Consider the following 140139-nt stretch of genomic DNA (forward strand, 5'->3'; position numbering starts at 1 on the left):
CTGCGATAATGTGACTTTCATATATATATATCCAAAGTTGATAAGCTTCCATTTTTCCTATATTACCAGACTTTAAAATTTTTTTCAATATTTTATATTTATTTTCCCTTTTGTTGCTCTTGTTTTTTTGTTGTTGTTATAGTTGTTATTGATGTCGTTGTTGGATAGGACAGAGAAATGGAGAGAGAAGGGGAAGACAGGGAGGAAAGACACCTGCAGACCTTCACCACCTGTGAAGTGACTCCCCTGCAGGTGGGGAGCCGGGGGGCTTGAACCTGGATCCTTAAGGGGGTCCTTGTGCTTTGCACCACATGTGCTTAACCTGCTGTGCTACTGCCCGACTCCCATTACCAGTCTTTTTACAGCTGGGATCTTGATCATGTCTGATAGTACCACTGGCTGCACCAGACATCATGGATAAGAAATTTGTTTTTAGGGAGTTGGGCGGTAGCACAGTGGGTTAAGCGCAGGTGGTGCAAAGCACAAGGACCGGCATAAGGATTCCAGTTTGAGCCCCCGGCTCCCCACCTGCAGGGGAGTTGCTTCACAATCTGTGAAGCAGGTCTGCAGGTGTCTATCTACTCTCCCCCTCTCTATCTTCCCCTCCTCTCTCCATTTCTCTGTCCTATCCAACAACAACAATAACTATGATAAACAACAAGGGCAACAAAAGGGAATAAATAAATATTTTTAAAAAATTGTTTTTGGGAGTCGGGCGGTAGCGCAGTGGGTTAAGCGCACATGGTGCAAAGCGCAAGGACTGGAGTAAGGATCCTGGTTCGAGCCTCTGGGTTCCCACCTGCAGGGGAGTTGCTTCACAGGCGGTGAAGCAGGTCTGCAGGTGTCTTTCTGTTCCCCTCTCTGTCTTCCTCATCTCTCTCCATTTCTCTCTGTCCTTCTAAAATCAAAAACAACGATAATAACTACAATAATAAAAAACAAGGGCAACAGAAGGGAAAACAAATATATTTTTTTAAATTTTTAATTAATTTATGGGAGTCAGGCCGTAGTGCAGTGGGCCAAGTGCATGTGGCGCAAAGCACAAGGACTGGCATAAGGATCCCAGTTCGAGCCCCTGGCTCCCACCTGCAGCGGAGTCACTTCACAGGTGATGAAGCAGGTCTGCAGGTGTCTGTCTTTCTCTCCCCCTCTCTGTCTTCCCTTCCTCTTTCCATTTCTCTCTGTCCTATCTAACAATGACATCAATAACAATAACTACAACAACAATGAAAAACAAGGACAACAAAAGGGATAAAAATATTTTTAAAAATTAATTTATTATTGAATGGTGCCAGAAATTTCTAATGAACTGGCCTTGAACCTGGGCACAACATTTGACAAAGCAGGTGCACTGTCAAGGTGAGCTATTTTGGTGACTGAGAATGGAGGTTTTATGAATCAAAATAAGGGTTCTTGCCTTTCAAGAAGGGTCAGAACTTCTGGGGGGATGGCTAGTAATGATACTTGAATCTGTTTTTTCTTGCTGCCAGGGCTTCACTGGGGATTTGTATCTATAATTACACTGCTCTCAGGGGATTCTCCCCTCCTCCCCCCAGAGGATGATAAACAGGGAGAGCAAGGAGAGAAACCACAGCACTGCTTCATAAAGCTCCTTTGCATGGTGCTTTCATGTGAGGGCTTGAACTATGGTCCTCCTACGTGGCAAAGTGTGCTGTACCATGTGAACTCTCAACCCCCTTGAATATAACTTGAAAAGAAGGGTAGCATTTCCTAGGTGTAGGTAAAGTGGAGACTGTCCCAACTGGCTATTTGGTGGTGGAGGTGGGCTGAGGTCAGAACTAGTTAGGGAGCTCCCATCTATCAGTGCTCAGCCCTTTCCCACATCTTTGAGCTAACGGCTGACTGCTACTTCAGGCTAGGGGCCACTGCCTCAGAATTGGGTGCTTCCAGGCAGCCTAATGGGGTGAATGAATGAATACCTGGATGGATACATTGTCCAGGAATTCAGGTTTGGAAGCTGTTCATGCTTTCCTTCTCTTCAGTGGGTACTTCAGCAAGGGTATACTATGTACTATTACAGACCCATGGTAATAGTGTTGAGATTAGATTTGAGGGGCTAAATGAAGATGGGTAACAAGTTAGGCATCTGACAATAATTCAGGTGAATTATTAGCATAGTAATTACAGTTGATTAATGTTTACTTCTAATAGTCCATATGAAATCACAAATGAAGGTTGTGATGAGCAGGGATGTTTTTTTTTTGTTTGTTTCCTCCAGGGTTATTGCTGGGCTCAGTGCCTGCACCATGAATCCACCACTCCTGGAGGCCATTTTGCCCCCTTTTTGTTGCCCTAGTTGTTGCAGCCTCGTTGCGGTTATTATTGCCATTGTTGACGTTGCTTTGTTGTTGGATAGGACAGAGAGAAATGGAGAGAAGAGGGGAAGACAGAGAGGGGGAGAGAAAGATAGACACCTGCAGACCTGCTTCACCGCCCGTGAAGCGAATCCCCTGCAGGTGGGGAGCCGGGGGCTCGAACCGGGATCCTTATGCTGGTCCCTGTGCTTTGCGCCATGTGCGCTTAACCCACTGCGCCACCGCCCGACCCCCGAGCAGGGATGTTTAAAAGGACTTGGTGAGGTAGCCTGGGAAGTGGTTCAGTGGATAAAGTGTTAGACTCTCAAGCATGAGTTCTTAAATTCAATCCCTTATTTATTTACTCATGAAAAAGATAGGAGAGAGAGAACCAGACATCACTCTGGTACATGTGCTCTGGGGATTGAACTTGGGACCTCATGCTTGAGAGTCCAATGTTTTATCCATTGTGCCACCTCCCGGACCACAGTTATTTATTTATTTTTTCTTCCTCTGCTTCTGTCTTCATTGATTAAAAAAAAAAAAATTTAAGGATGTGGCAAGTACAGTGGTATTGCACCATATATGGGTATGGAGTTAAATTCTTGAAGTAGTACCAGATTGGATATAGGTATCAAGGTATCAGTTGAGTGGAGTCAGGGATGAGAATGCAGCAGGGAGAACATTGAAGGGTCATCTAGTGAATGTCAGGTGACATATGGCTGAAGGCTGGGAAAGATTAGTCATATTTCATACGAGTGACTAAGGATGCCAACCTTATAAACCATAATGGAATTAACTGGCCTCTTTATTTGAAATGGAACTCTGCTATTGAGTTACTTTGATGTGGCCATAAACTGAGGCTTTAGGAGCAGTTGGAACAATTAGTAGCTGGCTCCCTGCCCCAAGTGTCCAGAGGCCAGCACTGGAACAGCTCCATGTGGTGGAAGACCATCTCACTTTGTCTGTTCTGCCCCCACACCATCTCACAAATGAATTGACTCGCAAATGAATTGATTCTTTATAAGGACTCGGCTGACTTTTTTGTTGTTGTTTTTGGCCTCCCCTTTTTTTTATTGTAGTTGTTGTTGATGTCGTCCTTGTTGGACAGGACAGAGAGAAATGGAGAGAGGAGGGGAAGACAGACGGGGAGAGAAAGATAGACACCTGCAAACCTGCTTTACTGCTGTGAAGCAACTCCCCTGTAGGTGGGGAGCCGGGGTCTCGAACCGGGGTCCTCAGCCAGTCCTTGCACTTTGCGCCACTTGTGCTTAACCTATTGTGCTACCATCCGACTCCTGACTTGGCTGACTTTTACTCTTCTTTTTGCTCTTTTTTTTAAAAAAAATATTTATTTACTCCCTTTTGTTGCTCTGGTTGATTTTTATTGTTGTAGTTGTTGTTATTGATATTGTTGTTGTTGGATAGGACAGAGAAATGGAGAGAGGAGGGGAAGACAGAGGGGGAGAGAAAGAGAGACACCTGCTGACCTGTTTCACTGCTTGTGAAGCGACTCCCCTGCAGGTGGGGAGCAAGGGGCTCGAACCGAGTTCCTTACGCCAGTCCTTGAGCTTTGTGCCACCTGCGCTTAACCCGTCACGCTACCGCCCGACTCCCTGACTTTTACTCTTATGGTGATGGTTCCCCAAACTTGAGCTTATTTTCTCACATAAACTCCTTTGCAGTGTTTTGGCTGTTAACTGATATTGCTGATGAAGTTGTGGCATCACAAAGTAAATGAGTGTTTTTGCTGAATGTCTGACATCTTTTTAGAAACACTATCTTTGTAGGCATTTGTTCTCAGAATTGTTGAGCTTTTATCCATTCAGTAATAATTTTTTTATATTTATTTTATTTATTCCCTTTTGTTGCCCTTGTTGTTTTATTGTTGTAGTTATTATTGTTGTTGTTGTTGGATAGGACAGAGAGAAATGGAGAGAGAAGGGGAAGACAGAGAGGAGGAGAGAAAGATAGACACCTGCAGACCTGCTTCACCACCTGTGAAGCGACTCCCCTACAGGTGGGGAGCCGGGGTTCGAACCGGGATCCTTATGCCGGTCCTTGTGTTTTGCGCCACCTGCGCTTAACCCGCTGTGCTACAGCCCGACTCCCCAGTAATAATTTTTTATTATCTCCTCTACTCATAAAGTTTTCTTTTGGGGTTGGGTGGTGGCACACCTGGTTGAGCACACGTTACAATGCACAAGGACTTGGGTTCAAGTCCCAGTCCCGACCTGCAGGGGGAAAGCTTTGCAAGTGGTAAAGTAGGGCTACAGGTGTCTCTCCTTCTCTATCACCCCTTTCCCTTTTGATTTCTGGCTGTCTATATCCAATAAATAGAGACAGAGAAATTGAGAAGGGGGAGATAAGGACATTTGCAAAACTGCTTCATCACTCCTGAAGTTTACCACTGCTTCTGCAAGGTGATGTGTGCTCTACTGCACCTCCCATCCCTCCCCCTATTATTTTTTATGAGAGAGAGAGAGAGAGACCAAGACTAGAGTAATGTTCCATCATGGAGTTCTGGGCATTGAACTCAGGGCTGCAAAATACAAGCCATGTGCTTGGGGCTGGGAAGCGGTGCACTTGGTAGACTAAATATGTTAACATATGCAAAGATCCAAGTTCAAGCCCCACGTCTCTGCCTGCAGGAAGATGGAGAGGGGAAGCTTCACAAGTAGTGAATCAGTGCTGCAGGTGTCTCTTTCTCCCTTTCTCCTTCCCTTCAATTTCTTTTCTTTTCTTTGCCTCCAGGGTTATTGCTGGGGCTTAGTGCCAGCACTACAAATCCACTGCCGCTGGAGGCCATTTTCCCCATTTTGTTGCCCTTGTTGTTACCCTTGTTGTCGTTATTAATATTGTTGCTATTGTTGCTGTTGGTAGGACAGAGAGAAATTGAGAGAGGAAGGAGACAGAGGGGGAGAGAAAGCTAGACACCTTCAGACTTGCTTTGCTGCCTGTGAAGCGACCCCACTGCAGGTGGGGAGCCAGGGCCTCGAACCAGGGTCCTTACGCCGGTTCTTGAGCTTTTGAGCATGTGTGCTTAACCCGCTGCGCTACCGCCCGACTCCCCTTCAATTTCTATCTGTCTCTAACATAATTTTTAATATTTATTTATTTTCCCTTTTGTTACCCTTATATTTATTGTTGTTACAGTTATTGTTGTTGTTACTGATGTCGTCATTGTTGGATAGGACAGAGAGAAATGGAGAGAGGAGGGGAAGACAGAAGGGTTGAGAAAGATAGATACCTGCAGACATGCTTCACCGCCTGTGAAGAGACTCCCCTGCAGGTGGGAGTCTGGCCCTTGCACTTTGCACCATGTATGTTTAACCTGCTGTGCTACGCCTGACTCCCTCTAACATAATTTTTAAAATTTTGTTTACTTATAAAAAAAAAAAAGAAAGAAAAGAAACAGCAGGGGTAGATAGCGTAATGGTTATGCAAAGAGACTCTCATGCCTGAGGCTCCAAAGTCTCAGGTTCAATCTCCTGTACCACCAGAGCTGAGCAGTGCTCTGTTAAAAATAAATAAATAAATAAATAGATAAATAAATAAATAAATAAATGAGAATCATGTGCTCTTACTATTTAGCCCATCCTATCCTCTAGTCATTTAATAGTTTAACTCCATTAAATTCTCCAGCTCCCATCCTCTCTTTCAGACTTTGGTACTCAGTAATTCTCTGGACAGAACTAGTATTGCTTGTATACTTGGGTACTTGAGGTCATCCATCTGCATGTCATCACTAAACCAGAGCTTTTCAACTTTTTTGAAAAGTTCTTGCTTTCATGGGGTGGTGTCACTCTTCATTGAGACAGCATGTGAGGCATGTGTACCCTGTTCATTGAAAGATGAATGCCTTGGACTCTGGCCAGATGAAAGTTTTCCTAATATTTGCAGGACTTCACTTTTTTTCTCATTTGGTCTTGTTCAGAGACTAGCCAGTACTGCCTGTGCAACCCCCTGGTCAGGGTTACATCAACTGTGTTTCACAGTGATCTGCCTTTGGGCTGAGATGCAGTGTTTCTGGAGATGAATGTCTTATAGCCTTGCTGCACAGAGGATTTTAAGAACTCCAAAACCATTCCAGTGAGTTCAGCATCAGTGTTGAGCTCTTTCAGGGGACCAGATCTTTTCTGTATCTGAAATCACCTTGAGATTGATGTCCTCAGCGCTCCAAGCTTTGATTTCTGCGGTCTGTGTTACCGCCTTCAGTCAGTTCCTACCCTGGTAGTCATGGAAAGTGATCCACAAAGGTAAGATCGCTCCCCTCAGAAACCGGGAATAGCAAAGTTATCCATTGGACTTCCAAAGAACTGGAAAGAGCAACAATCTTTTTTTTTTTTTTTTCATTTTTTTTTTTTTTTATTTAAGAAAGGATTAATTAACAAAACCATAGGGTAGGAGGGGTACAACTCCACACAATTCCCACCACCCAATCTCCATATCCCACCCCCTCCCCCGATAGCTTTCCCATTCTCTATCCCTCTGGGAGTATGGACCCAGGGTCATTGAGGGTTGCAGAAGGTAGAAGGTCTGGCTTCTGTAATTGCTTCCTCGCTGAACATGGGCGTTGACTGGTCGGTCCATACTCCCAGTCTGCCTCTCTCTTTCCCTAGTAGGATGGGTCTCTGGGGAAGCTGAAGGAGCAACAATCTTAATGTGGAGTCCTGCCACTTCAAAAATTACACGGACCATCTTTTTTTCTCTTAAGTATTCAGAAGGGAGTCGGGCTGTAGTGCAGTGAGTTTAGCGCAGGTGGCGCAAAGCACAAGGACTGCCGTAAGGATCCCGGTTCGAGCCCCCGGCTCCCCACCTGCTGGGGCGTTGCTTCATAGGCAGTGAAGCAGATCTGCAGGTATCTATCTTTCTCTCCCCCTGTCTTCCCCTTCTCTCTCCATTTCTCTCTGTCCTATCCAACAATGACGACATCAATAACAACAACAATAATAACTACAAAAATAAAAAAAAAGAGCAACAAAAGGAGAAATAAATAAATATATATATATATTTAAAAAAGAAAAGAAAAGAATTCAGAAGCTGGGGTTCGGATGGTAGCGCAGCGGGTTAAGCGCACGTGGTTCGAAGCGCAAGGACCCGTAAGGATCCCAGTTCGAGCCCCCAACTCCCCACCTGCAGGGGAGTCGCTTCACAAGCGGTGAAGCAGGTCTGCAGGTGTCTGTCTTTCTCCTTCTCTGTCTTCCCCTCCTCTCTCCATTTCTCTCTGTCCTATCCAATTAACAATGACATCAATAATAACAATAATAACCACAACAACGTTAAACAACAGGGGCAACAAAAGGGGAAAAACAGCCTCCATGAGCAGTGGATTCGTGGTGCAGGCACCAAGCACCAACAATAACCCTGGAGGAAAAAAAAAAAAAAAGAATTCAGAAGTTGATATAATCCTTACATTGGAACTGCAGTGCTGTCTGATGATTCTGCCTATTCTCTTACACTTTTGAACGTTTTTGATGACTCAGTTTTAAATGGTATAACCCTTTAATTTCATAAAGAATTATAAAGTATGCTTTTAAAAATATTTATTTATTAATTTTCCCTTTTTGTTGCCCTTGTTGTTTTATTGTTGTACTTATTATTGTTGTTGTTATTGATGTCTTCGTTGTTGGATAGGACAGAGAGAAATGGAGAGAGAAGGGGAAGACAGAGAGGGGGAGAGAAAGACAGACACCTGCAGACCTGCTTCACCGCCTGTGAAGCGACCCCCCTGCAGGTGGGGAGCCGGGGGCTAGAGCCGGGATCCTTAAACTGGTCCTTGTGCTTTGTGCCACCTGCGCTTAACCCCTATGCTACCGCCCAACTCCCATAAAGTACGCTTTAAAAAATATTTTATTTATCTGATAGAGACAAATTGATGGGGAGAAAGAGGAAGAGACACAAAGACACTTGCGGGAGTCCGGCGGTAGCGCAGCGGGTTAAGCGCACATGGCACAAAGCACAAGGACCAGTTAAGGATCTTGGTTTGAGCCACCAGCTCCCCACCTACAGGGGAGTCACTTCACAAGCGGTGAAGCAGGTCTGCAGGTGTCTTTCTCTCCCTCTCTGTAATTCTCCTCCTCTCTTTATTTCTCTCTGTCCTATCTAACAATGATGACACCAATAACAACAACAATAATAACTACAACAACAATAAAAAAACAAGGGCAACAAAAGGGAAAATAAATAAATAAACAAAAAAAGAAAGAAAGACACTTGCACCACTGTTACACTAATCATAAAGTTTCCACCCTACATTTGGAGACTAGCGTCTTGAACGTAGGTCCTGAGTCCTTCTGCATGGTAACATGTGCGCTCTACTAACTACACCACTACTGCCCACCCCTCATGCATTATTTCTGTCAATTCACACAGCAACCCTCTGAGCTAAGTTCTCATTTTCTGCCAGAGCTTAGCCATACCTGTGCGATTCCACTGCTCTTGGAGGACTCTTCCCCTCCCCTTATTTATGTATTTTATATGTACAGTACACATGATGATCGAACATTGTCTGGTTATTCTTTTTTTTATTATTATTTATTTTCCTTTCTGTTGCCCTTGTTTTATTGTAGTTGTTGTGGTTGTTGATGTCATCATTGTTGGATAGGACAGAGAGAAATGGAGAGAGGAGGGGAAGACAGAGGGGGAGAGAAAGATAGACATCTGTAGACCTGCTTCACCGCTTGTGAAGCAACTCCCCTGCAGATGGGGAGCAGGGGGCTCAAACCAGGTTCCTTACGCCGGTCCTTGTGTTTTGTGCCACATACGAGTAACCCGTTGCACTACCGCCCGACTCCCTTGTCTGGTTGTTCTTGAGAGGCCAAGTGGTGGAGTAGACATCAGGAACCCAGCTCTGAACCCAAGTAGCCTCCAGGTCTCTTGCTCAGACTCCAGCAGTGTGAGTACATAGCCCTCCCAGATGGGGCCCTTCATATAGCAGATGATGGAGTGGCTGGTGTCATCTGTGAATTCCATACACCTACATGGACCGCCCCTGTGAGCCAAGCCAGGTCAACCTGGCACCTTGGTGACCCTAGCCAGTTTGATGGACTCCACATGACTTGTGTCCACCATAGCAGTTCAGAAACAGTGAAACAGAGTTCTTTCTTTTTAAATTTAAGATAGAGAAGAAGAGAGAGAGAGAGACACCATAGCATCTACCTTGCATGGTTTTCCTATGTGGTAGTCAGGATCTCAGACCTGGGTCCTTGCACATGGTTAAAGTGTGGTCTACCAGTTGAGCTCTTCTGGCCTAACTTTTATGTATCCTTGGATCCTTGGGACAGGATTTGCTGGATAGATCTGTTTTTTTTTTTTTTTTTTTTTTTTTTTTTTTTTAGAAGTCGCTGATTGCTGAGAGAAATGGGTTTTAAGTGAGTAAGACTGGAATAAGGGAAACCAGTTAAGAGGCTGTAGCAGTTGGGAACTAGGAGAAAGTTCACTCTGTAGAGCATGTGCTTTATTATATACAAGGACCTGGGTTTGAGCCCTGGCCACCACATAAACATACTATATAAAGAGGAAGTTCGGGCAGGGGAGATACCATAATGGTTATGCAAACAGACTCTCATGCCTGAGGTTCCTAAGTCCTAGGTTCAATCCCTCACACCACCATAAGCCAGAGCTGAACAGTGCTCTGGTGCTTCTCTCTCTGTGTGTGTCTCTCTGCATCTCTCTCAAAAATAAAATAAAATATTTTTTAAAAGTTCCAGGAAGTTCCAGGAGCAGTGGAGTGCTGCTAATGGGGTCTTTCCTCTCTCTGCCTTTCACCCTGTATCTAAATAAAACAAGAGTCCACCAGGAGAGGTGGAATTGTGTGAGTGTGAATGAGGCTGCAGCAGTGGGCAAGGAGAGAGATTATGGCAACTTGGAGGAGGCAGAGATGGAGAAGCAGTAGAGTCAAAATATGAAGGTAGGACTCAGGGCAGGGGAGATAGCATAATGGCTATGCAAACAGACTCTCATGCTTGAGGTTCCTAAGTCTCAGGTTCAGTCCCTCACACCACCATAAGCCAAAACTGAGCAGTGCTCTGGTGTTTCTCTCTGTGTGTCTCTCTCTGAATCTCTCTCTCAATAAATAAATAAGAATTCTTTGATTTAAAAAAAAAGAAAGGTAAGACTCGTGTAGGCTGACATAAAGGAAATAAAACACCTTGATTTTTGGCTCAGACACCTTGGTGAGGAACCAAGGAATACCTATATCCATACTTAAAAAGATAAAAATATGGGTAAGGGTAGATAGCATAATGGTTATGCAGAGACTAATGTTTGAGGCTCCAAAGTCCCAGGTTCTAGAGTAGGGCACCAAAGTAAAAACCCTGTGGTGAGGGGGAGGGTGGACATTCGGCTCCCTGGGGCAGTGGGGGTGGGTGGGTGGGATGGGACACAGTCTTTTGGTGGTGGGAACGGTGTTTATGTGCACTCCTATTAAATTGTACTCATATAAATCACTAATTAATATGAGAGGGGAAAATTGATTGTATGTCTCGAATTTTTTAAAGCTCAGACTGAGTCTTTTTTAATACATAGGCTGAGTCTTTGATATGTTGACTCTCAAAAGCTTAGACCAGGGAGAACAGAAGCAACCAGTGGCACAGATATATACAAGATGCTGGGTATTATACAGCAAATCCTAACAAAGGGGCTTTTCAAAGTTAACCCAATTACCAAATGTGATGATAACAATAACTATCCATTGTCTTCTTGAACCCTAAGATAGCAGGAACCTCACATTTCCACTATAAAGCCTGTGTTTCCCCCAGTCCTGGAACCTTAGGGTGGGGTGCACTTTCCTGCATGCTGCTCTCAATTCATATCAAATAATATTGCATCCGCCAATCACAACCTAATCAACACAACGAGTGCCACCTCAGCATGCTTCACTTCAGACTGTGTCCAGAGACTTCAGGTGTGGAATGACAACACTTCAGTTTCATTACTCGGGTGAAACCTTTCCTCTCATAGTATTCTCTAATTCCATTCCAGGTGGTTCACTTCCTAACAAAGTCCCAAAACCTAGATATAGACCAGGTCCCCTGAGACAGAACATATGTTCACACGCATCCATAAACTAGGGCAATATATATATCTGAAAGCAAAAGTACACAATAGTCTGCAGTGAGTACCCCCTAACACTTCATCCGCACTATTCCAGCCTTTAGGTCCATAATTGTTCAACAATTTGTTTGGCTTTGTATATTAACTCTCTTTTCAGCCACCAGGTTCCAGATGCCAGCATGATGCTGACCAGACTTCCAAGGACAGACGACCCCACGAGTGTGTCCTGGAGCTCCACTTCCCCCAGAGCTCCACCTTACTAGGGAAAGAGAGAGGCAGGCTGGGAGTATGGATCGACCAGTCAATGCCTATGTTCAGCGGGGAAGCAATTACAGAAGCCAGACCTTCCACCTTCTGCAACCCACAGTGACGTTGGGTCCATACTCCCAGAGGGATAAAAAATGAGAAAGCTATCAGGGGAGGGGATGGGATATAGAGATCTGGTGGTGGTAATTGTGTGGAGTTGTACCCCTCCTATCTACGGTTTTGTTAATGTCTCCTTTTTTATATATATATATTTATTTTATTTATTCCCTTTTGTTGCCCTTGTTGTTTTATTGTTGTAGTTATTATTGTTGTTGTCATTGTTGGATAGGACAGAGAGAAATGGAGAGAGGAGGGGAAGACAGAGAGGAGGAGAGAAAGATAGACACCTGCAGACCTGCTTCACCGCCTGTGAAGCGACTCCCCTGCAGGTGGGGAGCCGGGGTTCGAACCGGGATCCTTATGCCAGTCCTTGTGCTTTTGCACTACAGCCCGACTCCCCAATGTCTCCTTTTTTAAATAATAAAAAAAAAGTCCCAGGTTCAGTTCCCTACAGCACCATAAGCTAGAGCTGAGCAGAGTGCTCTGGCTTAAAAAAAAAAAAAAAAAGAAAGAAAGAAAAGAAGAAGAAAAGTTTATAAGTTTTCTCTGAGAGTACAAATTTTCTTTCTTAGCAAGAAGTGGAGTGCATACAAAGCTACCCTAAAGAGCCATGGCTCCGTCCCAACAAGACTCAGCTATAATATAATTGAAAATGTTAACTTGCTTCAATAATGAATGGTTCAGCCTGAAAGAGGGGTCAGTGATGAGTGCAGGGTGAATCCCAGAGGCCCCTTCAGGTAGAGCCAGCTCCTTATCCTCCAGACCAGGGCACTGGAGCTGAAAGTTCAAGTAGTCTAGGAGCATTGGCAAAGTCTCCAAGACGTGTGTGTGTGTGTGTGTGTGTGTGTGTGTGTGTGTGTATACTGTAGCCAAGAAGAGTTTTCTGAATCTACTGGCAGGATTCTTCCATGGCATGGCCAAGTTCCATCAGAGATACAAATACTCACACTCAGCAATGTCAATGGGCATTTAGATGCCCGCTGTACTAATTCTGACTTGACATGGCTTTAGGGCCAGAGTTTGTGAGACCTGCAGGCATGAGTTTCCCCATCACTCTAAGTGGTGGTGTGGTTTTTGATGGTAAATCCCCACTTCTTTATTAAGACTGTATGCTTCAGTACATGATAAACTTGCTAACACAAATGAGCATCTCCAGGATGGAGCATGAGAGATGGTGAAAGCCAGGTCCATGTGGGCGGCTGTGAGTGGTACAGTCAGTGCTTCAAAGGCCACCTGAGAGGTAGGAGAACACAGCCAAAGACCTCCACGTTCTACCTCCCTGCAGTCTGAAAGCTCCAAGTGGCAAAGCCGAATGGGAGCAGTCAGGTGTGGCAGCTGGTCCAAGTCCCTTTTCTTCAGAGAAGCAAACTGAGAGGCAGGGTACCTGCTTAGCACTCTGTCCAGAGTTTGGTAGAACCTTACCTGAGTAGGCAGACATATTTGTATCCCCTCACCTAAAGCAGGGATGGCCACCACGTGCTGTGTCTGGGATCTGGGAGCCCAAGCTATTAGTGCTACTGAAAAGTAGAACACTGATATCTGGTATGTTTTGGTAAGTTACTTTTTTTTGGATCTGAGAGTGCTAGTCCCATTAATTTATATGGAAAAAAAATCTGAGCATTTCTACACCCCCCAAAAATAACCTGCCTAGTCAAACCAACTAGGAAGGTTCTACTTTTGGCTAGCAGGGGGAATATGCACAGAGGCAAAGGGGAGATGTCAGAAAAAATTAAAGCCAAGGCACCCCTTCCTTCCCCTGGAGAAGTGTGTACATGGATGGGGGTGGGTGGGTGAGGGAACAGAAGGAATGGTCCCTAGGGAGCTCCCTTTTGAATACACTCAGCTATTGTCTGGAAGGCCCGGCTGTCCAGCTCCTCTGCCTCTTCAGTACCATAGCCTCATCTGCCAGGGATCTAAGGTCTGCTGACAGTACCCTGGATTGCTTCTGGAAAGAGGCAGGAATATGGCATCTTCTCTCCAGCAGTTCAGGCTAGAAACCACACCTTGTTATTCCTGCTTTCTTTAGGACAGCCAGGTGAACTTGGAGCCTGAGCACTGGCAGAGAGGAGGTTGTGGAAAAAGGGTTTAGCTGGAAGCAGCAGCAGAAGGGTATTGAGAGCCCCTGAAATTGGAAAATCCTGTCTTTATTAGGCTGGGTCTACCCAGTCCCCATCCCCCACCTCCAATTGCTTTCCCGCCACCATCATTTCTGTACTCCTTTCATCTTTCATTTGGAAGAGGGCTCATAGCATCTATCTACATCGTTCCTGTGACCACTCGCCTCTCCAACGCCGTCATCCCCAGCTCTTCCCCATCCTCCTTCCTCTCGCCACCCCCCCCCCACAATGGTCTCTCCCAATGCTCAGAGGCGCTGGGGAGGGGAGGAGGCGGGGCCGGAACAGGGGGTTGGGGGGCAGGTCTGCATTGCCGCTTCCCGGTCCCGGGAGCAGTCGCTTGCTGCCTCAAGCCCCGCGGCCGGGACCCCCGCCCTCTTCGGGACTCCCTTCCCCGGGCATCCCAGCCCAGGTGAGACCCCCCCCACCCTCTACCCCGCCCCGGGCAGCAGCAGCCTGGCCTTGCTTGCAGCCATTTTAGCCCCCATGCTCTGCTGGTGGGCAGTGTGACCCACCCCGCGGCGGCCAGGGGATGGGGAGGGTCCGCAGGACATTCTTCAGTCGCTGCGAGGTTGCAGACCTATGTGCCGGCTCCTCACAGACATGAACATACCTGTGTGTATGTATGTGATGAAGAGGGGTATTCTTCTCTACCATGGTCAGGTCCCTGCTTCCCCCCTCAGATATTAACTGGGGGTGGTGGGTGGTAAGTGTCCTAGGCTTCCTTCAAACCCCAGTCCTTTTCGCACCTTGGCGGCCCTCCCCCCCATGATAAATGACCTTGGCTGAGGCCGAGGAGTGGAATGAAGCTGCCTCAGTCCTGCTCCTTGGACCTGGGGTGGGTGGTGGAGGAGGGAGGGAAAGGGGATGGGGCCTGCATATGGGGGTGGGTATAGAACCCCGGGTATTGGGGGGCCGGGGTTGGAAGCAGAGACAGTTGTTCTGGGGTAGGGGGAAGGACACTTGGCCAGCGGCATCAGCGCCAAGGGTTAGAGGAGGCACCCCCAGAATCCATGCAGTCAATCCTGGTGGATCATCCTTTCTGCCAGGGCAGAAGTGGAATGGGGAGGGGCGAAGTGACAGTGCTGGTAGGGGACCTGACTCCCCACCCGCCCCTGCTCTGCCCTGGAGCCTCGAGCCTCGCTTGCGCCCAGCCCTGCTTGCTCAGCTGACGCACCCCCCACCCCCCACAACGCAGTATCTCCATCTTCCTAACCCTAGGGCAGTATATAGGAGAGGTGCATCCTCTGTCCTGGGGGTGAGGCCCGGCACTCCCTCCAGAACCTCCTTCCACCTTGTCCAAATGTGTACTACTTGCTTCGTCCATGTTTTGATGAGTGACTATTTCTTTTTCTTTTTTTTAAAATTTATTTTCCTTTTTGTTGCCCTTGTTGTTTTTCATTGTTGTTGTAGTTATTGTTGTTATTGATGTCATTGTTGTTAGATAGGACAGAGAGAAATGGAGAGAGGAGGGGAAGACAGAGAGGGGGAGAGAAAGATAGACACCTGCAGACCTGCTTCACCGCCTGTGAAGCGACCCCCTTGCAGGTGGGGAGCCGGGGGCTCGAACCCGGATGCTTATGCCGGTCCTTGCGCTTTGCGCCTCGTGGCTTAACCCGATGAGTGACTATTTCTTAATGACCTTGTCATTTGAGCTAGGATGGGAATCCCCGTGGCCACCAAGGTCCAAGGCTGGATCGAGTGGTTTCTGCACCCTCCTCCTCTTGTCCAGGGCTGAATGAAGTGTTCTGAAAGGCAGCATTTGCTCAGGGACCCCTCCCCTGCACACACTCTCCCCCCTTCCCCACCCTCTGCAGAAAAGCTTGCAGGCATATTTTTCCAATCAGGTGAAGCCAACACTGATGGCTATGTAACCCTGAATCTTGCTTATCTCCTTTCACCCTCCTCAGCCCAATTCTTGCCTCTCTCTCCCACAGACTTAGCCACCCTGTGCTGCTTTGGGAACTAAAAATAGCATCACATCCTCACCAGCTCCAAGAATTTGTCTTTTCTCTCTCCCTCCTGACCTCCTGAGGGAGCAGGCCCTGGGGGTGCTGGCTCTTGAGCCACCATGTCCTGCTGTGGCTCTGGGGGCCTTTTCTACCATGTGTCCCTCTCAGAGGACAAATGCCATTAACAAATAGAGGGGATGGCTCCTGGAGGGCCCCTCTGTCTTTTTCAGAGACTGGGGGTAGATCCTGACTGGCGAAGGAAGGAGAAAAAAGCAAACAGGCGCTCAGTGAGAGGAGTCACAGTTTCCTCTCTTTCATGGGAGATGGTTTGGGCTTTGACTCACCAAATAAAAAAGAAGGTGACACAGGGCCACTGTTCTTGGTCATTGTGGTCCACTGCTTCCTTCTGTCCTGTGGGACAAGGCTCTGTTTGCCAGTGCTTCTCTCAGAACGGCATAAAATTCCTTACTCCCCTCTACTGGGGTGAGAGAGAGAGAGAGAGAGAGAGAGAGAGTGTGTGTGTGTGTGTGTGTGTGTGTGTGATTTAATGAAAACTGGATAGGTAGGAACAGAAGGAAACAGAATATTTTTAGGGGAATGATCTTGAATCAGAATCTAGTCCTGCTTCCTCTGCTTCTCTGAAAGAAGGAGTGTCTCTTTTCTGTCCCCCTCTAGAAAATGCCCTTTTTGGAGGGGTGGTCCAGAGCCCCCTTCTTCTACACCAGCCTCCTACGCATTGCGGTATTCTTGGGCTCCGTTTTCTTTGAGTCCCAGAGGAGGATTAGAGGGGATTAGGAAGGGTGGCCCCAGAGGAAAGAGGTGTCCATAGTATTTAGGCCCCCATGTTGGAACTGTATGTGTTTTACTATCCTCTACACCCACCCACCCTCATCCTACCCTCAGTGAAAGGGGCCCCACAATGATGTCCTCAAGGAAGGCAGCAGAAGCCAGCCATTACCTCTTTGCTCCTGATCTGTCTTCTTCTCCTTGACCTAAGATTTCAGGTCTCCCTTATGAGTCTTTCCTTGTTTATCTGGAGGGAGCTCGTGTAGGCCCTGTTGTTGGAATTACTTTGAGTAGGGACTGAAGGGTCATAAAGGCTCTCTGCTTTGGAGGGGGCACTGGGCAACAGCATCCAGGAAAGACTCTCTGTATGTCCATTGCTGCTTCTTGCATCTGACATTTTTCAATCTAATAGGAAGGAAGGAAATGAGTCTTTATAGACAGGGTGATTAAATTCTCACATTGACTTGACAGAACAGAGATTATTACCCTCAATTTAAATGTCACTGAGACTCGAGTAAGTGAAGAGATCTGCCCAAACTCTGTAAGTGGCAGAGTTAGGACTTCAACTTAGGTCAAATGTTGCCCTGTATTATTATTTCATTTATTTAATTTATGAAAGCACTGCTCAGCTCCAGCTTATGGTGGTGCTGGGTTTTGAACCTGGGACCTCGGAGCCTCAGACACGAAAGCTCTTTGCATAACTATTATTCTGTTAACCAACTCTCCTATATGCTTTGCACTGACCCAGTTTTCTCTTAGCCACTGTCCCTTTCTGCTGCTCACTCTATAAGATTTTTTAAAAGAGATTTTATTTATTTATTCATGAGAAAGACAGGAGGAAAGAGAGAAAGAACCAGACATCACTCTCGTACATGTACTGCCGGGGATTGAACTCAGGACCTCATGCTTGAGAGTCCAGTGCTTTATCCACTGCACCACCTCCTGAACCACACTCTATAAGATTTAAAAAAATATTTATGAGAGAGGCAGAGAGAGAAAGAACTAGAGTGTCACCCTGGCACATGAGATTCCAGGATTGGAACTCAGGAGCATCTAGTGCTTTAGCCACTGTGTCACCTCCTGGGCTACGGCTGCTTACTCTCAAGGGCATCCAAAGTTAGATGTGGTTCTGAGTCTTATGAGGGTGAAGGAACCTCACTATATTCCAAACGCAATATAGTAGTGTAGTGTGAGTGTAATGGCATTTTACTATATTACTATCAACACAAAGATAACAGCTAATATTTATCACTTTTTATGTGCCAGGTACTATAGTAAGGAACTTATATGCATTATGTCATTATATATTTTAAAAAATTATCTTTATTGATTGATTGGATAGAGACATCCAGAAAATCAATAGGGGAGGCGGTGATAGAGAGGGAGAGAGAAAGAGACACCTGCAACATTGCTTCACCGCTTGCAAAACTTTACCCCTGCAGGTGAGGACCAGGAGCTTGAACCTGGGTCCTTGAGCATTGTAACATGTGTGCCACTGCCCGGCCCCTGTCATTACATTTTTTAATTAATTACTTTATTGGATAGAAATAGAAAGGGGACTGGAGGCTTGAACCTGGGCCCGGGGCAGCCCTACTTGTGGGCAGCATCCATAGAATGCAGGCAACAGGTTGTCTCAAGGACTTGGAACCTCTCCTACACATTGTCCCCATGCCCCACCCCCAGTAAGAAAGCCAGCTCTGATCTGTGTTGGGGTTCTAGTTTCTCGCATTTCCTGTTTTGTTCTTTACAGGTTGGTGATGAATCAAGGGATCTGGTCATGATGTGGGACCCGGGGTCAGGAGCTGGGCTTGAGTAGATGACTAGTCTCCAATAATGAAGACTGCAGCTGGCACAGAGCATCATTTAGCTTATTTATTTATTTATTTATATGAAAGAGGGTAGAGTGAGCAAGAGTAGTCCCAAATATCACTCTGGCACATGTGATACTGGGGATTAAACTCAGAACCTCATACTTGAAACTCCAAGGCTCTACCCACAGTTCTGCCTCTTGGGATATGAGAGCATCATTTTTACTTAAGTGGGTCTGGGGTAAGATTGGGGGTGTGTAGGCTTGAAGCAAAGAGCCCATCTCTGTACCTCACGGACTGGGTGGGACTTTGGGTGGTGGCCTCTGTATTGATCTATACATTGTAGGTCTCACAACCTCCTTTTTCTTCTCCCTCTTGTTTTCTAGATATACAGAGGTTCCTGGGAGAGAAGTGGGCAGTTCTTCCTGAGTTATCTGAGCTCTCCAGCTAAGTCCCCCTCAAACTAGCTCCCCTCCCCTCCTCTCCTGGCTCCCTCAGGCCCCCTCTCTCTTCCCCATGCATCCAGTTGAACCAGCTATAGGCCAACGCTTTTCTTCCTCTTAGATACTTACCAGCCAAGTTCTATTTTCTGGGTTGAAAGTTACTTGAACACACTTTATCCAAATAACTGGGGGCAGGGGGTCTTTCTGACTCTTGGAGGCCTTGAGTAAAAAGCTGACTAAGAGTAGGAGGGGGTGAAGGAGACCTGAGGAAGCATCCTCCAACAACCCACCATGGAAGAGGGCTTCAGGGACCGGGCAGCATTCATCCGCGGGGCCAAGGACATCGCTAAGGAGGTTAAGAAACACGCAGCGAAGAAGGTGGTGAAGGGACTGGACAGGGTCCAGGACGAGTATTCTCGCAGATCCTACTCCCGCTTCGAGGAGGAGGATGATGATGATGACTTTCCAGCCCCTGCTGATGGCTACTACCGCGGGGAAGGAGCCCAGGACGAGGAAGAAGGGGGTGCCTCCAGTGATGCCACTGAGGGTCATGATGAGGACGATGAGATCTATGAGGGGGAATACCAGGGCATCCCCCGGGCTGAGTCAGGGAACAAAGGCGAGCGAATGGCAGATGGGGCCCCCTTGGCCGGAGTGGGGGGGGGCTTGGGTGATGGAGAGGGCCCCCCTGGGGGCCGGGGAGAAGCACAGCGGCGGAAAGAGCGAGAGGAGCTGGCCCAGCAGTATGAGACCATCCTGAGAGAGTGTGGCCACGGCCGCTTCCAGTGGACACTGTACTTTGTGCTGGGGCTGGCTCTCATGGCTGATGGCGTGGAGATCTTTGTGGTGGGCTTCGTGTTGCCCAGTGCCGAGAAAGACATGTGCCTGTCTGACTCCAACAAAGGCATGCTTGGTAAGTTTCCCTGACTCTGGAAGATACCCCATCCTGAAAACTCCTGGCCCACTAAGGGCCCCTTACACCCTGCTCTTCCATATGCATGAGGAAATTTCTGATCTCTTCTACACACTTAACCCTGTTCCCCCCACCTACACACCACACACACACACACACACACACACACACACTTTGGGGTTGAGTTATAGGTTGTGTGTGCAAGAGGATCTTGGAGGCTGGGGCTGAAGTGGCCATTCTTCAGAAACTGTTCTCCCTATCCCTATCCCATTATCTCTGTCCCTTTCTTCTGCCATCAGTGTGCCTACAAATTCACCATTCCCAGGAGTTGTGGTTTTGCTTCTTCTTATTTATTTATTTATTTATTTATTTATTTATTTACTAGAGCACTGCTCAGCTGTGGCCTATGGTGATGCTGAGGACTAAACCTACCTCTCTTTCTTTCTTTCTTTCTTTCTTTCTTTCTTTCTTTTTTCTTCATTTCGAAGAGAGGGATGAGGCAGAGGGAACCAGAGCATCACTCTGGCGTACTTGATGCTAGGGATTCAAATTTGGGACCTCATGTTTGGGAGTCCAACTTTAATTTTTTAATTTTTTTTTTTTTTTACCAGAGCACTGCTTAGTTCTGGCTTATGGTGGTACGGGGGATTGAACCTGGGACTTTGGAGCCTCAGGCATGAGAGTCTCTTTGCATAACCATTATGCTATCTACCACCGCTTTGAACCTATTTTTCTTTCTTTCTGCTTCCTGAGTTATTGCTGGGGCTTGGTGCCAGCACTACAAATCCACTGTTCCTGGCAGTTATTTTTTCCATTTCATTGAATAGGACAGAGAGAAATTGAGAAGGGAGAGGCAGATAGGGAGAGAGAATGATAAGATCTGCTTCACTGTTTGCGAAGCTTCACTGAGAGACACCTGCAGCCCTGCATTACCACTCATGAAGCTTTCCCCCTGCAGGAGGGGATCAGGGACTTGAATGTGGGACCATACACACTGTAATGTGTGCACTTAACCAGGTGCACCACTGCCTGTCCCACCCTTTTAAAAATTCTTTTTTTTTTGTGGTCCAGGAGGTGGCACAGTGGATAAAGCACTGACTCTTAAGCATGAGGTCCTGAGTTCAATACCTGGCAGCACATGTACCAGAGTGATGTCTGGTTCCTTCTCTCTTCCTATCTTTCCCGTGAATAAATAAATTAAAAAAAATTCTTTTTATATTTATTTGTATTTATTTTTACCTTTTATAGACCTTGTTGTTTTAGTTATTATTGTTTTTGTTATTGATGCCGTTGTTGTTGCATAGGACAGTGAGAAATGGAGAGAGGAGGGGAAGACAGGGAGAGAAAGACAGACACCTGCAGAACTGCTTCACCACCTGTGAAGGGATACCCCTGCAGGTGGGGAGCCGGGGGTCGAACCGGGATCCTTATGCTGGTCCTTGCTTCACGCCACGTGTGCATAACCCACTGCCCTACCACCCGACCCCCCCCACCTTTTTAAAGATTTTATTTATTAATGAGAAAGATAGGAGGAGAGAGAGAGAAGGAAACAGACATCACTCTGTTACATGTGCTGCTGGGGACTAAATTTAGGACTTCATGCTTGAGAGTCTAATGCTTTTATTCACTGTACCACCTCCTGGACCGTTGAAACCGGAACTCTTGATAGTCTGCTCCCATCCACACTGGGGGAACAAGAAGTCAGCACCCAGACTCTTGACTTTAGGGAGGGCAGTTTCGGTGATGGACTCCTGGATCTTCAGAGAAAGTGGTTGCACTGGCTTTTGATCAGCCATGGGTGTTTTCTCTAACAGCTCTTCCCTGGTGGAAACTTTGAAGGATAAAACCCCCTAGACTGTCAGAAAGAAGTACCAAGTTGCTGTAAGAACTTTAGCAAATCCTTTTCTTCCTGATACTGCTCAGGCTGAATCAGATGCAGCGTTTGGAGCAGATAACTTATTTATTATTAATAATAACAATTATTATTTACTATCAGGGTCATTGCTGTGGCTCTGTGTCTGCACAACTGTTCTTAGTGGATTTTTTTTTAAAGAATGAGAGACACAGAAGAAGAGACGGGAGAGAGACCACAGCACTGCTTCACTGCTCATAAAGGTTCCCTGTGTAGGTGTTCCTCTGTGGTGGACAGGGGGCTTGAACCTGGGCACTCACACATGGTAAAGCATATGCTCCAGTGGGTGATCTATCTTTTAGTCTTGGAGCATATTATTAAAAAAAAAAAGATTTATGAGAAAGAGAATCAGAGCATCACTCTGGCACACTCAGGACCTCATACTTGAGAATACAATGCTTTATCCACTGTGCCACTACCCAGAGATGCAGAATAGATAGCCTTTAGTTCCATTAAATTTATTTATTAATTAATTTTTATGCTACCAGAGTTATCACGGGTTTAGTGCCTGAATGATGAATCCACTGCTCTCAGTGGTAATTTCTTTTCTTTCTTTTTTAATTTTTTAAAAAAATATATATATATATTTATTTATTTCCTTTTTGTTGCCCTTGTTTTTATTGTTGTTGTAGTTATTATCGTTAATGTCGTCGTTGTTAGATAGGACAGAGAGAAATGGAGAGAGGAGGGGAAGATAGAGAGGGAGAGAAAGATAGACACCTGCAGACTTGTTTCACTGCCTGTGAAGTGACTCGCCTGCAGGTGGGGAGTCGGGGGCTCGAACCGGGATCCTTATGTCGGTCCTTGTGCTTTGTGCCACATGCGCTTAACCTGCTGTGCTACTGCCTGACTCCCTTCTTTCTTTTTTTAAAAAATATTTATTTATTTATTCCCTTTTGTTGCTCTTGTTGTTTTATTGTTGTTGTTATCATTGGATAGGACAGAGAGAAATGGAGAGAGGAGGGGAGAAAGGGGGAGAGAAAGATAGACACCTGCAGACCTGCTTCATTGCCTGTGAAGCGAACCCCCTGCAGGTGGGAAGCCAGGGCCTCAAACTAGGATCCTTATGCCGGCCCTTGTGCTTTGTGCCACATGTGCTTAACCTGCTGTGCTCCCCAGTAATTTTTTTTCTTATATATATTTTTTCTTTTTGATAGAGTCAGATGGAAATTGAGAGGTAAAAGGGGCAGGGGTAGGTAGCATAATAATTATGCAAAGAGATTCTTATGCTGAGACTCCAAAGTCCCAGGTTCAGTTTTCCACACCACCATAAACCAGAGCTGATCAGTGCTCTGGTTAAAAAAAAAGAAGAGTGGTCCGGGAGGTGGTTCAGTGATAAAAGCTTTGGACTCTCAAGCATGAGGTCCCGAGTTCAGTCCTCGGCAGCACATGTGTCAGAGTGATGTCTGGTTCTCTCTCTCCTCCTATCTTTCTCATAAAAAAAAAAAAAAAATCTTTTTTTTTTTAAAAAAAAGAAGTAAGAAAAGAGAGAGAGGGGTAAGGGACAGAAAGGAAGGAAGAAAGAAGCAAAGAAAGAAAGGGGGACACCAGCAGCATTGTCTCACCACTCATAAAGCTTTGCCCTTTTGGGTGAGCACTGGGGGCTTGAACCCTAGTTCATTGTACTGGATGTGCTACTAGCTGGATCCTCTAATATCAGTTTTACTTTTGTTTTATGAAAGAAGCAAGAAAGTGAGAAGCTGTAATACTAGAAATATTAACATTGGGGCAAGTAGTTGATGAACTTTGGGGAAGGGTTTTCTCAAGAGGATTAAAGGAATGGAATCATTTTCTCAGGGAACATAAGAGACATCCCTTGCTGCTTTGAAGACATTGAGTTAGGAGGGACAGAGGGGTTTCTGAGAAGCTCAGGGAATCTTGGTAGATTCATTCTTCATTCCAGGAAAGCCAGAGATAGGGCACCATGTGTGTGGGGGGGGTGGTGGTGGTGGTGGTATGTGTTTGTGTAAATGAGAAGTGAGAAAAAACAAGAAAGGTAGAAGGAGAGGAAGAGAGAATTCTGGAGTATTTCCATATCTGCATTACTATGGAGATGAATGGTCTTTTTCTCATGTTTGCTCACAAAATTTTCTCTTTCTCTCATTCATGGGTAGATTTAGCTTCCAAGAGTCTTTCAGAATCTTGACCTCTGCTGCCACCTCATTTGACTTAATAATGGTCAGTGAGGAGGAGAACTGAAGTGTGGCTACTCACTGTCCCCTCTGCCTCTGTTTTCCCCTTCCAGGCCTCATCGTCTATCTGGGCATGATGGTGGGAGCCTTCCTCTGGGGAGGCCTCGCAGACCGCCTGGGTCGGAGACAGTGTCTGCTCATCTCACTCTCCGTCAACAGTGTCTTTGCCTTTTTCTCATCTTTCGTCCAGGGCTATGGCACTTTCCTCTTTTGCCGCCTCCTCTCTGGGGTTGGGTGAGTTTTCCCATCCTGAACTCCTGGAGGGTAAGACTGTGGCTCAGCCACTGCCCTAGCTCTAGAGCCAGGGACACCAGAGGAGTTAAATGAACTCCTGTCTCCTCCCCTGATCTTCAGGCCCAGAAACCCACTGCAGCACCTGTTTGTTGTCTGTCTAGAGTGCCATCCCATGTCTGGTGCCCTTCTGGGGCCTCCCACTTCCCTCACTACTCCATCCAAGTCTGAATGTATAAGGTGGCCTAGTAGATCTCAGCCTCATCCTGGACCCTTAAATTATCCCTTTCTCTGAGTCAACATCATTTTCTGTTTGTTTTTGTTTTTATTTTTAAAATAGAGACAGAAATTGAGAGGGAGGGGGGAGATAGATACCTGTAACACTGCTTCACTGCTTGTGAAGCTTCCTCCTAGTAAGTGGGGACTGGGGGCTTGAGCCTGGGTCCTTGTGCACTGTAACGTGTGCTCAACCAGGTACTACCACCTGGTCCCAGAGTCAACACACTATTTTTATTATTTGTTCATTAGTTTTTATCACCACCAAGGTTATCGCTGGGGCTGGGTTCCTGCATGATAAATCTACTGCTTCTAGCAGCCTTTTTTTTTTTTTTCTTCTTTTTTGGATAGTGACAGTGAGACATTGAGAGGAGAGAGGGAAATAAAAAGGAAGAGAGAAAGGCACCTGTAGCACTGCTTCACCACTTGTGAAGTTTCCCCATTACTGCTGGGGACTGGGGGCTTGGACCTGGATCCTTGTGCATGCTGATGTATGAGCCACTTCCAGCCCCTGACCCCTCCAACACATATTCTGCATTTGACAGCAAGCCTAGCTTATACCCCTAGCTACTAGCTCTCTAAAGCCTGACCCATAGATAGGCTCCCACACCTCCTCAGCCTCCAGCCTATCTTTTTTTTAATGTTTTTTAAAATTTATTTATTCCCTTTTGTTGCCCTTGTTGCTTTATTGTTATAATTATTATTGTTGTCGTTGTTGGATAGGACAGAGAAAATGGAGAGAGGAGGGGAAGACAGAGAGGGGCAGAGAAAGACAGACACCTGCAGACCTGCTTCACTGCTTGTGAAGCGACTTCCCTGCAGGTGGGGAGCCGGGGGCTAGAACTGGAATCCTTCCACTCGTCCACTGGTCCTTGTGCTTTGTGCCATGTGCGCTTAAGCTGCTGTGCTACCGCCCAACTCCTACCTATCTTTAAAAAAATTTTTTTAATATATATTTTTAAATATTTATTCCCTTTTGTTGCCCTTGTTTTATTGTTGTAGTTATTATTGTTGTCGACGTTGTTGGATAGGAAAGAGAGAAATGGAGAGAGGCGGGGAAGGCGGGGGGGGGGGGGGAAGAGAAAGATAGACACCTGCAGATCTGCTTCACCGCCTGTGAAGTGAATCCCCTGCATATGGGGAGCCGGGGGCTCAAACTGGGATGCATACACCAGTCCTTGCGCTTTGTGCCATATGCACTTAATGCGCTGCACTACCGTCCGACTCCCCAGCCTATCTTCTAAAAAGATATTTATTTATTGGGGGAGGGAAAATAGAGCATTGTTCTGGCAAATGCTATGCCAGAGACTGAACTTGGGACCTCAAGCTCACAAGCCCAATGCTTTTTTTAAAATTAATTAATTAATTAATTAATTATTTTCCCTTTTGTTGCCCTTGTTGTCTTTTTTTATTGTTGTTGTAGTTATTGTTGTTGTTGTTATTGATGTGGTTGTTATTGGATAGGACAGAGAGAAATGGAGAGAGGAGGGGAAGACAGAGGGGGGAGAGAAAGATAGACACCTGCAGACCTGCTTCACCGCCTGTGAAGCGACTCCCCTGCAGGTGGGGAGCCGGGGCTGGAACCCGGATCCTTACGCCAGTCCTTGCGCTTTGCGCCACCTGCGCTTAACCCACTGCGCTACCGCCCGACTCCCAAGCCCAGTGCTTTTATCCACTATGCCACCTCTTGGACCAACTCCAAGTTCTTTTTTGACCTACCTCCACATGTACATATAACCTCACATCTTAATTGCTTAAGTTTTGATTTTTGGGAGCTCCCTTTCTTTCCTATAACAACCTGTCCACATCTTCAAGATTCCTTGCTTCTCCATTTCTGAGATCTGTGTGTCCATTTCCTAGGGCCTCTAGGGTCCTTGACAGCTAGGGATAGGGAGCTTGAAGGGCACAATGTGTGAGGAGTCTCTGGAAAATATTTGGGAGGTGGAAGGGCGAGGGACCCAGTGTCCTGAGATACTGTGAGGAATGTGACTGTGTCCCCATGCTGAATCCAGGATTGGAGGCTCCATCCCCATTGTCTTCTCCTACTTCTCGGAGTTTCTGGCCCAGGAGAAACGTGGGGAGCATTTGAGCTGGCTCTGCATGTTTTGGATGATTGGTGGCGTGTATGCAGCTGCTATGGCCTGGGCCATCATTCCCCACTACGGTGAGCACCCCTTGGAAAATGCACTCCCTCCTCCCTACCCTTGTGCTTGGCAGCCCTGGCCTCTGGCTGCTCTGCTGATGCTGTGACTGTCCCCGCCAGGGTGGAGCTTTCAGATGGGGTCCGCTTACCAGTTCCACAGCTGGAGGGTCTTTGTTCTCGTCTGTGCCTTCCCCTCTGTGTTTGCCATCGGGGCTCTGACCACGCAGCCTGAGAGCCCCCGCTTCTTTCTGGAGGTGAACAGGGCTGGGGCCAAGCTGGGGGAGGGCAGCAGGGCTGGTGGTTGGATGTGACCCTGGGTGGCTGCTTGCTTCTCTCATAGCAGTCCTTGCTCTGAGGACTTCCTTCTTTAGTCTTGGAATGTCTCTCCAGAGGGGCTGTTGGGGGAGAAGCCACGCACCTGCCTGACCTTGGGGCAGCTTGGGATTCCAAAGGGCCTCGTCCTTTACCTTCCCCCACCCATCTTGGACTAGCAGGACAAGGGCCACTGCACAGCGCTGTCATCATCACTCCCTCCATGGCAGTTTACTCATGCCCTGGAACTGGGAGACTGGGAAACTTTTTGTTTGGTTCCTGGACTGACTCCACTCTGGCCCAAATTGGATTGTCTTCTCTCCCTCTCCCTCACGGGACCCCACCCACCCCTTTCCCTGCCTGCTTGGGCTCTTCTAGAGCTGTTGGCCTTAGGTCAGGGGCTGGGGGTGGGAGCATTTTTGGTGACCTAAGACTTCAGAAGCCAGCTAACCCAGACGTGGGGATTGTGTCTGTGGTTCTAGAATGGGAAGCACGATGAGGCCTGGATGGTGCTGAAGCAGGTTCATGACACCAACATGCGGGCCAAGGGACACCCAGAACTCGTTTTCTCAGTAAGCCTTATTCTACCCCTTCTGGATACCCTTCCAGCCCCCAACCCCACTCCCACCCCGAGCACACATCTTCCTACGCTGTCTTGACCCATTTCTCTCAAAATGAGCTCACCTGGGAGGGTACCTGCTTTACCATGTGTGTGTTCCACACACTGGAGGAAGCTTTGGTGCTGTGATGTTTTTCCCTCTGTCTCTATCTGAAAAAGTCAGTTGATGGATGACCAAAAAAAAAAGATTACTCAGGGGATAACCTCCATATCCTGCCTCCTGTTTTGTGACCAAAAAAGAAACAAAGGCAGCTGGCAGGGTGTAGAAATAAGGACTGTGTGATTGCTCACCCCTTTTCTTGACCCCAGGTGACCCATATAAAGACGATCCACCAGGAAGATGAGCTGATTGAGATCCAGTCAGACACAGGGACTTGGTACCAGCGCTGGGGGGTCCGGGTCTTGAGCCTGGGGGGACAGGTAATGAGGAATGGGGTGGAGGAGAGAGGAGGAAGTGGGGGAGGTGGAGAGGAAAGCAGGTTCAGCCTGTGTGTGAGGGGGAGGGTGTGAGGGGTAATGGGTGAACTTAAAGAGGGGTAGGAGGGCAGGAAAATGGGGGTGTTAGCAGTTAGTGCAGCCACGGCCTGACTTTGTTCTGCCCAGGTGTGGGGGAATTTCCTCTCCTGTTTTGGTCCAGAATATCGACGCATCACTCTGATGATGATGGGTGTGTGGTTCACCATGTCATTCAGGTGAGCAGGTGTGCGGGGCGGGGGTGTGTTTGGCTATGGGTTGGGGAAAACTAGAGAAAATGTAAAGTTCCCCTTCTCAATTTCTCTGCCCTATTAAAAAAAAATACTGCTGGGAGTGGTGGAGCCATGCAGGCATCAAACCTCAGCAATGGAAAACCCTGGTGATAAAATAAATCATAAATAGTGTCATGACCAATGGTCATTCATGAATGTGTGTGAGAGGCTTCTCAGCCCAGAATTGTGATGGAGGGCCGGGATCTAACATCTGGAAGATGAAGGGGAACTAGCCAGGCTTTGGAAAGTGGGGAGGTTGCTTTAGGTGGAGAGAAGATACTTGGGAGGCAGGAAGGAGTAGAGTGTGTGGGATGGAAGAACCTTAAGCTCCTGGAAACACAGCAGTTGGTGAAGGAGGAGTAGTGAGCAAGATCTTGACGTGGTCTGAGTGCCAACCTCCTCTCCCTCTTACTCTGCACCGGCCTCTTTCAATCCCAGAACCTCCTATAATTCTCTCTCTCTTGACTCTTCAGCTACTACGGCCTGACTGTCTGGTTTCCTGACATGATCCGCCACCTTCAGGCAGTGGACTATGCAGCTCGCACCAAAGTGTTCCCTGGAGAGCGTGTGGAGCATGTGACTTTCAACTTCACCCTGGAGAACCAGATCCACCGTGGGGGCCAGTATTTCAATGACAAGTATGTGGGGCCATGGCACCTCACCCCTCCCCTATTTCTCTACCCCTTGTCCCTTCATGAGTTTGAGAGGTTAGAGACAAGGGGTCCATACCTGTAGTTTCACCTCAGTGCCACAGCTCTGTTACTTCTAGAAGGGAGTGAGTCTTATGGACACTGGGCACGAGGGTGAGAAGGGTGTCGCTCACTTCCTTGTTCACAGGTTCATTGGGCTTCGTCTGAAGTCAGTGTCATTTGAGGATTCTCTGTTTGAGGAGTGTTACTTCGAGGATGTCACATCCACCAATACATTTTTCCGCAACTGCACATTCATCAACACCATATTCTACAACACAGGTAAAGTATGTGGAGGAGGGGAGAGTCAGGAGGAGGGCCTATTAGCTCCCACCAGTAATTCCAGAAATAAAATGGAATTTGAACATTTCCCTGTGACAACTCGGATATCCAGCAAAAGTATCAAGTTTTTTTATCTGTGACTAGAATTAATGTAATTTAGCACAGTGATATGTTTTTTAAAGATTTATTTATTTATGAGGGACAGTGCACCAGAGCATTACTCTGGCATATGCAGTATGGGACTTCATGCTTGAGAATCTAAAGCTTTATCCATTATGACATATCCTGAGCCACGGCAGTGAAATTAATGCATTTTTGAAGAATATAAAAATCATTCACTATAGGGTCCTTGGGGAGTGGGGACAACAGAAGGAATATCTGCTGGGGGAAAGGTTGGGGATAGTTACACATCAGTTTCTTTAGAAGTGTTTTTCAAACTATGTGAACATGAAATGCTGGTTTTGTGAGCTAGGCTGAATTTTATCTTTTCTCAGTGAAGTGCTGGATGAGCTTTCCCTCCATGTGGGGAAGAAAAAAAAATAGCAGATGGGATTTTTATTGATTTTCAAAATATTTTTCACAATGATTTCCCCTATAGTGCTGCTACTGCTTAGAGTCAACCAGGGCAGACTAAAGGGATGAACCAGAACCAAAGACTGATAATGAGGAAAATTTGGAAAGTAGCCAGTCACAGAGTTCCATTTAAAACACTGTGGTCACTTTTTCTATTTATTTATTTATTTGTAGGACAGAGGAAGGAGAGGTAAAGATGGAGAGAGACATATACACAGACAGAAAGAGAGAGAGAGGGAGCAGAGCATCATTCTGGCACATGCAACGCCAGGGACTGGACTTAGAACCTTATGGTCCCAGGTCTACAACACTATAGTAATTAAAAAAATAAAAAATAAAAATTGTATGCGATTTTGTTCAGGGTTTAAACAAATGAGGAGTCTATTACATTGCAAGTTATTTAGGCACAACAAAATAGGCAAAGATCAGCTAGTTATGATGGCAGGAGCCATACGTCCAAGCCAGTTACCAGAGCTCAGCTACATGTGTTTGGCATGGTGTGTCCCAGGGAGAAGGAGAGAAGGCAAGAGCTACAGAAACAGCTATCTGGAACTGAGTTCTCAGGAACAGAGAGCACATTTTCAGCAGATACTCAAATAACTTTCGCTTGTCAGCTAGTTATGTTCCTGCCCCAACACTGCATCACCTCAAGGTTACCTGTGGTCACCTTCTGCTACACATATCCCTAGTTCCCTAATATAGTGATATTATTTGAGGTAGCTTCTTGATGGTGATCAGGGGCAGCTTCCTCACATTCCCTGTAACTTCTACCTGCCTTGGCCTTTGTCCCCAGACCTGTTCGAGTACAAGTTTGTGAATAGCCGTCTGGTAAACAGTACATTCCTGCACAACAAGGAGGGCTGCCCACTGGATGTGACAGGGACAGGCGAGGGTGCCTACATGGTGTACTTTGTCAGCTTCTTGGGGACTCTGGCAGTGCTCCCTGGGAACATCGTGTCTGCCTTGCTCATGGACAAGATCGGCAGGCTCCGAATGCTCGGTGAGGGGGTGCTGAATAGTGGTATGTCAGTACTGCTTATAAGACTCAGGGCAGGCAACGCTACCAACTATCTTCTCTTAGTCTGTGCTTTTGCTTAGGGGACTGCTGGAGGATGGGGAGGCCCTGACATGGCACCTTCTTTGAGGACAGAATAGCAAGTGGTTGAGGGCACAGGCTTCAAATTGATGAACCTTTTTTTCTTTTCTACTTCTTAAGATTTATTTAGTTATGTGGGAGATGGAGAGAAAGAGAGAGAGAGGGAACCAAAACATCACTCTATACTATGCAATGCCAGGAATTGAACTTAGGACCTTAGGCTTGAGAGTTTTATGTTTTATCTACTTGTACCACCTTTAGGAGCTTTGAGGTGATGAGTCTTAAATCTCAATCCACTGCCTACTTGGGCAAGTTGCATAATTTCTGTGAGCTTGTGGTCTCACCCATGGAATGGAGGTGATGCTAGTATCTGCTCATAGAATCTATGTATTAGATCTGAGCAAATGAAGTATCAAATTGTGGAGTAGGCGATAGCTCACCTAGCAGACTGCACACTTTAATGTTCAAGGACACAAGGTTTGAGCCCTTCATTACCACATGGAAACCACCAAGCAAAGGAGAAACTTCACAAGTAGTGGATCTAGGTACTATGGTGCCTCTTCCCTCTGTCCTGAAAAGAGTAAGAGAGTTCACCAGGAGCAGGGTGATGGAATCACACAGGCACAAAGGTCCAGCAAAGCCCTGGTAGCAAGCCAAAACCAACCCACCAACTAACCAACCAAACAAACAAACAAAACAACAAAAGCCCCAAACATCAGGGTATTTGGACTATAGCTGAGATTGAAGAAGTGGTTGTCACTGGTATCATTTAGTGAGAGGGGGCTGAGCGGTGATGTACCTGGTTGATCACACACTTTATAGTACTTAAGCTCACAATCTCCACCTGCACAGGGAAAGCTTCATTAGAGATGAAGCAGTGCTGCAGGTATCACTCTCTCTCTCTCTCCCCCTTTCTATTACCCCTTCTCTCAATTTCTCTGTCCTGTCAATTAAATTAAATTAATTAATTAAAAAATAAGAGAGATAAGGGAAGTTAGAGAATGAGTCTTCCTTTGGGGACCTTGGGAAGAGAGTCCTGGGGCTGCCCTTAGATTAGAGCAAGCCCATGAAACAGGGTGGGTGTGGGTGTGGGTGACTCCTCTGTGACAGCTCATTTCCCTGGCTCCTTTGCTCAGCTGGCTCCAGCGTGATGTCCTGTGTCTCCTGCTTCTTCCTGTCTTTTGGGAACAGCGAGTCAGCCATGATTGCTTTGCTGTGCCTCTTTGGGGGGGTCAGCATTGCCTCCTGGAATGCTCTGGACGTGTTGACTGTTGAACTCTACCCCTCGGACAAGAGGTAGTTGGGATGCAGTGGGGGAAGACCACAGGTTTTGGGCCTATAGAGCAGGGGAGAAGTGGGGAGAAGAAGGTGGGTGGTGGCAAAAACCAGAAAAGTGTTAGGGGTAAAAGTCTACACATTTGGATGGAAATACTTCTCTAAAAATGCATGGCATTTGTATTTGTTCCTGGAAGTCTTAGGTATTTATCTAATTTTGGGATCTCTCTTCTTTCTTGCCTCCTGATTTATCTCTCCTCTCTGTTGTCCATCTCTCACCTCTCTGACCTCTCCTCCTGCTTGGTACCCATCCTGCCCACCCATCTTCTTTCTTCTCCCTCCTATCTCTCCCCTTCACCACTCGTTTCTGGATGTCCTGGGTTGCTGGAACAGGACCACAGCTTTTGGCTTCCTGAATGCCCTGTGTAAACTGGCAGCTGTGCTGGGGATCAGCATCTTCACATCCTTCGTGGGGATCACCAAGGCCGCACCCATCCTCTTTGCCTCTGTTGCTCTGGCCCTTGGAAGTTCTCTGGCCCTGAAGCTGCCTGAGACTCGGGGGCAGGTGCTACAGTGAGAGGGGACCTCTGGGACTTCAGGGGTGGCAGGCACACTGTGAGACCAATAGCTCCTTCTCTCATCCCTGTCCTACCGTTCTGGCCCCCAGAGCCCCAACCCCTGTCCCATGTGTTTGGTGTCTTAGCTGTGTGCGTGTGTGAGAGAGAGAGAGAGAGAGAGAGAGACACCCTATGGGCAGGGACTGCAGAGAAGGTTCCTTCATCCAAGTTTGGGGGTATAGTACCACTCCCCACCTCCTATTACCCTTGACTTTGCACAGAGAAGAGAAGGCTTGGCCTTACCCTTTTTCCCCCGTTAGTGAGGGACCTTTGCTCTTCCCAGCTCCAGAGCTGACCTCCACCTTCCCCTTCATCTTTCCAGTACCACAGGCATGTGGTGATGCTGGGGGTTGGGGCTCAATGCAGATCGTGGACCAAAAGAACTGAGAATTGGAAGGGCCTCAGTGCCCTCTCACCTCCAGTTGAGGGTGTAGCAATAAACCTTAGCCCCCTGGCCTCCACTCCCCCTTCCCTTTGGGCTGCAAATAAGAAAGCTGGATATTATGAAATGAGTGATCTCTACTTATTTATATTTTCAGTTTGGTGACAGCTCTGCAAGACTGTGTGTATGAATGTGTACACTTGTGTGTAGTGTGTACACTTGTGTATGTGCCATGGGGTGGGGGTCATTCTGTTATCCTCAAATACAGGCTAAGGGTAGCTTCAGTAGACACACACACACACACACACACATGCCTGCCACCCACAGTACTTCCTCCAATCCTGTGGCTGTGCCCAGCTGGGGTGGGAGGAACACTGGATCTGGCTGGTTAAGGAGGGGTCCCAGGGTTTAGGAGATCCGAGGACACCTGACCTGAGTGCAGCTCTTCCAGTCTTCTCAGGCACAGGCCGCCTTGGGAGGGAGAGGCTCCACCCACTATAATACATCTAGGCACCCCTGGGTCATCCCCCCACCGTGCCCCCAACCAGTGTCCTCTCAGGCAAGGGGCTCTGGGGTGGGGAGGTGAGGGTGGGTGGTCGTGGTGGTGGGGGAGAAGAAACCAGGCATTTGGTTAAACTAGCAAATCAAAAGCACAAGGAGCTTGGGCAGGGCAGGAAATGGGCCCTCCCAGCAACAACTCTAAAATGGGAAGAGGTTTGGCAGTAAGCCAGGGCCTCCCTGCACACACATACATATCCATGAGAGGACCAGAAGCCTCAGTTTCTCCATCTCACCCTTCTACTCTGTCGACCCTGTAGGTTAAGCTGCCCCCGCCCCACCCTACTGCGTATGGCTGCTTTCTCCGGTGCCCCCCTCTGTAGCTGTGATGTGTTGTAGTTTTTAGCTGTTTGTAAAATGTTAAAAAAAAAAAAAGTGAAAAGAAAAAAGTAAAAACAACAAAAAATTCTAACTTACCCTCTTCATGCTGCGTCTGGTGCCCCCACCTGTGATCATTCCTCCCCGTTTTGTAACTCTGACCCAGGTGGTGACTGTTTGACTCTGGTGTCTGTGCTCCAAGGACTGCCTTCTCCCCCAGTGCCCAGTGTACGAGTGTGTCCCTCTCCCCTTGCCCTTCACTCACTGGACGCAGCTCTTGCCCTTGCACCTCTGGAGGGACTCATCTATCTTCCTTGCACTCCCGGGAAACCCTCAACCCAACTTTGTCGATGTGAAAAAAATGAAATGACAAATACTGATGACAAATAAAAAGGAGACAAATCCTTAAAATCCACAATGGCCAGGTCTACTTCTTTGTGTCGCCACTTGTCTCCCACTCTTTTGGGCCACTTGACAGTCCTGAAAGAGACTATTCTCCAGAGTGAAAGCCAGAATAACACAGTGCACCACAGCTCCTTCCCAAACTGGCTTCTCTACCCTGATCACTCCATTTCCATGTGGAGGGCACTTTCTCAGACCCCCAGATTAGAAAATTTGGGATGTCTGACAACACAGAAGAATAAAATATATATATGATTTTAAAATAGGCTGAAAACTTGATAAACATTGCAGGTGGGGAGTGGGGAACTAGAAACCAGACCCTTGCGCTTGGTAATGTGTGATGCACCATAGCCCAGCCCCCTACCCCATTTTACTTTATTCTGTCTCCAGGTTCCTATGCCAACCCATTTATACACCAGTGCCAAATCAGCTTGCCCCTAAGTGCTCACTGGCATACCTTTCCTCAAAGCTTCAGTGACTCCCCAATACCCACAGTGTTGAGACTTATGTTACCCAAGTATTCTCTTTGGTGTCTAAGTTTAGTAACCAAAGAAAAGATATGAGGCTGCATGGAAGGGAATTATGTTGATTTCACATTAACGGGTGACAGGTCGATTCCCACCAGACTTGTACAACCTTGTATCACAATACTCAGCATTTAACTATTTTAAGCTGGGTGGGTGCAGCACAGGCTGATTGGTTACAGAGTCCATCAAGGGCTGACAAAGAGGTGCTGGGAATACTGTGAGAACCAGGCTGAGTGTGGTAAGGTTTTTCCCATTGAAAAATGGGGAACAGGGAGTTGGGCGGTAGTGCAGCGGGTTAAGCGCAGGTGGCGCAAAGCACAGTGACCGGCTTAAGGATCCGGGTTCGAGCCCTCGGCTCCCCACCTGCAGGGGGAGTTGCTTCACAAGTGTTGAAGCAGGTCTGCAGGTGTCTGTCTTTCTCTCTCCCTCTCTGTCTTCCCCTCCTCTCTCCATTTCTCTCTGTCCTACCCAACAACATCGACATCAATGATAACTACAACAATAAAACAACAAGGGCAACAAAAGGGAATAAATAAATAAATAAATACATTTTTAAAAAAATGGGGAACTGAGGAAACCAATCTCCCTGTCAGACTCTCTGAGGTTGAGCTTGGGAGAGGTATGGACCTCAGTTTTCTGCCTCCCTGTTAGCTTACTCCCTGTCTCCAGAGACCCTGCATTTTTCTGCCTCCAGAGGCTCGGCATTCCTTAAAACATTAAACCGGCTCCCCTGCTTCACCCTGCATTCCTGATACAATGGCCTGCTCTCTTACTATCTACATACCAATGTTCTGCTTTGTGTAACAAATAAGGTCTCCTCCCTATTTCCCCACCCATTCTGTTCATTTGATATATTCTTTTTCTACCCTCAAGACCCTCCCTGCCTGCAGGATATTATTAATCCTATCAGTTAAACCCCTGGCAACAGTTGCTAAGGAAGTTCCCACCTTTCCCAGTCCCTTTTACCTTTCTCTGCCCCTTTCCTAACCATGTATGGTATTGTCAAACCACTTCTGTTTCCGACTTGCTACTTCTGTTTTCTGGCCTTTAAGAACTTGGGCGTGGGGATAAATAAAAGAATTTGAACCACCTTGCCACCACCAGCTTGGTTCCTGGGTCATCTCTTGCGTCACTGAGTGAGTAGTAGCCCTGACTGCCTCTGATTGTGTTCCCTCCAACCCAGAGAGTATGTGCCCGAGAAGAGACATGCCCACACTAGCCCAGCAAAGGGGAAAGCAGGCTGGCTGTTATCAGAGCCCGCTACTCAGGATACTGGAACGCACAAATGAGAATCCACTGCCGGGCTAGCGTGGGGATGCCTCTTCCTGGGTGCGTGCTCTCTGGGTTGGAGAGAAGTTGACTGGGCTTCCTGGGCTGCTACTCACTCAGCGTTATGAGGGAGATGACTCAGGAACTAAACATGTGGTGAGGAGGCAATGCAATATCTTTATTATATTGATCAGAGAGCCAAAGCTTTTAAAGGTCTGACTCAGAAGTTGCAAGTCAGAAAATGGAAATGGCTAGGAAAGGGGCAGAGAAAAGCAAAAGGGGACTGGAAAGGTAGGAACTTCCTTAGCAACTGTTGGCAAGGGTTTTAACTGGTGGGATTAATGATACCCTGGAGGGAGAAAGGGTCTTGAGGGTAGAAAGAAGATAGATCAAAGGAATGGAATGGGTGGGATCTTTCAGGCAAAACAATGATTATGTAGGTAGGCCATAGTATCAAGAATGCAGGGTGTTTTGTGAGGCACCTCACAATTTCCCAACATCTCCTCCTTTCTTTTTATCTAATGGCCATAGTATCAGGAATGTGGGTGCTTTGTGAGACAGGGAGTCTGATGAGGCAAACCTTTGGGGTTACTCTTGTTTCTCCTTGCTCAACTTCTTGGTAGAGAGACTGACAGGATAGATGCACTCCTCAGGTCAAACTCTGCCAAGCTCAACCACATCCTCACAATTTCCCAACAGTCCACCAGCCATGGTTCCTTTCATTCTCTTGCCTATGGGTTTTTCATTTTATTTTCACATTAAGCATTAGGAAGGTGGTCTGGGAAGTGGCACAGTGGATAATGGGCTGGACTCCCCAAGTATGAGGATCCAAGTTTAATCCTAGCATCATATGTCCCAGAGTGGTGCTTTGGTTCTCTCCTCACAAAAGAGGGAAAAAAAATGCAAAAGGCAAAAATACCAGAAAGCTGCTTACCCCCCATCCAAAAATGGTGGGAGGACATGGACAGAATATTCACCACAGAAGAGATCCAGAAGGCCAAGAAACACATGAAAAAATGCTCCAAGTCTCTGATTGTCAGAGAAATGCAAATAAAGACAATAATGAGATACCACTTCACTCCTGTGAGAATGTCATACATCAGAAAAGGTAATAGCAGCAAATGCTGGAGAGGGTGTGGGGTCAAAGGAATCCTCCTACACTGCTGGTGGGAATGTCAATTGGTCCAACCTCTGTGGAGAACAGTCTGGAGAACTCTCAGAAGGCTAGAAATGGACCTACCCTATGACCCTGCAATTCCTCTCCTGGGGATATATCCTAAGGAACCCAACACATCCATCCAAAAAGATCTGTGTACACAGATGTTCTTGGCAGCACAATTTGTAATAGCCAAAAACCTGGAAGCAACCCAGGTGTCCAACAACAGATGAGTGGCTGAGCAAGTTGTGGTATATATGCACAATGGAATACTACTCAGCTGTAAAAAATGGTGACTTCACTGTTTTCAGCCAATCTTGGATGGGCCTTGACAAATTCATGTTAAGTGAAGTAAGTCAGTAACGGAAGGATGAATATGGGATGATCTCACTCTCAGGCAGAAGTTGAAAAACAAGATCAGAAAAAAAAAAAAAAACCACAAGTAGAACCTGAAATGGAATTGGTGTATTGCAACAGAGTAAAAGACTCTGGGGTAGGTGGGTGGGGAGAATACAGGTCCAAGAAGGATGACAGAGGATCTAGTGGGGGTTGTATTGTTATATGGGAAACTGGGGAATATTATGCATGTACAAACTATTGTATTTACTGTTGAATGTAAAACATTAATTTCCCAATAAAGAAATTGAAAAAAAAAAGAAAAAAAAGAAAGCTGCTTACCTAGACATTATTGGAACTTACCTCAGAAATGACCTGACATCTGGAAGCACATAAGAAAAAGGGTCTAGCAGCCAGGAAGAAGCACAGCAGTGTTGAGTATGAAACTGATATGTGGCCAGGTGGTGGCACATCTGGTTAAGCGCACATATTACAATGCACAAGGACCGGGGTTCAAGGCCCTGGCCCTCACCTGCAAGGGGAAAGCTTCACAAGTGGTAAAGCAGGGCTGCGGGTGTCTCTGTCGCTCTCTCCCTCTCTGTCCCCCCTTTCAATTTCTGTCACTATCTAGTGAATAAATAAAGTAAAATAAAAAACCTGAAATGTGTCTTCAACTCGTCACTCAGTCCAGCTTAAATGCTTTTGTTTGGGATCTGCACTACCTGTCTGTGATACTCTTCCTCCTTCTGGCTAATCCTGTGCTTTCTTTTAAAGATTTATCTAGGGGGCTGGGTGGTAACACACCTGGTTGAGCACAAAGTATACCATGCAGAAGGATCTAGATTTAAGGCCCAGGTCCCCACCTGCAAGGAGAAGCTTCATGAGTGTTGAAACTACTGCAAGTGGCTCTCTCCCTCTCTATTTCCTCCTTCCCTCTCAATTTCTGTCTCTAAATAAATAAATAAATAAAAAAGATTCAATTAACTAGGTCACTTCTCATATGAAGTCCTTGCTGATTTCTCTAGAATATTATACATATCTTCTTCCAAGAACTTCTGAACACCAATTCAACAGACCACTCATAACAAAAATTTCTCTTTTTAAATGTACATGGTTATTTCCAACACTTCAGATCTGGTGGTCCCTTGGTCATACTTAAAAACAAAACAAAAAAACATCTTTATTATGAGAGGACAAGAGACCCAAGGACTACTCAGTTTGAGTATAGGATGGTGCACAAGTTGGCCCTGAGGCCTGTGGGGCCTCGGGCATTCAAGTTCTCTGCTCTTATAGGTAGAGCTTGCTCTCTGTCCCTTTCTTAATCACAATTAACATGAACTGGGCAACATTCTCCGAATAGTCCAAGGAAAGAGCAATATAGATTCAACTCTCTCCTTGGGTTAGTTTTTATCTACAATGAGTTGCTGTTCAGAGAAGATATTTTTATCGTCGGCCAGGGCTCAGGGTGCGGATCCATTATAAACACCAGACTGTACTGAGAAGGTCCCAATAGTTTATTCTCATTCACAACATTTGGATCCTGCTCATCCTCCTTTTCGGAGTTCAGGAGGTTCGAGTTTTCTTGCTTCCGCCAAGGCACGCAGGGCTCACGTCTATCTGGGGGTTCTCCCTCCACTGGGCAGGGGTCCGCGCCTGTATGGCCAGTGCGTGGACCGGCCCGGCCAGCTCCTCTGACAGCGCGGCGTGCACCAGCCGATGGCGCTGCAGCGGGCTCAGCCCCTCAAAGCGGGAGCTCACCACCGCCACGCGGAAATGCGTCTCGCTGCCCGGGGGCACCGCGTGGCCTCCGCTCTCGTTGCGCAGCTCCAGCACCTCGGGCTTAAAGGCCTGCTCCAACTTGCTGCGAATGACGGCCTCGACGGGACCGGGACCGACAGCACCCGACCCCGAGCTTTCCCGGGACAGACAGACGCGACCGGCCATGGAGAACAGGAGCCGGCTCAGCCGCCCTCTCAGCATCGGCTACGGCTGAGGCAAGAACAAGGACAAGCAAGCAGTGAGCACGAGTGCCGCCCTGGCAGGACCTAGGACGCCCCCGCCCCGCCCCCTTCGCCGCCCAGCGTCTACCCGACACCGGGACACCGGGCCCAGACACCGCCCCTTCCTCCAGGCGACGCGGAGAAATGTGACCGCGGGTGGAAAAGGGGTGGACTGGAGGCGGCCGTAGCGCCAGTGGTACTTAGGGGATCTGTAAGGAACGGGCTGGGGACTCCAAGGGTAGAGTAAGAACAACTCTGTGCCGTGTCCCCTCTGAACTCCAAGGTTAGCCCTTTCTACCTCCGGCTGTGGCCTGGGGGACGCAGCTTTCGGACGCTCTGGGCGAAAGGCTGACCTCCTCTCCCGAGGAACACTCGGAAATGGAGTCTTATTACGAGTAATAGGCGGGGCATGCATCACGTGGTGTCCCGAGGGCTCACGGGAATTGTAGTTTTCTCAGGATTCTGGAGGCAGTTGGAGATGCTGAACCAGAAGGCAAAAAAGTAATGGGCATTCCTACACAATCGGAATTCGAGATTGTTCAGTGCTTTTATCCTACTAATTGCTTATAATATTGATAGGTCAATTCTCTCATCTCCTTTATTTTACATACAGGAAAATAGTAGACTGCAGTTATTAAATACATAATTATTGCGTGCCAGACTAGTCCCGGAGGTTAGGTAGTAAAGACATCTGCTGTCCTCAAAGAGTTTACGGAACACGGGGGAAGATGGGCAAGTGGCCTGACATTTGCTACACCATCAGCTAAGTGCTACAATGGGACTAAAAATAGGACGCTAAGGAGGCATGACACCAAGACTTGGGGGTCACAGAGAGAATTTCAGACAGGAGGCTTTAGGGAAACGGTCTAAAACAGCATGGAACGCCCTTTCACAGTCCTTCAACTCCCCCCCCCCCACACACACACACACACCGCGCGCCGCAATCTGGCTTTCTAGGTGGCACATCTAATTCCTGGGGGAGAGAGAAATTGTGAGTGGGGGGGGGGTGTGGGGGGTGGGGGGGATGATTTCTTTGGGTAGTTGAAGCCCGAGGGGCTAGAGATTGAAGGGAAGAGTCTTGTTAGGTTATTTTGTCTTTATTTTAGGAATGATGGGAAACTTGTGAAAAAAAATTTTTTAGATTTATTTATTCCTTTTTGTTGTCCTTGTTTTATTGTTGTAGTTACTGTTGTTGTTGTTCTTGATGTCGTCGTTGTTGGATAGCACAGAAAGAAATGGAGAAAGGAGGGGAAGACGGGGGGGGGGGGCAGAAAGACACCTGCAGACCTGCTTCACCGCCTATGAAGCGACTCCCCTGCAGGTGGGGAGTCGGGGGCTCGAACCAGGATCCTTCTGCGGGTCCTTGTGCTTTGCGCCTCGTGCGCTTAACCCGCTGCGCTACCGCCCGACTCCCGTGACTATTTTTTAAAGCAGGAATAAAACAGGGTGTTTTTGAAAGGCAAATTATAGCTTTTCAATACAAATTGAACAGTTGTTATGAAGTAGTGTATAGAAATTAATGGCAACTGCTTGTACCAGGCTCCTTTTAGCCACCCATAAATTCTAATCCTAACCTGCTCTTCCTCGTGGTAAAAGCCCTGCCAGACTTAAAGCCAGCTTCTAATATTTGTAAGAGTCCTGACAGCCTTTGACCTTTATGACCTCTGCCCATCTCTTAGTCCTTCTATGCATAATTGTGAATCTTTTTTGTCAACTTTTCTTTATCTATAAAAGGGAAATCTTACAGCACATCAGGGCCCAGAAGCTTTTTGGCATTAGTTGATTCTAGGTCTGGCATGCCAAAAATAAAAACTCTATTTTCCAGTAACTCCAAGGTATCATGACTTTTGTTCAGATTTTTGCATTTACATTTTATTTTTCTAGGTGCCTCACTGGGATTTGGCCCCTTCTTTATTCCACAGAGCCTGGGGGGCCTCTCTCCTCTCCCTGTAGAGGATGAGAGACAGAGAGAGAGAGGGAGAGGAGAGGTACTAAGCACTGTTCCACTGCTGGTGAAGCATCTCTTTTGCATGTTGCTGCTATGTGAAGTTTAGGGGTTAGAACGCAGATCCTCATGTGTTTTAAAGTGTGAGCTATCTCCTGGCCTTCTGTATTTTGCTTTATGTTCTTAGTATTGTATGGATTTCTCCACATGCCTTGATGTTTTCCTCAACTTTTAATTTGAAAAAAAAAAAACCTGCAGAAGAATTGGATGGTACATTGTCTTCTGTCTCCTGCTGGTTCTGTGACAGGGTTGTCACTCTCTTAGCATAACTAGCTCCATCTTGACCTAAATCTGAACCTGTGAATGTCCCAAGCTGTAGAAAAATTTAAAACTTGCTCTACTGCTTTACTGCCAAGTGCCATGCCTACCCCCCCACTTGCCTTGCCAAACAAGATATATATATATATATATATATATATATATATATATATATATATATAAAATTGTTCAATTGTTCATAACAAGTCGCCTTGACCACAGTAATGGGCTGTCCTAAGCGAATTTTAGCTTCTGTAATCAGGTTTGCTTCCTGAATCTGTGTCCTGTTTTTTTTTTTTTTTTTTCCCAGTAAGGATGTGGTTTTTCCTTGTAAAAGCTTGCTTGAATCAGAGCTTAGGACTGCACTCTGAGCAGAACTTTACTCGTGAGTGTAGTCACCAGCTGGCTGAATAAAGACTCAAATTTGGCTCAACTGGTCTTGGGTGGTCTCTGATACTTACCGTATAACAGTTCTTTTTCTCTTTTTTTTTGTGTTTACATTTATATACCATGCTATATATTTTATGATATATTTATGATTATATAAAGTTATATTACAATGTAAGTTATATTTATAATTAATTTATAATTTAAAAATAATTATAACACATATACCTGGTATATATTACATACATCACACACACACACACACACACAATTTTCTCATCACCAGGGCTTCGTCTGAGGCAACTATTTCAGATAGAGCAGCCTTGGAGGTGGTGCAGTAAATGAAACATTGAACTTGAAGGCATGAAGTCCTAAGTTTCATCTCCAGCAACACAGGTGCCAGAGTGATGTTCTGGTTTTCTTTCAAATAAATACATAAATAAAAATAAAAAGAAAGAACGAGAAATAGAGGAAGAAAGGAAAGATACCCGGGTATAAAAGTTTCTCTTAGTGTAGTGGGGCCAGGCTCAAACTTGGAGCTAGTGCATGACAAAACAGGTGCACTCTGCAGATGAACTACCTTGCTAAGCCTACTTACATACTTTCATAACGTATGTATATACCTAACTGGCTGAATCACTTTAAACTAAGATGCAAGGGGCTGGACACCATGTCTGAGAACCTAGGTTTAAGCCCCTGGCCTCCACGTGGCAGGGAAGTTTTCACAAGTGGTGAGGCAGTGTATCAGGTATCTCTCTCCATTTTCTTCCTCTCTTGCTCAATTTTTCTGTCTCTATCATCATAATAAAATAAGATAAATAATAGATTGAATGACTTTTTGCAGACTTGCTTTGAAACATTTAAAAAAATTTATTACCTAGATACAGAGAAAAATTAAGAGAGGAGGAGGACATAGAGAAGGAGAGAAATAGAGACACTTGCAGCACTTTTTCACCACTTGTGAAGCTTTTCCCCTGCAGGTAGGGACTGAGTACTTGAACCCAGGCCCGTGCATATTATAACATGTGGGCTCAACTAGGTGTACTTCCACCAAACCCCTCCCCCACGACTTGCTTTATATATCTCTTAGAATATGTGTATATAGGGACGGCAAGATAACTTACCTGGAGAATGCAGCTGTATCGACATGTTTGAGGCCCAGGTTCAAGCCAGCTCCCACTGCACAAGGGAAACAGGTGCTGTGGTGTCCTTTCTTCTCTCCCTCCCCTCTCCTGTCTGAAAAAGTTGGTGCAGTATGGTGAGGCCCGGGTGATGACAAAAAAAAAAAGTGTGTGTGTATAATAACAGTAATAAAGTAATTGTTATTATCTTTGGAAGAATATTTGAGTGAGTTACAAACCTCTTTACACTTCATTGCTATATACTTAGCATTTCCTCCATAGGAACAATACCTTCACCATACCTAAGGCATCTAACAGTCACTGGTATTAAATTAATATGTCCTTTGTATATATTTTTTTCCAGAAAGTCAATTGCAGATCATGCATTCCTTTTTTTTTTTCCTGGAGGCTATTTTTCCCATTTTGTTGAGCTTGTTGTAGTTGTTATTGTTGTCATAGCTGTTGGATAGAACAGAGAGAAATTGAGAGGAAGGGAAGACAGAGAGGAGGAGAGAAAGATAGACACTTGGCTTCACTGCTTGCCGAAGCAACCCCTTGCAGTTGGGGAGCTGGGGGCTCAAATAAAGATCCTTATGCCGACCCTTGTGCTTTGCGCCATGTGCCATGTGTACTTAACCCACTGTGCTACCACCCTGCCCCTGCCATGCATTGTTTTCAGTTGTCTTTAAGTTTGGATTTTGCAACATTCACTGGCTGCAGTATGAAATTTTTTTCTGGAGGAGGGCACAGTGGAAGAAGGGATATTAGTTTGGAAGTTGTTATAACAGTTCAGGTGACAGATGTGGAAGTCTTGGTGATGGTGGTGGAGGGAAATTGTGGCTACATGAATTAGGAGAATAAAATCCCAAGTAGATAATAGTTTGGTTATGGTGTAGGAAGTGTGAAGGAAGAGGATTATATTTGTGCATCTTGGTAGAAACCTAATACTAAGAGACTAGGTTTGGAAAGGAACTATTGAGTGCTCAATTGGACTTGAATTTCAAATGTTTCTATGATGTCCACTCAGAGACTTTTCTGGAAGCCCCTGTTTTGTTGGTGACAAGTGCCATTTTAGATGTTTTCCATTTATGAACTCTGTTTTTTCTTCACTCATAGAGAGACACCATGGATGACACCAGAGATTCCCCAAGTGTCTTGGCACTCCCAGACTGGAACCTGGGCCAAGTCTGGGATGCACATGTCCTTTCTGGCGAGGTATCTTTCTGGCCCCCTTATGAACTTTAATTTCTTACATCTTTCCCATAAATTACTTGTACATTACCAACAAGGAATCAGCCTATTGGAAACTAAGTTGTTTGTCCTGTGGTCACAGATCTGGTAAATAAACCCAGAGAGCCAGGGCACGAAATTTGGACTCAGCCATTCATTTGTTTTGCTCCCTAACCCAGCACCAGAAACTCTTCACTAGAGCCTCTCTATATTGGTCCTAACAATGCTACTAGGGTAGGGCATAGTATTTTTGTGTAATTCATGATTTTCTATTATAATTTTACGTCACACTGGCTGCCAAAGCCTACTGCTTATAGTTGGCATTTGGAGAGTGGTTATTGACCAAAGAGACACTATTTATTGAAGTGTCTTATTTACTCATGCCAAAAGTATTTCATTACCTGCTTAAGGGCCAGGCAGGAAGAATGAAGGAAAAATGAAGAATGATTCAAAAACCAAGACCATGTTCTCTCCTTTGAGGTTGGTATCATAAAGGAAGACTAAAATCAAAGATAAGTGTGTAGCACTGAGTATAGGATGGGAATAGAAGTGTCACTCTATGTGCGGGAACAGGCTGAAACTGGACAAATGAAGAATTTGTCAAGTTAAAAGAAGGATACAGGGAGTAGGGAGACAGCATAATGGTTATGCAAAAGACACTCATGCCTGAAGCTCTGAGGTCTCAGGTTCAGTCCCTAGCACCACCATGAACCAGAACTGAGAGATGCTCTAGTCTTTCTCCTTCTCTCTTTCTTATTAAAATAAGATGAATAGGGAGCCGGGCGGTAGTGTAGAGGGTTAAGTGCACATGGTGGAAAGCACATGGACTGGCATCAGGATCCCGGTTCGAGCTCCCGGCTCTCCACCTGCAGGGGGTTCAACTCACAGACAGTGAAGCAGGTCTGCAGGTGTCTGTCTTTCTGTCCCCCTCTCTGTCTTCCCCTCCTCTCTTGATTTCTGTCTGTCCTATCCAACAACAATGACAGCAATAACAATAATAATAAAACAACAGTGACAATAAACAAGGGCAACAAAAGGGACAAAAATAAAAAATAAAATGAATAAAGCAAAAATGTGTACAAAACAGTCATCAGAAACAACTGTACTTGCAATGAGAGGAAGCCACAGAAAGACCTCGCTCATCTCATGAAGAGAGTATCACTCAGCATGGAGGAAGCCAGGGGTCGGGGTAGGGTTGGTGGGGAAAGGACTGTGTTTGTTGGGAGTAGTAGGATGGAGCTAGAATATAGCCTGGGGAGACAATATAATGATTATGCAAAAAGACTTTCATGTGTGAGACTCCAAGGTCACAGGTTCAATCCCCAACAATACCACCATAAGCCAGAACTGAGCAGTACTCTGGTCTTTCTTTCCATGTCTTTCTGTATCTCCCTCACATTAAAATAAAAATAAATAAAATATTTAAAAAAATGAATGTTTAGTTAGATTACCTTCAGTTAAAGATCCCAGAGATATTAGAAGAAGTAAGATCCAGCCTGTTTTTCTGTGGCTTTTACAAATAGCCTTTAAATTTTATTTATTTATTTATTTATTTATTTATTTATTTATTAATAGCTCTGCTAAGAATGTTGGGGAAGAAGCTCTGGGGAGTCATAGCTTGTGATTGAGCCTGATATTGTTTGTAAGATATTGGTCTGTCTGGGCTTCTCTAATAAGATTTTATAGTTGGATGGACTCTGAAGTATTTAGTCTAATTCATTCTCCTCTGTCTGTCTCATGGGGAAGAAAAGGAAGCTGGGTAAAGTTCAGTACAAAGCCTAGCTAGTGGCACTGAGTGAAGGAAGGTGTAAAGAGCTCTATCTTTGAGTCTGGCAGGCTTGGGCTCATCATGGATTAATAAACTGCTATATGACCTTCAGCTAGTGCTTTCATCCCTGTGAACCTCAGTTTCCTTCCCCCCCCCCAACACTTATCAGCTCTGGTTTATTGTAGTGCACAGAATTGAACCTGGGACTTCAGAGCCTCAGGCACGAGAGTTCCTGCATAACTATTATGTTATCTACTTCCATCCAGTTTCCTTCTTTATGAAACAACCACACCTACTTGATAGGTGTCTCTAGTAGAGAGATTACCACATAATAAGATTTCAAAATGACTACTTTTCCCTACATGCTTCCTAATGAGGTGGCAGGCATAGAGCCAAGCTGCTACAGCCCTGATAAACTGGGTCTGGTGGGGAAAACAAAAGCAACCTGCAAGTTTGAAAGTTTCCATCCTAAAAGCTAAATTCTGCTTCTGTGAAACACATAAACAGCTCCTCCTCTGCTAGCTGTGTCCCATGAGCAGCCAGCCCCCTTCCTGTTAACCACAGATAAAAGCTTTTTTCTTGAACCCTCAGGGGTTCAGGTTTTCTGAGAGCAATCCTGACCTGGACCTGTTAGCATAAATAAAGGCACTCTTTATTCTCCCAAGTGTTTCTTGGTCTCACTGTTTGTCCTAAACTTCTCTGTTCCAGACTCTTGGAAACAGAGTTGGCAGTCAGCTGAGGTAAGGAACAAACACCTCATCACAGACCCCTGCAAGCGTCAACCCGGCTTTGACCTAGCACATTATGATTGGGCCCTCCTCAATCGCTATCGAACAGGCCATGGCCGGTGCGCCGCTATGTTCCATCGCTGGGGAGCCAGAGATGACCCGAACTGCCCCTGCGGCTACAGACAGACTATGACCCACATAGTCAACGACTGCCACCTCTCCGGATTCAAAGGAGGTCTCGAAACTTTACATCAGGCTCAACCTGACGCTGTTGACTGGCTACAGAAGAAGGGCAAACGCTAGAAGAAGAACTGTTTGTCCTGAGTAGCCTGGGCAGTCCCGTCTGCTGCAACACCAATAGCACAGGGTAACTGGGTTAGACTTAAAAGCAATGGTCCAAGAGGTGGGGCAATGGATAAAGTCTTGGATTCACAGGCATCAAGCCCTGAGTCTGGTTCACAGCGTCACATATGCCAAAGTGAAGGATGTTCTGGTTCTCTTTCACTAATAAATAACTCTAAGGGTGATGTGGGGTGGTGGGGAGAGGGAGGAGGAGGGGAAAAAGGAGTAACAGAGATCTGGGATCAGAGGGGAAGATCAGCTGACGCCCCCCCCCCCCCCCAGGGCTTCAGAGAGTTGGCTGGCTTCTTAGGGAGAAACCACATTAACATTAACAAACACATTAATAACACACACAAATGCTCTGAACAATCTGGAATGCAAATGCATTAATTTCTAATGGCATATATACATTCTCAGTCTCATATCTTGATATCAAATTGAATAATAATTGAAAATTTAGTAGCCCCAGAAGTTCATGTAGTGACTACAGCATTGTGTTTAAAAGTGTGAAGTCCCAAGTTGGACCCCTGGCATTGCATGTGCCAAATGAATGCTCTGTTTTTTCTCTTATTTGTGTTAATACATCAGTCTTAAAGGATAGTAATTGGGGTCTGGCAAAATAGCTCACTTGATTTGTGTGATGCTTTGCTATGTGCACAACCCAGGTTCAAGTCCAGCTCCCACCACATTGAAGAAAGTTTTGACCTTGTGGTCTCTCTCCCTCTCTGTATGTACATTAAAATAATAATTATTGTAATAATAATAATAATAATAATAATGTTGCTAAGTGAAACCTGAGAGCATTGAACAGGCTTTAGAAATATTTTGCCCAGATTGAGTTCATATGCTGCACTGTGAAAAGACCTGGGTTCAAGCCCCCAACCCCTATCTACAAGGGGAAAGTTTCACTAACAGTGAAACAGTGCTGCAGGTGTCTCTTCGTCTCTCTCCCTATCTCCTCCTTCCCTCTTGATCTGCCCCTATTAAATAATTAAATAAATATGATATTTAAAAGAGTTTCACCCAGGTTATGAGAAAAGACTGATATACATATAAAACATCACTGTGACACTTGTGATTCTGGGATCAAATTCAGGACTATATGTTAAGCTCTTTTAGTGCTGTAATAAAAAATTCCGTAGTATAGCTCAAAAGTAATCAAAGAACAAAAACTGACCATATGGAGGGAAGGGAGTTAGGTTTATTTTTATTTATTTATTTATTTATTTATTTGTCTCTAGGGTTATTGCTGGGGCTTGGTGCCTGCACTACGAATCTACTGCTCCTGAAGGCTATAAAGGGAACCCTTTTATTGCCTTTGTTTATTGTTGTTGTTATTGCTGTCGTTGTTGCTGGATAGGACAGAGAGAAATCAAGAGAGGAGGAGAAGACAGAGAGGGGGAGAGAAATATAGACACCTGCAGACCTGCTTCACTGCCTGTGAAGTGACCCCCCCGCAGGTGGGGAGCCGGGGCCCCAAACTGGGTTCCTTATACCGGTCAGTGCACTTTCCACCATGTGCGCTTAACCTGCTGCACCTGAGTTAGGTTTATTTTACGTTAACAGGCAAGAAGCCAATTTCTCCCAGACCTGCATTCGCTTTCCTGGCAGCAGGCAGCTTTTGTCAGTTTCAAACTGGGCCCAGCACAAGCTGATTGGTTAGAAACAATGTCCATCAAGGTGCTGACAATAAAGGTGAGAGCAAGTTGGCTAAGATCAGAGCCCACCACTCAGATGCTGGAAAGTAGAAGTGGGCATCCACCAGGAACCTACCTACGAATTTTTCATTTCAGTGCCATTTTCCTGGTCACAGGCTAATGCTTTCCATAATCAATTGCCTTTGATAATAGTCCAGAATGTTGTGTTTAGTGGGTATACACTATTGGAGGGGGGGGAAACATAGCACATTCCTATTGTAACTGCCTCCTGTTTAGACTCAGACTGTATCTTTTTTATTATTATTATTTATTTTAAAAAGGAGACATTAACAAAACCATAGGATAAGAGGGGTACAACTCCACACAATTCCTGTGGCCCAGAGCAAAATGTTCCAGAGACAGAGTAACTGTTTTATGACGAAACAGAAGAGGCTTTCGCAACTCTTCATAAGTAGAAAGGCAACCTATGGCGGATGGGTAGCCAGGTTTACTTATCTGGGGGATGGGCGGGTTAGGTCCCACGTTGGTGCCGGTCCCTGTTTCAGGCGCCATTATGTCAGGCTTAGCTTCCCAGGAGGGAGACAGACGACCAGGGACTCATGGTTGGGTTGTATGCAGTATCTCTTTATTCATGCAGGACGCAGCACAATCTAAGCCAAGCTAGACCAAACTACAACTAATATACTTGCCAAGTAGGGTGTAAACAGGATGTGATGTAGAGAGGGTGGAGAGAAAAGTGACTGGTGAAAATCAGGGTGTGACAAGGAGAGGGGGCGGAGCAGGCAAGAATTCTACCACTGAACCACCAATGCCCTGGAGGGAGGGTGGTGCTTGTTAACAGTGGTTATGTAAATAGAATACAGTGGTTATGTAAATAAAATGCAGTGTTAAGCAGGGGGGATTAAACCAAATGAAACAGAAGGGGTTTTTAGAAGCAGAATTAGAAGCATACCAACAAATTCCCACCACCAGATTTCCGTATCCCATCCCCTCCCCTGATAGCTTTCCCATTCTCTATCTCTCTGGGAGCATGGACCCAAGGTCATTGTGGGATGCAGAAGGTTGAAGGTCTGGCTTCTGTAATTGCTTCCCCGCTGAACCTGGGCATTGACAGGTTGATCCATACTCCCAGTCTGCCTCTCTCTTTCCCTAGTAAGGTGGGGCTCTGGGGAAGGGGAGCTCCAGGACATATTGGTGGGGTTGTCTGTCCAGGGAAGTCTGGTTGGCATCATGCTGGCATCTGGAACCTGGTGGCTGAAAAAAGAGAACATACAAAGCCAAACAAATTGTTGAACAATCATGGACCTAAAGGCTGGAATAGTGCAGATGAAGTGTTGGGGGGTACTCACTGCAGACTATTGTGTACTTTTGCTTTCAGGTATATATATTTTGCCCTAGTTTATGGATACGTGTGAACATCAGACTGTATCTTTCTAGTAACACGTGCATCTCCCTAAATGCATGCAATACTATCAATTGAATTAGAATTATCTTCAGTTAAATTGCTATTGAGGTAACACTCCCATCACGTTTGGTTGGATTTGTGTGCTTTGCAAATCTAGATCATCATTTTTACTAGGTGGAAATTCTACAGATAACTGATAACTAATTGAATTTACAGAGTTTGCTACATTTCCTCCCTTTCCTAGAGGCAGCTTATCATAAGGTTCTTGGAACCAATCTGTTACTTGTATGCTAAATGCCTGATTGGTAGCAGGTATTATTAGTTGAATAATGTGAGGATAAGAGAAAACATTAGAAACCGGCTTAAGGAGCAAACTTTTTTCTCTTTAGTATTCTGTCTCCTGTGGGATATTCAAGAGGGTGAAAATGGTGTGGCAGATGTCAGACACAGGAAGAAGAAGCTAAGGAGGAAGAAATAGAAATTTTTTTTTTCCTCCAGGGTTATTGCTGGGCTCGGTGACTGCACCATGAATCCACCGCTCCTGGAGGCCATTTTGCCCCCTTTTTGTTGCCCTAGTTGTTGCAGCCTCGTTGCGGTTATTATTGCCATTGTTGACGTTGCTTTGTTGTTGGATAGGACAGAGAGAAATGGAGAGAGGAGGGGAAGACAGAGAGAGAGGGGAGAGAAAGATAGACACCTGCAGATTTGCTTCACCGCCCGTGAAGCGACTCCCCTGCAGGTGGGGAGCCGGGGGCTCAAACCGGGATCCTTACGCCGGTCCCTGCGCTTTGCGCCACGTGCGCTTAACCCACTGAGCCACCGCCCTACTCCCAGAAATAGAAATTTTAGGCATGTGCAGACCGGGAGGTGGAAAAGTGTTAGGCTCTGAAGCATGAGGTCCTGAATTCAGTCTTTAGGCATTGCTTGTGCCAGAATGATCCTTTAGTTCTCTCATTAATAAAATAAGAGACTTATTCACTATCAACGGAAGGGAAAGAGCACAACACCACTGACACATGCAATGTTGGGGACTGAATCAAGGACCTTATGCTGGTGAGCCCAGACCTCCAGCCTCTGAACCATCTTCCTGATCCCTAAAATAAACTGGGATGATGCAAGTTTGAAAGTTTCCATCCTAAAAGCTAAATTCTGCTTCTGTGAAACACATAAACAGCTCCTCCTCTGCTAGCTGTGTCCCATGAGCAGCCAGCCCCCTTCCTGTTAACCACAGATAAAAGCTTTTTTCTTGAACCCTCAGGGGTTCAGGTTTTCTGAGAGCAATCCTGACCTGGACCTGTTAGCATAAATAAAGGCACTCTTTATTCTCCCAAGTGTTTCTTGGTCTCACTGTTTGTCCTAAACTTCTCTGTTCCAGACTCTTGGAAACAGAGTTGGCAGTCAGCTGAGGTAAGGAACAAACACCTCATCACAGACCCCTGCAAGCGTCAACCCGGCTTTGACCTAGCACATTATGATTGGGCCCTCCTCAATCGCTATCGAACAGGCCATGGCCGGTGCGCCGCTATGTTCCATCGCTGGGGAGCCAGAGATGACCCGAACTGCCCCTGCGGCTACAGACAGACTATGACCCACATAGTCAACGACTGCCACCTCTCCGGATTCAAAGGAGGTCTCGAAACTTTACATCAGGCTCAACCTGACGCTGTTGACTGGCTACAGAAGAAGGGCAAACGCTAGAAGAAGAACTGTTTGTCCTGAGTAGCCTGGGCAGTCCCGTCTGCTGCAACACCAATAGCACAGGGTAACTGGGTTAGACTTAAAAGCAATGGTCCAAGAGGTGGGGCAATGGATAAAGTCTTGGATTCACAGGCATCAAGCCCTGAGTCTGGTTCACAGCGTCACATATGCCAAAGTGAAGGATGTTCTGGTTCTCTTTCACTAATAAATAACTCTAAGGGTGATGTGGGGTGGTGGGGAGAGGGAGGAGGAGGGGAAAAAGGAGTAACAGAGATCTGGGATCAGAGGGGAAGATCAGCTGACGCCTCCCCCCCCCCCCCAGGGCTTCAGAGAGTTGGCTGGCTTCTTAGGGAGAAACCACATTAACATTAACAAACACATTAATAACACACACAAATGCTCTGAACAATCTGGAATGCAAATGCATTAATTTCTAATGGCATATATACATTCTCAGTCTCATATCTTGATATCAAATTGAATAATAATTGAAAATTTAGTAGCCCCAGAAGTTCATGTAGTGACTACAGCATTGTGTTTAAAAGTGTGAAGTCCCAAGTTGGACCCCTGGCATTGCATGTGCCAAATGAATGCTCTGTTTTTTCTCTTATTTGTGTTAATACATCAGTCTTAAAGGATAGTAATTGGGGTCTGGCAAAATAGCTCACTTGATTTGTGTGATGCTTTGCTATGTGCACAACCCAGGTTCAAGTCCAGCTCCCACCACATTGAAGAAAGTTTTGACCTTGTGGTCTCTCTCCCTCTCTGTATGTACATTAAAATAATAATTATTGTAATAATAATAATAATAATAATAATAATAATAATGTTGCTAAGTGAAACCTGAGAGCATTGAACAGGCTTTAGAAATATTTTGCCCAGGCACTGGGATGATGCAAGGGAATAGCTAAAACTCCTAGGGGAAGTGTCTAAAAACGTAGGTAGGTGGAGTCTAAGTGACGTCGATTTAGGTAGGGCTGGGCTTAGGGGTAGGAGCAGGATGAGTAGGTGGGAGACGGCTTCAGAGATGGCTCAGTGGATAGAACGTTGGACTGTTGAGTTTGATCTCTTAATTCAGGTGCCAGATGCTCTGGTTTTCTAAGTAAATAAGTAAGTACACAAATGTAGGTTGGAGACAGTTTGAAAACCAAGGGAACGTATTTCAAGGCAGTGTCAGATGCCTCCTGGAGGTCAAAGGGAGTCAATGCTATTGATAGCTCCTGGTCAGGCGAGATTCAGACTAGGGGTGGCAGGTGGGGACGGGGCGAAGCATAGCAGCAGGTAGCTACAAATTTGGAAAGCAGACAACCCTGGTAGATAACTTTGGGAACTTGGGCGGGGACCGGAGAGTAGGAGGGATTCTGCACCTGTGAGGTCTTCAGCATTCACTGCATTCTGGGAATTTCCTGATCTAATACTAAAATAAAAGCCAACTAAAATACGACTCTTCTCTCTTTAAAAGTGCTGGCATGCAAATTAGGTGTTTAATGTGGCTCCCGGCCATTGGTGGGTATTTACAGTAGTCGTCACTTCCTTTCAATGGAGGATGCAAAAGAAGTCAGCTGTTTGTTTCCCTATTGGCTGGTGGAATAGGCTCCGCTTCTAGCCAATCAAACTACTTCTCTTCACCCCTCCCGATAGCGCTTATAAATTACATCAAATTGGTTATCCTTTCCATATCGTTCTTGAAAGGAGCCTTTACTGCATTTTTAGTCATAATGTCAGGACGGGGAAAGCAAGCAGGTAAAACCCGCGCTAAAGCTAAGTCACGGTCGTCCCGCGCCGGCCTGCAGTTCCCAGTGGGTAGAGTGCACCGCCTCTTGCGCAAAGGCAACTATGCCGAGCGGGTCGGGGCCGGCGCGCCAGTGTACCTGGCGGCGGTGCTGGAGTACCTGACGGCTGAAATCCTGGAGCTGGCGGGCAACGCTGCCCGAGACAATAAAAAAACCCGGATTATCCCTCGCCATTTGCAACTAGCCGTAAGAAATGACGAAGAGCTCAACAAGTTACTTGGGGGCGTTACCATTGCCCAGGGCGGCGTCTTACCTAACATCCAAGCTGTCTTATTGCCCAAGAAAACGGAGAGCCATAAACCCAGCAAAAATAAGTAACTAGGACGCTTGACATCACCCCCACCCACCCACCCCAAAGGCTCTTTTAAGAGCCACTAAAGTATCAATATAAGGGCTGATCACAATAGCGCCATTAGCTCTTTTTTTTTTGTTTTGAAAACTTGGGTGGCTCTAAAAAGAGCCTTTAGTCTTTGGTGAGCGTTATCAGGGTTTATTTGCTTTTGGCTTTGTGGCTTTCGGTTTTCTTTGGCAGCAGCACGGCCTGAATATTGGGCAGGACGCCGCCCTGGGCGATGGTGACCTTGCCCAGCAGCTTGTTCAGCTCCTCGTCGTTGCGGATGGCCAGCTGCAGGTGGCGAGGGATGATACGCGTCTTCTTGTTGTCGCGGGCGGCGTTGCCCGCCAGCTCCAAGATCTCAGCCGTTAGGTACTCCAGCACCGCAGCCATGTAGACCGGCGCGCCGGCCCCGACCCGTTCGGCATAGTTGCCTTTGCGCAGCAGGCGGTGCACCCGACCAACCGGGAATTGCAGGCCGGCACGGGACGACCGGGACTTGGCCTTAGCACGAGCCTTGCCACCTTGTTTACCACGGCCAGACATAACTAGACACAAGGCTAAATTACCTAAAACAGAAAACCCGAGAACAAAACAGGATTAACAGACGAACTGCTGAAATGCTTTTATAAGCTTTCCTAGGGGTGGGGTCGTGAACGAGCTTTTCATTGGCTCTAACTTGGCTCCAGAAACATCCAATGAAGTGAAGTTAGCTTAGCTACGTAAATAACGTAATGTATTCATGTGGCCCAATGGGAATGAAGGACTTTTGGAGCCCTAATTTGCATACAGTAGTTATAAAATGATCAGGCCCGCCCAGTCTCACACTTTGTTCATTTGCTGGCTAATCTTCTGCTACAATGCCTGAACCGGCAAAATCCGCTCCGGCGCCTAAGAAAGGCTCCAAGAAGGCTGTCACCAAGGCGCAGAAAAAGGACGGTAAGAAACGCAAGCGCAGCCGCAAAGAGAGCTATTCCATCTATGTATATAAGGTCTTGAAGCAGGTGCACCCTGATACCGGCATCTCGTCCAAGGCCATGGGCATTATGAACTCGTTCGTGAACGACATCTTTGAGCGCATTGCGGGCGAGGCATCCCGCCTGGCGCACTACAACAAGCGCTCCACCATCACCTCCCGGGAGATCCAGACGGCCGTGCGCCTGCTGCTGCCTGGGGAGCTGGCGAAGCACGCCGTGTCCGAGGGCACCAAAGCCGTCACCAAGTACACCAGCTCCAAGTGAGGCCCTGCCGGCACGCAGCGCTCCAAAGGCTCTTTTCAGAGCCACCCACTTTATTCTGTAAAGAGCTTTGTTCACTTGCGTTTCTGTTTATTACAAAGTAAGTCATGGCAATCGTAGCTAGCTGTACGGTTCATTTGTACTTGACGCGTGACTGGCTACTTATTTAATCTAGGACACAGCTGACCCTGCTGTGTTGTTATTTCTTAGCGTTCCCGTGAGTCATAAATTGTGCTGGTGCCTCCGCCCGCCGCAGACTTGTTTACTGGAGGATCGGTTAGCATGTTTGTTTAATAGTAACCTCAGGACACAGCTGAGCCCGGTTCTGTGAACACTGCGTCACAACACTGAAGAATTCTCTCGAGATGGAGGTTGTTGCCGGAGTACCCGGTAGTCAGTTGCAAGGACAGCTAGCTGTTTTGGCCTAGGGGCAAAACCCGCGCGGGCCAGCCCCAGCCTTCCCCCTGATTGGACGATAGGAATCTTCAAAGTTCCGCGCCCATTTCAGGAGCCTTAGATTATGGTTTCCGTTGGCTTTTATTATTATTTTTTTGGAGTTCCTGTTATTTCCCTATTTGTCATTTTTACCCTTGAAGCTTTTGTTGGGACGCTCAGGCCTCGGATCGCATTACAGTGCAATGATCATTTTTAAATCTAGATTTAAGACCTCGGAACCTCAAATCATCCATTCCGGACTTTGTTCTTTTGAGTTCCTGCCAGCACAGGCCCTTCAACTGTTTCTCTCCTGGCTGCTGTCAGAAATTGGTTCATCTGTTTTTGTTTATAGACGGTCACCACTGCCAGCTAGTTCCTGGCATATAGTAGGCACCTTATTGAAATATTTGCTGACTTTTCATATCCCTCCTCTTAATCGCTTCCTTGGATTTTTGAGTGCTGTTTTTAGAGCTCCTCACCCAGGTTGTTCCTGGCAACATCTAGGAAGGGGCCTATGCTATGAATTTCTGCATTAAGAAGGAAATCGCATCATGCCCTCCCTTTAGGCTTCTCTGTTCAGCGTTACTTGAATTTTCACTAAATTCTGAGCACCTGTCCGCCTGCCTCCTCCTCCCCCCCAATTTCTGTTGTCTTCATGCCCAGCTTAATCTGTTCCCCCACTGAGATGAGATGAGCTTTTAATTTACACTCACAAACTCCTTTGCTTTTCAGGAAACCTTGTAAAATAGACCTTGGAAGATGGGCGATGTCAATATACCTTTCATAAAGAAGGCTTAGGGAAGAAGAGTGATTGTTTTACTGGCCACATATTTGGTATCTCCAGATGTGAGGCAACTGCATTGTTTTACTTTGTGTAACTACAGGGGAATGTTTCTATGCAAATATTGATTTTTTTTTTTTTTTGGTACTGATCTATCTGATCAGTTATTCATCTCTTTTCTTTCTTTTTTTTTTTGGGGGGGAGGATGGGGTAATGGTGGTGATTGTAAGGGAATCCTGGTTGGTTACAGCAAGTTTCAGAATCCAAAATTACTCCACACATTGTTCCAGAATGAATAAATCTTATGCTTTCTATGCATGTTTTAAAGTGTATGTGGATGCTTTTGTTATTAATAAAGCCAGCAGTTAGTTATAAAAACCTGTCTGGATCCTTTCAATGTATTTATGTATGTATGATACAGAGAAATTGAGGGAGAGACACCTGCAGCCTTGTTTCACCACTAATGAAGCTTATCTCTTGTAGCTTGCAAACTATTTTTTAAATTGTTTTTGCTGTTTATTTTTATTTTTTCCCCCCAGAGCACTGCTCAGCTTGACTTCTGGTGGTGTGAGGGGTTGAACATGGGACTTTGGAGCCTCAGACATGAGAATTTCTGCATAACCATCTTCTTCTTCTTCTAGTGTTTGCCCTTCTTCCGTAGCCAGTTAACAGCGTCAGGTTGAGCCTGATGTAAAGTTTCGAGACCTCCTTTGAATCTGGAGAGGTGGCAGTCGTTGACATAACATTATGCTCTATAACTCAGCACCCCTTTTAAAATTTTTGCTGGTTATGTTGTAATAAAAAATTCTGTAATATACCTCAAAAGTAACCAAAGAGCGAGAGGAGACTTGAAGCCACATGAAGGGGAGGGAATTGAGTTTATTTTATGTTAACAGGTTACAGGCCTACTCCTACCAGACCTGGAGACGCTTGTACCATAGTACCCAGCTTTTATTCGTTTCACACTGGGGATGGTACAAACTGACTGGTTACAAACAGAGTCTATCAAGGTGTTGGCGATAAAGGTGAGAGCAGGTTGGCTATCATGAGAGTATCTAGAGCAGATAAGAGACATCCCTGATGGAAGTGACCAGTGATAGTAGACAGAGGGATCTCTTGTAGGTCTAGGTCCATATATATGACTAGGACTCCAGATGGTGAAGTGGCTTGTCACTAGCCAAAACAGCCAAACTAGGTAAGCCTATCTCTTGTCACCATCTAGTTTTTGTAGTCCATTTTCTATCTAATAAGTTTTAAGTTTTTCTCAGTTGTTAAGGCCTTGAAGGCCATGTCATACACTAAATAACTATCACATACTCTGCTGAACTTAAGTCTAAGCTAGTGTATTTATGGAGTCCAGTCTTGAGTTAAGACATACTTACAGAGGGCCTGGTGGTGGCACATCTGGTTGAGTGCACATGATACAATGCACAAGGACCCAGGTTCGAGTCCCCAGTCCCAACCTGCAGGGTGAAAGTTTTGCTAATGGTGAAGCACTGTTGCAGGTATCTCTCTGTCTCTCTCCCTAACCCCCTACCTTCTTGATTTCTGGTTGTCTCTATCTACTTAATAGATAATTAAAAGATTTTAAAAAAGGAAATACTCAGGGGAGTCTAAGTTAAGCTCAAGGTTTTTTAGTGTGAGCTTGATAGTTATAATAAAGGTGTTTTTTTTTTAACTTTTTAAAAAGATTTTATTTATTTATTAATGAGAAAGATAGGAGGAGAGAGAAACAGTACTCCTGTACATGTGCTGCCAGGGATTGAACTCAGGACCTCATGCTTGAGAGTCCAGCGCTTTACCCACTGCACCACCTCCTGGACCACACAATAAAGGTATCTTAGGTGCTAAAACATCGAACAAAATTCTCACCAACCAGATACAACAGTATATTAAATGATTATTCAACATGATCAAGTGAGGTTTATCCCAGGGAGACAAGGTTGGCTTAATATACATAAATCACTCAATGTGATCTACCACATCAATAAAAGCAAGACCAAAGCCACCTGATTATATCAATGCATGTAGAGAAACCCTTTGACAAAATCTAACATCTCTTCATGATCAAAATGCTACAAAAAATGGGAATAGATGGAAAACTTTTTAAAATAGTGGAGTATATATAGCAAACCTTCAACCAACATCATATTCATTGGTGAAAAACTGGGAGCATTTTCCCTTAAATCAGGTAATAGACAGGGCTGCCATTACTCTTCAACAGTGTTGGAAGCTCTTGTTATAGCAATCAGGCAGGAACAAGGAATTAGAGGAATATGGATTGGAAGAGAAGAAGTCAAACTCTCACTATTTGTAGATGATTTGATAGTATATATAGAAAAACCTAAAGAATCTAGTGGGAAGCTCTTGGAAATTAACAGTAAGTATAGTAAGGTGTCAGGCTACAAAGTTAACATGCAAAAGTCAGTGCCATTCCTTTATGTAAAAACTAAGTTCAAAGAAGAAATTCAGAAATCAATCTCTTTTACTATAGCAACGAAACAATAAAATATCTAGGAATAAACCTAACAAAAGTAGTGAAAGACTTTTTTTTTTAATTTAAAGATGATTTTAATATTATTCTTTATCCTTTTTTTGTACTGTTTCAATTTTCAAAAAATTTATACCAAGTACATTTTTCTATAATCAGGAAAAAAACTTTTTAATGATAATAACAGCATCTATAGAGTCACCCAAGTGTTTTGTTTATTCCAACATTTCAGTTCCTCAGGATGAGAAGAGGCAGAGAACAATTAGTATTTATCTTCACCTAACTTGGAAAAATTGAACAGAAATTCCATAGACTCCAAATGCCTTGTATTTTTTCAGCTGTTTGATGATTTTCTGCACCTTGTCAGGGATCAGAGACTCTGAAGATTTTTCTTTTTTCTTTTTTTTTTTTTTTGGGGGGGGGTCTGATAGTGCAGGATAGACTTTAAAACGTGTTCCTCAAAAACTGTCATAACTGAAAAGTAGTGAAAGACTTGTATACTGAAAATTATGAGTACCTATTTAAGGAAATAGAAAAAGACACAAAGAAGAGGAAAGATAGTCTATGTTCATAAGTTGGAAGAATTAACATCATCAAAATAACTATACTACTCAAAGCCTTTATCAAGGTTCCATCTAATTTTTAGGAGACTAGAAAAAAAGTACAAATGTTTATCCAGAACCAGAAAATGCCCAGAATTCCCAAAACAACCTTGAGAAGAAAGAACAGAACTGGAAGAATCACATTCTCAGATCTCAAACTGTATTATAGGCCATTATAATCAAAATTGCTTGGTAATGGAACCTAAATAGACACACTGACAATTGGAATAGAATTGAGAGTACAGAAATAAACTCTTACACCTATAGACATTATTGACAAAGGTGCCCAGCTTATTAAATGGGGAAAAGAGAGTCTGTTCAACAAATAGTGTTGGAAAAATTGGGTTGAAAATACAGAAGAGTGGTCTGGGAGGTGGCGCAGTGGTAGAGCTTTGGACTCTCAAGCATAAGGTTCTGAGTTTGATCCTTGGCAACACATGTGCCAGAGTGATGCCTGGTTCTTTCTCTCTCCTCCTATCTTTCTCATAAATAAATAAAATCTTAAAAAAAAAAAAAGAAAATGCAGAAGAATGAAACTGAACCACTATATTTCACCAAACACAATAGTAATTTTTTAAAATTTTATTTTCCCTTTTATTGCCTTTTAAAAATTGTTGTTGTAGTTACTATTGTTGTTATTGATGTCATCATTGTTAGATAGGACATTGAGAAAAGGAGAGTGGAGGGGAAGACAGAGAGGGGGAGAGAAAGACACCTGTAGACCTGCTTTACCACCTGTGAAGCGATTCCCCTGCAGGTGGGGAGCCTGGGGCTTGAACTGCGATCCTTACGCTGGTTCTTGGGCTTAACTCGCTGTGCTAGTGCCTGATTCCCACAATAGTAAATTCTAAATAGATCAAGGACTTGGATGTTAGACCAGAAACTATCAAATACTTAGAGGAAGATATTGGCAGAACTCTTTTCCATATAAGTTTAAAAGGCATCTTCAATGATGCAAATCTAATTGCAAAAAAGACCAAAACAAAAGTAAACCAATGGGACTACATTAAATTAAAAGCTTCTGTACAGAAAAAGAAACCGCTACCCAAACAAAGAGACCCCTTATGGAATGGGAGATCTTTACATGCCATACAAAACAAGAGGCTAATAGCCAAAATGTATAAAGAACTCACCAAACTCAGCAACAAACACAAATGATCTCATCTAAAACTGGGGAGAGGATATGAACAGAATACTCACCAAAGGAGAGATCTAAAGACCAACATACATATGAAAAAATGCTCTAAGTCAAAGGTATCTTAGGGACAACACTGTCTTTTGCCTTGTGATCATTTCTAAGAATACCTTTTTACCTCCAGGGTTGTCACTGGGGCTTGGTGCCTGCACTATGAATCTTGTGCTCCTGGTGGCCTTTTATTTTAATTAAATTAAATTAATTAATTTATTTTCCAGAGTACTGCTCAGCTCTGGCTTATAGTGGTGCAGGGGATTGAACCTGGGACTTTGGAGCCTCAGGCATGAGAGTCTGTTTGCATAACTACTATGCTATCTACCCCTGCCCTTGTTAGAATACTTTTTTTTTAAAATAATTTTTTTATCATCTTTATTTATTGGGTAGAGACAGCCAGATATCGAGAGGGTAGGGGAGATAGAGAGGAAGAAAGAAAGAGAGACATCTGCAGCCCTGCTTCACCACTAGCAAAGCTTTCCCTCCGCAGGTGGGGACCGGGGGCCCAACCCGGGTCCTTGAGCAATGTAACATGTGCGCTCAACCAGGTGCACCACCACACAGTCCCCTGGAATAATTTTAACCAACTGGCAAAGTATATGCTAAAGGTTAGCAGGTGGTGACCATGTTAAGATCTTGCTAGATTAACTAGAAAGTAGGATTAAGGAAGCATAGGTAGATAGCTCTTTTTTTTTTTTTAATTATCTTTATTTAATTGCTGGATAGAGACAGCCAGAAATTCAGAGAGAAGGAGGAGGTAGAGAGGGAGAGAGACAGAGAGACACCTGCAGCCCTGCTTCACCACTTGTGAAGCTTTCCCCCAGCAGGTGGGGACCGGGGGCTCGAACCCAGCTCCTCCCACGCTGTAACATATGCGCTCAACCAGGTGCGCCATCACCAGGCCCCTGGTAGATAGCTCTTAATCATTAAGCATTCAATTGCCCAGATAGTTTCTATAGGACTGCTAAGCATTCAATTGCCCATAACTTACAAAAATAAGGGGAGTACCTACCCATGAACAAAATATAAGAGCATGACTGTAAAGCATACAAGCTGAAATTGGACTTGGGATCAGTGTCTCTTACGTTAAGAAAGATCTCTCACCCAGTGTAAGGTGGGAGCCTGGTGTTCCAGGAGATATCAACAAGCAATGGCAGTCACAGCATGACTTGGTATGGCAGCACAGATAGCTTACTTTTGATAACCTAATGGCCAGAATTGACTTAGACATATTTTGATTTTAATATGCTTTATACAATTTTATAATATCTTTTATTAACCAGTAGGTGTGTCAATATAGTACCTTCACATCAATATTAAGTTTATTCCTAGATATTTTATTGTTTTGTTGCTATAGTAAAAGAGATTGATTTCTGAATTTCTTCTTTGAACTTTGTATTTACATAAGGGAATGGCATTGACTTTTGCATGTTAACTTTGTAGCCTGACACCTTACTATACTTACTGATAATTTCCAAGAGCTTCCCACTAGATTCTTTAGGTTTTCCTATATGTACTATCAAATCATCTACAAATAGTGAGAGTGAGAATTAGAGGAATACGGATTGGAAGAGAAGAAGTCAAACTCTCACTATTTGATGTGATCTGGGGCCCATATTCAGCTTAGGAGCCTATGTGACCTCTGCATCCCTGTAGATCTGAGCCCACATTCTGTGGTCATGAGTAGGAATGTTCCAAGCTGTCCCAATATCAGGACCTATCTTCCTCAGGTGTAGCATAGAGTATGTTGTCCAGCCTCCCTTCAGAGCATGGAACATTCTCTGTCGTTGATGATTCAAGTTGAGGGCAAGGTCCTATGGGGGGTCCACAAAGGGGTCTATTGTGTTGTTCCTGATAGGAATGACCAATAACAATGGAGAGAGGGATTTATTCGAGTTCTACGCCCATCAAGTCTGTTTTGGGAATCTCAAGATCCCCTGATTAGGGCCCTAGCTGGTGGAGTGGCCTGATAGTGACTAAAGAGTCATCATTAAAGTATGCCAATCTCTTGCCCTTATTCAGCTCTTGCAGTCCTTACTTTGATAAGGTTAGCTTTGGAGTGACTGAGGGAACTGTAACAGGAAGTAGGTGAGGAGGGTATCTAGGTCTAAGTAGAAACTATTTCATTAGGAACTTTATGGTGTCTTTTTAGGTCTTTCTACTTGCTTGCTTCATTTATCGACTCACTGCACACTATTGTGCACTTTTGCTTTCAGGTATATATTTTGCCCTAATTTATGGATACCTGTGTACATCATCTGTGCCCTATCTCAAGGGACCTGGTCGACATCAAGGTCCTGAGCCAAACTGATTTTTGAAACAGCTTAGGATGAGATGCAGAAAGATATGCAAAGAGAGAACTCAGTTCTGTTCTAAGGTGAAGGATTAAACCTGGAAACTCAGAGACTCAGGCATGAAATTCATTAGCATAACCACTGTGTTATCTCTTCCCCACCCAAGTCTGTCACCACCTCTTTAATTTAAAAGGTATTTGAAAACTTTACATATTAGTAATACTTTCTCTGCCTTTAACCTCACTCATTAGTTTAGTAAGATTGAGACACAACCTAAGTGGGAGCTCTGTGTTTAAATTTAAAAGGCTTTGCTTAGTATTCTTTATTGCTTTAAATTTTACCTATGTTTTAGTAGACACATGCTAGATGGAAGTCTTCTAATTAAAGAATAACAAATTTTAAGGAATAGCTTATTTAACCTTGTGTAGCAACCCCCTTATGCCAGAGACTTCAAACAATATTGAGTTAAAATATATTGGTTTTTAATTAACTTTTACTTTAAAACTTTTTTTTTTTGCCTCCAGGGTTATTGCTGGGGCTCAGTGCCTGCACTACGAATCCACTGCTCCTGGAGTCTATTTTATCCCTTTTTTTGTTGCCCTTGTTATTTATTTATTTATTTATTTGTTTATTCCCTTTTGTTGCCCTTTTTTTATTGTTGTCGTTGTTATTGATGTCATTGTTGTTGGATAGGACAGAGAGTAATGGAGACAGAAGGGGAAGACAGAGAGGGACAGAAAAACACCTGTAGATCTGCTTCACTGCCTGTGAAGCGACTCCCCTGCAGGTGGGGAGCCGGGGACTTGAACCGAGTTCCGTATGCCAGTCCTTGCGCTTTGTGCCGCCTGCGCTTAACCAGCTGCGCTACTGCCCGACTCCCTTTTTTTTTAAATCGTCGTTGTTATTGTTCGCTGGGGAGCCAGAGACGACCCGAACTGCCCCTGCGGCTACAGACAGACTATGACCCACATAGTCAACGACTGCCACCTCTCCAGATTCAAAGGAGGTCTCGAAACTTTAAATCAGGCTCAACCTGACGCTGTTGACTGGCTACGGAAGAAGGGCAAACGCTAGAAGAAGAAGAATTGTTATTGCTGTCATTGTTGTTTGATAGGACAGAGAGAAATCGAGAGAGGAGGGAAAGACAGAGAGGGAAGAGAGAAAGATAGACACCTGCAGACCTGCTTCACTGCCAGTGAAGCGACTCCCCTTCAACCAGGATCCTTCCACCAGTCCTAGCACTTCGTGCCATTGTGCTTAACCTCCTGCGCTACCACCCGGCCCCAATTTAAAACTTTTAATAAACTCAAGTTACTTAGAGAGTTAATGTGTTTGTGAAAATGCTTCTCATAAGATTTACAGAGCCAAACAAAAGCCAGATTAGCTGTGGATTAATTTTCCACAAAGAAAATTCACAGGATATTCTGGGGGGCCTCCAGTATGTCCTGGAACCTCTCTTATCTAAATACATCCATATAATTTGTATTTCAATTTGGCAGTGAAGAATTGTCACATTAATCACTTAAGAATTTGATCAATTTAAATATTTAGACATCTATTTTAAATACTCATCAACAGTAACAAATTAATTTTTACCTTAATATTACTGTGAGGGCCACTGTTACTCCATATTTTCTAAGGCAGCCAAGAAAAACCTCATAATCCAACTGCTGCAGTACAGCTGCACTTTACCCTTGAAAAACTAGTCTCAACGTTTCTACCTATCAGCAATTGTTCTGTAGACAGAGGTCATGATAACCCTGAAACCCAAAATTTGCTTAACTGACAAAAACTTCTAGGGACTGTGGTCAAAGATTCCCTGACAAACAGGTCTGAACTTTAAGTGACCCCCTAAGTCCCCCCTCAAGTTCCCCCTCCTTATGTGGATAAAAGAAATCTGTCTGCGTCTCTTCAGGGCTGACATGCCACTATTGGGAAGTGCATGTAGCCCAGGCTTAAGCTTGCTTCAATAAAGGCTCTTTGCTTTTACATGTGATTCTGGCCTCCTCTCTGCGGGAATGGGATTTGAAAATCTGGGCATAACATTACCACATAAAAACAGTGCTGGAAATTTTTGTACACTCTTTGTTCATAAACTTTTGTACACTCAGTCATATTTCTATGCTATGTGTGTTATAGAGCAGCCATATATCTATCTATGGTGCCCCTCATGTGTTGGGAGTGCACATGGTCAGTGAGGAAAAGAGAAATCTCACACACACACACACACACTGTTAAAACATTTCCCTTAAAAAAATTCTGAGCTAGCTTTCTTAGGCTGTATACCATAGCCTCTTTTCTGGCTGAATTTCTCTGGCCAGCAGACAATAAACCTGGCTGTCCGGTGATCAGTCCCGACTTAAAAGACTAGCTACTAACTTCCCCTAGGGCCTTATTTTCTCAGAGTATAGATCTTATTACTTACAAAGTAAGTCACCTGCTCTCTCACTCAGAATACAGGGCTCAGAGAAGTTCCGTCCAGAAACGGAACTTTTGTGGAAGGAGACCTCAGAATTCACATCAAGGCACACACCTCTCTGTTCCTGCGAGGGGCCTGCCTCTCTGGTTCTGAAGACCTGGTCTGGCTCAGATGGAGCTGCAGCAGTCAGATCTTCCTGGGACCTCCAAAATGTAATAATAATAATAATAATAATAATAATAATAATATCTATAATGTAGCTCAAAAGTAAACAAAGAATGAGACCTGGAGGTTTGGGTTTCAGGCATGCCAGAAATGGTTTGTGACTGTGAGGTAGATGAGGAAGGAAAAGTGGATTTGGAACTAGGAAGAGAAGGAGGATTTATGGAAGAGTGTTGCAAAGAAACTTGCAATTACTTCAGAGAAAATAGGCAGAGATTATAGATCTGAAGCTGTTTTGCTGTGACCAAGCCAATATTTTTATATAAATAATTGCCTATTTTTTTTCTATATTTCAACCAATAATTGAGGACACATGGAGGGCAGGGGGTTATGCTTATTTTATGTTAACGGGTTACAAGCCAATTCCTACCAGAACTGCACACCCTTGTACTGCAGTACTCAGCTTTTATTAGTTTCAAACTGGGTGTAGCACAAACTGACTGGTTACAAACAGAGTCCATCAAGGTGCTGACAATAAAGGTGAAAGCAGGTTGGCTATAATCAGAGCCTACCACTTGGGATACTGGAGTGCAGAAGTGGGGGTCCACCAGCGGCCTATGGATTTTTCATTTCAATGTATTTTCTAATTAATTGAAATTAACAGATACAAGCACACTGGGTCTGTGGACAGAGAGGAAAAATAAACCAACAACTAAAATTACTTTTACTCCCCCAGGCATATTGGAATTGAAATAGACTTTGGGGGGCTGGCTGGTGACTCACCCAGTAGAGTACACAAGTTACCATGCAAGGGGGCCTAGGTTCAACCTCCCAACCCTTGTAGGTGCTTAAAGGTCAAGATTTAAATATTGCGCAGATGATAAAAGCATGTACTAAGGCAGGGACTCAAACCCATAAAGCACATGTTATGATTGTGTTAAATCAGGTCATATATGTGGCAGGCTCAATACAGCCCATGCAAAACAAGGTTTGTTTTAAATGTACTAATGAAGGTCACTTGCAAAAAGGAAAATTACAAGGTGAATCTTAAATTATTTAATAAGGTATCTGGAGCTGACAGATATTCAAAACCTCCATTTACCAAATGCCCACTTTGTAAAAGAGGTTTTCACTGGGCAATCCACTGTCCATCCAGAACTTATGAAGGAGACAGCTTCTGCCAAGAAGCAAAATGTGGGGCATTGGCCCTCTGGCCCACAAAGAAGTGAGGGTTATTGGACAGCTCTGAAGGACAGCCACTCACTATAGGCATGGACAGGCTACCTCACTGTGTCTCTATGTTCTAGACCTCCAATTTTCTCTATGAGGACATCATTTACTAGAATAGTGAGCTATATATTTATGCATTCATTCAAATTTATCCTAGAAGCTGTTGTTGATTGTGAAATGCTGTAATACATTCATGTGCATTTTAACTGAAAAGAATAAAGTACAAGTTGTACCTACCAGTGTTTGGGGTCCTCTCCCAAATGTTTCACCAATGTTTGCTACAGTACTCTAGTTTAACCTCTCTAAGTGTTCAAGTGAAAGTTAGAATTATTGATACTGACAATATAGGTCAAATTAAAATTTTAGCATTTGCCCCATGGAACCAGAGCTGGACAATTAATCCTGATGTCCTATGTATGAAGACTATCAGTGATCTTCCTAGGGCTGATGGTGCATATAGACTAGCAGTGTGTGCTTCTTTGAATTTGTCTACTAATTCCCATTCTTCTTTTCACCAAGGTGCTAAGCTCTAATGAAATAATTTGATATTTCACTGGTACAAGCATGAGCCATTATTCTTTCATGCCTAGACTGGCAAGCTGTCACTTGTGACTATTCTCGCTCTATGGGTATTTATCTCAGAAGGCTTTCTGGCAATGAATTGTGGCAAATGGGTGTTTTATACATCCCTCAGTTTGGTAAATTGAAATTTGTTCCTATCTCTGTGTTACAGAGATTGTTACAGGCTTTATACATGCCATCTGTCACACAGAAGGCAACCCATGTTCATGAACACCCTCTCTGCCTTTGCTGCTAAAACAATTCCTTATAATACTAGACTGACAACAGCCCTGAATATATTTCTAGATTATGGCTTATTTCTTTTAAGCATGTAACTGGCATACCCTACTATCCCACTAGATGAGTAATTGTGGAATGCTGTAATTGATCCTTAAAAGAATAATTCTCAAACAGAATCAGGAGAATACAGAGAGCCTTATATTAATTTTTTGTACTGTATAATTCTAATCAGACAGCTGCTAAATACCACTTTTCTGCACAGAGCTTCTGTTCTTTCTCTAGCAGGTACAGTATTATCCGTGAGACGACCAAAGAAAAGCCCCATAAATGTGTTACCTGGATTTAACTCTAAATGTTTTCTTTTAAAAGCTCTTCCTGATTTGTCTAGCCACATTGTGATTGAAGTCTCTAAGATTACTAACTTAAGGTCTAGGGTGTGCTTGTTTTTAGTTTGTCATTCTCAGGTCTTATTTGGACCCATGCCGAGCAGTTAAACATTTCCTCTACAAACTCCTCACAAGAACACAAGCTGAAGCCTGAATTTGCAGCACTCCAACACCCTGGATATTCCATGGTCATCACCCAGGAACCACCTGAACTCAGGGCTACCTCTGTTAGTCTCTGATCTGAGCTTTCAATAAGTGGTGAACCATCTCTGGGTTAGACACAGATAAGCCTTCATTTGACACCCAGTTATTGTGACCGTGCTTTTGGGACCAAAGTCAGGGCTTGCAAAGGGAACCTTAGAAGAACAGAAGATTTGCTTATTCTCTTTTCACATTTACTTTATGACTTGTTTAGATTGGTTTTTTTTTTCCTAACCAGAGCAGTTTTGGCTTATGGTGGTTCGGGAGCTTGAACCTGGGACTTTGGAGCCTCAGGCATGAGAGTGTGTTTTGCATAACCATTATGCTATCTACCTTCCACCCTTGCTTATTCTCTTATACAGACTCTGAGCATCTTGTCCATGTTTATACTAAGACATAGAGAATTTTGTGACACAGCATATGTGCTTATAATAGTATTTTGGATGTAATAAGCATAGGCTGAGGCTGAGGAACATAATTAGCATACAGCTGATGAACATAATTAGAAAACAGCTGACATCAGGCTGATGTAAGCATTAGCCTTCCGGAACTAATTCTCTCTTTTCCTTGTGTGCTCTCAGCGCCTGTACCATTCCCCAGGAACTGTCATGCTATCTCCTTGAGGAGACTGAACACCTGTAGCTAAACTCTGGCAACTAACTTGTGGATTCATGGGCCCAGTCTAGTTCTATCTATGTCCCATTGCCTATTTTACTATAGCTAAATAATACTGTTCTGTACTGCTAAACCTTGATGTAAAAAAGCTACAATTTGCCTTAAACCTGTACCAAGCCATGCCTGAAGTCTTTAGTATTTTAATTACACTTAAAAAGAGAAGAAAAGTGTTCACCAGGAATGTTAAAACCATGTAGGCATTGAGCCCCAGAGATTACCTTGGAGATAGGGAAAATTGAGGAAAAAAAAAAAAGGCTTTTTCCAGGGGCTGGGAAGATAGCACAGAAGTTTGCACATTGGTTTATGTAACAGACATTTATGTCTGAGGCACTTAGTGCACTGGTATCAGGTAGGCACTGGTAAGACAAATAAACAAAAAACCAAACCAAAACAAGAACAAAACAGGACAAACATTGATGAAAATACTACTAATGCTTAGTAAATAAAAATAAAATACCAGAGAGTTTCTAGGTTCAGTTCCTACTTACCGACACAAGCTAGAGCTGAGCAGTACTCTGGTAAAACCAACAAACAGAATATATATATATATATATATATAGCAAAATAGAATAAATGAAGTCCTTGGGGACCTGAAAATAGTTCAGCTGGCAGAACGCACACTATAGGGAGTGTTTGTTCGCCCGCAGCTACCCGGGAGCAGAGGCGGTTCTGGGATGGCAGGGACGGTGCTCAAGCTGCTGCTGATGAGCAGATCACCCTGAACCCCCCGGAGGGAATCGTGGTAGGCCCCATGAACGAGGAGAACTTCGAGTGGGAGGCTCTGATCATGGGCCCAGAGGATAATTGCTTCGAGTTTGTTTTCCCCGCCATCTTGAGCTTCCCTCTGGACTACCCATTGAGTCCCCCTAAGACCTTCACCAGTGAGATGTTACACCCCAACATCTACCCCAACATCTACTCCAACCGCTGCGTTTGCATCTCCATCCTGCATGCGTCCGGCGACAACCCTGTGGGGTACGAAAGCAGCGTTGAGCTCTGGGGCCTGATGCAGAGCCTGGGGAAGATCCTGCTGTCCGTGGTCAGTATGCTGGCAGAACCCAACGAAGAGAGAGGAGCCAATGTGGACGCCTCCAAGCTGTGGCGGGACGAACGGGAACAGTTCTGCAGGATGGCACAGCGGCTGGTACACAAGTCGCTGGGCCTGTGACACCTGCACGCCTGGACGCCACCGCCTCCTGGCCCTGCCCTCCCAGGGGCCTGCAGCCGGGCCTGCTGCCCCCCCCCCCCCCCCCGACCACTTCTGGCACCAGGCTTTCAGGATTAAGCCCTTTGAGCAACTCGGAAAAAAAGAGAGAGAGAGAGACAATGCACACTTTACCACGCAGTGGGACACGGGCTCAATTCCTGGGGAGCCAGAGGGAAGCACTATGCAAAGGGAGAGCTCCAGAATAGGTGAGAGGTGCTGTGGTGGTTCTTCTCCCCAACCCCCCCAACCCAGCCTTTATGTGGCGGGGGTGTGGGGAGTGTGGGGGGGTGGGGTAGAAGTAGGGGGGAGTATACTTGGAGTGATGGACTTTTACAGGTGTAAGCTCAGCAGTAACAGAAACAAAACTTTAAAAAACATTTTAAATATTTCATTTATTTATTTTAGATAGATACACAGAGAAATTTAGAGGGAAGGGAAGATAGAGCTATAACTGTAGCACTGCCTCACTGTTCACGAACCTTTCCCACTGTAGTTGGGAATTTGGGTCCTTGAGCATTGTAAGATGTGCTCTCTACCAGGTGCATCACCACCAGGTTCTTAAAAACAAAATTTTTAAGAAAATTTCACTAGCTTTACTATGTGTCAATGTTTAGACCCTTTATGCACATTGACTTATTTAATCCTTACAAAATTAGTTGTCATTATTATCTTTTTAAAAAATTAAAAAATATATATTTATTTGATTGTATAGACCGTCAGAAATCAAGAGGGAAGGGGAAGATAGGGAGAGAGACAGAGAGACACCTGCAGCCCTCATGAAGTGCTGTCCGGGGTCCAGCCTTGGCAGGTTCAGGGCTTTCCCAAGGGAAGGCAGTGCCAGCGATTGAGAGAGAAAAACCACCAAGATCTTGTGTGTGCAAGTGCAAGGCAGAATTCTCTCTGCCTGCAAATTTAAAAAAAAAAAAAAAATTTTTTTATTTTTCTTTTTTTTTAAATATTTATTTTTATTTATTTATTCCCTTTTGTTGCCCTTGTTTTATTGTTGTAGTTATTATTGTTGTTGTCGTTGTTGGATAGGACAGAGAGAAATGGAGAGAGGAGGGGAAGACAGAGAGGAGGAGAGAAAGATAGACACCTGCAGACCTGCTTCACCGCCTGTGAAGCGACTCCCCTGCAGGTGGGGAGCCAGGGTTCGAACCGGGATCCTTATGCCGGTCCTTGTGCTTTGCGCTCTGCCTGCAAATTTATTGCAGGGCATTTATTTATTTTTTGTACAATAGTGAGTTACATAAAGTTGTGCATAATACATTCCAGTTAACTGACATTTTACCATGGTTTGGTACATATCATGATACATTTCAAGGCCATTGTTTCAGTTTTGGTAATCGCTGTACTTTTTCCTCTTACAACAGAATGTTTATTCCTATTCTAAGAAAATATTCTATTAATAAAATGATATGTTAAAATAATATTTATTCATGCTTAAAGGTGGGAGACATTCCTATCCAGATTAAAGGTTACAATAATGTTCACTTTTTGAAGCAAGCAAGTTAAAGTTTAAGCTCCCAAGAAGCAGCTTTTATATATGATTTTACAGCAAGATAAGAAGTTTAGATCATACAAAAATAAGCTGTACCAAAACAACTTGTCATATGCTTTCTTGAGTGAAGTATTCCCCTTAAGAGTAGAAAAACAGTGGTCCGGGAGGTGGCGCAGTGGGCAAGGCTTTGGACTCTCAAGCATGAGGTCCTGAGTTCAATCCCTGGCAGCACATGTACCAGAGTGATATCTGGTTCTTTCTCTCTCTCCTATCATTTCTCATGAATAAATAAATAAAATCTTTAAAAAAAAAAAGAGTAGAAAAACAGGGAGTTGGGCAGTAGCGCAGCAGGTTAAGCGCACGTGGCTGCAAAGTGCAAGGACCTGCATTAAGGATTCCAGTTAGAGCCCCCGGCTCCCCACCTGCAGGGGAGTCCCTTCACAGGCGGTGAAGCAGGTCTGCAGGTGTCTTTCTCTCCCCCTCTCTGTCTTCCCTTCCTCTCTCCATTTCTCTCTGTCCTATCTAATAACGATGACATCAACAACAATAATAACTACAACAACAATAAAAAGACAACAAGGGCAACAAAAGGGAAAATAAATAAAATTTAAAAAAGTAGTTGTATCCAGTTAAGACTCAGCAACTATTTATATAAAAAAAAAAAGAGTAGAGAGGCAACCAGTGGCACAGCTGTTTACAAGATACTGGGTACTATACAGCAAACCCTAACAAAAGGACTTTTCAAAGTTAACCCAATTACCAAATAATATGATGATAACATTAACTATCCATTGTCTTTTTGAACCCTAAGACAGCAGGAACCTCATATTTCCACTATAGAGCCTATATTTCCTCCAGTCCTGGAACCTTAGGATAGGGCCCACTTTCCCGCATGCTTCTCCCAATCCATATCAAATAATATTGCATCAGCCGATCACAACCTAATCAACGCAATGATTGCCACCTCAACATGCTTCAGCTCAGACTGTGTCCAGAGACTTCACGTGTGGAATGACAACCCTTCACCTTCATTACTCGGGTGAGACCTTTCCTTTCATAGCATTCTCTAATTCCATCCCAGGTGGTTCGATTTCTAACAAAGTCCCAAAACCTAGATATAGACCAGGTTCTGTGAGAGAGAGCATATGTTCACACGTATCCATAAACAAGTGCAAAATATATATACCTGAAAGCAGAAGTACACTAGAGTTTGCAGTGAGTACCCCCCCCCCCCCCAACACTTCCTCTCCACTATTCCAACCTTTGAGTCCATGATTGCTCAACAATTTGTTTGGCTTTGTATGTTAACTCTCTTTTCAACCACCGGTTCCAGATGCCATCAGGATGCTGGCCAGGCTTCCCTGGACTGAAGACCCCACCAATGTGTCCTGGAGCTCCCCTTCCCCAGAGCCCCACCCTACTAGGGAAAGAGAGAGGCAGACTGGGAGTATGGACCGACCAGTCAACGTTCATGTTCAGCGGGGAAGCAATTACAGAAGCCAGACTTTCCACCTTCTGCAACCCACAATGACCCTGGGTCCATGCTCCCAGAGGGATAGAGAATGGGAAAGCTATGGGGGGGGGGGGGAGATGGGATATGGAGATTGGGTGGTGGGAATTGTGTGGAGTTGTACCCCTCCTACCCTATGGTTTTGTTAATTTATCCTTTCTTAAATAAAGAATAAATTTAAAAAAAAGTAGAAAAACAATCAGCACAAATCTTATCAGGAATCTCTCAAGGAGACCTGTCAGAATTTGTGGAGGAGGAGGAGGGGCCACAGACAAAGGAGGCTAGTTCAGCCTTAGTTGAGTTGAGGCAATCACCCTGTCAACTCTGAAGGAGCCAACAGTCACCTGTCTTGCTACACATCAGAATATACAAGAAAAATAGTAAGCATAATTAGAAGGCTGAAACTGAAAGCAATTTGTCTCCAATTAAAGTGGGTCCATCGTAGCTTTACTTTAGAGGGGCTGCTTTGCATCTCCCCTAACCACAATGTGACCTTGTCATTTGGTGGGGCTAGCTCGCCTCCTGACAATGAAGGCTTCCCTCTGCAGGTGGGGACTGGGGGCTTGAACCCAGGTCCTTGTGCATTGTAACACGTGCACTCAATCAGGTGCACCAACACCCAACCCCTAGTATCCATTTTTTGTTTATTTAAATTTTTTAAAATTTATTTTATTTGATAAGAAACAGAGGGAAATGTAAGAGAGAGAGAGAGAGAGAGAGCATTTCTTCACCACTCATAATGCTCCCCCCCCCCCAGCCTCTGCAAGTGTGCAAGATCATGTGCACCGGTCCTGGGTCCTTGGTACTGAAATCTCCACTCAGGCTAACTCAAACAAGGAAAAATAGTAAGACTAAAGATTATTCTTTATTTTATTTTATTTTATTTTATTTTTATTTTTGAGAGAAATGCAGAGAGAGAGAGAGAGAAATACCAGAGCACTGCTCAGCTTTGGCTTATGGTGGTGCAGGGGATTAAACCTGGGACTTTGAACCTCAGGCATGAGAATCTGTTTGCATAACTGTTATGCTGTCTCCCCCGCCGGACTAAAGTTTATTCTAAGAAAGGCCAGTGTGCATAAAAATTAGTAAAGTCATGGGCACCTTGGAATATACCTAAAATAGACCTACTAGCTTTTTCCAAAATGGAGACCGCAAATCTTCATCTGCAATATTCTTGCCTTTAGGTTCATAATTAGTCAACAATTTCTTCTGCTTTATATCTTAACAGTTTTCAGCCACTAGGTTCCAAATGTTACCATGATAACAACTGGACTTCCCTGGGCAGACAACCCCACTAATGTGTCCTGGAGCTCAGCTTCCCCAGAGCCCTGCCTCACTAGGGAAAGAGAGAGACAAGCTAAGATTATGGATCGACCTGCCAATGCCCATGTATATCGGGGAAGCAGTTACAGAAACCAGACCTTCCACCTTCTGCACCTCATAATGATCCTGGGTCTATACTTCCAGAGGGACAAAGAATAGAAAAACTTTCAATGGAGGAGATGGGATACAGAGTTCTGGTGGTGGGAACTGTGTGGAGTTGTACCCCTCTTATCCTATGGCCTTGCCAATATTTCCAATATTTAATTTTCCAATATTTAATATTTATTAGTTAATATTTCCAACATTTAATTTTTATAAATAAAAATTAAAAAAAGAATAGGGAAGCTTCAATGGAGGGGATGGGACATGGAATTCTGGTGGTGGGAACTGTATGGAATTATACTCCTATTACAACTATATCCCTTATAATCTTGAAATCAATATTAAATCACTAATAACAATTTAAAAATAATTAAAAAGTAAAAAATAAATTAGAAAAAATTAAAAAGAAATCCAGTCACGCCAGAGAGGTATGTTCTCACTTTCTCTCTTTACTGTAGAAAATAAATAAACAAATAAATAAGACCAAGGCCACATGGGGGGGGGCAGGGAGTTTATTTCTTGTTAACGGGTTTCAGGTTGATTCCTACCAGGCCTGATGGGTTGATTGCAGCCTTCTGCCTCACACCCTCGCCACCAGTCTTTTATCCTTTTCAAGATGGGTACAGAGCAAGCTGATTGATTACAGAGTCCACCAAGGTGCATGGACAGAATCTGCCAAGGTGTATGGATTAGCTATAGAGAGAATCTGGTAAGGCTTCACACTGGGCACTGGAATGTGGAAGTGGGAATTCACTACTTGAAGCGGTTTCCTCCCCTGCCCTGCCCTCTAATGGGTTTCAGGTTGATTCCTGCCATGCCAGAACTAACACCTTTCCACCTCAGCACCCAGTCTTTTATCTTTTTCAAACTGAGCATGGTTACAAACAGAGCTGACTGACTACAAGCAGAGTCTACCAAATTGCTGACAGTATCAAAGGGTGAGAGCAGAAAGGCTACAGAGTTCATTAAGTTTTCCACTTGGGAAGCTGGACCATGAAAGTGAGAGTCCACCGCTCCCAGCAGTTCTTTCTCCTTTGTTCTTTTGCCTGTGGATTTTTCACTTCAGTCCCAGAAGCAGAGAGTAGTTTCATCCATACCTCTCAACACACAGGAAGTGCAGATGGGCTGCACTTTTACCCAGTACTAGTTGGGAACAGGTGAAGACCTGGAGGTCCTATGGTACTTGAAGTCCAAGACTTAACAGTCTATTGGAATACAAATTTAATTTAGTTCATTACTGGGGTTGAGTGTAGGCACACCTGGATGAGCAAGGACCCAGGTTCAAACCCCAGGTCCCCAGATGCGGGGGAGGGAAGGCTTGGCAAGCAGTTAAGCAATACTGCAGGTGTCTATCTCTCTACCTCTCTATCTCCTCCTTCCCTCTTATTTTTATTGATTTTATTCCCCCCCCCATTTTTCTATATTATCTTTATTTATTTATTGGATAGAGACAGCCAGAAATCAAGAGAGAAGGGAAAGATAGAGAGGGAGAGAGACAGAGAGATACCTGCAGCCCTGCTTCATCACTAACGAAGCTTTTCCCCTGCAGGTGGGGACCAGGGCTTGAACCTGAGTCCCTTTGCACTGTAAAATGTGCATTCAACCAGGTGTGCCACCACCTGGCCTCTTCTTCTATCCCTCTTGAATTCACTGTCTCCAGGTAATAAATAAAAAGTTAAAAAAAAAAAAAAAACATTACTTGCTTCAAAAAAAATGTTTTTGTTTGCTTGCTTTGTTTTGTTTTAAATGGCTGCAAAGTGGTTTAGCCAACTATGGAGAACAGTAAGGAGAATCCTTAAACTAATACAAATGGAAATACCTCACGATCCAGCAATTCCACTCCTAGGCATTTACCCGAAAGATTACTATCACTGATTCGAAGGGATATTATAGTCACCTCTATGTTCATAGCGGGCATTCTTCGCAATAGCAAAAATTTGGAAGCAACCGAAACGGCCTTCAACAGATGACTGGATAAAATAAGTTACGGGACATATACTCAATGGAATATTACTCGATAATTAAAAAGATGGTGCTAGTGTCACTAGGGATATGAAATGGATGGAGTTGGAGAAGATTCTGCTTAGTGAAGTCAGTTAAAGAGGTAAAGGACAATCACAGAATGGTTTCACTCATATGTGTAATATAGAAACCTGAACACATGAATGTGAGAGGAAAAAAAAAAAAGTCAACCCATATCTAAGACGGTAGGAGAACTAGACTGGTTATCTAAGGGATCGGGGATGAGGACACAGTCCTCTGGTGATGGGATCGGTGAGGAACTATACTCCTAATTAAAACAAACAAACAAATGATAGAAAACTGAGAAATGTTATATATGAACCAATGAAACGAAAAATCCCTAGGCAAGAGAATGAGAGAAACCTGGGCTGGTGGACCCCCACTTCTGCACTCCAGTGTCCCGAGTGGCGGGCTCTGGTCACAGCCAACCTGCTCTCACCTTTATTGTCAGCACCTTGATGGACTCTCTTTGGAACCAGTCAGCTTGTGCCCCGCCCAGCTTGAAAGAGATAAAGCTGGGTACTGTGGTACAAGGGGGTTCAGGTCTGGTCGGAATCAACCTGCAACCCATTAAGTGAAATGAGCCTAACTCCCTCCCCTCCGTGCGGCCTGAGGTCTCGTTCTTTGGTTACTTTTTGAGCTAAAAAACTGGAGAGCAATATTATGGAATTTTTTTTATAACACCAACTATGTACTATAAACCATTAAAAGACTATGTACTATAAACCTCAGTTAAAAGACTGCACCTATACAATATATATATAGCTAACGATTCACTTGTTACAGTCATCTTGGCCCTGCTGATATCCAGAGGCAAACTCCCACTGCCTCTGTTTATTTTACACTCCTCTCGTCTTGAAGCTGCAGATCCTTATTATCACTGGGAAGACACATCAGCAATATTAGAAGCAAAAGATTTCTCTTCCCACCATTGGGGGAGTGTGTGTGTGGGGAAAGGCACATAAACCTGTGTCAGGGAGGGAAAATTTTCCTCTGTTCAGGTTTCAAAATGTCCATGTGTGTTTTATTAAAAGCATGTTTTCATTTGACTGTTTACAGGCCAGAGCAGCACTGGGCCTATGCAATGTAGGGGGGAGGGGGGTCTAACCCGGGGCCTCAGATCGGAAACCCTTGAGAGAACAGCCCAGCCCCAGCTAAGACTTAAAAAAAGACAAGTCAACAAGATCAACGTTTACTTTTATAACAGATCGTCATTCACTTTCTTACATATAGGGAGCCCACCTGGACATGGGGGTCGTGATGACAGCCGAGTTAAAGTTTTTTTTTTTTGTCATCTCGAGTCAGAGAATGGGATCGGGCCCTCGGACCTCATAGGGGAGGTGGGAAATTTACAGGACCTTAAGGGGCACAACCTGGAGAGGCCTGTTCAGAACCTCTTCTTAGGGGGAACAAAAACAGTTTTCCCTCTACCTTCTGAATTCTTAGGCAAGAACCCTGGAAGAAAACAGACTTTTAAAAAAAATTTTATTTCTTTATTGGGGAATTAATGTTTTACATTCAACAGCAAATACAATAGTTTGTACATGCATAGAAAACAGACTTTTAAGGGGCTGCTGGATGGTGGCACACCTGGTTGAGCGCGCATGTTATTCGAGCCCCTGGTGAGTGGTGAAGCAGTGTTGCAGGTGTCTCTCTTGTCTCTCCCTCTTTATCACCCCCTTCTCTCTCGATTTATGACGGTCTCTATCCAATAAGTAATAATAAAAAGATAATAGATTTAAAAATTTAAAAAGTAAACATTAACAAGCAGATGTTTATTAACGTGTGCACGGGAGATAACAGTAGGAAGAAAGAAAAAGGAGTAATTCCTTGAGGAAACTTAGAATTCAACTTAAAACACCCCCTTAATACAGAAAGGGGATTGGGAAATAGATCATGTAGGGGAGAGTAAGTGATTGCTTCCCCCACCCCCTCTGCCAGGGCTTCACTAGGGCTTCTGCTTGCTCAAGATTCGTTCCTGCCCTCTTTTGCATGGCGCCCCTACTTATAGTGGCAAGGGACTCAAACCCAGATCCTCGTTCTTGGAAAAGTGTGCGCTTTACCAGGTGAGCTATCTTCTACCCTGAGAGTGTGTGATTTGAAAAAACCATAGTAGAAACGTATTAAAAATTAATTAGTTTTGGATAGAGATAGAAATTGAGAGGGAAGGGGAAGATAAGGAGAGACCTGTTAGCACAGCTTCACCGTTCATGAAGCTTCCTCCCTCCCTAGATGGGGACGGGGGCTTGAACCTGAGCCTTTGTACACTGTAATGTGTGCAGTCAACCCGGCCCTTAAGTGTGAGAGTGCGTGATTTTAAAGGAAAGATGAATGGGCCCTTAAGAGTAGGGCGATATGACAGTTTTCCTTTCTCTTGCTGTTGATTTTAGGTCTCTCCCAGTGACGAGTCAGTCTTTGCAAAGGAGGGGATTATGATAAGTGTGCTCCTTTCAGAGGACCTGCCTCAAGACAAGAAGAGGGAATTCAAAGAAAGTTGCTGTGTCCCCCACCCGCAAAATGCCTAAAGCCTCCAGAATCAGTACATCCAGGAGGTCGTAAATTTAAACATTCTTATTTCTGATTTTTAAAGTCACTAGTAAAGCCCCGATAAGGCTACAGACTTGGGACTTACTAGCACCTAGAAGGAGCCAAAGGAGAGCAGGAACAGGGCCTCGTGGGGCGGCCATTCTTGAATGGGTCTGGCTTTTCTGCTTTGCGGCAGTCTTATGTAAACCGGCCACGGGAACCGAGTGGTCCCGCCCGGATTAGATTCGGTTCTCTGGGCTCCCCGAGCCCTTCCGTTCTCGCAGCAGAACAGAAACGCTGCTTTCTTTCACCCAAAAGGGAATGTCCACGGGAGCCCGAGACGCAGACGGGCCGTGGCGACGAAAAGCTGCGGACTCGGAAGCTCGGGGCTCTCCGGGTGGGGGTGGGGGAGGGGGAGGGGGGGCGGGTCCTCGAAGACCTCAGGAAAAGGTCAGAGCGGCCGGGAGGGTTCGGTGGAGGGCGGGAAGCATCTGGAGGGGGCGGGGCGGGGCTTCCCGCGCGCTTTCGCCTTCAGTCTTCAGTCCGGTCCGCATTATCTGTATATAAGGAAGAAGCCTGCTCCCCCTCGGTCAGTTTGTTCTCTCGAACTGAGCAATCATGTCTGGAAGAGGCAAGGGAGGCAAGGGTCTGGGTAAGGGCGGTGCTAAGCGCCACCGCAAAGTCCTGCGAGATAACATCCAGGGGATCACCAAGCCAGCTATCCGGCGCCTGGCGCGGCGTGGGGGTGTCAAGCGGATCTCTGGGCTGATCTACGAGGAGACCCGTGGCGTGCTGAAGGTGTTCCTGGAGAACGTGATCCGGGACGCGGTCACCTACACTGAGCATGCCAAGCGCAAGACCGTGACAGCCATGGACGTGGTGTACGCGCTCAAGCGCCAGGGCCGCACCTTGTACGGCTTCGGAGGCTGAGTGCGCTGCTCTTTCTCCCTCGCCCGCCATCAACTGTACCCAAAGGCCCTTTTTAGGGCCGACCACTCCCTCATCAAAAGAGTTGAGCACTTCTCTTTGGGGTCGCAGGATCTTGTGTTGGGGCAGGGGGAGGAGGCCTTTGGTAAGAAAGGGAGCCTAGTGGAAGCTCTAGGCGTGTGTGGTCTTTTGTCTTTCCCAAATCTGTATTGGAGAAGCAAGGCTATCGCAAAAGCGTGCCAGGTTCGGTTATGCTATCACTGACGTGTTCTGTTGACGGAAGTAGCTACGTTAGCAAGTCGGGGTGGTGCTGCTTGGTAGTGAGCATAAGGCCCGTACTAGTATCAAGTCCCATACCCCGCGGCCAGGGGGAGTTTTATCTGGCTGAAAAAAGTAAGCGAGGGAGGGGCAGTGGAGGGCACTCACTAGAGACTGACAAGTTTTTCTTAATTGCGAGTGCAGGGCGTGAATCCACGGCCAGGGCCTTGTGTATACACCATACTGTTCAGTGGCCTTAAGGCCCCTAGTTACCCCCACCCTCTTCCCCCCAATTTGTTTTAGGTCTCTAAGGCATCAGTCCTCCATCGTTAGGTAGTTTACAGTCCCCTTTTTGGAACTTGCCAGGTTCTTGTTAGGAAAGGTTTAACCAAACACTAAAACAGTAATCACAGGAACCATTAGCGTGTTAAGGAGGGGAATATATATATATATATATATATATGGATAAATTTGAGAGCAATTTAAATTCTGGCACAATTTTAAAGGAGTGGAGAAAGTAAAAGACCTTGCCAGACTCCCCCCTCCCCCCAACCATGCCTGCCAAGGAAAATATGGGTAGGGGTGGAGGATGGCTTTTTTCAATTCCACCCCCTTGGTGCTAATCATTGGTCAGGTTGCTTCACTGTTGGTTTTCCTACCTAATTTCCCTGCCTGGCACAGGCCAGTGTCTGCTGGGCGGTGGGTTTCGGTTAATCCTGGCTGCTGGTGTACAGGAACCGCTTGTCTTTTATGCAAATTTCAGCATCCAGGTTACAGCTCTGCCTTTGTTTCTTATCTCTTAGCACATCTTTGGAATTCCCGTGGTCTGTACTAGTTAAGATGCAAGATTACTTGTAAAGTCATATCTAGCTATTAGACATTCAGAAATCAAACTGGTTACACCAGTAAACAGCACATTATGGAATAATAAATATATAAGTCATATTGTCAGTGTGTGGAATGTGGACTTTATTTTCTAGTGATTTGCACTGTCAGGTGGAAAGGCCCATCACAATTAAATACTAAGGTTTGTTTGTTCTTGTTTTGGCTTGGAATTTGAGAATTTAGTCCCTTGAATATATATCAGCATGGTTAAGAGCACAACCTTTAGGGTGGGGGTAGACAGCATAATGGTTATGTAAAGAAACTCTTATGCCTGAGGCTTCAAAGTCCCAGGTTCAACCCCCCCCAGACCCCGCCCCCAACATCAGCATAACAGCATAAACCAGAGCTAAGCAGCGCTCTGGTTAAAAAAAAAAAAAAAAAAAAAGGAGAAGTGGCCATTCGAGCAGCTTGACAGGGTACCAGCCTCACAGGAACTTCAGCTGGACTCTCCAGGCCAGACTGAAACCATCTCGCCTTTTGCCATGTATAGCACTTGGGATTAAGCTCTGTGTGGTCTTAATAATATTTACCTATAGCCAGGCTCAGAGCCTGACCAATAACTAAAGTAATGACAAAACCTGCACTGCACTCTGTAAGATTGATCATAATGGAAGGAGCAATGCCAATAATTCAGATTTTTTTAGGAGACCCCCTAGAGGAAGAAATGTTTCCCCCTTTATCTACACCACTTCCTTTAGTACTTCCCTAAAAACATTGAGAAAGATTGGTGGTTCCCACAGTGGAGGGGCCACCTTACATAGCATAATTAATAAATGGAAACTTACGATACCTGCCTAGATACAATGGGCCATTTAATCTACCATCCACCACTCTGCTCCCACTTCCTTATGCAGGAATAGTACACAAGAACCTAGGTCACATAGTGAGCATACAAGAAAGATGGATTCCAGCTAGAGAGCTTAACTTTATGGAGAGGCTGGCCAGGTCTCAGTAAGGAACAAAACAAAACTCCTTGATCAAACAATGGAACAGATTTTATGAAAAATGGGCTGTTCAATTTGTTTAAGGCCCCTAGAAACATAACAAGCTTGAACTTTCTATGAACCATTGGCTTCTGATGCATAGGGGCAAGAGAATGGCATAAACATACAGGTAGAATATTAATCTTAATCAGTAGGACATTTGCCTAGCACACAGGTACAGGAATAACAGAAAACATAGAAACTGTGATGTAGATCACATCGCATCTAGGGAGAAAAGTGCCCCTGGAATGTGAATGTTCCACAAAGCAGGAAATGTTCCCTACCTGTGCTGTTCTTACTTGGTGATTTTTGTATTAATAATCAAAGCCTTGGTGATTTTTGTATTAGTGACCAAAACCTTGGTGATTTTTGTTTTAATGATCTAAGTCTTATGAGACTATAAAAATAAAGTTCTGCTTAAGTATGACAGAGATGTCTGCTTGAGCTTGATTCAGCATCAACTCACTCGTCTCTCATTCTCTCTCATTCCGTGCCCACTCCCCTCCTCTTTCAGGTTACTCTAATTACCTGCTGGGGCTGGCCCCTGGCAGAAGAAGAGGAGGAGGAGGAGGAGGAGGAGGAGGAGGAGGAGAAGAAAGGAAAAGCAAACAAAAAACCAAGCCTCAACCTTTATACTGTCACTTCTGAATTGCCCTGAATAGCCAGCAGCTCTAATCCTTATGCAATGAGGAACTAGATAGCCAGAAGATGCCAGGTTTTCCCTCAGAAATTTACCATTAGAATAGCAAGGAAGGGAAATGGTACACAGAAACATAATTACATGAATGGCTCAATAGGTCATATGATGAGATGTGTTGACCATAACAATGGAACTCCCGACCCTACAAAAATCACTGGATACTAAAAAATAGCAAAGCCTGGCTCTGGAGGTATGGTTTGTGTTGGGCTTTGAAGAAAAGACAATCCTGGAATGCAGGGAGGGAGTGGGGGAGGAGAGGGTAGGGAGTTAGAGAGACTGAGAAAAAGAGAGAAGCACCAATAATACTTATAAATATCTTCAGATCAGGAACAAGAGAATATGATGTACAAAATGGTTTCACTTTTATCAAGATTAAGCCTGCAACCGATGGCTTTCTTATAAAGAAATTAAAAAAAAAATATATATATGGCTTTCCTATTGGAAATAGGTGGGGGTATAGCATAATGGTTATGCAAAGAGACTTTCATGCCTGAGGCTCTCAAGTCCCAGGTTCAATCCCCCACACCTCCATAAGCCAGAGCTGAGTAGTGCTCTGGTAAAAATAAATAAATAAATAAATAAATAAATAAATACAAATCTCCAGATCAGAAGCAAGAGAATTTGATGTACAAAATGGTTTCATTTTTACTCAAGATTAAGTCTGCAACAGATGGCTTTCCTATAAAGAAATTAAAAAAAAAAAAAAAGATGACTTTCCTATTTGAAATTTAACTGTTTAGAACCTTAGATTTTAAAGTTAATTTAGGGGTGTGGGAGGTGGTGCAGTGGCTAGAGCACTAGGCTCTCAAGCATGAGATTGTAAATTCCATCTCTGACATCACTTGTGCCAGAGTATTTCTCTCTCTCTCTCTTATCATTAAATATTTTAAAAGTTAAACCATTTAAAATAAATTTTCAATTTTTGTTTGTTTCTACTTTACAGACAATGCATTTTACGGATCAGCTCTGACCGACATTGAGATAGCTGGAAAAGGAGAAAGCACAAGTCTGATGGGAAGGTAAATCAGTAAGAAAGGGGGGTGGGGGGTGGCAGCAGGGAGCTTGTCATTATTGAAATGAGAGTCCTCAAACTGGTCTTTAATCTAGGAGCACCAGGTCACCTAGGAACCTGTTAGAAATGCAAAAAACTTGGGACCCATTCTAATCAAGCTCCCTCCTTCCACCTCCCAAGCAATTCTGATAAACATTAAAGTTTAAGGAACATATCTAAGTAACAGTTTTTCACTAAGTGTGACCAAAGTATTTGTGACAGATTTGTGAGTGTTGTTTACTCCGATTTTAATCCCTAGCCATGTGACAAAATTATTACAGATCTGAATCTGTACCACCTTAATTTGTTGATCTATGCTATTCTTTCTCTTTTAGAAGACAATTTAACAATCACTAGTTTTAGCTAAAGACAGTTAATATGAATCGGTAAATAAACTGAAACTCCATTGAAACTATTCTTTAAAGAGATCAAGTCAGAAGCACTTTTACATTTAGAAGGGTTACAACAGAATGACTTGTATTAGATTTTCAAATGAGACACAGAAGCAAACAATGCTGCCACACCTTCATTTTTATATTATTATATATGCACGTTTAATATATATATATATATATATGGCATTGGGCAGGACAGTGAGTCTTCAGTGCCAAATGTCTTTTTTTTTCTCTTTTTTTTTCTAGTGTGCCCACAAGCAATCCAACAGTTTTACCATTCTGATAGGAAAATGGGGGAGACTGCAAGGAAGGACTTCACTTATCCGTTAATTTATTTTTGGTAATGTTGGATAGGCTCCTTGGGTGCAGTCTCCTCCTCAAGTTAGCCAAGAGTGGGGATATAATTCCAAATAACTGTCACTTAAATTTGTTCAATGAGTCTCAGGGTAAACAGTATTACTTAAGGAGAAAAGGATCATCTGGAATCTGAATATCAAGAAACAAGCCACCCCCCCCCCCACACACACACACACTTGATTTATTACCAGAACAGTTAAGCTCTGGTTTGTGGGGTGGGGAATTGAACCTGGCACTTGGAGCCTCAGGCATGAGTCTTTCTGCATAAGCACTCTGCTGCTTCCCCCTCCTGATCCTGACTCCCAATAGCCTTGAGGTGGCCTGCTAGGGAGTAACTGCGCGGAATAACCCGATTCTCACAAACACAGCAACTGCAGTCCAACCTGCGGTGGTGGGGAAAGGTTAGGGAGGCTACGATTTCAAAACTGGCGGCGGAGCCAGCTGCAGTTAGTGCGCAGGCGCGGGTGAACGGCAGCGAGGGCAGGAAAGCTGGGGGTGAGCGAATTTGTGAGCGACTTGAGTTTTGAACCCCCGATCACAGGTCGGCAAGGTCCTAAGGACCCGTAGCATAGACCTCGAAGACCCCCCCACCTACCTCCCCCCCCCCAACAACGCTAATATAGGCCAGTAGGCAGGGAAGAGGGAGCAGGCGTGTGGTACGTCAGCAAGGGCAAAGCCACTCGTGCCGTTTGATAGCGCGGGAAGGGGGTCCTCTACAAGCAGGCGGAGTGGGAGGGCGGGGAGGACGCCCTCTACTTTCTGTCCCAGCACTTGCAGGGGAAGGACGGTTAAGGTTGCTTCCAGCCCTAGAGCCCCCGACCGCCCCCCTCCCCCCGCGTCTTCGCGAATACCCAGAAGACGAGAAGTGTCAGCGGCACAGCTCCTTGCGAGTGATGCGTGTGGGTGGCTCTGAAAAGAGCCTTTGGGTGGGACGGGGTTCGAGCCGAGCGGGCTCTCCTTACTTAAGCTCGCTCCCCGCGGATGCGGCGGGCCAGCTGGATGTCCTTGGGCATGATGGTGACGCGCTTGGCGTGGATGGCGCACAGGTTGGTGTCCTCGAACAGCCCCACCAGGTAGGCTTCGCTCGCCTCCTGCAGCGCCATCACCGCCGAGCTCTGGAAACGCAGGTCGGTTTTGAAGTCCTGTGCGATCTCGCGCACCAGCCGCTGGAACGGCAGCTTGCGGATCAGCAGCTCGGTGGACTTCTGGTAGCGGCGGATCTCGCGCAGGGCCACGGTGCCGGGCCGGTAGCGGTGAGGCTTCTTCACGCCGCCCGTGGCCGGCGCGCTCTTGCGGGCCGCCTTGGTGGCAAGCTGCTTTCGCGGGGCCTTGCCACCGGTCGACTTGCGAGCGGTCTGCTTCGTGCGGGCCATGGTGTACTGAGACACTCACCACCTCGAGAAGCAAGAGCGAAACGAGTGCTAGTGGGCCGCCGCCGCATCTTTTATAGCCACAGCCTTTCCCAAGTGGGCGGGACGAGAATTGAAAGTCCCGCGCTAGCTGCTCATTGGACGTGACGTCACAGGAAGCCAAACGCTGAGTGGCCGCAACAGAATGCTCCTGGCCCCGCCCTCCGCCTCTTACTGCCGTTGGCCAACTGCAGGGGAAAGTTTCCTCCTGCCTTCCGGGAGGGAAGACTCTCACTTCTATCGCAAGTATTCCCTAGGGATCTCGTCTTGAGTCACTCACAGCCCGAGGGCACGTTAACGTCAACCTCCCTTACTCTGTCGCTCACGAAGTAGCCCTTACGCTTCCGTCTGCCCCGCGCGCTCCCTAACTCCTTAGTTCCCTTTCCAGAACCCGCTAAGGGATCGAACGGAGCGTTTCTCCGCTCTCCCTTTCACCATCATGGTTGTGTGCGCCCCAAATACCTGTGGAGCAAGGACGTCCCACCCTGCTTCTGAAGGGCCTAAGCGGGCACCTGTATGCACTTCCCCTTGTCCTACCCCCCCCCCCCCCCCGGGAAGGAGTTATGACTATGGACGAACTCCTCAAACTCTGAGCAAGAGCGGCCAGCTCAGAGCCGGTTTCGGTACTGCTGCCGACTGGGAGTGAGACTGGAGTGTGCGCGAGGGCAGACCGGTAGGGGGTGGGGGTGTGACCCCCCCCCCCCCCCCCGCTCTGCAACTTCAACACCGTGTACATGTTGGCCAGGCTCGGCTACCTGGCATTTAAAAGTCGGTGGGAGCCCACGGGGAGAAACAAAACGAGACGCGGTGCGTTATCGGACGGAGTGTTTGTGTGTGTGTGTGCGTGGGGGGGAAAGGCACTCCAGCCACACTCGGCGTGACAGAGCGCAACGCTCCTCCGGGACACGGGCGGCTGCAACAACTCTTTATCTGAAAGTGTGGGTGGCTCTGAAAAGAGCCTTTGATTTCATAGGCCGCCTCCGCGGCCAGGGGCGGGAGAACTAGGGCAGACGGCTTCGAGACGCTGGGCTTACTTGCCCTTCGCCTTATGGTGACTTTCCGTCTTCTTGGGCAGCAGCACCGCCTGGATGTTGGGCAGGACGCCGCCCTGGGCGATGGTGACTTTGCCCAGCAGTTTGTTCAGCTCCTCGTCGTTGCGGATGGCCAGTTGCAGGTGGCGAGGGATGATACGCGTCTTCTTGTTGTCGCGGGCGGCGTTGCCCGCCAGCTCCAAGATCTCAGCCGTTAGGTACTCCAGCACCGCAGCCATGTAGACCGGCGCGCCGGCCCCGACCCGTTCGGCATAGTTGCCTTTGCGCAGCAGGCGGTGTACCCGACCAACCGGAAACTGCAGGCCGGCGCGGGACGACCGGGACTTGGCTTTAGCGCGAGCCTTACCTCCCTGTTTGCCACGCCCAGACATGACTGCAAAAACTGACTAAGAAGCGCCAAGAGAAGCTGCCAGAGAAATGCCCCACGAGCGGGCGCTTCACCTTTTATAGATAGAACGGCGCTTGTCTCCGGGACGCTTTGATTGGCCAGACCAAAGCCTAGTCTTTGCGACCAATAGGACGGCTCCGCCACGATCCTCTCATTTACATAATCCCGCTCTAGTTGGAACGCGCCAGAAAATCCTCCAATCACAACGCAGCATTCACAGAGTGCTCATTTGCATGCAGCCTCCATAAGTACCGAGCCGTTTCCACAGCCCTCTACTAGTCTACTGTCTCCGCTCTTGTTGGCTGAACTTCGCAGCTTTCTGCTCCAGCTTCTCATCATGCCAGAGCCGGCCAAGTCTGCTCCTGCGCCCAAGAAAGGCTCCAAGAAAGCCGTCACCAAAGCCCAGAAGAAGGACGGGAAGAAACGCAAGCGCAGCCGCAAGGAGAGCTACTCCGTGTACGTGTACAAGGTCCTGAAGCAGGTGCACCCCGACACCGGCATCTCCTCCAAGGCCATGGGTATCATGAACTCGTTCGTGAACGACATCTTCGAGCGCATCGCCGGCGAGGCGTCCCGTCTGGCGCATTACAACAAGCGCTCCACCATCACCTCCCGGGAGATCCAGACGGCCGTGCGCCTGCTGCTGCCCGGGGAGCTGGCCAAGCACGCCGTGTCCGAGGGCACCAAAGCCGTCACCAAGTACACCAGCTCCAAGTGAGCTGCTAGTGGCACCCGGCGCTCCTACGGGCTGCCGGGCCCAGCAACCCAAAGGCTCTTTTCAGAGCCACTTACTTTGTCCAAAAAAGAGCTTTCTGTACACCCGTGTCTCATGGTAAAAAGTTATTATCTTGTTACGGGACAAGACCCATAAGTTTTAAGTTGTCTTTTGTCTTAAGGATTCTCGCCTTACAATAACAGCCTCGGGGCGGGGGGAGGGGGCGCTGCCCCGCTGCCCCCGCAAACGTTTGCATTCCCACCTGCGCTGTAATAAGTTCTCTCCACAGCCTCACCAGCACCTATCATTTCCTGTCTTTACGAGGTAGGCTTGTAATACAATAATATAGCACAAAAGTAACCAGAGAACGAGACCCGGGGGAAGTTAACGTTTATTTTACGTTAACGGGCTACAAAGGATTCTTGCCAGAACCTGCACAAGGTTGTACCGCAGCACCCAGCTTTTAATCAGTTTCAAACTGGGCGCGGCACAAGATGACTGGTTGCAGAGTCCATCAAGGTGGCGACAATATTTAGGTGAGAGCAGGTTGAGCGGGTTGGCTAAAATCAGCCTTCCACTCGGGATGCTGGAGTACGAAACGGGGGTGGGGGCTGCGGAGTGTCCACCGGCAGCCTATAGATTTTTTTCATTTCTCTCTACCCTTATCATTATTACTTTTTTAAAATAAGTTATGGGCAATTGAGTGCTTAGTGGTCCTATAAAAACTACCTTTGCTTCTTTAATCCTGCTCTCAAATTAATCTGGCAGGATCTTAAATATGATCACCACCTGCTAACCTTTAGCATATATGTTGTCAGTTGGTTAAAAATATTCTAACAAATGTGCAATTATTGTCACAGTCATGTACCTTAACTCTCAAAAGTAACGTGAGTTTATTAAATTTTTAGAAAAAAGACAAAAGTTTAAATCAATGTTGTTTAACCCCATGTGGCTTGGAGTAGAATTCTGATAGTTACTACACAAAGTTAAATAAGCTAGTTTAAAGATTAGGTTAAGTAAGCTATTTTAACATTGGGTAGACGCATGCCTAATTGCCATGTTTCCCCATCATCTAGATGTTTTGAATTCTTAACAAATGTTTAAAATATTTCTTTTTGTTTTATTCGAAGAGTAAGCCATTTTGAGAAATGTTCTGGTGACTTAACAGTACATAAAATATGACTAGAGGTGTACAGAAGTTCCTAACACTGTTCTTATATGGTAATATAAAAGTAATATTTAATTTTTACCAGATGAGTATTTTAAATTGGTGTGTAAGTATTTAAATTGATTAGCTTCTTAAGTGTTTAACATGGCAATTCTTCATCTTATATTGAAATACCAATTTTATGTATTTAGGTAAGGTTCCAGGGCATTATAGAAAGCCCCCAAAATGTCCTGTGAGCTCTTTGTGGAAAAGCCACAGCAAACTTGGCTTTTGTTTGGGACTGCGAATCTTCTTCTTCTAGCGTTTGCCCTTCTTCCGTAGCCAGTCAACAGCGTCAGGTTGAGTCTGATGTAAAGTTTCGAGACCCTTTGAATCTGGAGAGGTGGCAGTCATTGACTATGTGGGTCATAGTCTGTCTGTAGCCGCAGGGGCAATTCGAGTCGTCTCTGGCTCCCCAGCGATGGAACATAGCGGTGCACCGGCCATGGCCTGTTCGATAGCGATTGAGGAGAGCCCAATCATAACGTGCTAGGTCAAAGCCGGGTTGACGCTCGCAGGGGTCTGTGATGAGGTGTTTGTTCTTGACCTCAGCTGACTGCCAACTCTGTTTCCAAGAGTCTGGAACAGAGAAGTTCAGTGTAGGCATAGGGGACCAGATTGGGCGACGAGACGTCAAGCGTTGGACAGGGTGGGCGAAGATATCCGCGTATATTGGCAGGTCTGGTCGAGCGTAGACGTGGGAAATGAACTTAGATGATGCCGCATCCCGTCGAATATCTAGCGGGGCGATGTTGCTAAGAACTGGCAGCCATGGAACCGGGGTGGAACACTAATGTGTCTTAACTCTCTAGGTAACCTGAGTTTGTTAAAAGTTTAAAGTAAAATTAATGGAAAATCAACATACTTTTGTAATAAAAAAAATCCATCAGGTAAAATTCATACAGCTCTAAAGTAACGAAATAATGAGACCCGAGGCCACATGGAAGGCAGGGACTTCCGGTTTATTTTATGGTAGCCAGTTGCAGGCGAATTCCTACCAGACCTGCACAGGCTTGTCCCCACAAGCAGTCATCTTTTATCAGTTTCAAACTAGGCTAGGCACAAGCTGATTGGTTAGAAACAATGTCCATTAAGGTGCTGATAGTAAAGGTGAGAGCAGGTTGGCTACCAGAGCTCGCCACTGGGATGCTAGAATGTAGAAGTGGGTGTCCATCAGGAGCCTACAGATTTCTTTTTAATTTTACTAAATTTGGTTTGAGGTCCCTGGCGTACAGGTGTTGCTACACAAGGTTAAACAAGCTATCCTTTAAAAATTTATTTTTCTTTAATCTGAAGCCTTCCATCTAGCATGTGCCTACTAAAATATGGAAAAAATTAAAAAAATCAAGCAGAGCCTTTTGAATTTAAAATAGGAAGCTCCTACTTAGGGTATGTCTCAATCTTACTAATGTGAGTGTGACAAAAGAATGTTATTGATATGCAAAGTTTGCAAATACCTTCTAAATTAAATAGGTGGGGCAGACCTGAGTAGGGGAGTGATAGCACAATGGTTATGCTAATGAATTTTATGCCTGAGGCACTGAGCACTACTCTGGTTTCCCTCTTTACATCTTTCAGCTTTTTTTTTTTTGTTGTGCTTATTTATTTATTGGCTAGATGGTCAGAAATTAAGAAGGTAGGGGAGGTAGGAAGAGAGACAAAGAGACACCTGAAACACTGCTTCACCACTTGGAAAGCTTTCCCTCTGCAGGTAGGGATTGGGGGCTCAAACCTGGGTCCTTGCACATTGTAACTTGTACACTCAGTCAGGTGCGCCACCACACGAGACCTCAGTTGAGTAATTGTGTGTAGGTACCCAGCTGTACCTACACACAATTTAATTCAAATGTACATCTTTTCCTAGAATCCCCCATTTTTTTTTTGAAACAGTTTTATTTATAAAAAGGAAACACTGTGGTTCGGGAGGTGGCGCAGTGGTAAAGCTTTGGAATGGCATGCCTGAGGTCCTGAGTTTGATCCCTGACAGCACATGTGCCAGAGTGATGTCTGGTTCTTTCTCTCTCCTCCTATATTTCTCATAAATAAATATTTTTTTTGTCTTTCTTTTTTTTCTGATTTTTTTTATTGGGGAATTAATGTTTTACATTCAACAGTAAGTACAATAGTTTGTACATGTATAACATTCCCCAGCTTCCCATATAACAATACAACCCCCACTAGGTCCTCTGAATCCTTCTTGGACCTGTATTCTCCCCACCCACCCACCCTAGAGTCTTTTACTTTAGTGCGATACGCCAATTCCATTTAAGGTTCTACTTGTGTTTTCTTTCTGATCTTGTTTTTCAACTTCTGCCTGAGAGTGAGAGAATCCCATATTCATCCTTCTGCTTTTAAAAATCAATTTAGCTAAATTCTTATGCTATAACATTACTGTTCACATCCACAGGTTGACACTTAGATATGAGTTAAGTTGGTATCTGTGTTTCTCATGTGATAGATTTAATATTTGGCAAACCTTCATTGGGCAGAATTAATTAGTCTAAAAATGTTATTTTAAAGAGATATAAAATTAAAGGGTTGCATTCAACATTTAAGCTATGAGATTAACTCTAGTCTTTTAAGTTGCCAGATCCAGTTTTGTTTTGTTTTTCCTCCAAGGTTAGGCTATTGTTGGGACTTGGTGCCTACACTACAAATCCACTGCTCCTGGAAGCCATTTTCCCCATTTTTTGTTGCCCTTGTTGTAGTTGTTGTTGTCATAGCTGTTGTTGTTGGATAGGACAGAGAAATTGAGGGAGGAGGAGAGAAAGACCCCTGAAGACCTGTTTCACTGCTTGTGGATTGACTCCCTGCAGGTCGGGGGAGCTGGGTGCTCAAACCAGTATCCTTATGCTGGCCCTTGCACTTGGAGCCATGTGTGCTTAACCTGATGCACTACTGCCCAGGCCCCCACCAGATCAGTTTTAAAGTGTAAAATCTAATACAGAGTTTTATATCCACCCTGACCTATTCACAGCCACTTCACAGGTGTTACATGAGAGATAAAAGGCAGCTAAATAAGAGTGTAAGCAAGTGATTAAATAGACTCACGATAGCTTTATAATGAGTACTTGACCAAATAAGTCTTGTGTTTTTCTTTTTTCTCCTTTTTCAATTGTATCTTTAATCACATGGCTGTGGTTCCATCTTTGACTCCATGAGGTCATGGGCACCATCTTTGTTTTGACCTTCAACCATGGGCTTGGTCTCTGGGCATGTTTGTTTATCGTTACCATGACTATCCACCACATGGTCTCAGACGCTATCTTGGTTTCAGCCACATGATTCCTGGGTGGCCTGTTTGTCTTTAAATTGCTTCATGTTTCACAGAGCCACCCAGATTTTGAAGTTTAAATAAAAAGCCTCCAGACATCTTAGATGATCCTCTGTTAGCTGGTACCACAGTGCCCCCACTGTATGTGGGTACTCAGGCAAGTAAGACCTCCATGGAGGCTGCCATGCTATCTGATCCCCCAGTGGAGATGGGTCTTAGCACTCACACTCCTACAAAAATGACAACACCAGTTCCCAATTCACAAGTAGAATTGGTGGTTGCTGATGTTCCAAAGAGGCTAAAGATGTAGTCTCTCCAGTAAAAACTATCATACCCACTATCACCATGGAGACAGCCACAATGACTGTACCTCCTGTGGTTTCTACTAGGTCTATAGGCATTCAATCAGATTCAGCTAGGCCTATGGAGCCTGTAGACACTCAGATTCTCCAAGACAGGTAAAATTAACTAAATCCTTCACTGTTCAGAGACTCTTAAATGAGTTTCTACCTCAAATACTGACTTTGCCTGTCGAGATGGCAAGTGCAGCTTAAGCATATGCATAGTGGTAACTCTTTCAAAGATCCAATGTTCCACATGATGAGATCTTTCTTAATATAAGGGTCTCCCTATATGTAGTCAATATAAGCTTGTGTGCTTTGCAGCAGTGTTCTTATGTTTTGTTCAGGGACAATTGTAGCATGGCTGCCATCTATTAACTTTAACATATTTAAGATGGAACATTCCCTATATGTTTGTAGACCTTTTGATTCCCCTTTGGTAGATATTGTCTTACTATCTTCTCCCATTTAGGATGGGGACATTTGCTTTCTTGTGGAGTTCAGTGAATTCTCTCTATTTTGGTTATAGTTTCTTGTTTACATGACATGTAAAGATCTCCCATTCCTCAACTATGAATATCAAAGGAAACCAACTGGGACCATAAGACAGGACTAGAACTACTTTGGGAACCCACCAAATCACCAGAGTATACAGAGACCACAACTCTGCCCAGTCTTCCAGCTATACCCAGTTGAGAAACTTCTAAAAAGAACAAGGAATATCAAAGATCACCTGAGAATGCATCAAGATAAGACTGGGACTACTTTGGGAACCCACCAAGTCACCGGTGAGTGAAAACACATGTGGCTCATGGACAGAGAGGAAGCTAAAGAGAGATTCCTGGGGCTAAAGCCCATACCTACTCTCAAGCAGCTGGTAACAGTCTGGCAGTTTACCAGTTGAGGCACCACCTCCAGTTTGATTTACCAACATAAAGACTGCTGAATGGAGAAGAGGACTCCCCTAAAACTCACCAAATGCAACTGTGAGTCTCCATTGATACTGCCCTCAGAGGCTAGAGCAGCAGGGTGTGGTCCTGTGCTGACATGGGTGGGGGGGAGGTAACTGACCAGGAAACTCAGGAGAAGCTCTACACCCTGGTGGTCTAGCAGTGGGTTTGTATAGTGGGAGCCTTTCCACACTGTTCTCCTGATGAGAACATGGTGAATAATGCTTCAGAACCTAGACTATAAACAGGACTTGTTTAGAAACTCACAGAGCCCAGCAGTGCTGCCTAGCTTGGCTTTGGCTGCTGGCAGAGAAGTTGAGCCCAGAGCTTTGGATCCTTGGTGTATGGGAGTCTCTTTGCATAACCACTGTGATATCTCTCCCTCACCTTGCTTTATCTCTTGATTAGGAGTGAGTGAGTAAGCTAAAAAACCTGCTAACAGGTAAAAAGCCCTCAGGCTACCATAGCCTATAGGGAAGAAAAAGAACAAAAGAGGCTTTACCAGCCACTGTGCTTCAACTCAGGAATTGGTATAACATTGAAACAACTGTTAATTTCCAACAATTGTGAACTCTTTAAGTACCTTACTTAGACACAAGTCAATCAAGGCAAGAGTGATCAGTAATTTGAAAAGTACTGAGAGAGGGACCTCACAACACACTATAATAATAGTTAAACCAAGGAGAAACATTGGAGAAAAGAAGCAGGATAAAAGTCCAACTAAAAGCCCCCCAATGGTAGAAGCACAGAACAATGACATCAACATCCAAACGCTAATTAAGGAAACAGTCACAGGAGTAAAGAAGGAGTTTACAAGTAAAGTCATCAGAAATGGGGAAACAACAAATGAGACTCTGGAAGAAAACACTAACTATCTTGAGGTAATTAGCTGAAACCTAAAATAGCTGAACTGAGAGCACAACTAGTTGAACAAGCTAATACAGTATCAGAACAGGGTAACAAAAATAGCTGAAATACAGAAAACAGCAGAGGGGAGAATAGAATAAATGAGGCAGAAAACAGAATTAGCAAGATCAAGGATGTATTAGAGAAAACTAAGAAAGAATTATGAGATCTCAAAAAGAGATTGAGAGATACTGAAAACAACAACAGAGACATGTGGGATTACTTCAAAAGAAATAATATATGCATTATTGGCCTACCAGAAAAGAAAGAGAGGGGAAGAAAGCATTCTACATAATCAATGAGAACTTCCCTAGTCTAGACAACATAAAAGACAAGGTTCAAGAAGCCCAGAGGGTCTCAAACAGAATTAACCCAGAGTTAAAGACATCAAGACACATCATGTTTAGAATGGAAAGGAATAAGGATAAAGAAAGGATCCTGAAGGCTACAAGAGAAAAACAGAGTCACTTACAGAAGAAAATCCATAACATTAGCAGAAGATTTCTCCACATAAACATTAAAGACCAGAAGGGAATGGCAAGATATCAAGTGCTCAATGAGAAAGACTTTCAAGCAAGACTACTGTATCTTGCTAGACTGTCATTCAGACTAGATGGAGGTATAAAAACCTTAGACAAGCAACAATTGAAAGAATCAACTATTACCAAGCCTTTCCTGAAAGAAATTCTGAAAGGTCTCCTATAAAAAAATCAGATCACCATAAGCATGCCATATATCAGAACACACTAAAAATCTACAAGAATGGCATCAAAATATCTTCAATCTATACTGGCAGTACATGTCAATGGCCTGAATTCACCTATTAAAAGGCACAGGGTAGGAAGATGGATCAGAAAACACAACCCAACCATATGCTGTCTGTAGGAATCCCACCTAACTCAACAAGGAAAAGACTCAAAGTGAAAGGATGGAAAACTACCATACAAGCCACTGGACCACAAAAAAAAAAAAAAAAAAAAAAAAAAAGGCTGGAACAGCTATGCTCACATTTGACATGATAGACATTAAAATAAATAAAATTTGACTGAGCTCCAACTCAGGGATTGAAAAAACTGTTAACTTCCACCACTGTAAACCCTTTAATTAAATTACTTAGACACAAGTCAATCCAGGCAATAGTGATCAATAATTTGAAAACTACTGAAAAAGGGAACTCATAACATAATATATAAAATGGTTAAAACAAGAAAAAATATTGGAGACTCAAACCAGGACAAGAGTCCCGCTAAAAGTCCTCCAGAGGGTGAAGCACAAAACAATGAGTTCAACATCCAAACATTAGCTAAGGAAATAATAACAGGAGTGAGTAAAGAATTTGAAAAAATTGTAATCAGAAATGCAGGAACAACAAATGAGAATATGGAAGAAAATTCTAATTATCTCATGGTTATTAGAGAGCTGAAAGCTGAAATCGCTGAGCTAAGAATGCAACTAGCTGAACAAGCTAAAACAGTATCAAAGCAGGGCAACAAAATAGATGAACTCCAGAAAGCAGTAGAGGGCAGAGAGAATAGAATCTATGAGGCTGAAGACAGAATTAGCAAGATTGAGGGTGAATTAGAGACAACTAAAAAAGAAGTAAGAGATCTCAAAAAGAGATTAAGAGATGCTGAAAACAACAACAGAGTCCTATGGGATGACTTCAAAAGAAACAATATACGCATTATTGGCTTACCAGAGGAAGAAAGAGGAGAGGAAGAAAGCATTTTCCAGGCCATAATAGCTGAAAATTTCTCTAGTCTAGACAACATCAAAGACATAAAGATTCAAGAAGCCCAGAGGGTCCCAAACAGAATTAACCCAAAACTAAAGACACCAAGACATGTCATACTTAGAATGGAAAGGAATAAGGATAAAGAAAGGATCCTGAAGGCTGCAAGAGAAAAAGAGTCACCTACAAAGGAAAACCCATAAGATTAGCAGCAGACATCTCCATACAAACACTACAGGCCAGAAGAGAATGGCAAGATATCTATCGAGTGCTCAATGAGAAAGGCTTTCAGCCAAGAATACTATATCCTGCTAGACTGTCATTCAGACTAGATGGAGGCATCAAAACCTTCTCAGACAAGCAACAGTTGAAGGAAGCAACCATCACCAAGCCTGCCCTGAAAGAAGTTCTGAAAGGTCTCCTATAAACAACCAGACCACCACAAATAGGACATATATCAAAACACTCTAAAACTCTACAAGAATGGCATTAAAATATCTTCAATCTTTGATATCAATAAATGTCAATGGCCTGAATTCACCTATTAAAAGACACAGAGTAGGAAGATGGATCAGAAAACACAACCCAACAATATGTTGTCTACAGGAAACTCACGTAACTCAACAAGACAAACACAGACTTAAAGTGAAAGGATGGAAAACTATCATACAAGTCAATGGCACACAAAAAAGGGCAGGAACAGCTATTCTCATATCTGACATGATAGACTTTAAAATAGATAAGATTAAAAAAGATAGGAATGGACACTACTTAATGCTCAGAGGATCAGTAAATCAAGAGGACTTAACAATTATTAACATCTATGCACCCAATGAGAAGCCATCTAAATACATCAAACTTCTACTGAAAGAGCTACAGCAATACATTAACAGTAACACAATCATAGTAGGGGACTTCAACACCCCACTCTCTCAACTTGAGAGATCATCCAGGAAGAAAATCAGTAAAGACATAAGGGAGCTAAATGAAGAGATAGATAAACTAGAACTATTGGACATTTTCAGAGTCATTCATCCCAAGAAACTGGAATACACATTTTACTCAAATCCACATGGGTCATTCTCAAGGATAGACCATATGTTAGGCCACAAAGACAGCATCAGCCAATTCAAGAGCACTGAAATCATCCCAAGCATCTTCTCAGACCACAGTGGAATTAAACTAACATTTAACAATCAACAAAAGATTAGTAACAGTCTCAAAATGTGGAAGCTCAACAGTACACTTCTTAACAACTTCTGGGTCAAAGAGGAAATCAAGGAAGAAATCAAAATGTTTCGAGAGTTCAATGAAAATGAATGCACAAGATATCAAAATATTTGGGACACAGCTAAAGCAGTCCTAAGAGGGAAGTTCATAGCTATGCAAGCACACATTAGGAAACAAGAAAAAGCACAAATAAACAGCCTGATTGCACATCTTAAAGACCTAGAAGAAGAACAACAAAGGAATCCTAAAGCAACCAGAAGGACAGAAATCACTAAAGTTAGGGCAGAAATAAATAACATTGAGAATAGGAAAACCATACAGAAGATCAATGAAAGTAAATGTTGGTTCTTTGAAAGAGTAAACAAATCGACAAACCTTTAGCCAGACTCACAAAACAAAAAAGAGAGAAGACCCAAATAAATCGGATAGTAAATGAAAGAGGAGAAATCACAACAGACACTGCAGAAATTCAACATATCATGCGAGGCTTCTATGAACAACTATATGCCACCAAGCTAGAGAACCTGGAAGAAATGGATGATTTCCTAGATACCTACCAACTTCCAAAACTAAGTAAAGAGGAAGTGGATAACATGAACAGGCCCATCACAGCTAATGAAATTGAAACAGTTATCAAAAATAAAAGTCCTGGACCAGATGGTTTTACAAATGAATTCTACAAAACCTTCAAAGAAGAACTAATACCTCTACTTTTAAAAGTCTTCCAGAAGTTTGAAGACACTGGAATACTCCCTGCCAGCTTCTATGAAGCCAACATCACCCTGATACCAAAAGCAGACAGGGACACATCCAAAAAAGAAAACTACAGACCAATATCTCTGATGAACATAGATGCAAAAATATTAAACAAAATTCTAGCCAACCGGATACAGCAGTATATCAAAAAGATTGTTCATCATGACCAAGTGGGGTTTATCCCAGGCATGCAAGGTTGGTTTAATATACGTAAATCAATAAACGTGATCCACCACATCAACAAAAGCAAGACCAAAAACCACATGGTCATATCAATAGATGCAGAGAAAGCCTTTGACAAAATACAACATCCCTTTATGATCAAAACACTACAAAAAATGGGAATAGATGGAAAATTCCTGAAGATAGTGGAGTCTTTATATAGCAAACCTACAGCCAACATCATACTCAATGGTGAAAAACTGGAAGCATTTCCCCTCAGATCAGGTACTAGACTGGGCTGCCCACTATCACCATTACTATTCAACATAGTGTTGGAAGTTCTTGCCATAGCAATCAGGCAGGAGCAAGGAATTAAAGGCATACAGATTGGAAGAGAAGAAGTCAAACTCTCCTTATTTGCAGATGACATGATAGTATACATGGAAAAACCTAAGGAATCCAGCAAGAAGCTTTTGGAAATCATCAGGCAATACAGTAAGGTGTCAGGCTATAAAATTAACATTCAAAAGTCAGTGGCATTCCTCTATGCAAACACTAAGTTAGAAGAAATTGAAATCCAGAAATCAATTCCTTTTACTATAGCAACAAAAACAATAAAATATCTAGGAGTAAATCTAACCAAAGAAGTGAAAGACTTGTATACTGAAAATTATGAGTCACTACTCAAAGAAATTGAAAAAGACACAAAGAAGTGGAAAGATATTCCATGTTCATGGGTTGGAAGAATTAATATCATCAAAATGAATATATTACCCAGAGCCATCTACAAATTTAATGCTATTCCCATCAAGATCCCAAGCACATTTTTTAGGAAAATAGAAAAAATGCTACAAATGTTTGTCTGGAACCAGAAAAGGCCTAGAATTGCCAAAACAATCTTGAGAAAAAAGAACAGAACCGGAGGCATCACACTCCCAGATCTCAAACTGTATTATAGGGCCATTGTCATCTTCTTCTTCTAGCGTTTGCCCTTCTTCCGTAGCCAGTCAACAGGTCAGGTTGAAAGCTGTCAGGAGCTGCTTGTTGGTGGCTTTGAAAGTGACTGGGATCCATGTGGATTCAGTCGGCTAGGAAGGATCGTCAGTTTCCCCAATGAATGGGTATTCACAGGATGCACCACGAGAAGGTCGATCCAATGCATCCAGTCATCAAAACTGTTTGGTACTGGAACATGAACAGACACACTGACCCGTGGAATAGAATTGAGAGCCCATAAATGAGGCCCCACACCTATGGACATCTAATCTTTGACAAAGGGGCCCAGACTATTACATGGGGAAAGCAGAGTCTCTTCAACAAATGGTGTTGGAAACAATGGGTTGAAACATGCAGAAGAATGAAACTGAATCACTGTATTTCACCAAATACAAAAGTAAATTCCAAGTGGATCAAGGACTTGGATATTAGACCACAAACTATCAAATACTTAGAGGAAAATATTGGCAGAACTTTTTTCTGCATAAATTTTAAAGATATTTTCAATGAAATGAATCCAATTACAAAGAAGACTAAGGCAAGTATAAACTTACGGGATTACATCAAATTAAAAAGCTTCTTCACAGCAAAAGAAACCACTACCCAAACCAAGAGACCCCAAGAGATCTTTATATGCCATACATCAGATAAGAGTTTAAAAACCAACATATATAAAGAGCTTGCCAAACTCAACAACAAGACAACAAATAACCCCATCCAAAAATGGGGGAGGACTTGGACAGAATATTCACCACAGAAGAGATCTAAAAGGCTGAGAAACACATGAAAAAATGCTCCAAGTCTCTGATTGTTAGAGAAATGCAAATCAAGACAACAATGAGATATCACTTCACTCCTGTGAGAATGTCATACATCAGAAAAGGTAACAGCAGCAAATGCTGGAGACGGTGTGGGGTCAAAGTAACCCTCCTGCACTGCTGGTGGGAATGTCAATTGGTCCAACCTCTGTGGAGAACAGTCTGGAGAACTCTCAGCAGGCTAGAAATGGACCTACCCTATGACCCTGCAATTCTTCTCCTGGGGATATATCCTAAGGAACCCAACACATCCATCCAAAAAGATCTGTGTACACATATGTTCTTGGTAGCACAATTTGTAATAGCCAAAACCTGGAAGCAACCCAGTTGTCCAACAACAGATGAGTGGCTGAGCAAGTTGTGGTATATATACACAATGGAATACTACTCAGCTGTAAAAAATGGTGACTTCACCGTTTTCAGTCGATCTTGGATGGACCTTGAAAAAAATCATGCTGAGTGAACTAAGTCAGAAACAGAAGGATGAATATGGGATGGTCTCACTCTCAGGCCGAAGTTGAAAAACAAGATTAGAAAAGAAAACACAAGTCGAACCTGAAATGGAATTGGAGTATTACACCAAAGTAAAAGACTCTGGGGTGGGTGGGGAGAATACAGGTCCATGAAAGATGATGAATGAGACATAGTGGGGGTTGTATTGTTAAATGGGAATCTGGGGAATGTTATGCATGTACAAACTATTGTATTTACTGTTGAATGTAAAACATTAATTCCCCAATAAAGAAATAAATTATAAAAAATAAATAAATAAATAAAATTTAAAAAGAATGGGATGGTCATTACTTAGTGCTTGGAGGATCAATCAAATAATCAAGAGGACTTAATTGTTATCAATATCTATGCACCCAAGGAGAGGCCATCTAAATACATAAAACATCTACTGAAAGAACTATAACAATATATTAACAGCAACACACTAATAGTAGGGGACCTCAACACCCCACTCTCTCAACTTGACAGATCATCCAGGTAGAAAATAAAAAAGCAAGGGAACTAAATGAAGAGATAGATAAACTAGAATTCTTGGACATTTTCAGAGTAAAAATGATTTCAGCCCATCTTGGATGGAGTTTGAAGAAAGCATGTTAAGTGAAGTAAGTCAGAAACAGAAGGATGAATATGGGATAATCTCATTCACAAGCAAAAGTTGAAAACAAGATCAGAAGAGAAAACACTAAGCAGAACTTGGACTGGAGTTGGTGTATTGCTTAGTGTTTACTCTTCTGATCTTGTTTTTCAACTTCTGCCCATGAATGAGACTCTGGAGTGGGGTTGGGGGGAGGGAGTTCAGGTCCTGGAACAGGATGGCAGAAGATCTAGTGAGGGTTGTATTGTTGTGTGGAAAAATGAGAAATGTTATGCATGTATAAGCTATTGCATTTACTGTCAACTGTAAAACATAAATAAATCTCCCATAAGACATCTCTCTGTATGTGTGATTTCTTTTACAGTAAAAAAGCTTTTGATTTGACATAGTCCCATTCTTTTATTTTCAGTCTTTGCAACTAGATTTGTGTCACTGAAGATATTTTGGAAGCTTATATAGAAGTGACTTCTACCAGTATTTTCCTCTTAATTGTCTGATGGATTCTAGTCTAACATCCAAATCCTTGATCCATTTGGAATTTAATTTTTTGTTTGGTGAGATATAGTGGTTCAGTTTTACTCTGCACGTTTCCAATTTTTGCAATACCATTTGTTGAAGAGACTCTCCTTTCTCTATGTAATAGTCTAGGCACCTTTGTCAAAGATTAGCTGTACGTAGGTGTGGAGATTTCTGAGCCCACAATTATATTCCATTGGTCATTGTATATTTATGCTTCAGTGCCAAGTAGTTTTGATTACAGTGGCCTTATAATACAGTTTGAACAGGTTGACATTTTTAGTTCTTGTTCTAGCCTCCTAAAACTTAGATGGTAGGGCAGGTTGGGCGGTAGCGCAGCAGGTTAAGTGCACACGGTGCAAAGCGCAAGACTGGAGTAAGGATCTCGGTTTGAGCCCTCAGTTCCCCCACCTGCAGGGGGGTCACTTCACAAGTGGTGAAGCTGGTCTGCAGGTGTCTATCTTTCTCTTCCCCTCCTCTCACGATTTCTCTCTATCCTATCCAACAACAGCAAGGGCAACAAAATGGGAAAAAATGGCCTCCAGGAGCAGTGGATTCATAGTTCAGGCACCAAACCCCAGAGATAACCCTAGAGGCAAAGAAACAAAAGAAAGCAAAAAAAACTTAGAGGGGGCTTTGAGATCACATTAGATTTCTTTCTTTTTCTTTCTTTCTTTTTTTTTTTTTTGTCTTTAAGGTTACTGCTGGGGCTGGGTGCCTGCACCACAAAATCCACTGCTCCTGTAGGCTGTTTTCCTCCCCCAATTTGTTGCCCTTGTTTTATTGTTGTGGTTATTATTGTTGTTGCTATTGCTGTTGTTGTTGTTGGATAGGATAGAGAGAAATCAAGAGAGGAGGGGAAGACAGAGGGGGGAGAGAAAGATAGACACCTGCAGACCTGCTTCACCGCTTGTGAAATGACCCCCTGCAGTTGGGGAGCCAGGGGCTCAAATTGGGATCCTTCTATTGGTCCCTGTGCTTTGTGCCATGTGTGCTTAACCCACTGCACTACCGCCCAACACCCTCACATTATATTTATATATGGCTCTATATAGTGTATTCATTTTGATGTTGATTCTTCTAGCCCATGAACATAAAATATCTTTCCACTTTGTGTCTCATTCTGTTTCCTTAATGATGGCTCATAATTTTCAGTATACATATCTTTTACTTACTTTTTAAAATTTATTCCTAGACATCTTATCTTGCCCTTATAGTAAAAAGGATTGATTTCCAAGTTTCTACTTTTCAGTGTTTGCATAAAGAGATGCCACTGACTTTTACATGTTGATTTTGTAGCCTGACACCTTGCTAGGTTGCATAATTATTTCCAAGGGCTTCCTGCTACAGTCATTGGGTTTTCCTATGTATACTATCATGCCATCTGTAAATAGTGAGGCCTGTATTCCTATAATTCCTATATCCCTTTAATTCCTTGCTCTGATTTTCCTATATTCCTTTAATTCCTGTGTTCCTATATTCCTTTAATTCCTTGCTTCTGTCTGGTTGCTATGGTAAGAACTGCCAACACTATGTTGAACACTGGTGGTGATAGTGGGCAGCCCTGTCTGGCACCTGATCTAGAGAAATGCTTCCAGTTTTTCACCAATGAGTATGATGTTGTCTATAAATGGGTTAGCTATATATAGACTTCACTGTCTTGAGGATCTTTCCATCTACTGTGTTCCCATTTTCATCTTTTTGATGATGAAGAGATGTTGGTTTTGTCAGAGTTTCTCTGCATCTATGCATCTCTGCATCTATTTCTCTGCATCTATCTACTATCATGCCATCTGTAAATAGTGAGGCCTGTATTCCTATAATTCCTATATCCCTTTAATTCCTTGCTCTGATTTTCCTATATTCCTTTAATTCCTGTGTTCCTATATTCCTTTAATTCCTTGCTTCTGTCTGGTTGCTATGGTAAGAACTGCCAACACTATGTTGAACACTGGTGGTGATAGTGGGCAGCCCTGTCTGGCACCTGATCTAGAGAAATGCTTCCAGTTTTTCACCAATGAGTATGATGTTGTCACTTTATAACTGGCCCTCAAGGCCTCAACAATTGGGAGAAAAGTTAAAACTTTAATATTAGAGAGTGGACTATAGAAACTGGATGGTGGCAAGAGACAAGCTTCCCTAGTTTGGCTGTTTTAGCCAGTGGCAGACCACTTCACCATTTAGAGTCCTAGTCATAGATAATGGGCTCAGACCTACAAGTCTGAAATCACTAGTCAGTTCCCTCAGAAATCTCTCAGAACTTGGTCCTCACTGTAAGTAACACTGATTAAGAATGCCCCACTCTCTGGAGGGAGTCTGGGTCACTCTACTCTGTCACTTGAAAAGTTATTACACAACCTATGGACATGGCCCCAGCTGTGACCACAGAGTGAGCCTAAACTGACAGGAACCCAGAGGTCATTCAGGCTCCTTCTTAAATATTAATAGACATGGACCCTAGGTCAGATTGATTTGGTAAACAATTATATATTTGCCTTCTTTAAATATGAAAGCCACTCTCCCTGCCCTCATCCAGTCCTCAAGTTTCACACTTTAATACCATCCTCCCAGATATGTCTCAGGCCTGCCTTAATAGCTAGAGTCCTAATTTCCTAGAAATGTTTCATCCTATCTTCCTCTCACCCTGGATTTCTCACTGGTTCTAACGTTTGTATGCCTTCTACCTTTCAGCCATCGAGTCCCAGATACTGCCACACCACCACCCTGACTTCCCTGTGCAGATGACCACATGGTGAAGTGTCCAGAAACCTCAACTCTCCAGTGCCTTACCCTACTAGGGAAATATTAGGGGCAGTAAAGGTCCATCTAGGAGTATGGATTGATCAGGCAACTGACTACATGTCAGCAGGAAGTAGTTATGGAAATTTTGAAACTCGGTCCTTCAGCTCCCCAAAAGAATTCTGGTCCATACTCCTAGATGGTAAAATTTTGAATTCAGGAAATAAACTGGCTTAACCTGGGGAAAACAGACAGTACTGTGACATGCCAAAGAACATGTTTCTCAAACATAGGAGTTCACCATACTAGTAGAAAAAAAATCACGAGAGGTAACAGGTGTACCTGTGATTTAGAAAAAAAATGAAGACAAGACATAGAAGTTGGTTAACTACTCTGCTGACAGCCATCTCAGACCCCCTAATCCTTATCCTGCTAGCCCTCTTAATAGGACTGTGTATTCTCAGCTCTCTGGTTAAATATGTCAGACAAAGAGTAAACTCAGTAAATTAATAGTCTAACATAGCCAGTATAACCCCTAACTTATGGATAAGTCTATGATTTGACTCATTTTCCTAAAACCAGGTGGGGAATGTGACAAGGTCGCTACTCTCTTAGCATAACTACGTCTTGACCTAAATCTGAACCTGTGAAGGTCCCAAGCTGTAGAAAAATTTAAAACTTGCTCTACTGCTTTACTGCCAAGTACCATGCTCCATCCCCCTTACCAGACTTGCCAAAGAAGATGTATATCTCATTGTTCAATTGTTCCTAACAGGTAACCTTGACCACAGTAATGGCTGTCCTACTGTATTTTTAGTTTCTGTAATCATGCTTACTTCCTGCATCTGTGACCTGTTTTTTCCAGTAAGGATATTATAATATACTATATTATAATATTATAAGGATATTATAATGAACACTGTAATCAAAATTACTTGGTACTGGAGCATAAAAACATAGACCAGTGGAATAGAACTGAGAGACCAGAAATAAATCTGCACACCTATGGACATCTAATCTTTGACAAAGTTGCCTAAACTATTAAATGTGGAAAGAAGAATCTCTTCAACAAATGGTGTTGGACACGGGTGTACAGAAAGCTCTTTTTTGGACAAAGTAAGTGGCTCTGAAAAGAGCCTTTGGGTTGCTGGGCCCGGCAGCCCGTAGGAGCGCCGGGTGCCACTAGCAGCTCACTTGGAGCTGGTGTACTTGGTGACGGCTTTGGTGCCCTCGGACACGGCGTGCTTGGCCAGCTCCCCGGGCAGCAGCAGGCGCACGGCCGTCTGGATCTCCCGGGAGGTGATGGTGGAGCGCTTGTTGTAATGCGCCAGACGGGACGCCTCGCCGGCGATGCGCTCGAAGATGTCGTTCACGAACGAGTTCATGATACCCATGGCCTTGGAGGAGATGCCGGTGTCGGGGTGCACCTGCTTCAGGACCTTGTACACGTACACGGAGTAGCTCTCCTTGCGGCTGCGCTTGCGTTTCTTCCCGTCCTTCTTCTGGGCTTTGGTGACGGCTTTCTTGGAGCCTTTCTTGGGCGCAGGAGCAGACTTGGCCGGCTCTGGCATGATGAGAAGCTGGAGCAGAAAGCTGCGAAGTTCAGCCAACAAGAGCGGAGACAGTAGACTAGTAGAGGGCTGTGGAAACGGCTCGGTACTTATGGAGGCTGCATGCAAATGAGCACTCTGTGAATGCTGCGTTGTGATTGGAGGATTTTCTGGCGCGTTCCAACTAGAGCGGGATTATGTAAATGAGAGGATCGTGGCGGAGCCGTCCTATTGGTCGCAAAGACTAGGCTTTGGTCTGGCCAATCAAAGCGTCCCGGAGACAAGCGCCGTTCTATCTATAAAAGGTGAAGCGCCCGCTCGTGGGGCATTTCTCTGGCAGCTTCTCTTGGCGCTTCTTAGTCAGTTTTTGCAGTCATGTCTGGGCGTGGCAAACAGGGAGGTAAGGCTCGCGCTAAAGCCAAGTCCCGGTCGTCCCGCGCCGGCCTGCAGTTTCCGGTTGGTCGGGTACACCGCCTGCTGCGCAAAGGCAACTATGCCGAACGGGTCGGGGCCGGCGCGCCGGTCTACATGGCTGCGGTGCTGGAGTACCTAACGGCTGAGATCTTGGAGCTGGCGGGCAACGCCGCCCGCGACAACAAGAAGACGCGTATCATCCCTCGCCACCTGCAACTGGCCATCCGCAACGACGAGGAGCTGAACAAACTGCTGGGCAAAGTCACCATCGCCCAGGGCGGCGTCCTGCCCAACATCCAGGCGGTGCTGCTGCCCAAGAAGACGGAAAGTCACCATAAGGCGAAGGGCAAGTAAGCCCAGCGTCTCGAAGCCGTCTGCCCTAGTTCTCCCGCCCCTGGCCGCGGAGGCGGCCTATGAAATCAAAGGCTCTTTTCAGAGCCACCCACACTTTCAGATAAAGAGTTGTTGCAGCCGCCCGTGTCCCGGAGGAGCGTTGCGCTCTGTCACGCCGAGTGTGGCTGGAGTGCCTTTCCCCCCCACGCACACACACACACAAACACTCCGTCCGATAACGCACCGCGTCTCGTTTTGTTTCTCCCCGTGGGCTCCCACCGACTTTTAAATGCCAGGTAGCCGAGCCTGGCCAACATGTACACGGTGTTGAAGTTGCAGAGCGGGGGGGGGGGGGGGGGTCACACCCCCACCCCCTACCGGTCTGCCCTCGCGCACACTCCAGTCTCACTCCCAGTCGGCAGCAGTACCGAAACCGGCTCTGAGCTGGCCGCTCTTGCTCAGAGTTTGAGGAGTTCGTCCATAGTCATAACTCCTTCCCGGGGGGGGGGGGGGTAGGACAAGGGGAAGTGCATACAGGTGCCCGCTTAGGCCCTTCAGAAGCAGGGTGGGACGTCCTTGCTCCACAGGTATTTGGGGCGCACACAACCATGATGGTGAAAGGGAGAGCGGAGAAACGCTCCGTTCGATCCCTTAGCGGGTTCTGGAAAGGGAACTAAGGAGTTAGGGAGCGCGCGGGGCAGACGGAAGCGTAAGGGCTACTTCGTGAGCGACAGAGTAAGGGAGGTTGACGTTAACGTGCCCTCGGGCTGTGAGTGACTCAAGACGAGATCCCTAGGGAATACTTGCGATAGAAGTGAGAGTCTTCCCTCCCGGAAGGCAGGAGGAAACTTTCCCCTGCAGTTGGCCAACGGCAGTAAGAGGCGGAGGGCGGGGCCAGGAGCATTCTGTTGCGGCCACTCAGCGTTTGGCTTCCTGTGACGTCACGTCCAATGAGCAGCTAGCGCGGGACTTTCAATTCTCGTCCCGCCCACTTGGGAAAGGCTGTGGCTATAAAAGATGCGGCGGCGGCCCACTAGCACTCGTTTCGCTCTTGCTTCTCGAGGTGGTGAGTGTCTCAGTACACCATGGCCCGCACGAAGCAGACCGCTCGCAAGTCGACCGGTGGCAAGGCCCCGCGAAAGCAGCTTGCCACCAAGGCGGCCCGCAAGAGCGCGCCGGCCACGGGCGGCGTGAAGAAGCCTCACCGCTACCGGCCCGGCACCGTGGCCCTGCGCGAGATCCGCCGCTACCAGAAGTCCACCGAGCTGCTGATCCGCAAGCTGCCGTTCCAGCGGCTGGTGCGCGAGATCGCACAGGACTTCAAAACCGACCTGCGTTTCCAGAGCTCGGCGGTGATGGCGCTGCAGGAGGCGAGCGAAGCCTACCTGGTGGGGCTGTTCGAGGACACCAACCTGTGCGCCATCCACGCCAAGCGCGTCACCATCATGCCCAAGGACATCCAGCTGGCCCGCCGCATCCGCGGGGAGCGAGCTTAAGTAAGGAGAGCCCGCTCGGCTCGAACCCCGTCCCACCCAAAGGCTCTTTTCAGAGCCACCCACACGCATCACTCGCAAGGAGCTGTGCCGCTGACACTTCTCGTCTTCTGGGTATTCGCGAAGACGCGGGGGGAGGGGGGCGGTCGGGGGCTCTAGGGCTGGAAGCAACCTTAACCGTCCTTCCCCTGCAAGTGCTGGGACAGAAAGTAGAGGGCGTCCTCCCCGCCCTCCCACTCCGCCTGCTTGTAGAGGACCCCCTTCCCGCGCTATCAAACGGCACGAGTGGCTTTGCCCTTGCTGACGTACCACACGCCTGCTCCCTCTTCCCTGCCTACTGGCCTATATTAGCGTTGTTGGGGGGGGGGAGGTAGGTGGGGGGGTCTTCGAGGTCTATGCTACGGGTCCTTAGGACCTTGCCGACCTGTGATCGGGGGTTCAAAACTCAAGTCGCTCACAAATTCGCTCACCCCCAGCTTTCCTGCCCTCGCTGCCGTTCACCCGCGCCTGCGCACTAACTGCAGCTGGCTCCGCCGCCAGTTTTGAAATCGTAGCCTCCCTAACCTTTCCCCACCACCGCAGGTTGGACTGCAGTTGCTGTGTTTGTGAGAATCGGGTTATTCCGCGCAGTTACTCCCTAGCAGGCCACCTCAAGGCTATTGGGAGTCAGGATCAGGAGGGGGAAGCAGCAGAGTGCTTATGCAGAAAGACTCATGCCTGAGGCTCCAAGTGCCAGGTTCAATTCCCCACCCCACAAACCAGAGCTTAACTGTTCTGGTAATAAATCAAGTGTGTGTGTGTGGGGGGGGGGGGGTGGCTTGTTTCTTGATATTCAGATTCCAGATGATCCTTTTCTCCTTAAGTAATACTGTTTACCCTGAGACTCATTGAACAAATTTAAGTGACAGTTATTTGGAATTATATCCCCACTCTTGGCTAACTTGAGGAGGAGACTGCACCCAAGGAGCCTATCCAACATTACCAAAAATAAATTAACGGATAAGTGAAGTCCTTCCTTGCAGTCTCCCCCATTTTCCTATCAGAATGGTAAAACTGTTGGATTGCTTGTGGGCACACTAGAAAAAAAAAGAGAAAAAAAAAGACATTTGGCACTGAAGACTCACTGTCCTGCCCAATGCCATATATATATATATATATATTAAACGTGCATATATAATAATATAAAAATGAAGGTGTGGCAGCATTGTTTGCTTCTGTGTCTCATTTGAAAATCTAATACAAGTCATTCTGTTGTAACCCTTCTAAATGTAAAAGTGCTTCTGACTTGATCTCTTTAAAGAATAGTTTCAATGGAGTTTCAGTTTATTTACCGATTCATATTAACTGTCTTTAGCTAAAACTAGTGATTGTTAAATTGTCTTCTAAAAGAGAAAGAATAGCATAGATCAACAAATTAAGGTGGTACAGATTCAGATCTGTAATAATTTTGTCACATGGCTAGGGATTAAAATCGGAGTAAACAACACTCACAAATCTGTCACAAATACTTTGGTCACACTTAGTGAAAAACTGTTACTTAGATATGTTCCTTAAACTTTAATGTTTATCAGAATTGCTTGGGAGGTGGAAGGAGGGAGCTTGATTAGAATGGGTCCCAAGTTTTTTGCATTTCTAACAGGTTCCTAGGTGACCTGGTGCTCCTAGATTAAAGACCAGTTTGAGGACTCTCATTTCAATAATGACAAGCTCCCTGCTGCCACCCCCCACCCCCCTTTCTTACTGATTTACCTTCCCATCAGACTTGTGCTTTCTCCTTTTCCAGCTATCTCAATGTCGGTCAGAGCTGATCCGTAAAATGCATTGTCTGTAAAGTAGAAACAAACAAAAATTGAAAATTTATTTTAAATGGTTTAACTTTTAAAATATTTAATGATAAGAGAGAGAGAGAGAAATACTCTGGCACAAGTGATGTCAGAGATGGAATTTACAATCTCATGCTTGAGAGCCTAGTGCTCTAGCCACTGCACCACCTCCCACACCCCTAAATTAACTTTAAAATCTAAGGTTCTAAACAGTTAAATTTCAAATAGGAAAGTCATCTTTTTTTTTTTTTTTTTAATTTCTTTATAGGAAAGCCATCTGTTGCAGACTTAATCTTGAGTAAAAATGAAACCATTTTGTACATCAAATTCTCTTGCTTCTGATCTGGAGATTTGTATTTATTTATTTATTTATTTATTTATTTTTACCAGAGCACTACTCAGCTCTGGCTTATGGAGGTGTGGGGGATTGAACCTGGGACTTGAGAGCCTCAGGCATGAAAGTCTCTTTGCATAACCATTATGCTATACCCCCACCTATTTCCAATAGGAAAGCCATATATATATATTTTTTTTAATTTCTTTATAAGAAAGCCATCGGTTGCAGGCTTAATCTTGATAAAAGTGAAACCATTTTGTACATCATATTCTCTTGTTCCTGATCTGAAGATATTTATAAGTATTATTGGTGCTTCTCTCTTTTTCTCAGTCTCTCTAACTCCCTACCCTCTCCTCCCCCACTCCCTCCCTGCATTCCAGGATTGTCTTTTCTTCAAAGCCCAACACAAACCATACCTCCAGAGCCAGGCTTTGCTATTTTTTAGTATCCAGTGATTTTTGTAGGGTCGGGAGTTCCATTGTTATGGTCAACACATCTCATCATATGACCTATTGAGCCATTCATGTAATTATGTTTCTGTGTACCATTTCCCTTCCTTGCTATTCTAATGGTAAATTTCTGAGGGAAAACCTGGCATCTTCTGGCTATCTAGTTCCTCATTGCATAAGGATTAGAGCTGCTGGCTATTCAGGGCAATTCAGAAGTGACAGTATAAAGGTTGAGGCTTGGTTTTTTGTTTGCTTTTCCTTTCTTCTCCTCCTCCTCCTCCTCCTCCTCCTCCTCCTCCTCTTCTTCTGCCAGGGGCCAGCCCCAGCAGGTAATTAGAGTAACCTGAAAGAGGAGGGGAGTGGGCACGGAATGAGAGAGAATGAGAGACGAGTGAGTTGATGCTGAATCAAGCTCAAGCAGACATCTCTGTCATACTTAAGCAGAACTTTATTTTTATAGTCTCATAAGACTTAGATCATTAAAACAAAAATCACCAAGGTTTTGGTCACTAATACAAAAATCACCAAGGCTTTGATTATTAATACAAAAATCACCAAGTAAGAACAGCACAGGTAGGGAACATTTCCTGCTTTGTGGAACATTCACATTCCAGGGGCACTTTTCTCCCTAGATGCGATGTGATCTACATCACAGTTTCTATGTTTTCTGTTATTCCTGTACCTGTGTGCTAGGCAAATGTCCTACTGATTAAGATTAATATTCTACCTGTATGTTTATGCCATTCTCTTGCCCCTATGCATCAGAAGCCAATGGTTCATAGAAAGTTCAAGCTTGTTATGTTTCTAGGGGCCTTAAACAAATTGAACAGCCCATTTTTCATAAAATCTGTTCCATTGTTTGATCAAGGAGTTTTGTTTTGTTCCTTACTGAGACCTGGCCAGCCTCTCCATAAAGTTAAGCTCTCTAGCTGGAATCCATCTTTCTTGTATGCTCACTATGTGACCTAGGTTCTTGTGTACTATTCCTGCATAAGGAAGTGGGAGCAGAGTGGTGGATGGTAGATTAAATGGCCCATTGTATCTAGGCAGGTATCGTAAGTTTCCATTTATTAATTATGCTATGTAAGGTGGCCCCTCCACTGTGGGAACCACCAATCTTTCTCAATGTTTTTAGGGAAGTACTAAAGGAAGTGGTGTAGATAAAGGGGGAAACATTTCTTCCTCTAGGGGGTCTCCTAAAAAAATCTGAATTATTGGCATTGCTCCTTCCATTATGATCAATCTTACAGAGTGCAGTGCAGGTTTTGTCATTACTTTAGTTATTGGTCAGGCTCTGAGCCTGGCTATAGGTAAATATTATTAAGACCACACAGAGCTTAATCCCAAGTGCTATACATGGCAAAAGGCGAGATGGTTTCAGTCTGGCCTGGAGAGTCCAGCTGAAGTTCCTGTGAGGCTGGTACCCTGTCAAGCTGCTCGAATGGCCACTTCTCCTTTTTTTTTTTTTTTTTTTTTTTTAACCAGAGCGCTGCTTAGCTCTGGTTTATGCTGTTATGCTGATGTTGGGGGCGGGGTCTGGGGGGGGTTGAACCTGGGACTTTGAAGCCTCAGGCATAAGAGTTTCTTTACATAACCATTATGCTGTCTACCCCCACCCTAAAGGTTGTGCTCTTAACCATGCTGATATATATTCAAGGGACTAAATTCTCAAATTCCAAGCCAAAACAAGAACAAACAAACCTTAGTATTTAATTGTGATGGGCCTTTCCACCTGACAGTGCAAATCACTAGAAAATAAAGTCCACATTCCACACACTGACAATATGACTTATATATTTATTATTCCATAATGTGCTGTTTACTGGTGTAACCAGTTTGATTTCTGAATGTCTAATAGCTAGATATGACTTTACAAGTAATCTTGCATCTTAACTAGTACAGACCACGGGAATTCCAAAGATGTGCTAAGAGATAAGAAACAAAGGCAGAGCTGTAACCTGGATGCTGAAATTTGCATAAAAGACAAGCGGTTCCTGTACACCAGCAGCCAGGATTAACCGAAACCCACCGCCCAGCAGACACTGGCCTGTGCCAGGCAGGGAAATTAGGTAGGAAAACCAACAGTGAAGCAACCTGACCAATGATTAGCACCAAGGGGGTGGAATTGAAAAAAGCCATCCTCCACCCCTACCCATATTTTCCTTGGCAGGCATGGTTGGGGGGAGGGGGGAGTCTGGCAAGGTCTTTTACTTTCTCCACTCCTTTAAAATTGTGCCAGAATTTAAATTGCTCTCAAATTTATCCATATATATATATATATATTCCCCTCCTTAACACGCTAATGGTTCCTGTGATTACTGTTTTAGTGTTTGGTTAAACCTTTCCTAACAAGAACCTGGCAAGTTCCAAAAAGGGGACTGTAAACTACCTAACGATGGAGGACTGATGCCTTAGAGACCTAAAACAAATTGGGGGGAAGAGGGTGGGGGTAACTAGGGGCCTTAAGGCCACTGAACAGTATGGTGTATACACAAGGCCCTGTCCGTGGATTCACGCCCTGCACTCGCAATTAAGAAAAACTTGTCAGTCTCTAGTGAGTGCCCTCCACTGCCCCTCCCTCGCCTACTTTTTTCAGCCAGATAAAACTCCCCCTGGCCGCGGGGTATGGGGCTTGATACTAGTACGGGCCTTATGCTCACTACCAAGCAGCACCACCCCGACTTGCTAACGTAGCTACTTCCGTCAACAGAACACGTCAGTGATAGCATACCCGAACCTGGCCCGCTTTTGCGAAAGCCTTGCTTCTCCAATACAGATTTGGGAAAGACAAAAGACCACACACGCCTAGAGCTTCCACTAGGCTCCCTTTCTTACCAAAGGCCTCCCTCTGCCCCAACACAAGATCCTGCGATCCCAAAGAGAAGTGCTCAACTCTTTTGATGAGGGAGTGGTCGGCCCTAAAAAGGGCCTTTGGGTACAGTTGATGGCGGGCGAGGGAGAAAGAGCAGCGCACTCAGCCTCCGAAGCCGTACAAGGTGCGGCCCTGGCGCTTGAGCGCGTACACCACGTCCATGGCTGTCACGGTCTTGCGCTTGGCATGCTCAGTGTAGGTGACCGCGTCCCGGATCACGTTCTCCAGGAACACCTTCAGCACGCCACGGGTCTCCTCGTAGATCAGCCCAGAGATCCGCTTGACACCCCCACGCCGCGCCAGGCGCCGGATAGCTGGCTTGGTGATCCCCTGGATGTTATCTCGCAGGACTTTGCGGTGGCGCTTAGCACCGCCCTTACCCAGACCCTTGCCTCCCTTGCCTCTTCCAGACATGCTTGCTCAGTTCGAGAGAACAAACTGACCGAGGGGGAGCAGGCTTCTTCCTTATATACAGATAATGCGGACCGGACTGAAGACTGAAGGCGAAAGCGCGCGGGAAGCCCCGCCCCGCCCCCTCCAGATGCTTCCCGCCCTCCACCGAACCCTCCCGGCCGCTCTGACCTTTTCCTGAGGTCTTCGAGGACCCGCCCCCCCTCCCCCTCCCCCACCCCCACCCGGAGAGCCCCGAGCTTCCGAGTCCGCAGCTTTTCGTCGCCACGGCCCGTCTGCGTCTCGGGCTCCCGTGGACATTCCCTTTTGGGTGAAAGAAAGCAGCGTTTCTGTTCTGCTGCGAGAACGGAAGGGCTCGGGGAGCCCAGAGAACCGAATCTAATCCGGGCGGGACCACTCGGTTCCCGTGGCCGGTTTACATAAGACTGCCGCAAAGCAGAAAAGCCAGACCCATTCAAGAATGGCCGCCCCACGAGGCCCTGTTCCTGCTCTCCTTTGGCTCCTTCTAGGTGCTAGTAAGTCCCAAGTCTGTAGCCTTATCGGGGCTTTACTAGTGACTTTAAAAATCAGAAATAAGAATGTTTAAATTTACGACCTCCTGGATGTACTGATTCTGGAGGCTTTAGGCATTTTGCGGGTGGGGGACACAGCAACTTTCTTTGAATTCCCTTTTGTCTTGAGGCAGGTCCTCTGAAAGGAGCACACTTATCATAATCCCCTCCTTTGCAAAGACTGACTCGTCACTGGGAGAGACCTAAAATCAACAGCAAGAGAAAGGAAAACTGTCATATCGCCCTACTCTTAAGGGCCCATTCATCTTTCCTTTAAAATCACGCACTCTCACACTTAAGGGCCGGGTTGACTGCACACATTACAGTGTACAAAGGCTCAGGTTCAAGCCCCCGTCCCCATCTAGGGAGGGAGGAAGCTTCATGAACGGTGAAGCTGTGCTAACAGGTCTCTCCTTATCTTCCCCTTCCCTCTCAATTTCTATCTCTATCCAAAACTAATTAATTTTTAATACGTTTCTACTATAGTTTTTTCAAATCACACACTCTCAGGGTAGAAGATAGCTCACCTGGTAAAGCGCACACTTTTCCAAGAACAAGGATCTGGGTTTGAGTCCCTTGCCACTATAAGTAGGGGCGCCACACAAAAGAGGGCAGGAACGAATCTTGAGCAAGCAGAAGCCCTAGTGAAGCCCTGGCAGGGGGGGTGGGGGAAGCAATCACTTACTCTCCCCTACATGATCTATTTCCCAATCCCCTTTCTGTATTAAGGGGGTGTTTAAGTTGAATTCTAAGTTTCCTCAAGGAATTACTCCTTTTTTTTTCTTCCTACTGTTATCTCCCGTGCACACGTTAATAAACATCTGCTTGTTAATGTTTACTTTTTAAATTTTTAAATCTATTATCTTTTTATTATTACTTATTGGATAGAGACCGTCATAAATCGAGAGAGAAGGGGGTGATAAAGAGGGAGAGACAAGAGAGACACCTGCAACACTGCTTCACCACTCACCAGGGGCTCGAATAACATGCGTGCTCAACAGGTGTGCCGCCATCCAGCAGCCCCTTAAAAGTCTGTTTTCTATGTATGTACAAACTATTGTATTTGCTGTTGAATGTAAAACATTAATTCCCCAATAAAGAAATAATTTCTTTTTTAAAAGTCTGTTTTCTTCCAGGGTTCTTGCCTAAGAATTCAGAAGGTAGAGGGAAAACTGTTTTTGTTCCCCCTAAGAAGAGGTTCTGAACAGGCCTCTCCAGGTTGTGCCCCTTAAGGTCCTGTAAATTTCCCACCTCCCCTATGAGGTCGGAGGGCCGGATCCCATTCTCTGACTCGAGATGACCAAAAAAAAAAAAAAAAAAAAAAAAAAACTTTAACTCGGCTGTCATCACGACCCCCATGTCCAGGTGGGCTCCCTATACGTAAGAAAGTGAATGACGATCTGTTATAAAAGTAAACGTTGATCTTGTTGACTTGTCTTTTTTTAAGTCTTAGCTGGGGCTGGGCTGTTCTCTCAAGGGTTTCCGATCTGAGGCCCCGGGTTAGACCCCCCTCCCCCCTACACTGCATAGGCCCAGTGCTGCTCTGGTCTGTAAACAGTCAAATGAAAACATGCTTTTAATAAAACACACATGGACATTTTGAAACCTGAACAGAGGAAAATTTTCCCTCCCTGACACAGGTTTATGTGCCTTTCCCCACACACACACTCCCCCAATGGTGGGAAGAGAAAATCTTTTGCTTCTAATATTGCTGATGTGTCTTCCCAGTGATAATAAGGATCTGCAGGAGTGTAAAATAAACAGAGGCAGTGGGAGTTTGCCTCTGGGTATCAGCAGGGCCAAGATGACTGTAACAAGTGAATCGTTAGCTATATATATATTGTATAAGTGCAGTCTTTTAACTGAGGGTATTAATGGTTTATAGTACATAGTTGGTGTTATAAAAAAAATTCCATAATATTGCTCTCCAGTTTTTTAGCTCAAAAGGTAACCAAAGAACGAGACTTCAGGCCGCACGGAGGGGAGGGAGTTAGGTTCATTTCACCAGACCTGAACCCCCTTGTACCACAATACCCAGCTTTATCTCTTTCAAGCTGGGCGGGGCACAAGCTGACTGGTTCCAAAGAGAGTCCATCAAGGTGCTGACAATAAAGGTGAGAGCAGGTTGGCTGTGACCAGAGCCTGCCACTCGGGACACTGGAGTGCAGAAGTGGGGGTCCACCAGCCCAGGTTTCTCTCATTCTCTTGCCTAGGGATTTTTCGTTTCATTGGTTCATATATAACATTTCTCAGTTTTCTATCATTTGTTTGTTTGTTTTAATTAGGAGTATAGTTCCTCACCGATCCCATCACCAAAGGACTGTGTCCTCATCCCCGATCCCTTAGATAGTTCTCCAGTCTAGTTTTCCTACTGTCTTAGATATGGGTTGACTTTTTTTTTTTCCCTCTCACATTCATGTGTTCAGGTTTCTATATTACACATATGAGTGAAACCATTCTGTGATTGTCCTTTACCTCTTTAACTGACTTCACTAAGCAGAATCTTCTCCAACTCCATCCATTTCATATCCCTAGTGACACTAGCACCATCTTTTTAATTATCGAGTAATATTCCATTGAGTATATGTCCCGTAACTTATTTTATCCAGTCATCTGTTGAAGGCCGTTTCGGTTGCTTCCAAATTTTTGCTATTGCGAAGAATGCCCGCTATGAACATAGAGGTGACTATAATATCCCTTCGAATCAGTGATAGTAATCTTTTGGGTAAATGCCTAGGAGTGGAATTGCTGGATCGTGAGGTATTTCCATTTGTATTAGTTTAAGGATTCTCCTTACTGTTCTCCATAGTTGGCTTAACCACTTTGCAGCCATTAAGGTATATGTGTTTTTAAAACAAGTAAGCGGCTAAATTGTCTTATTTTCTTTTATTTGTTTATAGAGACTGAATTCAAGAGGGAAGGAAGAGAAAGAGAGTCACCTGTAGTACTGCTTCACTGATTCCAAAGTTTTCTCCCTTAGTTGGGAACCAGGGGCTTGAACCTGGCTTCTTGCTCATCCAGGTGTACCACCTCTCTACTCCAGTTATGGACTAAATTAAATTGTGTGTTCCAGTAGACTGTGTTAAGTCTTTGACTTTAAAGACTACTAGGTCCTCAAGGACTTACCTCACCTGCTCCAAACTAGAACTGGATATATGTTGTGTTCTGTGGCCCATCTGCACTTCCTCTGTTTTGAGACGTAAGGATACTACTCTGCTTCCACAGGACACTTCTGAAAAGAAGATGAAATGAAAAATCTATGGGCTCCTGGTGGTTGCCCACATCTACCTTCCAGCATCCTAGTGGTTGGCTCTGAATGGCAGGCTCTGATGGTAGCCAGCCTGTCAGTACCTTGATGGATATTGTTTCTAACCAATAAGCTTGTGCCATGCCTAGTTTGAAACTGGTAAAAGCTGGGTGCTGTGGGACAATCTTGTGCAGGTCTGGTAGGAACCGGCCTGTAACCAGATAACATAAAATAAACATAATTCCCTGCCCTCCATGTGGCCCCAGGTCTTGTTCTTTGGTTGCTTTTGAACTATAATACAGATTTTTAAAAAATTTTTATTACAAAGAGGGTGTCATGACCTAGGAAATAGGTCATTGGTGGGCTGCACGAATTGCTTACTTATAGTGCCTGCTTTACCATGTGCACAACCTAGGTGTAGAGCCTGCCCCCCTCGCCCTCCCCCCACAGACACAGACACTACACTGAAGGAAACTTTTGTACTGTGGTTTTTGTTTTGTTTTGTTTTGCTTTGCTTTGTTTTCTGTCTCTACCTCTCTCTTAAAAAAAAATAAATGAGGGGAAAAAATAAGCCATGAAAGATTAAGATGCCCCCCGCCCCACCTTACCCCCAACAAACATTTTTCTGAAATGAAAAGTCTACAGGCAAAAAAATTAAAAAATGAATGAATGGATCCTGTGATGGCACACCTAATTAAGTGCATGCATGCACACATTACAGGGCACAAAGACCTAGGTTCTAGTCCCTGGTCCCCACCTACAGGGGGAAACCTTCATGAGTGGTGAAGCAGGGCTACTGGTGTCTCTCTGGTCCTTTCCTTTTTTAATTTTCTTTTTTTTAAAAATGAAAATTTTATATCTTTATTTACTTATTGGCTAGAGACAGTCAAAAACCTAGAGGGACGGGAGTGACAGAGAGTAGTAGGGATAGGCATCTGCAGCACTGCTTCACCACTTGGGAAGCTTTCCTCCTGCAGGTGGGGACCAGGTGCTTGAACCCCTGTCCTTGCACACTGTAACATGTGCACTCAACCAGGTGCACCACCACCTGGCCCCCCTTTCCTTCTTATCTCCCCCACCCCTCTTCATTTCTCACTTTTTCTATATAGTAAATAAATAAATAATATTTGTAAAGAATGAAAAGTTATTATTATTATTATTTTTCATGAAAGGAGAGGAGAGATAACCCCTTCAAGTGGTGGACTCTCATTTCTGCATTACTATGCCCACACTGGAAACTTTGTTGGATCTGTCTGTAGTCAATCGCACTCCTTGACCCATTCTGTCTACCCACCTTTGTGGATGTTGTAACCAATCAGTTTGTGTCACATGCAGTTTGAAAAGGATAAAAGGCTGGGTGCATATGTAGAAAATTATTCAGGCCTGTTAGATATCGGGAAATAGGCCTAAGTCCCTCTCTTCCACTTGACCTTGTCTGAACAAAAATCAGACACTTTGGGGGTACTGGAAAACAGTTTTTTTTTTTTTTTTTGAGTGCCAGACTCAGAACCAGCTAATGCAAAAAAGCTCTGGAACCTCATGTGCTGTAAGATTTTCCTTTTATAGATAAAGAAAAGTTGACAAAAATGATTCACATAATGCATAAAAGTACTAAGAGATGGACAAAGGTCATAAAGGTCAAAGACTGAAGACTTTTACAAATACCAGAAGCTGGCTTTAAATATGCCAGGGTTTTTACAAACACCACGAGGAAGAAGGGGTTAGATTTAGTATTTATGGGTGGCTAAAAGAAGCCTGATACTAGCAGTTGCCATCAATTTCTATACACTACTTCAACCTCTCTCTGGTTCCTAGTTTACATTTGAGCTGAAACACATATTTTTCTGTAACAGTAGAAAATATACTAGTCACTCAAAAATAAAAAAAGAATTTAATTGCTTCAATGTAACTTTTATTCTGATAGATATGTAACTTGAGTACTTAGAAACTACCAAAACAACAAGGGTATCAAAAGGGAATAAACAAACAAACAAATATATATATATATATGTATATATGAACCAAGAAGAAAAAAAATAAATTCAAAATGGGAATAAAAAAATAAACTATTTACCAGCATACAAGATAGATGTAGATATATATGAAATGAAAAACCCGTAAGCAAGAGAATGAGAGAAACTACAGCTGGCGGACTCTTAATTCTGCATTCAGTATCCCCAGTGGTGATCTCTGATTACAGCCAACCTGCTCTCACTTTTATTGTCAACACCTTGATAAACTCTTTTTGTAACCAATCAGCTTGTGTCATTCCCAGTTTGAAAATGATAAAAGCTGGGTACTACAGTACAAGTTTGTGCAAGTCTGGTAGGATTTGACGTGTAACTGTTAACCCATAAAATAAACCTAATTCCCTTCTCTCCATGTGTCCTCAAATCTTGTTCTTTGGTTAGTTTTGAACTATAACATTGGAGAGCAATATTATGTATTTTTTTTTAACACACATACATTTAAAATTTATTTTACTTTTTGAAAGAGATGCAGAGAGAGAGAAAGAAACACCAGAGCACTGTTAAACTCTGGTTTATGGTGCTATGGGGGATTGAACCTGGGACTTTGGAGGCTCAGGCATGAGAGTCCATTTGCATAACCATTATGCTATCTCCCCACCCCACACATACATTTTTAACCAGAGCACTACTCAGCTCTGGCTGTAGTTTTGTGGAGGACTGAAAAAAGAGAAACTACATTTGATATCCTTTGATTTAGGAGCACTTTATCTTTTGGACCTAATAAATGATGGATTGAGGAGACAACTGCCTTTCTCTGGGAAAAGGTGATAGAGATGGAGGCTTCATTCCACTTAAACATAATTCACAGGGGCGTGAAGCTTTGACAAGTCCTGAAATCAAGTAAAAGTAAATTCAACTTTATGTCCTTTAAGTATGCTGTTTTGTTAAACACCAGCCATAACATGCATGCTTAACACAGTAGCAAGCACTAAATTTAGCTCTGGGAAGTTACAGTAACTGTTAACTTGAAACACAAGGTGAAAACGAATTTGTGAGGGCATGTTTGCGTTGTATATAGAAGGAGTTTATTAAAATAGAAATCCCGAAGTATTCCTAGATTTTTCTTGCAAGAGTTACACCGATTTTAAGGGAAAATCTGAAAAATGAAGAGAGATGGGATTAACAGATTTCTGCCTCTGTGAACAGGATTGAATTTTAACCAATGAGATTACAGCTCTGGAGGTTACTATCTTCTCTGGTCCAATCAAGATGAGGCTATGTCTATAAATAAGACTGTTTCAGGTTTCTCCAGGTCAGAGATACAATATGGCCCGCACGAAGCAGACCGCTCGCAAGTCGACCGGTGGCAAGGCTCCGCGAAAGCAGCTTGCTACCAAGGCGGCCCGCAAGAGCGCGCCGGCCACGGGCGGCGTGAAGAAGCCTCACCGCTACCGGCCCGGCACCGTGGCCCTGCGCGAGATCCGCCGCTACCAGAAGTCCACCGAGCTGCTGATCCGCAAGCTGCCGTTCCAGCGGCTGGTGCGCGAGATCGCACAGGACTTCAAAACCGACCTGCGTTTCCAGAGCTCGGCGGTGATGGCCCTGCAGGAGGCGAGCGAAGCCTACCTGGTGGGGCTATTCGAGGACACCAACCTGTGCGCCATCCACGCCAAGCGCGTCACCATCATGCCCAAGGACATTCAGCTGGCCCGCCGCATCCGCGGGGAGCGAGCTTAAGTAAGGAGAGCCCGCTCGGCTCGAACCCTGTCTCATCCAAAGGCTCTTTTCAGAGCCACCACATTTTCATAAAGGGCGGCCGTTAACACAGGTGGCTGCAAGCTAAGAGCTAGAAGCATCACAGAAATAGATGCGGCAAGGTTATGGGGTACTGGGAGTCTTCAATCTATTGCTCAGTCTCTATGTCTAGTTGCTGTTATTTCCTACATAGATGTGTTTGGGGGAGAATTTAACGTCCATATCAGCTGCTCGAGTTTTGGGCAGAGGGGCATGGAAAAGTGCTGTCAAGCCCCAACAAGGAAGGGCGAAGACACATTAGTTTTTTGGGTGAAGCCTGCAAGGCCGTGGTCTGTCAATAGTGTCATGTTCCAAACTGCTAGTATGCAAAACGAATTTAGGGGCCTACTACCGTTATCCAATAGCTAATGGAGGCATTCAACTTCGTTATATGGTTATTACAATAAATCGAATGTTAATCCTGAAGTCCTTAATCGGAGTTTTGTAAGTGGGGGGGGAGGGGGGGGAAGAAACAGCTGCCTGTGTTGGAAGATGTTAGGTCCGGAGGAGAGATGGGGACAATAACTAAAACCTTTTCACTATACTGTGTTTGATAGCGTATATAAATCAATTTCTCAACTAATACAGGCACAATTCGAAAAGATTTTTATGGATAAACACCTAGTAATCTTAAAATGCGTAAGTATTGTTCCAAAACCAAACTTCCACAAGATGTACAGAAAGTAAAAATAAGTTCATTTTTTAAAAGACTATACAAAAAATATTATAAAGCTACATTTGTTGGTTTTAGGTCTCATGCATAAAACTACAGATGAAAACAGCTATAATAACCCTAGAGTTGAACCTCATTTTTACGTAATTAGCTAGTATGCAATAAGACCATTTGATTGGCTGTTAAGATTCAATTCTAATGACCACTAAGGAAGTGCCAGCAGCACCTGATATTTACGTAGGCCCCACCCCTTTGACGTAAATATAAGAATTAACCAATAAGATTCTGGCACTAGAAGAGCCTTCATTTGCATGTGAGCTCTATAAACAGCGCAGAGCGAACCCTGTTTCAACACTTTTGGTTTCCTCCTGTTTGGTTTTGCTACCAAAATGCCGGACCCAGCGAAATCTGCTCCTGCTCCGAAGAAGGGCTCCAAGAAAGCTGTAACTAAAGTACAGAAGAAGGACGGCAAGAAGCGCAAACGCAGCCGCAAAGAGAGCTACTCTGTGTACGTGTACAAGGTCCTGAAACAGGTGCATCCCGACACCGGTATCTCATCTAAAGCCATGGGGATCATGAATTCTTTCGTAAATGATATTTTTGAGCGCATCGCGGGCGAGGCGTCCCGCCTGGCGCACTACAACAAGCGCTCCACCATCACCTCTCGGGAGATCCAGACGGCCGTGCGCCTGCTGCTGCCTGGGGAGCTGGCCAAGCACGCCGTGTCCGAGGGCACCAAAGCCGTCACCAAGTACACCAGCTCCAAGTAAGGGACTTGAAAAGCTACTTTACCCACCAAAGGCTCTTTTCAGAGCCACCTCAGGTGTCGAGAAAAGCTGCTGTGTACACTATCTGGTGCCATACTTTACAGCTAGGGTGGGGGCTGTAATAAAGATTGCTTTGGGCGTTGGTGGCTTAGTGGTGAGCATAGCTGTCTTAGAAAATTTCTTTAATTCTGTTGGATCACTAGTATTTTTGATAGTGCCACCTGGTGGTAAGACCACCAGACTTTCGCTCTCGTTCGCCTCCACTGACTTCAGTGTGAATTTAGGTACAGCCCGCTTCTGTGAGGCAGAACCACAGATGAGGTCAAAGCTGTTCTGACCCCTCTAAATAAGTTTGTTATGAAAGGGGAAAGATGTAGAAACCAGAGCACTGTGCTCTGGTTTATGGTGGTGGTAGGAATTGAGCGTGGAACTTCGGTGCTAAGCATGAAAGGCTTTTTTTTTTTTTTTTTTGCATAAGAACTGTCTCCCCAGCCATGATCTTTCTCTGTAACAAATTTTCTTGGTGTTCAGATTCACTTTGTTGCCTGCCAAACCAGCTGCCTCTCCTGAAGCTTCCAGATAGGCTGGAGGGGAAATCTGGAGAGATGGTGATTAGTGTTCTCAGTTGTATTTATTTTTGCGGAACCAAGACCTGGTACAAACAGTTTCATAGCTCTTTAACAATTTTTTCATTCAAACAAAGCAAACAGGGAGACCTACCATGTTTTGTTTTGGGCTATAGTAAACACACAGCATGAATTTTTAAAGACATCAGTGCAAAATTTACATAACTCATCATTAACCCTGACAAAGGCAGATAGTGTTTTCCAAACAAAAGATACCCTTGAGGCAACAGGGAAATCTTAGTTTCCAATTCACTTGATAGTCAGCTTTGAAATTAAATCATTCTTGGTTAATTTGGGGGAATAGTTTACATGACAACCTTGTGCTTAAAATTAACTTTACTAATCTATAATGAATGAGTTCACATCTACATTCAATGAACAATTGCATAAAATATGCTGCATATAATATCACTGGGAAATGAAGATTCTCTGAGTCATCTTTTCCTGATGATTACCAGATAAGAAGCCAGGGAAAGATGACTCAACTGAAAATCTATCATCTTCAGTGAAAGAAAAGTAATCATATCCAGTACATTTTATGGTAGGAAAATTACTCTGCTAGTGAGGTCAGCATGATCTGTGTTCTATCCAGTTTAACTAGTCACCTCTTCTGGGATTTCAAAGTCCAAGGGGCTTTCTTCTCCCTGAGGCTAACTTTGTCAGTAAACAAATCATCAGTGTGTGTGTTTGTGAGCTGGTGATAGAGCTCACTTGTGTAGGGTCCTGCTATGCTAAGTGTGCAACCCAGGTTCACACCTGCTCCCCTTCCCCCCTCAACACACTGCATGGAAGAAAGCTTTAGTGCTGTGATCATTTCCTCTCTCTCTCTGCCTTGTCTCTCTCTCTCTCTCTCTCTATATATATATATATAAGTAAGAAGGAAGGAAGGAAGGAAGGGAGGAAGGAAGGAAGGAAGGAAGGAAGGATGGATTTAGGAATAATGGTCATGACCCAGAATCCATAACCAGGGGCAGTTCCAAGTATGTTCCTATCTAGGACAGCATAGGGGAGTTCTAGCATGTGTCTGTCTGTCTATCTATCTATCTATTTTTAGAGTTAGAGTAAAAGCAATTACAGCACCAAAGCTTCCTTCAATACAGTGGGGTGGGGACCGGACTCAAACCTGAGTTGTGCACATGGCAAAGCAGTGAACTATTCTGCAGTGGGCTATTTCACTGGACTGCATAGAAGAGTTTTAAAGTATTGAGCAGGGGAGCATTTTGTTTGAGTTTTTTTTTTTTTTTTTTTCTGGTTGACAAGGACCTCAAACAATGCTATAAAGTGGGGGCTTTGTGACCCTCAGAAATCAGTCTTCCTATTTCTTTCCTGATCATCTATCTGTTGGGGGGAATAGTGAATGTTGTCAAGAAGTACAAATCAGTGAGAAGGTAAGTGGTCATCTTTCCTAGTTGCTAACAGGGAGTCATCATGCCAATCGTTTACTTTTTTCCTATTAGTTTTCTCATAGACACTAGGAACATGACAGAATTTGTTGAACTCAAAATAGTTCTACAGTTGAAGGAGCACAAATAAGTGTCCCCCTCCCCCTATTCCCCCACCAAGGAACCTTTCCACAATACCCCATTCTGGCATCTGGACTGTATTGAACCTAGGTCAACGGAGTCCCTGGAGGAAAAGGAGAAGCTCTTGCACGTCACCTAGTCAGAGAAGCAGTCACCCTTGATACCCACAGAAATGAGGAGTGAAGATTTGAGAGTATTACCCAGCTACGGGGTTATCTGTAGAAGTATCCCCTCTGTAGAGAAACTTATCTTTATTTGTAGAGTAAACATAATATCAGACTGGGAAGATAGCATAATGTTTTTTCAAAAAGACTTTCGTGCCTGAGGCACCAAGGGTCTCAGGTTCAATTCCCAGCATCAACATAAGCTAGGGCTGAGCAGAGCTCTGGTCTTTCTCTCTGTATTTTCCTCATAAAAAATAAATAGGGTAGGGAGTCGGGCTGTAGCGCAGCGGGTTAAGCGCAGGTGGCGCTAAGCACAAGGACCGGCATAAGGATCCCAGTTCGAACCCGGCTCCCCACCTGCAGGGGGTCACTTCACAGGCGGTGAAGCAGGTGTGCAGGTGTCTCTCTTTCTCTCCTCCTCTCTGTCTTCCCCTCCTCTCTCCATTTCTCTCTGTCCTATCCAACAACGACGACAACAACAACAATAACTACAACAATAAAACAACAAGGGCAACAAAAGGGAATAAATAAAATAAAATATTTAAAAAAAAAAAAGATGTCTACAATTTATAAAAAAAAAAAAAAAAAAAATAAATAAATAGGGCCAAGGCGTTGGCACACAGGGTTGAATGCACATGTTAACAATGTGCAATGACTTGGTTCAATCCCCCAGTCCTCACCTGCAGAGGGAAGCTTTACAAGGGTAAAGCAGTGCTGTAGGAAGTCTCTCTTTCTCTCCCTCTATCACTCCCTTCTCTCTCAATTTCTGTCTATATCTAATAAATTTTAAAACGAAATAATATAAATAAATAAATAAGCATAATGTCATCTCTCCCGTCTACTTAAACTCCCCTGCCCTCTTTTCTTGATTGACCTAAGCCCCTACCTCATCCCTTAGGATTTAAACTCTTGGTACCTCAACCTAAATAGGCATCTTCATCATCTGTATAGATTTCCCCATCTGTACATTATTAAACTAGTTTCTTTCTTCTGGTGCTGTTCTGATTACTCAGCCAGCCAGAAAAGAACCTGAAACATAGAGGAATTTTCCCTTACCACCAAAATCCAACTAAGTCTCACATCTTTTTGATAAAGAGAGAGGTAGAGAGACAGAGAAGTAGATAGTACAAGTAGATAGACTACAACTGTGATAGGGGCCAGGCTCAAACATGTCACATGACAAAGCAATGAACTATTATCCAAGTGAGCTGTCAGCCCTCTAACATCTTTTGTAGTTGTTAAAGCATTGTCAACTGGCATACCTAATCAAAAGTTATGTTAGTGGCACACTAACTAAATGATTAAACCCCAACTCCTTTACTTGAAACTAAAGGCCTTCTAACCCCTGAGCACAACATATCTTCTTTAATTTGTTTCCCTCAGTCCTCCAGTTTAGCTAAAATGTTCTACTCATTGTTTATAATGCATCTTTAATTTGTCTTCCTTTGTATTTTGGTCCTATTTCTGAGCTCTAGCACTTTCACTTGTTTACAACCTATTCAAAGCCCACCAACCTACCAGATTTTTAAACTTTTGCTCAAATCTCATGCTGAGAAGCACTTCCAGCCCATTCTAGTCCACAAGGATGTCTTCTCTGTTGTACTCTGAAGGCTTTGCTCTTTGCACAAAGGAATTCACAAGTTAACATAGTTTTTGTGGATTGTTTAACGTTGCCCTAAAGTTTCTTTTTCATTGTTTTTACATTTTCTTTTTCTTTTTTTCTACTAGAGAGTAGGATGCTTCCACCCATGCCCACGTGCGAGTGTGAGCACTCACACATGCACACACACACACATTCAATCTTCCAGAACTTATTATAAAATAACTGCTCAATGAAAGTTTGATGACTATCTACTTGTCTACAGAACACTAGAAAATTGCTCTAGGAGTGGTAGTTTTGAATACTTCTGTTACAACAAGGTGCTACAGCTCCTATTGAGCCAAAAAATGAGTCTAAGAATAGCGTGGAGGACAAGGAGTATGGTTTACAGTGCTGGCAGGTACAATGGGTTAGTACCCAGTCTGGCTTAGGATATTTACTGGCTTTGCAAAGGGGGTGGGCATTCAGGATACATTGTACAAGAGGATTGTATAGAAGTGAAGCAGGGGACAGGGAGAGGGGGTGACAACACTGGGTTAAGCACAAGCAAACAGTACTAAGCACAAAAACCTGCACAAGGATCCTGGTTTGAGCCCCTGGCTCCCCACCTTCAGGGAAGGGGGTTGCTTCACAAGTGGTGAAGCAGTTCTGTGGGAGTCTATCTTTCTCTCTCCCTCTCTATATTCCCCTCCTCTCTCTATTTCTCTCTGTCCTATCAACACACACACACACACACACACACACACACACACACACACACACGCTGAAAGAGCAGAGGATTCTTAGTGCAGGCACTGAGCAGAGACCCCACAAACTGCTGCAGTTCCTCCCTCCCCTCATTCCTCAATTGCTGGGCTTCCCCCTTCATTCCCTCCTCTTCTAGTACCTGGAGAATCTTCTAAGGTGGTGAGATCTGTCAATTGAAGCAGTTGGTATTCTCTTGGCTGCCTCCAACTGACATGTCATGAATCTGACCAGCAGGCTGATGACACAAGGCCCAAATATTAAAGCCATCATTAGCACTATAAGAGATCCCAATATGGCAGCCAGCCATGGAGACCAGTTTGTGACCTGGTCCCACCATCCCATCCCAGCCCTAATCTTCCTCCTTGTTTCCAATCTTTCTTGTAGCTGTTCTATAGTACCTCTGACAACTCCTGATTTATTGGCATAATAGCAACATTGCTCCCCTCAAAAGCTTGAGCTAGTATGTCTAAACTTTTCTGGTTCTGTATAATTATTTCCAAAAGAGAATCTACTTGGCCTTGTAGTAAGGTTACTGTATTCATTACATCTTTGAAGTCCTTCTCTATTTGCCCACTAAGGATGCTAAGGATAACCCATTGTTCTTGCTGTGGCACTGGCCACTTCCAGTAAGGCTACTAACAGTATAGCCATCAGGACTCAGCAGCTATGGTGCCCTTGCTTCATCTAGTACATTCTCTTTGCTTCAGAGGAAGTAAGGAGGGTAAGGTCTGGCACAAGGGTCACTTTAATGTAAGTACCCCCCTTTCTGGGATCTATACTGGAAGATCCCTTCTGAGGAGACCAAGAAACTCCCTGGGGAAGCTGCAACTACCTCCATAATCATAATAGTGGTATTGTAACATTCTGCCCCAATTCCTGAGTCTCTCTTTTCTTTCAAGCATGACAGAATTCCCCCAAGATTTCACAGGGGATGAATATCCGGTTTTTCTGACTCTGTACCTGACTACTGGAGTTTGGCGCATGAACAGGGACCTCTAAGAATTGAATTGATCCAGGAGCAATATGCATCCAAACCATCCTTCATTAGGATGACACTGGCCAGTCTGAGCATGTGATGGGTGGCATTAACCAAGCCTAAGGTGAGTATGGGTTCCAGCCCAGACTGAACTCTGGGGTTCCTGACTTGCCCACTAGGTTGAGTGCAGCCACCACCCAAAGTGGCCTCGGCCTACATTGGGTCAGTCTTTGAATGCTAATCAGACTAGTTGGGCTGATTTCTGCCCACTTTAACTTTTTGATCACCAAGGCAAATCTCCATCTAATGTCCCCCTTGGGGTCAGATGGAGTCTTGATTGGAGGGTGCCTGGGATATACTCATTATTTTTGCAGTTTGCTCCTGACCTTGCTCTCCTGTCATCTTGTTACAAAAAAAATGTTACGGGAGTTGGGCTGTAGCGCAGCAGGTTAAGCGCAGGTGGCGCAACACAAAAACAAGGACTGGTGTAAGGATCCCAGTTCGAGCCCCCACTCCCCACCTGCAGGGGAGTCGCTTCACAAGCGGTGAAGCAGGTCTGCAGGTGTCTATCTTTCTCTCCCTCTCTCTGTCTTCTGCCTCCTCTCTCCATTTCTCTCTGTCCTATCCAACAACAACGACAACAATAATAACAACAGTAAAACAACAAGGGCAACGAAAGGGAATAAATAAATAAAATAAATATATATTAAAAAAAAATGTTACAGGAGCAACATTTACCCTCAGCAGAGATTCAAGAATTCAAGAGACACTCCAGGAATGTGAGGAGAACACAGTTTATTATTGTTTTCCTTTATTGGGGGATTAATGTTTTACATTTGATAGTAAATACAATAGTTTGTACATGACATAGCATTTCTCAGTTTTCCACATAACAATACAACCCTCACTAGGTCTTCTGTCATCAAGAACACAGTTTGTTGATGCTAATGGGCCACAGAAAGAGCTCATGATCTTAAAAGAATTCTGTTCAGTGGGGAAGCAATTACAGAAGCCAGACCTTCCACCTTCTGCAACCCACAATGACCCTGGGTCCATACTCCCAGAGGGATAGAGAATGGGAAAGCTATCAGGGGAGGGGATGGGATATGGAGATTGGGTGGTGGGAATTGTGTGGAGTTGTACTCCTCCTACCCTATGGTTTTGTTAATTTATTCTTTCTTAGATAAAAAAAAAAAAAAGAATTCTGGGCTCCAATCAAAGGGAAAGTCAAAGCTTCTAGAGGGGGCTGTGGGCTGAGAGCAGAAAGTGTTATCACAGAAGCAGATGCAGCAAGCTTGGGGGGTGTGTGGAAATCTTCAATTCATTGCTCAGGATCTGGTTATCTTGGTTACTGTTGTTTTTTCCTGCGGGGAAGTTAGTTTCAAGATTTACTGGAACATCACCAGGATCCTATAGCATTCAGTGGCTGCCTTGGACATGGGCACGATAAGATATACCATGTGAATGGGGGAGACCTTCTCAAGGTCTTGTGCAATCCTGCCACACAGGTCTGGGACTTATCTTCTGTACATCAGGGCTTCCTACAAGAGTTTGGTTAGTTAACTCTTTCTTTGCCTTATCATTCTCTTTCTTTTATTTCAATTTCCCCAACCTGGGTAGATTACATGAATGCCATGTCTCTGAATCCTTTGGCTAAAACTGGCAAGCTTGAGGGCTGGGTGGTAGTGCAGCGAGTTAAGCAAACATGGCGCTGTGCAAGGACCAGCATTAAGGATCCTGGTTCGAGCCTTTGGCTCCCTACCTGCAGAGAGGTCACTTCATAAGCAGTGAAGCAGGTCTGCAGGTGTATGTCTTTCTCTCTGCCTCTCTGTCTTCCCCTTCTCTCTCAATTTATTTCTGTCTTATCCAACAACAACAACAGCAATAAAAACAACAACAATAATAACAACAATAAACAACAAGGGCAATAAAAGGGAAAAAAATAGCCTCCAGGACTGTGGATTCATAGTGCAGGAACTGAGCCCCAGCGATAACCCTGGAGGCAAAAAAATTAAATTAAATTAAATTAAAACTGGCAAGCTCTCCCATCCTGTGAATAGGCATAGTGAACTCCCCTGTTGTCACCCTGACAGAACAATCCTGATCTAGTGTACTGATCCTGGTTTTGACATTTCCCTTCTTCACAACCAAATATCTTAAGGGGGTTGTGATAATAGGAATGCCATCCAGCACATGCCTGGTAGGATCTTCCTATAACTGTCCAAGTGCCAGTCACACTGTCTACTGTAGGCTCGCTCCAGGACCCCCACACCCCTGGCCAGCGGTGGCGAAGGGTCAGAGCGGCCCCCTGGGAGTTCTGGGGTAGCTCCGCATGGCAAAGTGCTCAGAGAGACAAGCAGTCAGCTTTGGGAGAGCCTCAGTAGGACAACTCATTTATTGGGGGAAAAGGTAGGCAAATATACTCATTGCTGGGGGGGTGGTGAGGTAATTATTAACCCAAACACAGAACAACACAATGTATAGTCACATTTTGACCTACAGACTATTTGATCACAAGTAAAAGGTTACCATACAAGGTTTGATCACAAGCTTCACAATGTATATATTTCTGGAGGTAGATTGCAGGCACTTTAGGGTTGGGAGAGCAGCTGAGCAATCAGGATGTTTGCTGGTGATTTTTAAGTTGGCCATACACATTAATTTATGATGGTGAAGGCATACTTAGAGTCCATGTAGATGTTAATCTTCTTTCCTTTCCCCAGCTCAAGAGCTATGATCAGGGCTTTTATCTCAGCACCTTGAGCTGAAAATGATGTTGGGTGGGAGCAACTCCAGTTACTTTATTATGGGTGGTTACTGAGTACTCAGTATATAGCCTCCCTTGATGGAGATAGCTGCTCCTATCAATGAATTCTATGAATTTTGTAGGGGTTGATCTCTTAATTCTGATCTAGATGAGTAGGCCTTGTCAATAATCTCTTCACAGTCATGTGAGGGTTCTCTCTCCTGTTCTGGTAGGTAGGTAGATGTCTATATAGTAGAAAGGAACAGTTGGGGGTTCTCAAAAAACTAGGCTTGGTACTGAGTGACTCTCTCCTGAGTGCCATTTTGCTGCTACTTCCATTAGGAGGGAGGTCACTTGGTGTGATGCTTTTCCTGTCAACTCTTGTCCCAACATCAGTTTGTCTGCTTCCTCCACTAGCACAGCCATGGTGACTAGAGACCATAAACATGGGGCCTATCTGGTAGCAACCAGATCTTGTCTTTTGGATAAATATGTCATAGGCCCATTCCAGGGCCCCACTTGCAGAGTTAGTATGCCCAATTCTAGCCCATCTTTTTCACACAGGAGCAAAGTAGAAGGTTTTGAGATGTCAGAGAGTCCAAGGGCTAGGGCAATTACAAGTCTTTGTTTCAATTCTTGGAAAGTGGTTTCTTTTGGACTTAATCAAAGCACATCTTTTTCTGAGTCCCCCTGTGACCTGATGTAGAGGTTTTCCTATTTCAGCAAATTCTGGAATCCAGATGCAGCAGAATCCAGCCACTCCAAGGAATTGACAAATGTTCTTCTTTGTTTTGGGTATTGTCATGTCACAGATAATCTTCTGTATTTCTTGTTTCAATTGGTGCTGCCTCTCACTAACTTGATACTCTAAGTAGGTAACCTAGGGCTTGCACAGCTGGGCCTCTGACTTTGACAACTGGTAGTCACATTCCTACAGGAACTTCAATTTCTCTATTCTCTTGTTCTCTATTCTCACACAGTTCCCATGAGGATACAGTCAGGAGATGATTATTTACATATTGTAGTATCACAGTCAGGTAGCTGACAGTTCTCTAAGTCTCTAGCTAGTTTCTCCAAAAATAGTCTGTGAATTTTTGTAGACCTAGGGAAGTCTATTCCACTCAAAGGCAAAGAGATCTTAACTTGTCTCTGCCAATCTTAGACAGATGACACTTCTTTCAAGGCGAAGCAGGTAAACCAACCAGAAGACCCAGAAAAGTGTATGGGTTCGGCACCACTGGGTGGATAGTCATGGTAGCTTCATTTATTAGTCTTAGGTCTTGCATTGGCTAATAATACTACTAATGGGGCTTCTTTACTGGTAGAAAGGGAGTGTTCCATAGTGACAGGACCTCTACCTGCACCCTGGCAGGACTCAGCTTTTTATATGTGTTAGATTCCCAAACAAGCTGCTCATGGTATCAGGTACTACCTTGCTTGTACTGGCGTGGCCCAGGATTCAGCTCTACCACTATCTGCAGATGTCTGGTTGTCAATCTGACTTATCAGGGCTCAGCCCACCTGTGTAGATAGTCATGGATGAAATCAGTCAATAATGCCTGGTCTTTGTGGTGCTATTTGCATGACTGAAAACACCACTCTTCTGGGATTATCTCAACCATCATTAGCCTGGGAATCCCTTTCTTCAGTGCCAAACTCAGTATGGGTTCTGATTTTAGTCAGGATGTCTCTCTCCAGCAGCAGGGCTGGGCAGTTAGGGATACAGAAGAATCAATTCTGAATTCTCTGTCCTCCCAATACACAGTCCCAGGCCTTGCACAAATGAAAAGCCTGGGTCTTCCCCCTGTGTTGGTAAGCTTCTAAATTCTGTTTATAAGACCTTATGTTTTGATCATCACATTAGGTTCGCTTGTATTACTTACGATGTGTTCTATTTACATAATCACTGTTTTACGTGGGTCCCGCCCTGCCTGCAGGGTATTGGTTTAATCCCCACTGGTTAGATGGAAGCTTTCTTTCTTTTTTTTTTTTTTGTAATCAAATATACATTTATTTCATTCTAGACATTAGGTGTGAAAGCTATATGAAAATCAAATTTTAATTTTTAAATTTTTGAAATTTAAAAATTTTTTTTTGCCCCCAGGATTATTGCTGGAGCTCAGTGCCTGCACTACAAATCCACTGTTCCTGAAGGCTGTTTTTTACTCTTTGTTGTCCTTGTTGTTTGTGTACCATTGTTGTTATTATTGTTGTTGTTGCCATTGCTGTCATTCCCGGCTAGTGTTGTGGGCAGGAGAGAGGATCCAGGAACTCGTGGCGGCATGGTAATACAATTCTTTATTCACATGGAATGCTCCAGAGTCGTGTGTGAGCACAGTGGGTTAAGCCACTTGGCACCAAACTGCAATGGCCACCTCCCACTCTGCACACTAGCCCTTCTCCAGGTCAGGATGTGGGAGAGAAAAAAGAGTGAAATTGGGAACAGAAGTGGGTTTTATGGGATAAAACTGGAAGTGGCAAGTCGGGAACGGAGATGGCTAGGAAAGGGAGTGGAGAGAGGCAAAAGGCATGCTAGGAAGGTGGAAGCGTCCTTAGCAACTGTTGGGACGGTTTTAATTGGTGGGATTAATATACCCTGCAGGTAGGGTGGGTCTTGTAGAAAGAAGATAGATCAGGCAAAACAATGATTATGTAAATAGGCCATACTATCAGCAATGGAGCAGGGGGAGCTGGTTTAATGCCCGACACTATCATTGTTGTTGTATATGACAGAGAGAAATGGAGAGAGGAGGGGAAGACAGAGAAGGGGAGAGATGGAAGCTTTCTATGTTCTGTTCGAGCTCTTTTTTTGCTCCACCCCCTCTCCTAGTCATTTTCCTTTCACTTGTCACTTCCGGTGAAGAGATGCATAAAAGGCTATGTATCTGATTAATAAACGAGATACTGCTTCCCAGCTCAGCCATGAGTTCCTGGTTGTCTGTCTCCTACCTGTGAAGCTAGACCAGCACCCCTGTCCCTGAATATAGTCACTGTCTGTTTTGTTGAGGGGTGTTTATGGCCAAGAGGACCTCTCCAGAATTGAGGATGAAGTTGGCCCCCCCAATTTCACTGAGATCAAGAGCTCTTGGGGGCTGAAGAGAAATGATCCTGGCCTGTCTTGTTCTTAGTCTCAGTCTGAGCTAGAGTGATCTTTCTTGATATCCCAGGTTACCACTAGTATGTCTGACATCTCACTACGGGTCCTCCTGCATGTCTGGAATTGTCCCTGTTAAAGAAATTCTTTCTTCCAATGTCCCTTTTCTTTCTTTCTTTTTTTTTTTTTTCCATTTTTTCCCTTTATTGGAGGATTAATGTTTTACATTTGACAGTGAATACAATAGTTGTTTTCAGCCCTGGCAGAAAACAAAACATGTTCTGCTTTAAACATGTCTTCCTCAGGGCCAGCCTGCACATCTGGTTATCCTAAGAACAGCGCTAGTTCTCAGACAGATAACCAGATGTGATCAGTTTGGTCAGACTGTGTCTAGTCAAGTCCGGCACCGTGATGACTGGTTGCACTGAGCCAATGTCCCTTTTCTTTACTGTAGGCACACTAGTCTTAGGTGAGGTCTCTTATTCCTGTGATTATCTCTGTTGTCACTCCCTTGCGCTGGTGGGCCCTGTGCCTTTACCAAGGCTAACACCATTACTATTGCTTTTGTCTCATTTGCCTGTGTGTTTCTTTCTTTACCTTGATCTCACAGTCAGCAACTATCTTAGAAGCAATGTCTAGGAGCTGTGAGATATTCATGCCTCTGAAGCCTTCTAATTCCTGTATTTCCTGCCAGATATCTGAGTAGGACACAAAAGCTGAGTTAACCATGAATCTGTGCTCAGGAACTTCTGGATAAAAAGGTGTGTAGATCCAGCAAGCTTCACACAGTCTCTTGTAAGAGTCTCCTTGGCTTTTATCTTTTCTCTGGAGGACATTGGCTACCTTGGTTAAAAGTTTATAGCTTGCTGGGCTCCTTCCTGGGTCCCCTGAAGCATGGCTTCTTTCACCAAATCCAGGATGGCTTGTCTTTCAGCTGTGTTGGGATCCCAATTTGGCCTCTGTTCTGGGAATACCCATTGAGCCCAAGACTTAGGGTCTATTAATCTTCTTGGAGATCATGTTTGGAGCCAGTCTCTAGCAGAAGTCATAAATGTGCTGGCAGTCATCCTAGCTTGGCTAATGTGTCTGTATTATGGACTCCAGGAGATGAATCATGACCTGAAGATTTTCACTCATTGTATGATGGAGTGTGGTGGTGCCATTTCAGAAGACCATTGGTTGAGGAGGGTAGTAGATGAGCATGGAGTCCCTTGCATAAAGAAGTCATTTGGTTGGAGCACTATTTGGCTGGCCTGGACCCTCAGTGGGAAAACTGAGGGAGAAGGACACCATGGCTCCGATGAAATTACAACAGTGTCTGGAATGAAGGGGTATCTGCCTTGTCGGTTACTCAAAGGAGTCTGTATGAAGGTGGATTAAGGTGAGGCAGCTGCCAGAGAAAGTGATGACAGCAGTGCCGAGAGAGAGCAGGAAGCAATGGTGTTAGCAGCAAAGTTGGGTTTCTGTCAGTGGTGCAAGTCATTGTAGATGAACTAGGAGTGTCTGGGTCAGCTGTTGCAGATGGCAGAGGAGTAAGCGATGGCTAAGGTAGTACTATAGGATGTACAATGTAAGGCAGGGGCAAGAAATCTTATGTTCTGGTCTCAGACAGGATCGGAAGATGTGGGTCTTTCTTCTTCAGGGACTGGGGAGGCCAGCCTGAGCAAGATGCTAGAAGCATGGTCCCTTGGTTACTGGGGTCGTTTTTAACATGGAAGCAGAGCTAGCCAGGAGGGTATGGCGCAAGGCTATACCAAGTGTCAATGTAAGGAAACTGATCTGGATGTCCTAGATCATCCAAGCATATGTTTCTGATTCAGGCAATTGTTAAGATGTCTTGGGTGCTACTCTATCTCAAAAGAGGGCCATTTTAATTCACACAGGACATGTAGTTTCTTTGGCTTCATTTGGACACCATAGTCTCCATTGTAACCTAGCTTGTAATATCTCAGCATCATCCCTAAAAATGGTTAGGTAACTCTTGAATTGGGAGGTTCCTGTTTTATATGTGCCTATGTCCATGAACAGTGGTACACAGGATTGGGGTGAGCCTGAACTCCGAGAAGTTCTCACTCCACTCAGGAACTTGTCTATTCAGAACCTTCATGGGACCTTAAAGGCATCTTAGCTTAGGGGTAGCTGTATAAAACCGGCTTTGGTTGCATCCCAGAGGGCCATGAATCCTTGTTTAGGTGAACCACAGCTCAAGGAACTGCAGGTTGGAGTCTACTCAAGTTCTGTAGTTGTGGAGTGATGGAACCCTAACATGCACACACAGTCACTCACACACCAGAGGTTAAAACATTTCCCTTTTTAAATTCCTAACTGAGATAACTTTTCTGGGCTTCACAACCTGGCCTTCAGCATTTAGTTGTACAACTTGGCTGTCATAGTGATCAAACCCAGTGGACATCACTAACTTAAAATTTCCTTGGGGACCTTACCTTACCCTGAGAGGATTCTTGTTGTATAGGTCTCTTGCTTTCTCACTCTGAACACAGGGCTGGCTCATTGTGGAAGGGACACATATGTTGTGGAAAGAGTCCCAGAATACTAATCAGGTGCCCGTTTCTTGATTCCTGAAAAGGACAGACTCCCTCCAACTCTGGAGTCCTAGACTGGTCCACATGGAGCTGCAACTAGATCTCACTGAAGACCCGAAAGTGTTACAGTTCTGATTGGGCCAAAAATTGAGATTGAGAACCACATGGAGAGCAAGGAATATGCTTTATTAAGCAGTGGATTTGTACTCAAATCTGAACTGACTGCTTGGTTGGCTCAGGCTACTTATTGACTTCGCAAAGGTGGGCCTGCTGTTTAGGATTCACAGTGCAAGCATATTGGACAGAAGCAAGAGCAGCAGGGACTTTAAACTGGGGCATGAGTGAGAACAGTCAAGGGCATGGGAATGTGTAAGTGGAAGCCTGCTATAAACTGTGATGGTTCCCTCTCAGCATATGGGAGTTAGGGAGTGGAGGCCTGCCACAAACCATGCAGGTTTCCCCTCCCCTTTTCATTCTCCATCTGCTGGTTTTCCCATTTCAGTTGTTGTTATTGTTGTTTGGGTTTGGTTTGGTTGGGTTGGGGGGTTTATTACTTTTTTAGACAAAATTTGAGGGAAGGGAGAGATAGAGAGGAAGAGAGAAAGAAAGATACTTGCAACACTGCACCTCTTTTCAAGTTTTTCCCCTCCAGGTGGGGACCAGGAGCTTGAACCCTGGTCCTTATACATTATAATATGTGCATTCAACCAGGTGTGCCACAGCCCAGCCCTCCACTGAGATTTTCTCCTCCACTTTCCTTTTGTTCCTTTCTCCCATAATGCTCTTTAAATTGCTCTTATCAATAATTAGCCCAGTTTAAATAACGGTAACAGTTTCCCTTTAATCACTAAATCAGCCAAAGCAATGAGATTAGACCAGAGATTTTTCAGTCTAGCTGAAGTATTGCTTGCCGGAGTTGCAAGGGAGGATGAGAAATGGTGTGGTATTAAGAACAACAACTTTAGACAATAGGTCCAGAAAGTAGTGCAAATGAGGAAGTGAGTTTGGCCTGGGTAATGTCAAGTGTCATCGAGTTTAATTATGCCATTTTCTCAAAAGTTGCTGAATGGAATTTAAAAGCTGGGGGCTCCCTACCCACCATTCTGATGCTTCTCTGGTTGTGGTGGCACCAGCCGAAAGATCTCCTAGGCCTGACCTGACAGCGGTCTCATATTCTCCACCCTCCCTGTGTCACTACCTCCACTGGCATCCTTTTCCTGGGGCAGGTCAGCATTGCTGGGTCCTAGGTCCCGGGTCCCCAAGGCTGCTCTGCATCAGGCTGCTAGGGAGACTGCAAAACCACGAGTGAGTCCTCCTAGACCGGCCTATGTCAGGCCTGTGTAGCTGCTCTGTTTGTTGGGCGAGGCCTTTCACCAGGTAGTCTTCCCGCAGCTGCAGACCCGGCCCAGTAGAGAACCCCATTCTAATAACCATTGATCCCAAGTTGACAATTACGTTGGAACTTGGGGTGGAGGGTAGTTGGTCTGGGAGAATGGAACACGCACGACACTTTGTTCTCTCCCTGCCCACGGCTGTTGACGGAGACCCTTTCTAGAGCTCGTTTCTTGGCCCCTCAGGACTTTTTTCCTTCTTTTTCTTTTTTCTTTCTGCCTTGCCTTGCCCTGCCCTGCCCTGCCCTTCCCTTTCCTCCCTCCCTTCCTCCCTCCCTTCCTTTCTTCTTTCCATCCCTCTCTCTCTTTTTTTAGGGGGGGGGCGGAGAAAGCAAACATTAGAGGCATTAGAGAAGGGTAAATTGTAGACTTCTTCTTCTAGCGTTTGCCCTTCTTCCGTAGCCAGTAAATGGCTTTGAAAGTGACTGGGATCCATGTGGATTCAGTCGGCTAGGAAGGATCGTCAGTTTCCCCAATGAATGGGTACTCATAGGATGCACCACTGGAAGGTCGATCCAATTGTAGACTGAGGGAACCTGTCACCTTGTGCCTGTGGTGCCCGCGCAACGTGCATGGATGACCACCAGGTGGCGCTCGAGGCCTTCCTCAGGACACGCTCCAAAGCAATGAATTCCAAGAGCCTCGGTTCGGTTGACCTAATCGGTACTAGGGTTCTAACCACTGAAGTGTGGTGGAGTGCTGC

The 140139-nt window shown here is 44.6% G+C and overlaps 14 protein-coding genes, 1 long non-coding RNA gene and 1 pseudogene across 18 annotated transcripts in view; 9 read left to right on the top strand and 7 right to left on the bottom strand.

Moving 5' to 3' along the window:
* Positions 1 to 14139: 14139 nt before the first annotated feature.
* Positions 14140 to 34393, top strand: SV2A (synaptic vesicle glycoprotein 2A). 3 transcript variants are annotated; one of them, XM_060201777.1, is made up of 13 exons: positions 14140 to 14264; positions 18785 to 19754; positions 23912 to 24092; positions 26378 to 26529; positions 26629 to 26762; positions 27303 to 27392; positions 27749 to 27859; positions 28043 to 28131; positions 28659 to 28823; positions 29023 to 29156; positions 30523 to 30729; positions 31962 to 32121; positions 32494 to 34283. In XM_060201777.1, exons 2-13 carry the CDS (start codon positions 19133 to 19135, stop codon positions 32675 to 32677), a joined length of 2229 nt encoding a protein of 742 aa, XP_060057760.1. In that variant the 5' UTR covers positions 14140 to 14264; positions 18785 to 19132; the 3' UTR covers positions 32678 to 34283. The 3 variants fall into 3 exon arrangements, with proteins under 3 accessions (XP_060057760.1, XP_060057762.1, XP_060057761.1); XM_060201779.1 differs by having other exon boundaries at positions 34142 to 34281; XM_060201778.1 differs by lacking the exon at positions 31962 to 32121 and having other exon boundaries at positions 34142 to 34393.
* A 4768-nt stretch (positions 34394 to 39161) lies between these two features.
* Positions 39162 to 40089, bottom strand: BOLA1 (bolA family member 1). Of its 2 annotated transcripts, none has more exons than XM_007531571.3 (2): positions 39964 to 40089; positions 39162 to 39654 (listed from the first exon to the last, which is right to left on the bottom strand). In XM_007531571.3, exon 2 carries the CDS (start codon positions 39643 to 39645, stop codon positions 39229 to 39231), a length of 417 nt encoding a protein of 138 aa, XP_007531633.1. In that variant the 5' UTR covers positions 39646 to 39654; positions 39964 to 40089; the 3' UTR covers positions 39162 to 39228. The 2 variants fall into 2 exon arrangements, with proteins under 2 accessions (XP_007531633.1, XP_016047369.1); XM_016191883.2 differs by lacking the exon at positions 39964 to 40089 and adding an exon at positions 39754 to 39871.
* Positions 40090 to 53893: 13804 nt separating this feature from the next.
* Positions 53894 to 54376, top strand: LOC103121071 (histone H2A type 2-B). Its single transcript, XM_007531573.3, has one exon. It carries the CDS (start codon positions 53984 to 53986, stop codon positions 54374 to 54376), a length of 393 nt encoding a protein of 130 aa, XP_007531635.2. The 5' UTR covers positions 53894 to 53983.
* A 171-nt stretch (positions 54377 to 54547) lies between these two features.
* On the bottom strand, positions 54548 to 54974 carry LOC103121070 (histone H2A type 2-C). The gene has a single exon (XM_007531572.2). It carries the CDS (start codon positions 54936 to 54938, stop codon positions 54549 to 54551), a length of 390 nt encoding a protein of 129 aa, XP_007531634.1. The 5' UTR covers positions 54939 to 54974; the 3' UTR covers position 54548.
* Positions 54975 to 55215: 241 nt separating this feature from the next.
* Positions 55216 to 55788, top strand: LOC132541373 (histone H2B type 2-E). Its single transcript, XM_060201781.1, has one exon. It carries the CDS (start codon positions 55253 to 55255, stop codon positions 55631 to 55633), a length of 381 nt encoding a protein of 126 aa, XP_060057764.1. The 5' UTR covers positions 55216 to 55252; the 3' UTR covers positions 55634 to 55788.
* Positions 55789 to 69970: 14182 nt separating this feature from the next.
* LOC103121072 (ubiquitin-conjugating enzyme E2 G2-like) lies at positions 69971 to 70474 on the top strand (annotated as a pseudogene).
* Positions 70475 to 80105: 9631 nt separating this feature from the next.
* LOC132541374 (histone H4) lies at positions 80106 to 80508 on the top strand. The gene has a single exon (XM_060201783.1). It carries the CDS (start codon positions 80106 to 80108, stop codon positions 80415 to 80417), a length of 312 nt encoding a protein of 103 aa, XP_060057766.1. The 3' UTR covers positions 80418 to 80508.
* Positions 80509 to 85859: 5351 nt separating this feature from the next.
* On the bottom strand, positions 85860 to 86646 carry LOC103121074 (histone H3). Its single transcript, XM_007531575.2, has one exon. The coding sequence runs from the start codon at positions 86414 to 86416 to the stop codon at positions 86006 to 86008; it is 411 nt and encodes a 136-aa protein (XP_007531637.1). The 5' UTR covers positions 86417 to 86646; the 3' UTR covers positions 85860 to 86005.
* Positions 86647 to 87298: 652 nt separating this feature from the next.
* LOC103121091 (histone H2A type 2-A) lies at positions 87299 to 88058 on the bottom strand. The gene has a single exon (XM_060201782.1). It carries the CDS (start codon positions 87873 to 87875, stop codon positions 87483 to 87485), a length of 393 nt encoding a protein of 130 aa, XP_060057765.1. The 5' UTR covers positions 87876 to 88058; the 3' UTR covers positions 87299 to 87482.
* Positions 88059 to 88139: 81 nt separating this feature from the next.
* On the top strand, positions 88140 to 88683 carry LOC103121073 (histone H2B type 1-C/E/F/G/I). Its single transcript, XM_007531574.3, has one exon. It carries the CDS (start codon positions 88230 to 88232, stop codon positions 88608 to 88610), a length of 381 nt encoding a protein of 126 aa, XP_007531636.1. The 5' UTR covers positions 88140 to 88229; the 3' UTR covers positions 88611 to 88683.
* Positions 88684 to 106459: 17776 nt separating this feature from the next.
* On the bottom strand, positions 106460 to 107001 carry LOC103121077 (histone H2B type 1-C/E/F/G/I). Its single transcript, XM_007531577.2, has one exon. It carries the CDS (start codon positions 106911 to 106913, stop codon positions 106533 to 106535), a length of 381 nt encoding a protein of 126 aa, XP_007531639.1. The 5' UTR covers positions 106914 to 107001; the 3' UTR covers positions 106460 to 106532.
* An 81-nt stretch (positions 107002 to 107082) lies between these two features.
* LOC103121076 (histone H2A type 2-A) lies at positions 107083 to 107844 on the top strand. Its single transcript, XM_007531576.2, has one exon. It carries the CDS (start codon positions 107268 to 107270, stop codon positions 107658 to 107660), a length of 393 nt encoding a protein of 130 aa, XP_007531638.1. The 5' UTR covers positions 107083 to 107267; the 3' UTR covers positions 107661 to 107844.
* Positions 107845 to 108467: 623 nt separating this feature from the next.
* On the top strand, positions 108468 to 122608 carry LOC103123994 (histone H3.v1). The gene is made up of 4 exons (XM_060202363.1): positions 108468 to 109133; positions 109609 to 109682; positions 114876 to 114970; positions 122085 to 122608. Exons 1-4 carry the CDS (start codon positions 108725 to 108727, stop codon positions 122527 to 122529), a joined length of 1023 nt encoding a protein of 340 aa, XP_060058346.1. The 5' UTR covers positions 108468 to 108724; the 3' UTR covers positions 122530 to 122608.
* Positions 114651 to 115050, bottom strand: LOC103121078 (histone H4). Its single transcript, XM_007531578.2, has one exon. It carries the CDS (start codon positions 115025 to 115027, stop codon positions 114716 to 114718), a length of 312 nt encoding a protein of 103 aa, XP_007531640.1. The 5' UTR covers positions 115028 to 115050; the 3' UTR covers positions 114651 to 114715.
* A 463-nt stretch (positions 122609 to 123071) lies between the features above and the next one.
* The window catches only part of LOC103123996 (histone H2B type 2-F), a 27033-nt gene continuing 9965 nt past the window's right edge, over positions 123072 to 140139 (top strand). The window contains exon 1 of the mRNA XM_007534679.2: positions 123072 to 124025. Within this exon, the coding sequence (XP_007534741.2) occupies positions 123649 to 124025 (377 nt within the window). The 5' untranslated portion in view covers positions 123072 to 123648. The remainder of the gene's footprint in view (positions 124026 to 140139) is intronic.
* LOC132541376 (uncharacterized) overlaps positions 130441 to 140139 on the bottom strand; it is a 10845-nt gene continuing 1146 nt past the window's right edge. The window contains exon 2 of the long non-coding RNA XR_009552575.1: positions 130441 to 131026. This is a non-coding gene — a long non-coding RNA (uncharacterized LOC132541376). The remainder of the gene's footprint in view (positions 131027 to 140139) is intronic.

This window comes from Erinaceus europaeus, chromosome 11 (genome assembly GCF_950295315.1).
Source record: "Erinaceus europaeus chromosome 11, mEriEur2.1, whole genome shotgun sequence".
NCBI lineage: Eukaryota > Metazoa > Chordata > Mammalia > Eulipotyphla > Erinaceidae > Erinaceus > Erinaceus europaeus.

Excerpts from the sequence above, each read along its gene's own strand:
- LOC103121077 (XM_007531577.2), bottom strand. The coding sequence starts at position 106,913 with ATGCCAGAGCCGGCCAAGTCTGCTCCTGCGCCCAAGAAAGGCTCCAAG.
- LOC103123994 (XM_060202363.1), top strand. The coding sequence starts at position 108,725 with ATGGCCCGCACGAAGCAGACCGCTCGCAAGTCGACCGGTGGCAAGGCC. Across the intron at positions 109,134-109,608 it reads CATCCGCGGGGAGCGAGCTT|CTTTCCTGCCCTCGCTGCCG; the intron begins AAGTAAGGAGAG and ends GCTCACCCCCAG. Across the intron at positions 109,683-114,875 it reads CCGCCGCCAGTTTTGAAATC|ATCAGCCCAGAGATCCGCTT; the intron begins GTAGCCTCCCTA and ends GTCTCCTCGTAG.
- LOC103121076 (XM_007531576.2), top strand. The coding sequence starts at position 107,268 with ATGTCTGGGCGTGGCAAACAGGGAGGTAAGGCTCGCGCTAAAGCCAAG.
- LOC103121074 (XM_007531575.2), bottom strand. The coding sequence starts at position 86,416 with ATGGCCCGCACGAAGCAGACCGCTCGCAAGTCGACCGGTGGCAAGGCC.
- BOLA1 (XM_007531571.3), bottom strand. The coding sequence starts at position 39,645 with ATGCTGAGAGGGCGGCTGAGCCGGCTCCTGTTCTCCATGGCCGGTCGC.
- LOC103121071 (XM_007531573.3), top strand. The coding sequence starts at position 53,984 with ATGTCAGGACGGGGAAAGCAAGCAGGTAAAACCCGCGCTAAAGCTAAG.
- LOC103121073 (XM_007531574.3), top strand. The coding sequence starts at position 88,230 with ATGCCAGAGCCGGCCAAGTCTGCTCCTGCGCCCAAGAAAGGCTCCAAG.
- SV2A (XM_060201777.1), top strand. The coding sequence starts at position 19,133 with ATGGAAGAGGGCTTCAGGGACCGGGCAGCATTCATCCGCGGGGCCAAG. Across the intron at positions 24,093-26,377 it reads CGCCTCCTCTCTGGGGTTGG|GATTGGAGGCTCCATCCCCA; the intron begins GTGAGTTTTCCC and ends TGCTGAATCCAG. Across the intron at positions 26,530-26,628 it reads GGCCATCATTCCCCACTACG|GGTGGAGCTTTCAGATGGGG; the intron begins GTGAGCACCCCT and ends TGTCCCCGCCAG.
- LOC103121070 (XM_007531572.2), bottom strand. The coding sequence starts at position 54,938 with ATGTCTGGCCGTGGTAAACAAGGTGGCAAGGCTCGTGCTAAGGCCAAG.
- LOC132541374 (XM_060201783.1), top strand. The coding sequence starts at position 80,106 with ATGTCTGGAAGAGGCAAGGGAGGCAAGGGTCTGGGTAAGGGCGGTGCT.
- LOC132541373 (XM_060201781.1), top strand. The coding sequence starts at position 55,253 with ATGCCTGAACCGGCAAAATCCGCTCCGGCGCCTAAGAAAGGCTCCAAG.
- LOC103121091 (XM_060201782.1), bottom strand. The coding sequence starts at position 87,875 with ATGTCTGGGCGTGGCAAACAGGGAGGTAAGGCTCGCGCTAAAGCCAAG.
- LOC103121078 (XM_007531578.2), bottom strand. The coding sequence starts at position 115,027 with ATGTCTGGAAGAGGCAAGGGAGGCAAGGGTCTGGGTAAGGGCGGTGCT.